This window comes from Triticum urartu, chromosome 3, assembly GCF_003073215.2.
Source record: "Triticum urartu cultivar G1812 chromosome 3, Tu2.1, whole genome shotgun sequence".
NCBI classification, from domain to species: Eukaryota; Viridiplantae; Streptophyta; class Magnoliopsida; order Poales; family Poaceae; genus Triticum; species Triticum urartu.
In genome coordinates, this window is record NC_053024.1 from 613,799,864 (window position 1) to 613,944,042 (window position 144,179).

Sequence of the window (144,179 nt, forward strand, 5' to 3'; positions counted from 1 at the left end):
AAAACAATGAAATGTCAGCACACACATGAACACCTGCACCTGTGTCGATCCACCAATCGATGGACGGCCAAACTGAAAATACAGCAAATAAATTACCGTACCCAGATGCACCACTCTCATTGTTGCTCACAATCATATTGACAGACTTGGAGTCCTGCCCTTGCTTCTTATACTTGTTTGGGCATTTGTTGACCCAATGTTCAAGCGAACCACAAGTAAAGCAGCCCTCATCCTTCTTGTTCTTCTTGAAGGTCTTGTTACCCTTCTTCTTAAAGTCGGCACTCTGTTGGACACCGTTCTTTCCCTTGGGCTTGTGGGAATTGGAGTTCTTCTGATGCACCATGTTGGCCACAGAAGTTCCTTCGACCCCTTTTCCGTGCGAGTCCTTTGCCCTTGAATTCTGCTCAACACTCAGATGGCCAATGAAATCCTCCACAGAGAATTCACGCCTCTGATGTTTCAGAGTGGTGGCAAAGTTCCTCCAGGAATTGGGAAGCTTAGCGATTATGCAGCCCGCGACAAACTTGCCCGGTAACTCGCACTTAAGAAGCTCAAGCTCCTTAACAATGCATATTATCTCATGAGCCTGCTCCAATACAGGACGGTTTTCAACCATCTTGTAATCATGGAACTGCTCTATAATATACATCTCGCTCCCCGCATCGGCAGCCCCGAACTTAGATTCGAGCGCCTCCCACAAGTCCTTGGCAGACCGCACATGCAAATATGCGTCAACCAGCTTATCTCCAATCACGCTCAGAACGGCCCCGAGGAACACGACAGTGGCCTCCTTGAACGCCTTCTCCTGATCAGGAGCGATCGTTCCTGTGGGAGTCACACCGGCGGAACATGTTCATGGCAGTGAGCCATAAGGTGGTTTTAGTCTGCCAACGCTTAAAGTACATCCCCGTAAACGGCGACGGTTTCAGTGCAGCAGCAAAACCAGAATTCAAAAAACTCCTACACACATTAGGTTTTTGGATTGATAAGAAAATAGGCAGTTTTCCGATTAAATTAATCCATGAATAAATCATAAGCATGACATTGACAGTATTGATAACACACTGGTTACGATCTAACAGAGCATGTACTACACATATAGTAGAAACATCTACGCATATCGCTAGTACTGCTACAACAGAAAGAAACATGAGAGGGATAAACGATGTATACCCTCCAATCGGCCATGCGGCGGCGGTGGCGGAGGCAGTAGCCGCGGCATCCTCGGCGGCCTTCTTGTCGGCCTCGGCCTTCTCAGCGGCTGCATGGTCGGCGTCGGTCGACATGGTGATGACCAAGGTGATGTGGACGTAGATGAACAGAAGCAAGCAGTCGCGTAGTCGCTACCCAAAAACCTAATCGCCCCTCTCCCGTACAGGATCCGGAGAAGCAGGGTTTCGGAGGCCTGCTCTCCCGTCAACCGTGTACGCGGTGAACGGGACGGAGTCGCCGGCGGCTGCAGCAGCAGAGGAACGACGCGGGCGTGGAGGCGGAGATGCGTTCTGTTTCGTAGCGGCTAGGGTTGGCAGCGCCCCACATATATATGTGCGGCTGCACGTGGAGAGACGTGGGCTGAACCCACGTCCAAGTCGGTAGCCCACGATCCGACGTCTCAGATCGTGGCCCCACCTGTCAAAGACTCTCCGTTCCTGACCGGCAAAAAGAAGCGCATAGGAGTGAGCTCGGCTCGGCTCAATCCCGCAACCCGCGGCGCATCGTGACGAGGCGAGGCGAGGCGTGGCGTGGCAAGGCGAGCGGAGGAGGAGGAGTGTGCGAGGGCCTCATCTCTTCTCAAGCTCCAATGGCATGAGGAAGAGAATCCCTTATAAACCACTCCAACTCTCCTTCCACTTCCAGGGTGGGACTAAACTTCCCACCACCTTGTCATGCCACCTACATGGGCCCTTAGAGATCAAATCTGAAATTGTCATATGGGCTCTAGGCCCATCTCATATTTCAACACTACGTTCCTATACTGCATGTAGGGCATTGCCCACTGACTTTTATATGTATGTTAGCCAAAGTCACTCGACATGGAAGCGATCCTAACAAAGTTTGCCAGAGGAAAATTTTAACTTGCCAGGACAACTTAAGCTCCAGATCGTCCCCCATATTGGTGAATTCCATGAGGGTCCGACTGTATTTTCTCATGATATTTTATGTCCATATTGGTCATGCCACTCCGCAAAGTATGCCGATCTCACTAAGAAAATCTCCCATTTTTGCACAAGTTCCATGCTACAAGGTCTGACATATCAAATTCAAGTAATGGAATTGCAAGGATCCGCGCCACATCAACTTTCCAGAATGTTTGAGAAACTAACTCTTCATCCCAATGACCCGTAACAGGGTCAATGAAATCACTTGCTTTTCATAGTAAATTGCCTCCACGAGCCGTGATCACTTTCCTGGTAGGTGAGTTAGGGATCCTTTCATCACCCCAAACATTGATCCGACTACCATCATGGATCCATCATACATGGCCTCCTTTTAGGGTCTACACCCCCGACATAATACTTTGCCATGTGAACGAGGCTCTCTTTTTTAGAGTTGCATTCAAAATATCACAATCTGGATAATATTTGGCTTTGAGAACACGAGCACAAAGGGAATTCGGATTATCAATTAACCACCAAGCATGTTTTTCGCAAGAAGGGCTAGGTTAAAACAATGAATATCTTGAGATCCCATTCCACCTTCTTTCTTTGGCCCACACAACTTCCAACATGCAAACCAGTGCATTCTCCTCTGATTGTCGTTGTCACCCCACCAATAATTGATGGTATTCGTTGTAAGGTAACCAATTTTGTTTCCTACGAGAGAACGAATAAACCCAAGATCCAATCTACTAGATGCTAGCAACGAGTGGAAAAGGTCTACATACCCTTGTAGAACACGCGCATTTAATGATCTAAAGATCGTGGGTGATGTAGTCATACTTTCGTCAGATCAATCCGATGCAGCACTGTTAAACGATGCCTTTGAATTGCACACACGTGCATTTTGATGTCGTCTCCTCCTCCTTGATCCAGCAAGCGATGGGGAGAGGTGGATGAGATTGATCTCGACAACGCAATGGCGTGGTGGCGGAAGTAAGGTTGAAATCCAGTAGAGCTTTGCTAAAAAATGTGGAATGAGGGACGTATGAACCGAGAGGGAGGCGGCCAGCAACCGGGATGTCAGGTGCTGCAGCTAGCCCCTTCTTCATCTGTTTATAGGCATGGCGGAGGAGTCTTGGCCCCTCCTCCAAGCCTCTAGGGCTGGGCACCAAAGGGGGAAAGGAAATACCCTCCTTCCTTCCCCACTGATCGCTATCCCTCCTGTTTAGGGTTCTTGATCTCCATGCCGGTGAGTCTCACTCCAGAACCTACCCGGTACAATACCGAAAAATTCTGAACTTTTCTAGTAACCCTGAAAATAATTTCCATAATAGTTTTCTTTGTCTTTGGACCATTCCAAAGCTTCTTGTGATCTTCGGGATCCCATCCGAGACTCTGAATCAAAATTCGATAACACCATCTTATTATCTCATCAAACCCTAGCGACACCGAACGTTAAGTCTGTGACCCTATGGGTTCGAGAATATGTGGACATGATCAAGACTCATCTCCGATAACTAACCAATAGGGACCATGGATGCCTGATACCTCCTTTTTATTGATCCACTATTGGAAAATAAAAGAGTATCCCGCACCTATTTCCCTAGAGGTAACCCTGGGTAATCAAACCCACGAGAGGAAGATTCCCTTGAAGCGATGGTCTCTAGCAAGCGTTCGTGAAAGTTTCAAATCCAGCTTTTGACCGGATCAACAAGCAAATAGTGATTCAAACACTTATAATAAAAAGAGGTACATATATGAGGACTTATGCTTACAACCTTGTATTTGCGATGGGATCAAATAAGATATTAGTTTCTGCGCTGGAAGTCACTCGTCGAGATGTGCTTGTCACGGATCGAAGTGGGGGATGTGTCCAAATAACATCTTAACCGACACGAGTCATGCATCAAGAACCAGTTTTCCTACTACAAGCCCTATCTGTCGCGTGGGGTCATCTCGATAATTAAGATAATGAAATCAGACAAGAGCTTTGGGCCTTTAATGACCACACCTCATTTCTCCCCAAGGATATGATCCATGTTACCCTACTGAACCTTAATGTCACCGATATTCGGTATAACACTTCACGGTCTCCTTGCCCTGGCCTCACCGGTGCTTGATCTAAATGATCCTGGGTACCTGCAGGGATGAAGATCGCGGAAAAGACAAGAGACATCTTCACAGAACAATTTTGTTTCACACATACGAGACGTTATATCAAAGGCTTTCATTGATCCCCTCAACAAATACCTTGGGTTGCAAGGCTTATGCCTCAACCCATACCTTACCAAACTACTCACACATGGAGATCAGATCTCGGGAAGAAAACATTGAAGAACACATCTTGAGATTGATAAACAAGAAGTTCTAAATCATTTCCAATCAATAATATGTCATCCACATATAGTATTAGAAATGCTACAGAGCTCCCACTAACCTTCTTGTAAATACAAACTTCTCCATAAGTTTGGATAAATCCAAATTGATCACCTCATCAAAGCGAAGATTCCAACTCTGGGATGCTTGCCTCAGTCAATAAATGGATCACTGAAGTTTGCATACCTTATTAGCATCCTTAGGATTGACAAAACCTCTGGGTTGCATAATATACAACTCTTCCTTAATGTGACCATTAAGGAACACAATTTTGACGTCCATCTGCGAGACTTCATAATCGAAAAATGTAGCAATTACTAACATAATCCTAATAGACATTAGCATCACTACGGGTGAGAAAGTCTCATCATAGTCAACCCCTTGAACTCGCTCAAAACCTTTTGCGACAAGTCATGCTTTATAGATGGTGGCATTACCATCATCATATCTTTTCTTCTTAAAGATCCATTTGTTCTCAACGGCCTTTTGGTTGTCTGGTTAGTCCACCAAAGTCCATACTTGGTTTTCGTAGATGGATCCTATTTCGGATTTCATGGCCTCTAGCCATTTTTTGGTGTCCGGACTCATCATCGCTTCCTCATTGTTCATAGGGTCATTGTTGTCTAACAACATGACGCCCATGACAAGATTACCATACCATTCAGGAGCAATACATGTCCTGGTCGACCTACGAAGTTTAGTAGAAGCCTCATTCGAAGCTTCATGATCATCATCATTAGTTTCCTCTCTAGCTAGTGCAGGCGCCACCGGAACATCTTTCTGCATTGCGCTACTCTCCAATTCGAGAGAAGGCTCGATAACCTCATCAAGCTCTACCTTCCTCCTGCTGATTTCTTTCAAGAGAAACTCCTTCTCTAGAAAGGATCCATTCTTGGCAACAAAGATCTTGCCCTCAGATATTTGCTAGAAGGTATACCCAATTGTCTCTTTAGGGTATCCTATGAAGATGCATTATTCTGCTTTGGGTTCGAGCTTATCAGGTTGTAGCCTTTTGAAATAAGCGTCACATCTCCAAACTTTAAGAAACAATAGCTTAGGTTTCTTGCCAGACCATAATTCATACGGTGTCGTTTCAACGTATTTAGACGGTGGTGTTTTTAAAGTGAATGTAGCTGTCTCCAATGCATAACCCCAAAATGATATCGACAAATCGGTAAGAGACATCATAGAATGCACCATATCTAATAAAGTATGATTACGATGTTCAGACACATCATTATGCCATGGTGTTCCAGTTGGCCTGAGTTGTGAAACAATTCCACATTGTCTTAAATGAGTACAAAACTCATAACTCAGATATTCACCTCGACGATCAGATCATAGAAATTTTATCTTCTTATTATGATGATTTTCTACCTCACTTCGAAACTCCTTGAATTTTTAAACGTTTCAGACTTGTGTTTCATTAAGTAAATATACTCATGTCTACTTAAATTATCTGTAAAGGTGAGGAAGTAACAATATCCACTGTGTGCTTCAAAACTCAGTGGACCGCACACATCGGTATGTATTATTTCAAACAAGTCACTTGACCGATCTATTATGTCGGGAAACGGGGTTCTCGTCATCTTGCCCATGAGGCATGGTTCACATGTTTAAAATGATTCAAAGTCAAGTGATTCTAGAAGTCCATTAGTATGGCGTTTCTTCATGCGCTTTAGACTAATATGACCTAAGCGGTAGTGCCACAAGTGTGTGGTACTATCATTATTCACTTTGCATCTTCTAGCATTAATATTATGAACATGTGTATCACTACTATAGATATTCAACAAGAATAAACCATTCACATTGGGTGCATGACCATAAAAGATATTACTGATATAAATAGAACAACCATTATTCTCAGATTTAAATAAATAACCATCTCACAATAAACAAGATCTAGATATAATTTTCATGCTTAACGCGGGCACTAAAGAACAATTATTTAGGTTGAAAACTAACCCTTAAGGTAGATGCAGAGGGAGTGTGCAAACGGCGATCACATCAACCTTGGAGCCATTTCCAACACGCATCGTCACCTTTTCCTTTGCTAGTCTCTGTTTATTCTGTAGCACATGTTTTGAGTTACAAATATTAGCAACTAAACCAGTATCAAATACCCAAACGGTACTACGAGAACTAGTAATTAAGGTATACATCAATAATATGTATATCAAATATACCTTTGTTGACGTTGCCGGCCTTCTTTTCTGCCAAGTACTTGGGGAAGTTACGCTTTCAGTGGCCATTACCAATAGAAACACTCAGTGTCAGGTTTAGGTCCACCTTTGGGCTTCTTCATGGGAGCAACAACTTGCTTGCCACTCTTCTTGATGTTTCCCTTCTTACCCATAGCCTTCTTGAAACTAGTGGTCTTTTTGACCGTCAACACTTGATGTTCTTTCTTGATTTCCATTTCCACAGTTTTAAGCATCACAAAACCATTGTAGCTTCGTGGCAGTGACTGTAGCATCCTACTGATACGTCTCCAACATATTTATAATTTTTATTGCTCCATGCTATTATAGTATCAATATTGGATGTTATATATGCAATTATATGCTATTTTATATCATTTTTGGGGACTAACCTATTAACACTACAGGAATCAGGCACTTTGCTGTCTGCCATGGCTGACGACAAAGGTCTTTACCGCCCGCCAGAGGACGGCAACAGGTCCGACTGAATAGGCTACGGTGAAGGGCACGTGTGTCGTCCAGGTCCTTTGTCGTCTGCTGTCAGACGACAAAGATGAAAAGTTCTTTGTCGTCTGCTAGCGGACGGCAAAGAAACCATATAGGCCAGCCAAGTGCCCCCCAGGTTGCACAGGTAGCTGCCAAGCTCTTTGCCGTTTGCCAGCAGACGGCAAAGTTCCTGTATAGCCCCTGTTTTTCTCAAATTCATTCGATTTGACAGAATTTCACACACACACACACATATATATATACATACATATCCAAAATAAGTTTCCAACAACATATCCATATATACATACATATCCAAAAGAAGTTTCCAACAAGTTTCCATAAACAAAAAGGAAGCACAAGGAGAAGAGTACACTCCATCAATGCAAGCTTCCTCATCTAAAGCAAATCTGCAAATTGGGAAAGATGAAAGTTAGAAGAAGAAGAACAAGAAGAAGACTAGCTAGAAGAAAAAGAAGAAATGGAAGAAGAAAAAGAAGAAGAAGAATTTACCTTCTCTTTCTTTTTATCCTCTCCTCTTCTTTATCTTCTTCTTCTAAGTAAGCTAGGAAAAAATGCGAAGTGTGTAGGTCATTTTAGAGCTAAGCTAGGTAAATAGGTCATTTTGGAGCTAACCTAGGTACAATGGATCATATTGGAGCTAACCTAGGTAAACTTGGTCAATTGGGAGCTAAGCTAGGTAAAATGGATCATTTTGAAGCTAACCTATGTAAAATTGGTCATTTGGTAGCTAACCTAGTCAATTATGCCATTTTTAGTTAACTAAGCATATTATGCCATTTATGACATAAGTAAGATAAGTATAGGTCTTTCTTGAGCTAACCTAGGTAACTAAGCATATTAGAGCTAATTTAGCATTTTAGAGCTAACTTAGGGCATTTTTGAGCTAACTTAGGTAAAATTGATCATTTTGGAGCTAATTAGGCTTATTATGTCATTTTCGAGAAAAATAAGCTAACTATATGACATATATGAGGTTACTAAGATTGTTATGCCATTTCAAACCCAAGTAAGCTAATTATGCCATTTTTTTTACATAAGTAAGCTAAGTGTATGTCATTATTGAGTAAACCTAGGTAACTAAGCATATTAGTGACAACTTAGCATATTAGAGCTAACTTAGGTCATTTTGGAGGAAACAAAGCTAAGTATATATCATTTTGGAGATCTGACATACCTGACATACTTCACTCCTCCTTCTTCTCGTTCTCCTTCATCATCCTGATGGGCTTAGAGTGGCGAGGCAGTGGTGTGACGCCCCCGATTGGACTGTACACTAATCATACACGTAAATGTGCACGATCAAGATCAAGGACTCACGGGAAGATACCACAACACAACTCTAGACACAAATTAAAATAATACAAGCTTTATATTATAAGCTAGGGGCCTCGAGGGCTCGAATACATAAGCTCGACCACAGACGAGTCTGCGGAAGCAACAATGTCTGAGTACAGACATAAGGTTAAACAAGTTTGCCTTAAAAAGGCTAGCACAAAAGTAGCAACGATCGAAAAGGCAAGGCCTCCTGCCTGGGACCTCCTAACTACTCCTCAAAGCCGAACTCCCCGTAGAAACATCCTCGGGATACTCTGGCTCCTGGACTCCATCATCTGGTCGCGACATCTGAGAAAAATGGAAAGGGGGGAAAGAGGGAGCAAAGCAACCGTAAGTACTCATCCAAAGTACTCACAAGTAAGGATCTACACTACATATGCATTGGTATCAATGAAATGGGTAGTATCTGTGGACTGAACCGCAGAATGCCAGAATAAGAGGGGGATAGCTAGTCCTATGGAAGACTACCTTCTGGAAACCTCCATCTTAAAGCATATATAAGAGAGTAGATGGTAAGTCCACAAAGTAACCACGTATAGCATAATCCTACCCGGCGATCCTCTCCTCGTCGCCCTGTGAGAGAGCGATCACCGGGTTGTATCTGGCAATTGAAAGGGTGTGTTTTATTAAGTATCCGGTTCTAGTTGTCATAAGGTCGAGGTACAACTCCGGGTCATCCTTCTACCGAGGGACACGACTATTCGAATAGATAAACTTCCCTGCAGGGGTGCACCACATTTCTCAACACGCTTGATCCCTCTGGCCGGACACACTTTCCTGGGTCATGCCCGGCCTCGAAAGATCAACACGTCGCAGCCCCACCTAGGCACAATAGAGAGGTCAGCACGCCGGTCTAAATCCTAAGCATGCAGGGGTCTGGGCCCATCGTCCGTTGCACACCTGCAAGTTGCGTACGCGGCAGGTGAGCAGACCTAGCAACCTCCATTACAAAGGAAGTTGCGTTACGCGGTCCAACCCGACGCGCGCCACTCAGTCGCTGACGTCAAGAAGGCTTTGGCTGATACCACGACGTCGAGTGCTCATAACTGTTCCCGCGTAGTTGGTTAGTGCGTATAGGCAAGTGGCCAGACTCAGATCAAATACCAAGATCTCGTTAAGCGTGTTAATTGATGTAATCGCGGACGCCGACCAGGGCCAGGCCCACCTCTCTCCTAGGTGGTCTCAACCTGCCCTGTCGCTCCGCCACAAAGATCCACCCAGAGGGCCGTCGGGACAAATTTCCTTTCAGCCGCCAATCCGTGAATCACTCGCGGGTACTCTACGCGCCGACCCGACTTTAGTCACCACATGTATCATATATTATGTATATAAGTATATACCCGTGATCAACTCCCGAGTGATCACGGCCCGGTAGTATAGCATGGAAGACAGACAAGAATGTAGGGCCACTGATGGAATACTAGCATCCTATACTAAGCATTTAGGATTGCAGGTAAAGGTAACAACAATAGTAGCAAAGACAGGCTATGCAACAGAATAGGATTAACCGAAAGCAGTAACATGCTACACTACTCTAATGCAAGCAGTAGAGAGAAGAATAGGCGATATCGGGTTGATAAGGGGGGGGGGGCTTGCCTGGTTGCTCTGGCAAGAAGGAAGGGTCGTCAACACTGTAGTCGAACTGGGGGTCGCCGGCAGTCTCGGGGTCTATCAGAAAGAAGTAACGGAGGGGGAACACAATAAATAACGGAGCAATCAAAGCATCACAAAGAATACCATAGCAATACGCGGTGCTAGGGGTGACCTAACACAGTAATAGGCGATACCGGCGGAGGGGGAAACATCCAAGAAAGTATTCCCGGTGTTTCGCGTTTTCGGACAAATGGACCGGAGGGGGAAAGTTGCAGGTTCGCTATACTAGGGACATGTGGCGGATGTATGGACTGCGGCATTCAGATTCGTCTCGTCGTTCTGAGAAACTTTCATGTATAAATTATTTTCATCCGAGCTACGGATTATTTTATATGATTTTCCAAAGTTTTATCAATATTCAGGAATTTCAGGAATTATTATATTTTAATTAATCCAAATTGACTGAGTCAATTTGACTGGTCAAAGTGAACAGTGCCATGGTCCCATATGTCAGAATTTTATTATATATCTAAAACGATTTATTTAATCTAATTGAAGGGGACCAACATGTCATTTGTTAGTGTACTAATCTAGCACTAAACCAATCCTACTCTAATTAACCCACACAACTCACGCACACACACAGGCACACCCGGCCATGGCCTTGCTATGGCCAGCCGCATGCAGCAGCATGGTAGCGCAACAGCAGGTTTGAGCAGCAGCAGCATCCAGCAGCCAGCAAAGTAGCAGCGCAGTGGCCTGAGCAGCAGCAGGAGCTAGCAGCCGACAGTAGCAGAACGAAGCATAGCAGCGAGCGGGAGCAGCATGCGAGTGGCCGAGCGGCGGCGCGCGCGCGCGTGTGGCCAGGATCGGCGCGGCCCAAACGTGCGGCAGCAGCAAGTGGGCGTGGCCATGGGCAGGAGCAGCACGTACGCGTACGCGGGAGCTCGTACGAGCTCGGGGACGGCGGCTACGACGACGAAATCGAGAGGTGGAGCGGGGGTTTTGGAAGAGAAGCTCACAAAGGTTCCAAAGGAAGCGACGGGGAGGCGAAAGGTGGACCGGAGATGAGGCAATCGATGACGGCGGCCGGCGATGTACGTGGTCAATAGGAACTCGATGGCGAGCGCACGGGACGGATCCGCTCGATTTGATGCTCCGAATGGACGAAGTAGACGGTGGAGATCCTCCTGGACTACTCCGTGCGGAGAACGGTCGCCGTTGGCTGCGTCAACGACGGGAAGGCGTTGACGAGCACGCACGGGCGAGAGAAGCAGTGAGGGAAAAGTGCGAACGAGGGAAAGAAGTGGGAGAGGCAGGGGGCGTCCTAGGGTTTGGGTGAGGGCGCCGGGGCTTATAGGCGGGGCAGGGGCGGATGGCCGCCACGCACGGCCACGGCCGGCGGATGGCCGCCACGGCCCCCCTGTCTCCTGTAGCGAGAGGAAGGGGACGAGGGGGTGGCTGGACCGGTTTCTGTTAGATGGGCCAAGTGGCCTAGTAGATTAGACCTGTTGTTTTTCTTTTCTTTTACTTTCTGTTCCTATTTATTTGTTTTCTGTTTTGCATTCTTATTTAGTACCAATTGACTTTTCTAAAATAAGAAAGTAGCCACATAATTTAGATCGCATTAATTGTCACTTTCACAAAAGTTTGAACCCCATTTGAAAACATTTGATGTTTGGTTTAAATTTAAACGTGCTTGGAAGGGTGTTGTTGGGTCATTCAAAAATAGCTAGGGGCATTTTGGAGTCTCAGATAATGTCGGTTTTATTTTTATACTATCTTTGGGAATTTTTGCAATATTATGAACAATTTATTTTTTTGTTTGGGTAATTATTATTTTGACTTTATTTTCAATTTCAACTTGACACTGAAATATTTCTTAATTTTTTTTCTTAGGGCATAATGATGATGACTTGGCATCATTAGCATGGAGTTACTGTAGTATGATTCTCAGGGTGTTACAAATCTCCTCCACTACAAGAAATCTCGTCTCGAGATTTAAGAGATGCAGTAAGGGGGATAGTTCTAGTTACAAAATTCTAACGTGTCTTATCGGTCTTGGTTAATCTTCTCAAAGAGGTCGATCCATTATATTGATGTCCTCATTTCTCTACTTTAGGTCATCATGATGGAGTCGTCATCCCTTCTTCGGGATCTTCATCGTCCTACGAATGCGATAAGAGGGAAAAACTCTGTAAGAACGCATCTCCATAAAGGTGGGTATCTGACAGTGAACTCAGGGAAGAAGAAATGGATTATTTCTCAAGTTATAACTCAGGGAACTCATGGAGAGCAATATGTGATGGTACAAAAGTTTCAAACGGATAGGCAATCATTCGATGCTTAATCAGAAGGTGAAAAGGGGGGTTCAGAGCAACGAAAAAAAAATGCGTTGGATACTAGAGTAGATCATCTCTAGGAAGGTGGCCCGTGATTTTCATATGAAGCCAAGTGTGAGGAATAACTTTAGAAACATGGATGTACGAGAGGTCGGGTTTCGATCACGTGGAACTGTGGGTTATGGGCCCACCATGTGGTTTAAGAGTAGAAAGGGCGGTGACATCTTGCACTATCATCATAGCAAGGCATGTCAGGGGATAGCCTGTCAGTTATGTCGGAAACAACATCGATACCAAGGGCGAGGGACGAAGAGAACCATTTTCCTTCTCGTTGAACGAGGCGGACCATTAGGCAAAGTTCTTGTCCATCGGTGGCTACCGGAATGTTATCAACAATATTAACAGGGTCTTACTGACTGAGTGGTACAACGAGGTGCTTACATAAGTAGGGAATATTACTGCTTAGATCATATAGACTGCAAGAAAGTTTAAATAGAACAATGAAAAGGAAAATGTGATTATCAGATTAAACCGAACAATGGAAAGGAAAATGTGTTTAAACACATATTTCAGGGGTATATCCTTCCCAAGGACAAGCAGAGCTTGATATCCATGACCGGATAGAAAGTAGAAAACCATTTAGGTAAGGGGAGAGGAATTTCATGACATTACCTGTACAACGGTGTTTGGATAATTGATAAAGAAAATTTAACAGTGTGATTCAAATGTTCTTGTTGATGTTTGGGTACCACAGTCATGCTTCGAGGTAGCATTGACATGGTCATTAGGTTAAGGGTAGGCTTCGGATTCCCAAAGGATCCATCAGGAACAACTTACAGAATATGTCTTACAATTTCCTCATGGAAGAATGGTTAACCTTGCTAAAAAGGAAACTATAACAATAGGTACTCCGGCCAGGTGTGTAGACATGACATCATCTTATCGGGTTACATAACAACCAATGCTATAATTCTTGGAAATATGTTCCAGCCATCATATCTAACGGAGATTCAGATCTGATTGGTGTCAGGATACCTCAGACTTAGGATGCCTGAGAAGAAAGGTGCAACACTAATTGACGAGATGCCATTGTAAGATTCTCGGGAAATGAAATATGGAAGCGGGTTCTGAAACAAGTGTTCATCGTTAAACCAAGGAGAGGATGAGGAGGTGACTGATGGACTCAGCAACCAGTCATCCAAATTTCCATAAAAATGGATTTTCACAATTAAATGAACAAGGAGATAACATTTGACAGATCAAATGATATAATGATGTATGCTCGAGGAAAAAAATACACAATTAAACATTGGTTGAATGCTGCACCCGAAATATGGGCTTAGGTAGCATGATCTATGTTAAAATGGTGATTCAATAACCAATAGTCTAAGAATGAACGGTCGTCCATTAACTTCAAAGCAATAGGGTTGCTAGAAGTGCATAATTCAAGCAGCACCATTCACCTATTAGTATTCCGGTTGGAAGCAACACGAGGACCAAGAAGAATAGTGATGGTGATAGGTATCACTTGTATCAAGAATTCTCAAGAGGTGATGAAATTCCCATGACATTCTTGACATAAAAGATGGTAATACTCCAAGGTAGAACATAACACAAGCTGGATAGAAAGGAACTCAAAGTAATACACAAAACATGAATAAGTTTGTGTTGGAGGGATGGCATTAACGTTGTTGATGATAACACAAGCCATCGAGAGGCAAGGATGATATTTCTCATCAAGAATTCAATTGATATCCTAGAAGAGCTCAGAATGTTGATGATGATCACCACACATTGATGCAATCGATCGGCGATGACATCAAGTGATGGGAATAATGAAGCGAAAGGTTATTGGAACCACGGGTATGAGACAAACTCGAAATCAAGCTTGTTGTTCAAGGCAAAATGATATGATGAGGAAAACTGACGTAAGCTTAGCTCATCGTCGGAAATTGTGCTCCGGGAAGGACCAGGTAGCACAGTTAAAATTTAGCACGATAATGATATAGCCGATCAGGCTAGGAATGACTTGAAGGATTATTAAACTCGTAAGCAATGAAAATTACCTGGAGTTATTGAATCAGATTGCGGAATTGATTCACTTATCGGCGTTCTCGAGTGACTAATAACTCAAAACCCCAGGGGGATTACAATCAGTGAGAATAATAGTTGATGAAGAACTCATAAGAAGTTATGTAGTTCCGTGATATTCTCGAGATACTAGAGGGTATACTCGAAGGTAGAGCAGAATAGAGGCCAGATAGGTGTATTGATCTGCAAAAGACAAGTACTTCAAATTGTCCGAGAAATGGAATCAAAGGAGAACAGTCATGGTTGGAACCACGATTGCAACGGACCAATTCCCAGATATAAGATGAACTTACACCAAGGGGATAATTAATTTTAAAAGAAGCATCCATGATAAGATCTATATCATGTCCATGGGCATGAACACAAAGTTCAAGGTCTACTCCCACTTCTCCAATGCATAACCTTTCATTCACTTCTCATTTTCGAAGAAGTTGTAATGTTGAAATTTTATCTAGCAAAACAATAGAAGAGTATGACCCGTAGTAGTTTCCGGGTTCACACAGATAATAAAAGGCATAGGTTCAACCCATCAGGGCCTCTTAGGAACATATACCACAAACTTCAGGAGTAAATAACACGAGATCGAAACTAGAGCATGGTTGACAAAGCAAGGATACATTTTTACCAAAGGCATTATATATATCCTATGAAAGCTCACAAGAATTCTGAATGTGAATGACACTGTCGGCTAATTATCCAACAAGGGGTCTTGTTGTCTACAACGGAGTTGGCGTGAACATCAGCACACAATCAGAGGAAGAAACATTGCAAAGGCATTGGATTATAGAAGAAACTGACTAATTCAGAGCTCAAATGCAAAGGAATTATGATTTTCAACAGGGCTCAAAAGCAATCGCCCTGATTAAGGATGGATAAGTTGAGTAGACTTAGGGGTACAATCGATGGTAATTTGATTGGTTGAGATCCAGCCAATGTTTTAAAATGACATTTAAGCTAGAAGGATGAGTTCGAGGATCTGAATGAGAATTGCGAGCAATCGCAACATATTGAATCAAGGGACTCGAAATGATAGTGACAAAGGATGCCAATAAGATTACCAGACTTACAGGGTTAATCATAATGTAAGCAAGCAAAAATTTCAAGAGCAATAAGCTGTTGAGGATTTTTGAAAGATCGAATGGCATTTCGAAGACTTTTGTGAAATACATGAATCAACTGGAGATGAACGGATACTCGGTAAGTGCGAGGAATTATCCGTAGGGGTATTTATGCGAAAAAGAGCTGCAAGCAGTGGGCACAAAGGATTCTCAGAATATCGGAGAATTTTCCAGGGTATCAAGCAATAACAAGGGCAACTAGGAACGAAGGTATGAATGACAAATATAAGTAGTTATCCACAAGGATTTATCGGTGGCCGGGAATAGCAAAAGCGATGGCACAAAGTCTCGAGAGAACATCAGAGAGTATCTTCAGAATCTTCTGGTCCACCAAATAATCATCTAGAGTGAGGGGCTCTCCGGGAGGAAGTAGTTACGAGAACCTAGATTGAGAGTTAGTAAAATCATTTAACCCGAATAAAAGAGAGATCAGAGTCCCAGAGTATAGGTCAAGGAATAAAAGATCCTAATACCACCCAATGACAACATGGGCCCATAAGCCATACATCCATGTTAATAAAAGTTTTTCAAAGACTAGACTCAACTTCGGCCAAGGAGTTTGGAATGGGGATTCCTACAGGCAGTCGGCTCTGATACCAACTTGTGACGCCCCCGATTTGACCATACACTAATCATTGATACGTCTCCAATGTATCTACTTTTCCAAACACTTTTTCCCTTGTTTTGGACTCTAACTTGCATGATTTGAATGGAACTAACCCGGACTGACGCTGTTTTCAGCAGAATTACCATGGTGTTATTTATGTGCAGGAGCAAACGTTCTCGAAATGACCTGAAACTTCACGGAGCCACTTTTCAAAAAATAAGAAAAATACCTGCAAAAGATGAAGGCCAGGGGGCCCACCACCTCTCCACGAGGGTGGGGGCGCGCCCCCCCTACCTCGTGGGCCCCCTGTTGCCTCTCCGACTCCAACTCCATATATTGAGTTTCGGGGAGAAAAAAATCAGAGAGAAGAAATCATCGCGTTTTATGATAGGGAGCCGCCGCCAAGCCCTAAAACCTCTCGGGAGGGCCGATCTGGAGTCCGTTCGGAGCTCCGGAGAGGGAAATCCGTCACCATCATCATCATCAACCATCCTCCTATTAGGGAACGTAGTAATTTCAAAAATTTCCTACACACATGCAAGATCATGGTGATGCACAGCAACGAGAGGGGAGAGTGTATCCATGTACCCTCGTAGACCGAAAGAGGAAGCGTTAGCACAACGCAGTTGATGTAGTCGTACGTCTTCACGATCCGACCGATCAAGTACCGAACGCACGGCACCTCCGAGTTCTGCACACGTTCAACTCGATGACGTCCCTCGAACTCCGATCCAGCCGAGCTTTGGGGGAGAGTTCCGTCAGCACAACGGTGTGGTGACGATGATGATGTTCTACCGACGCAGGGCTTCGCCTAAGCACCGCTACGATATGACCGAGGTGGATTATGGTGGAGGGGGGCACCGCACACGGCTAAGAGATCAAGAGATCAATTGTTGTGTCTTTGGGGTGCCCCCTGCCCCCGTATATAAAGGAGTGGAGGAGGGGGAGGGCCGGCCTCTCTATGGCGCGCCCTAGGGAATCCTACTCCCACCGGGAGTAGGATTCCCCTTTTCCTAGTAGAACTAGGAGCCCTTCCATGTAGTAGGAGTAGGAGGGAAGGAAAGAGAAGGGAAAAGGAGAAGGAAGGAAAGGGGAGCCCCCTCCCTAGTCCAATTCGGACCAGCCCATGGGGAGGGGTGCGGCCACCCTTTGGGGCCTTTCTCTCCTTTACCGTATGGCCCATTAAGGCCCATTACGAATTCCCGTAACTCCCTGGTACTCCCGAAAATACCCGAATCACTCGGGACCTTTCCGATATCCGAATATAGTCGTCCAATATATCGATCTTTACGTCTCGACCATTTAGAGACTCCTCGTCATGTCCCCGATCTCATCCGGGACTCCGAACTCCTTTGGTACATCAAAACACATAAACTCATAATATAACTGTCATCGAACTTTAAGCGTGCGGACCCTACGGGTTCGAGAACTATGTAGACATGACCGAGACACGTCTCCTGTCAATAACAAATAGCGGAACCTAGATGCTCATATTGGCTCCTACATATTCTACGAAGATCTTTATCGGTCAAACCGAATAACAACATACGTTGTTCCCTTTGTCATTGGTATGTTACTTGCCCGAGATTCGATCGTCGGTATCTCAATACCTAGTTCAATCTCGTTACCGGCAAGTCTCTTTACTCGTTCCATAACACATCATCCCGCAACTAACTCATTAGTTGCAATGCTTGCAAGGCTTATAGTGATGTGCATTCCCGAGTGGGCCCAGAGATACCTCTCCGACAATCGAAGTGACAAATCTAATCTCGAAATACGCCAACCCAACAAGTACCTTCAGAGACACCTGTAGAGCACCTTTATAGTCACCCAGTTACGTTGTGACGTTTGGTGGCACACAAAGTGTTCCTCCGGTAAACGGGAGTTGCATAATCTCATAGTCATAGGAACATGTATAAGTCATGAAGAAAGCAATAGAAACAAACTAAACGATCAAGTGCTAAGCTAACGGAATGGGTCAAGTCAATCACATCATTCTCCTAATGATGTGATCCCGTTAATCAAATGACAACTCATGTATATGGTTAGGAAACATAACCATCTTTGATCAACGAGCTAGTCAAGTAGAGGCATACTAGTGACACTCTGTTTGTCTATGTATTCACACATGTATTATGTTTCCGGTTAATACAATTCTAGCATGAATAATAAACATTTATCATGATATAAGGAAATAAATAATAATTTTATTATTGCCTCTAGGGCATATTTCCTTCAGTCTCCCACTTGCACTAGAGTCAATAATCTAGTTCACATCGTCATGTGATTTAATACCAATAGTTCACATCACCATGTGATTAACACCCATAGTTCACATCGACATGTGACCAACACCCAAAGGGTTTACTAGAGTCAATAATCTAGTTCACATCGCCATGTGATTAACACCCAAAGAGTACTAAGGTGTGATCATGTTTTGCTTGTGAGAGAAGTTTACTCAATGGATTTGCCACATTCGGATCCGTAAGTATTTTGCAAATTTCTATGTCAACAATGCTGTGCACGGAGCTACTCTAGCTAATTGCTCCCACTTTCAATATGTATCTAGATTAAGATTTAGAGTCATCTGGATCAGTGTCAAAATTTGCATCGACATAACCCTTTACGACGAACCTTTTTTTCACCTCCATAATCGAGAAACATATCCTTATTCCACTAAAGATAATTTTGACCGCTATCCAGTGATCTACTCCTAGATCACTATTGTACCCCTTACCAAAAATAGTGTAGAGTATACAATAGATCTGGTACACAACATGGCATATTTTATAGAACCTATGGCCAAGGCATAGGGAATGACTTTCATTCTCTTTCTATCTTCTTCCGTGGTCGGGCTTTGAGTCTTACTCAGTTTCACACCTTGTAACACAGGCAAGAACTCTTTCTTTGACTGTTCCATTTTGAACTACTTCAAAATCTTGTCAAGGTATGTACTCATTGAAAAAAATATCAAGCGTCTTGATCTATCTCTATAGATCTTGATGCTCAATATGTAAGCAGCTTCACCGAGGTCTTTCTTTGAAAAACTCCTTTCAAACATTCCTTTATGCTTTGCAGAATAATTCTACATTATCTCCGATCAACAATATGTCATTCACATATACTTATCAGAAATGTTGTAGTGCTCCCACTCACTTTCTTGTAAATACAGGCTTCACCTCAAGTCTGTATAAAACTATATGCTTTGATCAACTTATCAAAGCATATATTCCAACTCCGAGATGCTTGCACCAGTCCATAGATGGATCGCTGGAGCTTGCATATTTTGTTAGCACCTTTAGGATTGACAAAACTTTCTTGTTGCATCATATACAACTTTTCTTTAATAAATCCATTAAGGAATGTAGTTTTGTTTATCTATTTGCCAGATTTCATAAAATGTGGCAATTGCTAACATGATTCGGATAGACTTAAGCATAGATACGAGTGAGAAACTCTCATCGTAGTCAACACCTTGAACTTGTCGAAAACCTTTTGCGACAATTCTAGCTTTGTAGATAGTAACACTACTATCAGCGTCCGTCTTCCTCTTGAAGATCCATTTAATCTCAATGGCTCGCCGATCTTTGGGCAAGTCAATCAAAGTCCATACTTTGTTCTTATAATGGATCTCATCTCAGATTTCATGGCCTCAAGTCATTTCGCGGAATCTGGGCTCATCATTGCTTCCTCATAGTCCGTAGGTTCGTCATGGTCAAGTAACATGACCTCCAGAACAGGATTACCGTACCACTCTGGTGCGGATCTCACTCTGGTTTACCTACGAGGTTCGGTAGTAACTTGATTTGAAGTTACATGATCATCATCATTAGCTTCCTCACTAATTGGTGTAGTAGTCACAGGAACAGATTTCTATGATGAACTACTTTCCAATAAGGGAGAAGGTACAGTTACCTCATCAAGTTCTACTTTCCTCCCACTCACTTCTTTCGAGAGAAACTCCTCTAGAAAGGATCCATTCTCAGCAATGAATATCTTGCCTTCGGATCCGTGATAGAAGGTGTACCCAACATTTTCTTTTTGAGTATCCTTTGAGGACGCACTTCTCCGATTTGGGTTTGAGCTTATCAGGTTGAAACTTTTTCACATAAGCATTGCAACCTCAAACTTTAAAAAACGACAGCTTAGGTTTCTTGCCAAACCATATTTCATACGGTGTCGTCTCAATGGATTTATATGGTGCCCTATTTAATGTGAATGTAGCTGTCTCTAATGCATAACCCCAAAACGATAGTGGTAAATTGGTAAGAGACATCATAGATCGCACTATATCTAATAAAGTACGGTTACGACGTTCGGACGCACCATTACACTGTGGTGTTCCAGGTGGTGTGAGTAGTGAAACTATTTCACATTGTTTTAACTAAAGGCCAAACTCATAACTCAAATATTTTACTTCTGCAATCATATCGTAGAAACTTTTATTTCTGTTACGATGATTCTCCACTTCACTCTAAAATTCTTTGAACTTTTCAAATGTTTCAGACTTGTGTTTCATCAAGTAGATATACTCCTATCTGCTCAAATCGTCTGTGAAGATCATAAATAATGATCCCTGCCGCAAGCCTCAATATTCATCGGACCACATAGATCAGTATGTATGATTTCCAACAAATCTGTTGCTCGCTCCATTGTTTCGGAGAATGGAGTCTTAGTCATCTTGCCCATGAGGCATGGTTCGCAAGCATCAACTGATTCATAATCAAGTGATTCCAAAAGCCCATCATCATGGATTTTCTTCATGCGCTTTACACCAATATGACCTAAACGGCAGTGCCACAAATAAGTTGCACTATCATTGTTAACTTTGCATCTTTTGGCTTCAATATTATGAAAATGTGTATCACCATGATCGAGATCCAACAAACCATTTTCATTGGGTGTATGACCATAGAAGGTTTTATTCATGTAAATAGAACAACAATTATTCTCTAACTTACATGAATAACCGTATTGCAATAAACATGATCCAATCATATTCATGCTCAACGCAAACCCTAAATAACATTTATTTTAGGTTTAACACTAATTCCGAAAGTATAGGGACTGTGCGATGATGATCATATCAATCTTGGAACCATTTCCAATACACATCGTCACTTCACCCTTAACTCGTCTCTGTTCATTCTGCAGCTCCCGTTTCGAGTTACTATTCTTAGCAACTGAACTTGTATCAAATACTGAAGGGGGCTATAAACACTAGTAAAGTACACATCAATAACATGTATATCAAATATACCTATGTTCACTTTGCCATCCTTCTTATCCGCCAATTACTTGGGGTAGTTCCGCTTCCAGTGACCAGTCCCTTTGCAGTAGAAGCACTCAGTTTCAGGCTTAGGTCCAGACTTGGGTTTTTTCACTTGAGCAGCAACTTGCTTGCCGTTCGTCTTGAAGTTCCCTTTTCTTCCCTTTGTCCCTTTATTTGAAACTAGTGGTTTTGTTTACCATCAACACTTGATGCTTTTCTTGATTTCTACCTTCGTCGATTTCAGCATCACGAAGAGCTTGGGAATAGTTTCCGTTATTCCTTGCATATTATAGTTCATCACGAAGTTGTACTAACTTGGTGATGGTGACTAGAGAACTCTGTCAATCACTATTTTATCTGGAAGATTAAATCCCACTTGATTCAAGCGATTGTAGTACCCAGACAATCTGAGCACATGCTCACTGCTTGAGCTATTCTCCTCCATCTTTTAGCTATAGAACTTGTTGGAGACTTCATATCTCTCAACTCGGGTATTTGCTTGAAATATTAACTTCAACTCCTGGAAAATCTCATATGGTCCATGACGTTTAAAACTTCTTTGAAGTCCCGATTCTAAGCCTTTTAAGCATGGTGCACTAAACTATCAAGTAGTCATCATATTGAGCTAGCCAAACGTTCATAACATCTGCATTTGCTCCTGCAATAGGTTTGTCACCTAGCGGTGCATCAAGGACATAATTCTTCTGTGCAGCAATGAGGATAAACCTCAGATCACGAATCCAATCCGCATCATTGATACGTCTCCAACGTATCTATAATTTTTGATTGCTCCATGCTATATTATCTACTATTTTAGGCAATATTGGGCTTTATTTTCCACTTTTATATTATTTTTGGGACTAACCTATTAACCGGAGGCCCAGCCCAGATTTGCTGTTTTATGCCTATTTCAGTGTTTCGAAGAAAAGGAATATCAAATGGAGTCGAAACGGAACAAAATCAACTAGAGAACTTATTTTTGGAAGGAAAGCAACCCAGGGAACTTGGAGTGCACGTCAGGGGAGACACGGGCTGCCCACGAGGGTGGGGGGCGCGCCCACCCCCTAGGGCGCGCCCCCTGCCTCGTGGGGCCCCCGTGGCTCCTCCGACGTACTTCCTGCACCCATATATATCGTCGTACCCAAAAACTTTCAGAACGCAACATAGATCGGGAGTTCCGCCGCCAGAAGCCTCCGTAGCCACCAAAAGTCAATCGGGACCCTGTTCCGGCACCCTGCCGGAGGGGGGAGCCCTCACCGGTGGCCATCTTCATCATCCCGGTGCTCTCCATGACGAGGAGGGAGTAGTTCTCCCTCGGGGCTGAGGGTATGTACCAGTAGCTATGTGTTTGATCTCTCTCTCTCTCTCGTGTTTTTGAGATGATACGATCTTGATCTATTGCGAGCTTTGCTATTATAGTTGGATATTATGTTTATCCTCCCCCTCTTCTCTCTTGTAATGAATTGAGTTTCCCTTTTGAAGTAATCTTATCGGATTGAGTCTTTAAAGACTTGAGAACACTTGATGTATGTCTTGCCATGGATATCTGTGGTGACAATGGGATACCATGTGCCACTTGATGTATGTCTTGGTGACCAACTTGCGGGTTTCGTGACATTGGGAACCTATGCATAGGGGTTGGCACACGTTTTCGTCGTGATTCTCCGGTAGAAACTTTGGGGCACTCTATGAGGTAATATGCATTGGTTGAATAGATGAATCTGAGATTGTGTGATGCATATCGTATAATCATACCCACGGATACTTGAGGTGACATTGGAGTATCCAGGTGACATTAGGGTTTTGTTTGATTTGTGTCTTAAGGTGTTATTCTAGTACGAACTCTAGGGCTGTTTGTGACACTTATAGGAATAGCCCAACGGATTGATTGGAAAGAATAACTTTGAGGTGGTTTTGTACCCTACCATAATCTCTTCGTTCGTTCTCCGCTATTAGTGACTTTGGAGTGACTCTTTGTTGCATGTTGAGGGATAGTTTTATGATCCAATTATGTTAGTATTGTTGAGAGGACTTACACTAGTGAAAGTATGAACCCTAGGCCTTATTTCCTATCATTGCAATACCGTTTACGCTCACTTTTATCATTCGTTACCTTGCTGTTTTTATAATTTCAGATTACAAATACCTTTATCTACTATCCATATACCACTTGTATCACCATCTCTTCGCCGAACTAGTGCACCTATACAATTTACCATTGTATTGGGTGTGTTGGGGACACAAGAGACTCTTTGTTATTTGGTTGCAGGGTTGCTTGAGAGAGACCATCTTCATCCTACGCATCCTATGGATTGATAAACCTTAGGTCATCCACTTGTGGGAAATTTGCTACTGTCCTACAAACCTCTGCACTTGGAGGCCCAACAACGTCTACAAGAAGAAGGTTGTGTAGTAGACATCAAGCTCTTTTCTAGCGCCGTTGCCGGGGAGGTGAGTGCTTGAAGGTATATCTTTAGATCTTGCAATCGAGTCTTTTAGTTTCTTGTTTTATCACTAGTTTAGTTTATAAAAGAAAACTACAAAAAATGGAATTAAGTTTGTCTCATACGCTTCACCTTTTTAATATTTTTCGTGAGTATGATGGAAAGGATAATTGTGCTCAAGTGCTAGAAGAAGAAATCTATAAAATGTTTGGCACTAAATATTTGAATGATGATCATGATTGCAATTTTGTTAGTATGAATTCCTTGAATATCCATGATGCTAATGATATGCAAAGACACAAGCTTGGGGAAGCTATGTTTGATGAAGATGATATTTTTTGTCCCCCAAGTTTTGATGAGCAAATTTATTATGATGAAAGCATGCCTCCTATCTATGATGATTATTGTGATGACACGTATTCTTTAAAGAATAATAATAACCATGAAACTTGTCATCTTGATCTTAATTTTCAATCACATGATAGTTATTTTGTTGACTTTGCTCCCACTATTATTCATGAGAAGAATTTTGCTTATGTGGAGAGTAGTAAAATTTCTATGCTTGTAGATCATGAAAAGAATGCTTTAGGTGCTGGTTATATTGTTGAATTCATTCATGATGCTACTGAAAATTATTATGAGGGAGGAATATATGCTTGTAGGAATTGCAATAATATAAAGTTCCCTCTCTATGTGCTTAAAATTTTGAAGTTATGCTTGTTTTACCTTCCTATGCAAGTTGATTATTGTTCCCATAAATTGTTTGCTCACAAAATCCCTATGCATAGGAAGTGGGTTAGGCTTAAATGTGCTAGTTATATTCTTCATGATGCTCTCTTTATGTTTCAATTCTTATCCTTTATGTGAGCATCATTGAAATCATCATGCCTAGCTAGGGGCATTAAACGATAGCGCTTGTTGGGAGGCAACCCAATTTTATTTTTGTTCCTTGCTTTTTGCTCCTGTTTAGTAATAAATAACTCATCTAGCCTCTGTTTAGATGTGGTTTTATATGTTTAATTAGTGTTTGTGCCAAGTAGAACCTTTGGGAAGACTTGGGGGAAGTCTTGTTGATCATGCTGTCAAAAACAGAAACTTTAGCGCTCACTAGAATTTCTGCCATTTTTATTTGGAGAGTGATATTTAGTTAATTATTTTTGAAGATGATTAATAGATAAATTCCTCAGGTCCAGAAGTTTATTTGAGAATTTTATGAGTTCCAGAAGTATACGTTTGATCCATATTACTACAGACTGTTCTGTTTTTGACAGATTCCGTTTTTCATGTGTTATTTGCTTATTTTGATGAATCTATGGCTAGTAAAATAGTTTATAAACCATAGAGAAGTTGGAATACAGTAGGTTTAACACCAATATAAATAAAGAATGAGTTCATTACAGTACCTTGAAGTGGTGATTTACCTTCTTATACTAACGGAGCTTACGAGTTTTCTGTTAAGTTTTGTGTTGTGAAGTTTTCAAGTTTTGGGTAAAGATTCGATGGACTACGGAATAAGGAGTGGAAAGAGCCTAAGCTTGGGGATGACCAAGGCACCCCAAGGTAATATTCAAGGACAACCAAGAGCCTAAGCTTGGGGATGCCCCAGAAGGCATCCCCTCTTTCGTCTTCGTTCATCGGTAACTTTACTTGGAGCTATATTTTTATTCGCCACATGATATGTGTTTTGATTGGAGCGTCAATTTATTTTGTTAGGATTTTCTTGCTGTTATTTAGAAAAATGTTTTTCATCTTTTATTTCAATAAAAGTGGCATTGATAGTCTTTACTATGCCTATGTTACAAGGATACATGTCGCTGTTTGAAAACAGAAAGTTTACCGCTGTTGCAATAATTCCCTAGAAAAGTCAGAATGTGATAAAATGTTGAAACCTTTTGCATATTAAGCTCTGATAAATTTACTACAGTGGTAATTTTCTTTCATAATTTTTGGATCTAGGGAAGTATGGATGTTGCAGCATTTTTTACAGACTACCCTGTTTAGGCAGATTGCTGTTATGTTTGCGTTGTTTGCATATGTTTGCTTGTTTAATGATTCTATTTGAGGATAGGACTATTAAATATGCAGAGGCATTTAGTATGCAATGTTGAATAATAATTTTAGTGGTTTGCTATAGTAGAGTATGATAAGGTTTTTGCAATGGTTTATACTAACTTATCTCACGAGTCCTTGTTGAGTTTTGTGTGGATGAAGCTTTTGAGATTTAGGGAGACCTTGATATGAGAGGAATTAAGGAGACACAAAATCTCAAGCTTGGGGTTGCCCAAGGCACCCCAAGATAATATTTCAAGAAGTCTCAAGCATCTAAACTTGGGGATGCCCCGGTTGGCATCCCACCTTTCTTCTTCAACAACTATCGGTTAGTATCGGTTGATCCTAAGTTTTTGCTTCTTCACATGATGTTTGCTATTCTTAGAATGTCATTTTATTTTGCTTTGCTTGCTGTTTGAATAAAATACCAAGATCTGAAATTATTAAATGAGAGAGAGTCTTCACATAGTTGCATAATTATTCGACTACTCATTGATCTTCACTTATATCTTTCGGAGTAGTTTGTCATTTGCTCTAGTGCTTCACTTATATCGTTTAGAGCATGGTGGTAGTTTTATTTTGAAGAAATAGATGAACTCTCATGCTTCACTTAGATTATTTTGAGAGTCTTAAATAGCATGGTAATTTGCTTAAAATCCTAATATGCTAGGTATTCAAGAATAATAAAATTCTCTTATGAGTGTGTTGAATACTGTCGGGGGTTTGGTGCGACATATGCCAACGGATGGCTTATCATGGTGGGGGCAAGTAGAACGTTGCCGGTGCATAGAAACGGGATGAGGCGAAGACATGCACGCCGACGGATCTTACCCAGCTTCGGGGCTCTCCGGGGAGATAATACCCCTACTGCTGCTCTGCAGGGTCTCCGCATGATCACTATGGCCAAGTGTTTACACGGTTACTCCTTGAGCTGTTTCTGGTGGTAGAACAGGGCAAGGCTAGCTCTCTCCTTCTATCTGTATGGTCTAGAGCTACTGGGATCCAACCCCCTTGCATGGGTGCCCTGGGGGGTTTATATAGGCCTACCCCCAGGGGTACAATGGTAATTCGACTGGGTGCGGGCCCAGCCGTCAGTGCCTCCGACCTCCGGCTTCTCCGCCGACTGCTGGGGCCCGCCGACTGGTCTGGTACGGAGCCGACAGGCTGCGTCCGCCGCGGGCGGGTCTTGCCGGCCGCTGATTACTGTAGCCGTGCTTCTGATGACGCAGGCTTGGTCATGGGGTCGTGGCAACAGCCCCGCCGCCTGGCGGGCGATCACTATGGCCACTCCCCATCTCATCTTGATTAATGGCGCGTGGGCCCCGAGGGAGGGCCCGGCCGACTCCCCTGGGCCGACTCCCGACGGGTCCGACTGGCGGTCCTCCCGCCGTCTCCCGAGGTCTCGCTGACTGGTGGGCCCCGCTGCCTCCAGGCCGTACAGGCAAGCCGTCGCGGGCGCAGGACTTGGTACTGTGGTGCTGATGTCAGGGCCGGCCGGGCAACAGTGCCACGCCGCACGGAGATCTTCCCAGGTACGACGTGCTGTGGCCATGCCTGCCCTTGGTAAGGGGCGGGAGTGGGCTTCACTGTAGCCACGCCTCTGCCCCGTCCCCTTTGATGAGGTCATGGGTTTGCTGGAGTCGGCGGCCGACTCCCCAAAGCCGGCTTCTCTGGAAGTCGTCCCTGGAACTCGGCCGTGAGCGGGCAGTCGGCCGCCCTGCCGTCGACTCCTCAGGAGACGGCTCTTCGCCCTGGGGTCTTGAGGGGCGCAGCCTGCCCCGATGTCTTGAAAGGTTATGGGACTCGGGTTGGCCTACCCATGGCCCATTACTCCGACAAATACTAAGAGAAGTTTGATATTTGATGATTGTTTTGAGATATGAGGATGGTAATATTAGAGTCGTGCTAGTTGAGTAGTTGTGAATTTGAGAAATGCTTGTGTTGAAGTTTGCAAGTCCCGTAGCATGCACGTATGGTAAACGTTGTGTAACAAAATTGAAACATGAGGTGTTATTTGATTGTCCTCCTTATGAGTGGCGGTCGGGGACGAGCGATGGTCTTTTCCTACCAATCTATACCCCTAGGAGCATGCACGTAGTGCTTTGGTTTTTGATGGCTTGTAGATTTTTGCAATAAGTATATGAGTTCTTTATGACTAATGTTGATTCCATGGATTATACGCACTCTCACCCTTCCATCATTGCTAGCCTCTTCGGTACCGTGCATTGCCCTTTCTCACATTGAGAGTTGGTGCAAACTTCGCCGGTGCATCCAAACCACGTGATATGATACGCTCTTTCACACATAAACCTCCTTATATCTTCCTCAAAACAGCCACCATACCTACCTATTATGGCATTTCCATAGCCATTCCGAGATATATTGCCATGCAACTTTCCACCGTACCGTTCTTCATGACACATTCATCATTGTCATGTTTCTTAGCATGATCATGTAGTTGACATAGTATTCGTGGCAAAGCCACCATTCATAATTCTTTCATCCATGTCACTCTTTATTCATTGCATATCCCGGTACACCGCTGGAGGCATTCATATAGAGTCATATCTTGTTCTAGCATCGAGTTGTAATCATTGAGTTGTAAATAAATAGAAGTGTGATGATCATCATTCATAGAGTATTGTCCCAAAAAAAGAGAAAGGCCAAAAGAAAAGAAAAGAAGAGAAAGGCCAAATAAAAAAAGAAATGCCAAATAAAAAAATAATAAAAAAAGGGACAATGCTACTATCCTTTTTCCACACTTGTGCTTCAAAGTAGCACCATGTTCGTCATATAGCGAGTCTCATATATTGTGCTTCAAAGTAGCACCATGTTCTTCATATAGAGAGTCTCTTGTTTTGTCATTTTCATATACTAGTGGGAATCTTTCATTATAGAACTTGGCTTGTATATTCCAATAATGGGCCTCCTCAAGTGCCCTAGGTCTTCGTGAGCAAGCAAGTTGCATGCACACCCACTTAGTTTCTTTTGTTGAGCTTTCATACATTTATAGCTCTAGTGCATCCGTTGCATGGCAATCCCTACTCCTCGCATTAACATCAATCGATGGGCATCTCCATAGCCCATTGATTAGCCTGGTTGATGTGAGACTTTCTCCTTTTTGTCTTCTTCACATAACCCCCTCATTATTCTATTCCACCCATAGTGCTATATCCTTGGCTCACGCTCATGTATTGCGTGAAAGTTTATAGGTTTGAGATTACTAAAGTATGAAACAATTGCTTGGCTTGTCATCGGGGTTGTGCATGATGAGAGCATTCTTGTGTGATGAAAATGGAGCATGACTAAACTATATGATTTTGTAGGGATGAACTTTCTTTGGCCATGTTATTTTGAGAAGACATAATTGCTTAGTTAGTATGCTTGAAGTACTATTATTCTTTATGTCAATATGAACTTTTGTCTTGAATCTTTCGGATCTGAATATTCATATCACAAGTAGGAAGAATTACATTGAAATTATGCCAACTAGCATTCCACATCAAAAATTATCTTTTTTTATCATTTACCTACTCGAAGACGAGCATGAATTAAGCTTGGGGATGCTTGATACGTCTCCAACGTATCTATAATTTTTGATTGCTCCATGATATATTATCTACTATTTTAGGCAATATTGGGCTTTATTTTCCACTTTTATATTATTTTTGGGACTAACCTATTAACCGGAGGCCTAGCCCAGATTTGCTGTTTTATGCCTATTTCAGTGTTTAGAAGAAAAGGAATATCAAACGGAGTCGAAACGGAACGAAATCAACTGGAGAAGTTATTTTTGGAAGGAAAACAACCCAGGGAACTTGGAGTGCACGTCAGGGGAGACACGGGCTGCCCACGAGGGTGGGGGGCGCGCCCCTGCCTCGTGGGGCCCCCGTGGCTCCTCCGACGTACTTCCTGCACCCATATATATCGTCGTACCCTAAAACTTCCAGAACACAACATAGATCGGGAGTTCTGCCGCCAGAAGCCTCCGTAGCCACCAAAAGTCAATCAGGACCCTGTTCCGGCACCCTGCCGGAGGGGGGAACCCTCACCGGTGTCCATCTTCATCATCCTGGTGCTCTCCATGACGAGGAGGGAGTAGTTCTCCCTCGGGGCTGAGGGTATGTACCGGTAGCTATGTGTTTGATCTCTCTCTCTCTTGTTCTTGAGATGATACGATCTTGATGTATCGCGAGCTTTGCTATTATAGTTGGATCTTATGTTTCTCCTCCCCCTCTTACCTCTTGTAATGAATTGAGTTTCCCTTTTGAAGTAATCTTATCGGATTGAGTCTTTAAAGACTTGAGAACAGTTGATGTATGTCTTGCCGTGGATATCTGTGGTGACAATGGGATACCATGTGCCACTCGCGCCCCTCCTTCCCACTACTCCTCGCTCTCTTCCTCCTTGCCGCTCCTCGCACTCTTCCTTCCTCTCCTCTTCTTCGCTCCGCCGCACGCCCAAGCTCCGGCGAACGCTGCGGCGACAGCTCGCGATGAGTTCTTCCTCCGCTGCCGCGCCTCCCCCAGTGCGTTCCGGGACCTGGGACGGGTCCAAGGTTCATGAAGACCACATTGAGTTCCTCCGCCGGACCCGTAGGCTTCCCGGCGAGGATCGCGTGCAGGTGCGTCTTGCGCCGGAGGGGGAGATTTCCCCCACCCCGCAGGCTAGGGCTGCCGGCGAGCAGCTTCTTCCGGTCTTTCTTGGAGTTCTACGGCCTCCAGCCGCACCACCTCACCCCCAACACAGTGGTGCTGCTGTCTGCCTTCGTGGCCTTGTGCGAAGGCTTTCTCGGAGTCCTCCCCACCCTCGAGCTCTGGGGGGAGTTCTTCTTCTCCAAGCTCGGCACCCAGGCCGTGGGCGTGCCGGCTCAATGCGGCGCCTTCATCGCCGTGCGAAGGTCAGGAGCCGACAACCCCTTCCCCTCCATCTCGCTGATAAAGTCGGTGAAGATGTGGTAGAGGTCCTACTTCTACGTCAGGAACGTCGCCACGAGGGACGACTGGGTCAATCTGCCGGCTTTCGAAGCCGGCCCGCCGGTTGGGAGACTACCCAACTGGTCGTATCGGGCCAGGTCGCTGACGCCTGCGGGAACCGGCGCCATCACGCGACTCCGAGTGCTGACGCAGTCGGAGGGTCTGACTGGTCCGGACCTGCTGGCCGCCTTCGTCTCGCATCGAGTTCTCCCACTCCAAGGCCGCCCTCACATGATATGCCAGATGAGCGGGCACCGCGACCCGAGTCGGATGTGCACCAAGGACATGCCTCACGAAGAGGTGGCCTTCATGGTGAACTACCTCTCGGACAGCAGGCTCCTGGAGGACTAGCGATTCGGCAAGGAGCCGTACTCCCACGCCAACCCCCCGCCCGTGGTGAGTCGCCTTTCTTTTCTTTCTTTAGATTGTCTTCTTCTTGCCGAGTTTGTTTTGACCAGTCGGCTTTGGTTAGAATCCCCTTCTTCACCCACCAGCCGGCACCTCGGGGCCGGCCCGTGAGTTCGTCGCCGACCGGGTGGAGAGCGACGTCGACGACCCCAATCTGGGGGCGGCGGCTCTGGAAGACGATGCCGAGGGAGGAGGAGGGACAGCAGGCGACTCCAGGCCTTCGGCTAACTTCACCGACTGGCCTGAAGACAGCGCCGAGGGAGAAGTCGCCCCTCGCCATCGGCCAGGAGCCAGCCAGCCTGGCGCGGGCTCTTCTGCCGTGCCGGGCGCTCCAGGCGGCGGGAAGAAACACAGGGCCGCGCCGACTTTGTTCGGCAGTTGGCCGAAGAAGCCCAAGGGCTTGGCTGCGGCGACCCGGTGGGACGAGGCAGCCGCGAAGGCCAACCACTTCCGTAAGGAAGTGAAGAAGCCGCCGTTGGTCTCCGCGTAAGTATTCTGTCTTCAAAGTTTTATTCTTTCTTCGTGATTTGTCTCAGTCTCTGCTTGCCCCTCTTTCTTCAGGGCTCCCCTCTCTCTTGAGCGGGTCGCCGCCGCCTCCGTCATGGGGTCAGCGGGGACGTCCGCCACCACTCGGTGGATTGACCCCGCTGCTGACCTCCGGGAGGCGACGGAGCGGAATGCGCAGGAGAGGCGCAAAGAAGAAGAGGCCTCCGCCTGGAGAAGGCAGAGGCCGACAGGGCGGAGGCCTCTGCTAAGAAGAAACTAGCGGAGGCCGAAGCCGCCACCGCGGTGAAGCAACAGGCTGAGGAAGCCGCACGCCGCCAGTCGGCCTTGCTTGTCACCCTGCTGAACTCTGCGCCGCCACCTCCGGAGTTCACGGGGCCAACTGGAGAAGCCGGCTGGGAGAACCTCGTCGAGGAGAGGGAAGGCGGCGACCCCTCTACTCTGGACGCGCACGTTCCGCCGCCGCCTCCGCCGCCATCTGAAGGCGCGCAAGGTGAGCGGCCAGCGGACCCTCCGGTGCCGCCGACCGAAGACGAGGCTGTGGCGAGGCTACTCCTCCAAGTTGGCTCGCCAGCGCGCCGTCATCTGGAGAAGGCGACTTTGGCACCCCGCCCCCTGGAAGCCGGCACCACCAGCTCGGCGGCCCCAGACGCCGAAACGACGAGCGCCACACCTGTTGGGTGGGTGCGAGGAGGCGGCACAGGGCCGCTGAACCGGGCGCTCCTGGACGTCTAGGCGAAGCTCCATGCTGAGGGCGACGCTTTCCAGAGTTGCACCAAGGCGTTCCTAGCGTCGCGGGCAGCCGTCCGGGTATGTTTTTTCCTTTGGTCTTTGCTTTCTTGCTCCTCTCTGTGGGGGCGCGCCAGCGCACCCACTGGGTGTAGTCCCCGAGTCTCGGGCCGGCTGCTGAGCAGGCGGCCCGGAACTCCAATTGATGAACTTCTGGGTACTAACTTTGTCTGAAATGCTTGTCGCAGGATTACCACAACCTCCGCGTCACTGCTTTCAACCGTAACGTTGAAGAGCTGGGCAAGCGGACCGCCGACTTGGCGGAGAGCCGGAGTAAGTCCCCCCCTTTTTTTTTCTGCGGGGGCATGCTATAGCACCCGCGGGATGTAGTCCCCGAGATTCGGGCCGACTACTAAGCAGTCGGGCCGGATCTCCCAGGCGACCTACTTTATTGATGACTGTTATCTTTCTTCCTTTCCTTCAGGAGCCAACACTGCTCTTCAACAGCAGCTGAGCGAAGCCAACTCCGCCCTGCGCGCCAAAGGGGAGGAGTGCAGCAAGCTCGCCATAGAGCGGGATCTGCTGGCCACTCAGTTGGCAGAGCAGAAGGAGCTGCTTGTAAAGTCGCAGAGGGAGGCGGAGGAGACGGAGGCCGCCCTCTTGGCCGAGTTCGCGAGTGAGCGCTCCTCCTGGTCTGACAAGGAGGCGCTGCTATCCTCCGGCTTCCACGAGATTGAAGACATCGTTGATGGTGAGCCTCTTTATTTTCTTTCTTCGAGCTGCCGACTTAGATCGTGCCGACTCCTGGTTTTTGACTTGCTTCTTCATTTCTTCGTGTCTGTGTAGACTTCTTCCCTGGGCAGTCGCAGGCCGCCATCCAAGCCATCGAGGCTGACTGTGAAGGTCGGAGGGCGGAGGGTGCAGAGATCGCCGCCGATGCCCCCCAAACTCTTGACGAGCACGTCCTAAGCATCGAGGCTCGCCTCTGGCCGGCTCACCGGATGCTGCGCCGGCTCCAGCGCGTCGGTGCCCAGGAGATTGCCGCCCTTTGGCCGGATATGCAGGCTCCGCGCACCCCCAGCCTGACGGCCAACTGGCTGGAGGTCGCGGCTGGTCGTCTTGAGGCCTGGAAGGGCTCTTCGGCCCGGGCTGGAGCGCGCCGGGCCTTGGAGTTCGTCAAGGCGTGGTACCCGGGGCTGGATCTAGACCGGTTGGCCACGCTTCGGTCGGAGGCCCAGCCGGAGCTGGCGGCTGCGGAAGACGCCCTCGTCAAACATGCTGCGGCGATCGCCGAGTACACCGACACCAGCATCTTCGTCCCCGAGCGGTCTAAAGACGGCGAGGAGGTACCGCCGGAGTGGTTTGGGATGAACCCAGACTACGGCGAAGACTCGACGGAGGTGATTGGCTCTAGCGTCGAGGAGGAGGACGAAGCGGAGGATGGAGGCGAGGCGGAGGCACCAGAAGACGGAGCAGACGGCCAGCCTCATCCCGACCGCGCCTCCAGCAACGAGCCGCGTGTGACCGAGTCGACTGCCGCCGGAGGTGATCAAGCCGAGATCAGCCAGCCGGCTGCCCCGACGCCTGACGCTGGTGCCTCCTCCGACCCTCCGAATCCGTCTGCTGCCTCCTAAGCTACCGCTGTATCTTTTATTTTATCTGCTTTAGTTGTCTTTGAAGAACTTGTTAATTCGCAGAATTCCACCCGCGGGGTGTATTTTGAACCTTTACTCGATAATTCGGCCAAAGGCCTATGTTATGTAAATATATATCTATCTTTTCTTGCTCATTGTTCTTTTGGATTTTTTCCATTGCCGCTTTCTCTTAGTTGCCTGCCTTGCCAATCGGACAGCCGCTCTGCGGACTGTTGCTGGATCAAGTGCTAGGCTACTTTGGGAAAGCAAGTACTTAGCCAATTTCAAGATTGTTTGAGCAAGTTGGATAGAAGACGACAATCCGACTATCCGAGAGTCGGTTTGCGAGAAAGGCTGGAAACCGTCTTGAGCTATGTTTTATGCTTTGAGACCTTAACCCTTTTTCATGCGAACACCCATTCTACCATACCTCTGCTCACCGTACAGTCGCTCTGCGAGCTGCGGCTTCTGACAGAAGACGGTTTAGGTGTTTGCACACTACTTGTCCGGCTGCAGGAAGCATTTCATAGTGCAAGGCGGCAAGTCCCCGGGTCGACTTGTCGAGTCCGGTGCCAAGCGGCATGACAAAGAGTAACATACTTGTAGGCATAATTTTTATCATACAGACAAAAGAGGGCAGTCCCCGAACTCGTCTCGGGGGGCCCGAAGTCTTGGAACTTTAATACAAAAGGTAGCATGGTACATACTACATCAACTGTAAAATCTTCGGAGGAGATTTGCATTCCATTGCCGCTCTGTCTCCTTGCCGGAGTCGTCCCTCTTGCATGCTCGGGGCTTCTGAGCGTCGATCAGGTAGTAGGAATCGTTGCCCAGTACTTTGCTGATGATGAAAGGGCCTTCCCAAGGCGCCGACAGCTTGTGCTGGCCGGCTGTTCGCTGGATCAGCCGGAGCACAAGGCCGCCTTGTTGGAAAGATCTTGGCCTGACCTTCCTGTTGTGGTATCGGCGCAGGCTCTGCTGGTAGATGCTGGACCGGCTGAGTGCCAACAGCCGGCCCTCTTCCAGCAGATCGACGCTGTCTTGTCGTGCTTCTTCTGCTTCCTCCTCGGTGTACATGGTGACTCGTGGGGAGTCAAACTCTATGTCTGTTGGGATGACGGCTTCGGCACCGTAGACGAGGAAGAAGGGCGTGAATCCGGTTGACTTGTTTGGAGTCGTGCGCAGACTCCAGAGGACGGCCGGCAGCTCGTCGAGCCAGCAGCCAGCCGAGCACTCCAGAGGCTCGATCAACCGAGGCTTGATGCCGGACAGGATGAGGCCTTTTGCTCGCTCCACTTGGCCGTTTGACTGCGGATGGGTGACGGACGCTAGGTCCAGTCGGATGCCCTGTGCTGCGCAGAAACAGGGCAAGGCGCCTTTGGAAAAATTTGTGCCGTTGTCGGTGATGATGCTGTGTGGTATGCCGTACCGAATTGTGATATCGGTGATGAAGGTCACGGCAGTCGGACCGTTCAGTTTCTTAATTGGCTTCGCTTCCACCCACTTGGTGAACTTGTCCACTGCGACAAGTAGGTGAGTTAAACCACCTCGTGCTGTCTTGAATGGTCCCACCATGTCTAGACCCCAAACTGCGAAAGGCCAGCAATGGGGATGGTCTTGAGCGCAGAAGCCGGCTGGTACGGCTTGGAGCTGAACTTCTGGCACCCTTTGCATTTTTGGACCAACTCCTTGGCCTCTTCCAAGGCAGCCGGCCAGAAGAAACTGTGCCGAAAGGCTTTGGCGACGAGTGCTCTTGAAGCTGCATGGTGGCCGCATTCGCCTTGATGGATGTCTTTGAGAATCGCCTGGCCTTGCTCTGGTTCTACGCAGCGCTGGTAGATACCAGTGACGCTGCACCTGACTAGCTCTCTGTTGATTATGGTATAGGCTGCCGCCCGGCGTTGTACTTGCTGAGCTGAGGTCTCATCAGTTGGTAGCTCTTTGTTCACCAGGAATTTGAGGATGGGCTGGGCCCATGAGGGTGCTACTATTTCTTCGACTACCAGAACTGCGACTTGGACGAGGGTGGCTGGGCTGGGAGGCGGCGGGTTGGAGTCAATAGCCGCTTGCTGGGTTGATGAAGTCCTCAGGCCAACTAGCGCGGTTCTTGGGCCGAGTTCTGGAATCTTCGCATCCTCCACCGCAGTCCCCGGGCCGGGCTCGATTGTGGCGGCTTTGGAGTCATCCTCTTCTCTTTTCTTCTGATAAGCGGCGCAGGGGCTGCCTGACCGGCTTTGCATCAGATCGGACATGTAACTTGTGCTCGGCAAAATCCGTCGGTACACCTGGCATGTCTTTGGGAGACCATGCGAAGATGTCCCGATTCTCACGGAGGAAATCAACGAGCTCGCCTTCCTATTTGCTGTCGAGGTTTGCACCTACGACGGCGTACCTCTCTGGATGCTCCGGATCCAAGGGTATCTTCTTTGTCTCTTTGGCCGGCTTGAACGAACCTTCGGCTTCCGACTCCTTTGGGTCGGGCGATATCTCCGGCTGCTTGCCGGCCATCGCCACAACTCGTTCAAGGAGTCGCTTCTCGGCTGTGATCACCAGGGACTCGGCCAGTCGACTGCTCTCGGCCGGGCAAGCGGACGACTTCCGATAGTCGCCGGCCACAGTCAGAATTCCCCTGGAACTGGGCATCTTCATATGGAGGTAGGCGTAGTGGGGGACCGCCATGAACTTGGCCAAGGCGGGTCGGCCAAGCAGCGCATGGTATGGGCTCTCAAGGTCCACCACCTCAAACCAAACAGACTCTCTTCGGAAGTGATCTTTGTCCCCAAAGAGGGCGTCAATCAGGATCTTGCTGATTGGTGAGCAGGAAAGCCTAGGAACAATGCCATGGAACACAGTCCAGCTGTTCTGAAGCTGTCTTTGCTTGATTCCTAACTTCTTCATGGTGTCTTTGTACATGATATTGATGCTGCTGCCCCCGTCTATCAGAACTCGCGAGAAACGCGCGGCCCGTTTGTCCGTGGCAAAGGTGGCGTCCAGGACCAAGGCGTAGGAGCCCGGACTCGGCATCACTTCTGGGTGGTCAGCCCTGCTCCAGCTGATGGGCTTCTCAGACCAGTGCATGAACTCTGGCGTCTCTGAGGCTACTACGTTCACCTCTTGTCGCTGCAGCCGCCTGCTGGGTCGATCATCAGCCACACTGGTGAACACCACATAGGCTCCATGCTCTTCAGGGTATTCGTCTTGAACTGCGCCGACTGGCCTGACTGCCGGCTGTTGGGCCGGAGGTGGAGGCGGCTACCCAGCAGGCAGGGGTGGCAGGAGGCCGTCTCCCTTGGCGATCCTGGTGAGCCAGTGGCACTTCCGGGTGGTGTGATTCGACGGCTTCGCGCCGCTGTGGAACTTGCAAGGTCCATCCAAGGTCTGCTCATAGGAGAAGGCCGGCAACCAGTTCGGCTTGCCGCCTTTCTGTCGCTTGGGCAGAGGCTGCTCCTCTGGCTGCTGGGCTTCAACGGTCGCGACCTGCCGGCTGCCGGAAGCCGGCTGCGGGGCCTTGCGCTTGTTGTCGCCCTGCTATTGTCGCCGGCTGGCATCTACCACCGGAGTTCTTGGAGCCTGAGGAGCTACTTTGCCAGTCGTGCTGATTTGAATTTCCGCCTTCATAGAGGAGTCGGCCGTGGCGTACTTGTCCGCTATGATCAGTAGCTCGTCGAGGGTTTCTGGCTCGTCGCAGAGGAGCTTGTGCTTGAGGAGGGTGCCTTCTCGGCACCCGGCTGTGAAGTACTCGATGGCCTGCACCTCGTGCACGCCCTCGCAGGAGTTCCGGAGCTCAGCCCAACGCATGAGGTAGTCGCGAGTCGACTCGTCAGGACCTTGCACGCACAAGGAGAGCTGACGAGTCTTGGGAGGACGCTTGTACGTGCTGGTGAAGTTGCGGACGAACGCTTCAGTGAAGTCGACCCAGCTGTTGATGCTGCGGGGCTTTAGGCTGTTCAGCCATGTCCGGGCCGTGCCCTGGAGCATGAGCGGAACGTATTTTACGGCGACACGCTTGTTGCCGTTTGCTATGCTGACAGCCGTGGAATAGTCGACTAGCCAGTCTTCCGGCTTCACGGAGCCGGTATACTTGGGCGTGTCTCTTGGTAGCGTGAACCCTCTGGGAAAGGGATCGTCCCGAATGTAGGGCCCGAAGCAAGGCGTACCCAGCTCGTCTTCTTCTTCCAGTGCCAGAGACCGGTGAAGCCAGTCGATCCGGTGGCGGGCGTCATTCTCTCCAACTCCCTCTCAGCGGCCAAGGCGGTCACCGAGAGTTGGATGGTCAACAGGCGGTGGGGAGACTCGCCTCTCCTTGCAGGGAGGGGGAGGCGGACAGTCGTCCCGTCGTTCCACTGCTCTCGGGCGGCCATCTCGGTCGCGCTCTATGGTAATGCGAGTCCGACTGTGGCTGATAGCCGGCTCCTTGTCCTTTCTTCCTCGGGCGCCGCCAGTCGGCGTTCGAGACGTCGCGCCTTGATCTCGGTGCAGGTCGTCGTTTGGCCGCTGCGGCGCCTCCGTGCGGCAGCCGGCCTCGTTCTGCGCGGCGGCCGCGTCGAGGAGCCGCTGGACTCGCTCCATCATGAGGCGGCATTCTTCGCCCTAGAAATTGTCCAGCTCATCCGCCGCTGCCTGGGCAGCTCGGATGTTCTCCGCCGGTGTAGCGTACACGGGGCGGCTAGCCCCAAACAGGCTGGCGATGGCTACGCCGCGCTGCTGGACCGCGCCAAGGTGGCTGGGCCCTATTGGGGCCGGTGAGCCGCCAATGGCGCGATCCATCTCCCGCTGGTAAGCTTCTGACAAGCCTCTCATGCTGGCCAGCTTCTTCGCGCCTTCAACAAGCTGAAGGCGGCGCGCTTCTAACGTCTCCACGTTAGGGTCTTCCGGAATGGGCGCAGTCAGGTCTTGCAGCGCTACGCCGAGTCGGTCGGGCGCTCCTCCGCCAGGGAACTTGTCATGACTGATGACTAGCACCTCAGTGACGGTGCTTCCGTCGCTCTCTGCATGGGGGAGAGGTTCGTCATAGACCACCACGTTGGTGGGTAATGCGTCGATCGACGCGGTGTCAGAGTCGACCAGCATCGGGTCGGTGGGGCCTACGGACTCCAAGTCTACGGCAGGCTCGCCGGAAACGTGGAGTCGATCGAGGAGGCCCGCGAGGAGGTTTTCGGGGCCGCCCACGCCTGCGTCGGACGCAGGTTCATCGGAGAGGCAGACCTCGCCGACAAGTTCAGCCAAGGAGCTGGCTGCGCAGGCGATCTCAACGCCGCGCAGCGCGTCGATGCAAACTTCGCCTGGCGTGCCTGGCTGGCTGCGCTCGCCAGGGAGGAAAAGGGTTCCCGTCCAGAACAGATCTCCGGACGGCGGTGCACCAGGCACCACGGTGGGCACCAAATGTCGGGGGTTTTGTGCGACATATGCCAACGGATGGCTTATCATGGTGGGGGCGAGTAGAACGTCGCCGGTGCCTGGAAACGGGATGAGGCGAAGACATGCACGCCGGCGAATCTTACCCAGCTTCGGGGCTCTCCGGGGAGATAATACCCCTACTGCTGCTCTGCGGGGTCTCCGCATGATCACTATGGCCAAGTGTTTACACGGTTGCTCCTTGAGCTGTTTCTGGTGGTAGAAGAGGGCAAGGCTAGCTCTCTCCTTCTATCTGTATGGTCTAGAACTACTGGGATCCAACCCCCTTGCATGGGTGCCCTGGAGGTTTATATAGGCCTACCCCCAGGGGTATAATGGTAATTCGACTGGGCACGGGCCCAGCCGTCAGTGCCTCCGACCTCCGGCCTCTCCACCGACTGCTGGGGCCCGCCGACTGGTGGGCCCCACCAACTGGTCTAGTACGGAGCCGACAGGCTGCGTCCGCCGCGGGCTGGTCTTGCCGGCCGCTGATTACTGTAGCCGTGCTTCTGATGACGCAGGCTTGGTCACGGGGTCGTGGCAACAGCCCCGCCGCCTGGTGGGCGATCACTATGGCCACTCCCCATCTCATATTGATTAATGGCGCGTGGGCCCCGGGGGAGGGCTCGGCCGACTCCCCTGCGCCGACTCCCGACGGGCCCGACTGGCGGTCCTCCCACCGTCTCCCGAGGTCCCGCTGACTGGTGGGCCCCGCTGCCTCCAGGCCGTACAGGCAAGCCATCATGGGCGCAGGACTTGGTACTGTGGTGCTGATGTCAGGGCCGGCCGGGCAACAGTGCCACGCCGCACGGAGATCTTCCCGGGTACAGCGTGCTGTGGCCATGCCTGCCCTTGGTAAGGGGCGGGAGTGGGCTTCACTGTAGCCATGCCTCTGCCCCGTCCCCTTTGATGAGGTCATGGGTTTTCTGGAGTCGCCGGCCGACTCCCCAAAGCCGGCTTCTCTGGAAGTCTTCCCTGGAACTCGGCCGTGAGCGGGCAGTCGGCCGCCCTGCCGTCGACTCCTCAGGAGACGGCTCTTCGCCCTGGGGTCTTGAGGGGCGCAGCCTGCCCCGATGTCTTGAAAGGTTATGGGACTCGGGTTGGCCTACCCGTGGCCCATTACTCCGACAAATACTAAGAGAAGTTTGATACTTGATGATTGTTTTGAGATATGAGGATGGTAATATTAGAGTCGTGCTAGTTGAGTAGTTGTGAATTTGAGAAATGCTTGTGTTGAAGTTTGCAAGTCCCGTAGCATGCACGTATGGTAAACGTTGTGTAACAAAATTGAAACATGAGGTGTTATTTGATTGTCCTCCTTATGAGTGGCGGTCGGGGACGAGCGATGGTCTTTTCCTACCAATCTATCCCCCTAGGAGCATGCGCGTAGTACTTTGGTTTTTGATGGCTTGTAGATTTTTGCAATAAGTATATGAGTTCTTTATGACTAATGTTGATTCCATGGATTATACGCACTCTCACCCTTCCATCATTGCTAGCCTCTTCGGCACCGTGCATTGCCCTTTCTCACATTGAGAGTTGGTGCAAACTTCGCCGGTGCATCCAAACCCCGTGATATGATACGCTCTTTCACACATAAACCTCCTTATATCTTCCTCAAAACAGCCACCATACCTACCTATTATGGCATTTCCATAGCCATTCCGAGATATATTGCCATGCAACTTTCCACCGTACCGTTCTTCATGACACATTCATCATTGTCATATTGCTTAGCATGATCATGTAGTTGACATAGTATTCGTGGCAAAGCCACCATTCATAATTCTTTCATACATGTCACTCTTTATTCATTGCATATCCCGGTACACCGTTGGAGGCATTCATATAGAGTCATATCTTGTTCTAGTATCGAGTTGTAATCATTGAGTTGTAAATAAATAGAAGTGTGATGATCATCATTCATAGAGTATTATCCCAAAAAAAAGAGAAAGGCCAAAAAAAGGAAGGCCAAAAAAAAGAAAAGAAGAGAAAGGCCAAATAAAAAAAGAAAGGCCAAATAAAATAATAATAATAATAAAGGGACAATGCTACTATCCTTTTTCCACACTTGTGCTTCAAAGTAGCACCATGTTCTTCATATAGCGAATCTCATATATTGTGCTTCAAAGTAGCACCATGTTCTTCATATAGAGAGTCTCTTGTTTTGTCATTTTCATATACTAGTGGGAATATTTCATTATAGAACTTGGCTTGTATATTCCAATAATGGGCATCCTCAAGTGACCTAGGTCTTCGTGAGCAAGGAAGTTGGATGCACACCCACTTAGTTTCTTTTGTTGAGCTTTCATACATTTATAGCTCTAGTGCATCCGTTGCATGGCAATCCCTACTCCTCGCATTAACATCAATCGATGGGCATCTCCATAGCCCATTGATTAGCCTCATTGATGTGAGACTTTCTCCTTTTTGTCTTCTTCAGATAACCCCCTCATTATTCTATTCCACCCATAGTGCTATATCCATGGCTCACGCTCATGTATTGCGTGAAAGTTTATAGGTTTGAGATTACTAAAGTATGAAACAATTGCTTGGCTTGTCATCGGGGTTGTGCATGATGAGAGCATTCTTGTGTGATGAAAATGGAGCATGACTAAACTATATGATTTTGTAGGGATGAACTTTCTTTGGCCATGTTATTTTGAGAAGACATAATTGCTTAGTTAGTATGCTTGAAGTATTATTATTCTTTATGTCAATATGAACTTTTGTCTTGAATCTTTCGGATCTGAATATTCATATCACAAGTAGGAAGAATTACATTGAAATTATGCCAACTAGCATTCCACATCAAAAATTATCTTTTTTTATCATTTACCTACTCGAGGACGAGCAGGAATTAAGCTTGGGGATGCTTGATACGTCTCCAACGTATCTATAATTTTTGATTGCTCCATGATATATTATCTACTATTTTAGGCAATATTGGGCTTTATTTTCCACTTTTATATTATTTTTGGGACTAACTTATTAACCGGAGGCCTAGCCCAGATTTGCTGTTTTATGCCTATTTCAGTGTTTCAAAGAAAAGGAATATCAAACGGAGTCGAAATGGAATGAAATCAACTGGAGAAGTTATTTTTGGAAGGAAAACAACCCAGGGAACTTGGAGTGCACGTCAGGGGAGACATGGGCTGCCCACGAGGGTGGGGGGCGCGCCCCCTGCCTCATGGGGCCCCCGTGGCTCCTCCGACGTACTTCCTGCACCCATATATATCGTCGTACCCTAAAACTTCCAGAACACAACATAGATCGGGAGTTCTGCCGCCAGAAGCCTCCGTAGCCACCAAAAGTCAATCAGGACCCTGTTCCGGCACCCTGCCGGAGGGGGGAACCCTCACCGGTGTCCATCTTCATCATCCTGGTGCTCTCCATGACGAGGAGGGAGTAGTTCTCCCTCGGGGCTGAGGGTATGTACCGGTAGCTATGTGTTTGATCTCTCTCTCTCTCTCGTGTTCTTGAGATGATACGATCTTGATGTATCGCGAGCTTTGCTATTATAGTTGGATCTTATGTTTCTCCTCCCCCTCTTCTCTCTTGTAATGAATTGAGTTTCCCTTTTGAAGTAATCTTATCGGATTGAGTCTTTAAAGATTTGAGAACAGTTGATGTATGTCTTGCCATGGATATCTGTGGTGACAATGGGATACCATGTGACACTTGATGTATGTCTTGGTGACCAACTTGCGGGTTTCGTGACATTGGGAACCTATGCATAGGGGTTGGCACACGTTTTCGTCGTGATTCTCCGGTAGAAACTTTGGGGCACTCTATGATGTTCTATGTGTTGGTTGAATAGATGAATCTGAGATTGTGTGATGCATATCGTATAATCATACCCACGGATACTTGAGGTGACATTGGAGTATCTAGGTGACATTAGGGTTTTGGTTGATTTGTGTCTTAAGGTGTTATTCTAGTACGAACTCTAGGGCTGTTTGTGATACTTATAGGAATAGCCCAACGGATTGATTGGAAAGAATAACTTTGAGGTGGTTTCATACCCTACCATAATCTCTTCGTTCGTTCTCTACTATTAGTGACTTTGGAGTGACTCTTTGTTGCATGTTGGGGGATAGTTTTATGATCCAATTATGTTAGTATTGTTGAGAGGACTTACACTAGTGAAAGTATGAACCCTAGGCCTTATTTCCTATCATTGCAATACCATTTACGCTCACTTTTATCATTCGTTACCTTGCTGTTTTTATAATTTCAGATTACAAATACCTTTATCTACTATCCATATACCACTTGTATCACCATCTCTTCGCCGAACTAGTGCACCTATACATTTTACCATTGTATTGGGTGTGTTGGGGACACAAGAGACTCTTTGTTATTTGGTTGCAGGGTTGCTTGAGAGAGACCATCTTCATCCTACGCCTCCTAAGGATTGATAAACCTTTGGTCATCCACTTGAGGGAAATTTGCTACTGTCCTACAAACCTCTGCACTTGGAGGCCCAACAACGTCTACAAGAAGAAGGTTGTGTAGTAGACATCAATCATTGCTACTAACATCTTTCAACTTAGTTTTCTCTAGGAACATATCAAAAATAAAACAGGGGAGCTAAACGCGAGCTATTGATCTACAACATAGATATGCTAATACTACCAGGACTAAATTCATGATAAATTTAAAGTTCAATTAATCATATTACTTAAGAACTCCCACTTAGATAGACATCCCTTTAATCCTGTAAGTGATCACGTGATCCATATCAGCTAAACCATGTCCGATCATCACGTGAGATGGAGTAGTTTCAATGGTGAACATCACTATGTTGATCATATCTACTATATGATTCACGCTCAACCTTTCAGTCTCAGTGTTCTGAGGCCATATCTGTTATATGCTAGGCTCGTCAAGTTTAACTTGAGTATTCCATGTGTGCAACTGTTTTGCACCCGTTGTATTTGAGCGTAGAGCCTATCACACCCGATCATCACGTGGTGTCTCAGCATGAAGAACTTTCGCAACGGTGCATACTCAGGGAGAACACTTATACCTTGATAGTTTAGTGAGAGATCATCTTATAATGCTACCATCAATCAAAGCAAGATAAGATGTATAAAAGATAAACATCACATGCAATCAAAAATATGTGACATGATATGGCCATCATCATCTTGTGCCTTTGATCTCCATCTCCAAAGCATCATCATGATTTCCATCGTCACCGGCATGACACCATGATCTCCATCATCTTGATCTATATCAATGTGTCGTCGCATGGTCGTCTCGCCAACTATTGCTCTTGCAACTATTGCTATCGCATAGCGATAAAGTAAAGCAATTATTTGGCGCTTGCATCTTATGCAATAAAGAGACAACCATAAGGCTTCTGCCAGTTGCCGATAACTTCAACAAAACATGATCATCTTATAGAACAACTTATATCTCATCATGTCTTGACCATATCACATCACAAAATGCCCTGCAAAAACAAGTTATACGTCCTCTACTTTGTTGTTGCAAATTTTACGTGGCTGCTACGGGCTTAGCAAGAACCATTCTTACCTACGCATCAAAACCACAACGATAGTTTGTTAAGTTGGTGTTGTTTTAACCTTCGCAAGGACCGGGCGTAGCCACACTCGGTTCAACTAAAGTTGGAGAAATTGACACCTACCAGACACCTGTGTGTAAAGCACGTCGGTAGAACTAGTCTCGCGTAAGCGTACACGTAATGTCGGTCCGGGCCGCTTCATCCAACAATACCGCCGAACCAAAGTATGACATGCTGCTAATCAGTATGACTTATATTGCCTACAACTCACTTGTGTTCTACTCGTGCATATGGCATCTACACGTAAAACCTAGCTCTGATACCACTGTTGGGGAACATAGTAATTTCAAAAATTTCCTACGCACATGCAAGATCATGGTGATGCACAACAACGAGAGGGGAGAGTGTGTCCACGTACCCTCGTAGACTGAAAGCGGAAGAGTTAGCACAACGCGGTTGATGTAGTCGTATGTCTTCATGATCCGACCGATCAAGTACCGAACGCACAACACCTCTGAGTTCTGCACACGTTCAACTCAATGACGTCCCTCGAACTCCGATCCAGCTGAGCTTTGAGGGAGAGTTCCGTCAGCACGACGGTGTGGTGACAATGATGATGTTCTACCGACGCAGGGCTTCGCCTAAGCACCGCTACGATATGACCGAGGTGGATTATGGTGGAGGGAGGCACCGCACACGGCTAAGAGATCAAGAGATCAATTGTTGTGTCTTTGGGGTGCCCCCTGCCCCCGTATATAAAGGAGTGGAGGAGAGGGAGGGCCGGCCCTCTCTATGGCGCGCCCTAGGGGAGTCCTACTCCCACCGGGAGTAGGATTCCCCTTTTCCTAGTAGAACTAGGAGCCCTTCCATGTAGTAGGAGTAGGAGGGAAGGAAAGGGAAGGGAAAAGGAGAAGGAAGGAAGGGGGCGCCCCCCCTCCCTAGTCCAATTCGGACCAGCCCATGGGGAGGGGTGCGGCCACCCTTTGTGGCCTTTCTCTCCTTTCCCGTAAGGCCCATTAAAGCCCAATACGAATTCCCGTAACTCCCCGGTACTCCCGAAAATACCCTAATCACTCGGGACCTTTCCGATGTCTGAATATAGTCGTCCAATATATCGATCTTTACATCTCGACCATTTCGGGACTCCTCGTCATGTCCCCGATCTCATCCGGGACTCCGAACTCCTTCGGTACATCAAAACACATAAACTCATAATATAACCGTCATCGAACTTTAAGCGTGCGGACCCTACGTGTTCGAGAACTATGTAGACATGACCGAGACACGTCTCCTGTCAATAACCAATAGCGGAACCTGGATGCTCATATTGGCTCCTACATATTCGATGAAGAGCTTTATCGGTCAAACCGCATAACAACATACGTTGTTCCCTTTGTCATCGGTATGTTACTTGCCCGAGATTTGATTGTCGGTATCTCAATACCTAGTTCAATCTCGTTATCGGCAAGTCTCTTTACTCGTTCCGTAACACATCATCCCGCAACTAACTCATTAGTTGGAATTCTTGCAAGGTTTATAGTGATGTGCATTACCGAGTGGGCCTAGAGATACCTCTCCGACAATCAAAGTGACAAACCCTAATCTCGAAATACGTCAACCCAACATGTACCTTCGGAGACACCTGTAGAGCACCTTTATAATCACCCAGTTACGTTGTGACGTTTGGTGGCACACAAAGTGTTCCTTTGGTAAACGGGAGTTGCATAATCTCATAGTCATAGGAACATGTATAAGTCATGAAGAAAGCAATAGCAACAAACTAAACGATCAAGTGCTAAGCTAACGGAATGGGTCAAGTCAATCACATCATTCTCCTAATGATGTGACCCCATTAATCAAATGACAACTCATGTCTATGGTTAGGAAACATAACCATCTTCGATCAACGAGCTAGTCAAGTAGAGGCATACTAGTGACACTCTGTTTGTCTATGTATTCACACATGTATTATGTTTCCGGTTAATACAATTCTAGCATGAATAATAAACATTTTTATCATGATATAAGGAAATAAATAATAACTTTATTATTGCCTCTAGGGCATATTTCCTTCACCTCCATCACCAATTTCATGATGCTCACCGCTGTGCGTGAGTAATTCCATCGTAGGCATGCTGGACGGTGATGGGTTGGATGGGATCTATCATGTAATCGAGTTAGTTTTGTTAGGGTTTGATCCCTAGTGTCCACTATGTTCTGAGATTGATGTTGCTATGACTTTGCTATGCTTAATGCTTGTCACTAGGGCCTGAGTGCCATGATTTCAGATCTGAACCTATTATGTTTTCATCAATATATGAGTGTTCTTGATCCTATCTTGCAAGTCTATAGTCACCTATTATGTGTTATGATCCATTAACGCCGAAGTGACAATAATCGGGATACTTACCGGTGATGACCGTAGTTTGAGGAGTTCATGTATTCACTATGTGTTAATGCTTTGTTCCGGTTCTCTATTAAAAGGAGGCCTTAATGTCCCTTAGTTTCCGTAAGGACCCCGCTACCACGGGAGGGTAGGACAAAAGATGTCATGCAAGTTCTTTTCCATAAGCACGTATGACTATATTAGGAATACATGCCTACATTATATCAATGAACTGGAGCTAGTTCTGTGTCACCCTAGGTTATGACTGTTACATGATGAACCGCATCCGGCATAATTCTCCATCACTGATCCATTGCCTACGAGCTTTCCATATATTGTTCTTCACTTATTTACTTTCCCGTTGCTATTGCTATCATCACTATAAAATACCAAAACATTGCTTTTACTACCGTTACCTTTTGTTACCGTTATCACTACTATCATATTACTTTGCTACTAAACACTTTGCTACAGATATTAAGTTTCCAGGTGTGGTTGAATTGACAACTCAGCTGCTAATACTTGAGAATATTCTTTGGCTCCCCTTGTGTCGAATCAACAAATATGGGTTGAATACTCTACCCTCAAAAACTGTTGCGATCCCCTATACTTGTGGGTTATCAAGACTATTTTCTGGCGCCGTTGCCGGGGAGCATAGCTCTATTCTTTGAGTCACTTGGGATATATATCTGCTTATCATTATGAAGAACTTAAGAGATCCAAAAACCAAGATCTATCCCTCAACTACGAGGGGAGGTAAGGAACTGCCATCTAGCTCTACACTTGATTCACCTTCTGTTATGAGTAAGTTTGCGACACTTACACCTGCTTCTGCTATTCGTTCTGATATGTCGCATGTTATTGATGATGCCACTTCTGCTATGCATGATACATATGATGAAACCACCTCTATGCCTGATACTACTGTGCCACTTAGTGATTTCCTTGATGAACAACTTGCTAGGGCTAGAGAAATTGAAAATATTGAATCTGATGATACTAATGAAAGTTATGATGAAGAATCACTTGTTATTCCTAAGGGTTATGTTTTTGATCAAGAAGCTTCTTTCGCTATTTTAGCTTGCAAAAATAGGAATGAACTCAAAAGGTTATTAGCTAAATGGAGTAAGCAATCTCTAAATGCTAGAATGAAACCTGACCCTGCTTTTGCTACTTCACCTATTTTTGTTACTGATAAGGATTATGAATTCTCTGTTGATCCGGATATAATAACTTTGGTTGAATATGATCCTTTTCATGGTTCTGAATCTGAAACTGTTGTGGCACATCTTACTAAATTAAATGATATAGCTACCCTATCCACTAAAGATGAGAGAACTCGTTACTTTTACATCCTCAAAATATTTCATTCTCATTAAAGGGTGATGCTAAGATATGGTTTAATTCTCTTGATCCTGGTTGTGTGCGTAGTCCCCAGGATATGATTTATTACTTCTCTGCTAAATATTTCCCTGCTCATAAGAAACAAGCTGCTTTAAGGGATATATATAATTTTGTGCAAATTGAAGAAGAGAGTCTCCCACAAGCTTGGGAGAGGCTTATCCAATTACTTAATGCTTTGCCTGATCATCCTCTTAAGAAAAATGAAATACTTGATATCTTTTATAATGGACTAACCGATGCCTCCAGAGATTACCTGGATAGTTGTGTTGGTTCTGTTTTCAGGGAAAGAACACTGGATGAAGCTGAAATTCTATTGAACAGTATGTTGACAAATGAAAATAATTGGACACCTCCGGAGCCAATTCCTGAGCCTATTCCTAAACCAACTCCGAAGAAGAGGGGTATTCTATTTCTCTTTCCTGAAGATATGCAAGAGGCAAAGAAATCTATGAAAGAAAAAGGTATTAAAGCTGAAGATGTTAAGTATTTACCTCCTATTGAAGAAATACATGGTCTTAATTTACCGCCTGTTGAAGAAACTCATGGTCTTGATAACCCGACACAGGTAGTAAAGGTAAATTCTCTCTACTAAATTTGCTAGCCCATGCTTAGATGAGTTTGATAAATTTATGGCTAAGCAAGAAGATTTTAATACTTATTTTGGTAGACAATTGAAATACAATTCAAATATGCTTGAACACTTGGGTGATCATATGGCTAATGTTAAAGGTGAACTTAAACTTATTAGTAAACATGCTTCTATGGTTACCACTCAAGTAGAACAAGTACTTAAAGCTCAAAATGATTAGCTCAATGAATTGAATAGTAAAGATAATGATAATGCTGTTAGAGTGGCTAGTAGAACTGGTAGAATGACTCATGAACCTTTGTATCCTGAAGGCCACCCTAAGAGAATTGAGCAAGATTCTCAGAGAAATAATATAGATGCACCTAGTACTTCGAAAAAGAAGAAAAAGAAAAATGATCGGACTTTGCATGCTTCTAGTGATCCTATTACTGAGACACCTGAGAATCCAAATGATATTTCTATTTCTGATGCTGAAACAAAATCTGGTAATGAACCTGAAACTAGTGATAATGCTAATAATAATGTTCATGATGATGCTCAACCTAGCAATGATAATGATGTAGAAATTGAACCTGCTGTTGATCTTGATAACCCACAATCAAAGAATCAACGTTATGATAAGAAAGACTTTGTTGCTAGAAAACATGGTAAAGAAAGAGAACCATGGGTTCAGAAACCCATGCCTTTTCCTCCCAAACCATTCAAGAAAAAGGATGATGAGGATTTTGAGCGCTTTGCTTAAATGATTAGACCTATCTTTTTGCGTACGCGATTAACTGATATGCTCAAAATGAATCCTTATGCTAAGTATATGAAAGACATTGTTACAAATAAAAGAAAGATACCAGAAGCTGAAATTTCCACCATGCTTGCTAATTATACTTTTAAGGGTGGAATACCAAAGAAACTTGGAGATCCCAGTGTACCAACTATACCATGCTCCTTTAAAATAAACTATGTTAAAACTGCTGAGGGAGTCCTGGATTAGGGGGTCTCCGGACAGCCGAATTATATCCTTTGGCCGGACTGTTAGAATATGAAGATACAAGATTGAAGACTTCGTCTCGTGTCTGGATAGGACTCTACTTGGCGTGGAAGGCAAGCTAGGCAATACGGATATGGATATCTCCTCCTTTGTAACCGACCTTGTGTAACCCTAACCTCTCTGGTGTCTATATAAACCGGAGGGTTTTAGTCCGTACGACAACATACAATCATACCATAGGCTAGCTTCTAGGGTTTAGCCTCTCTGATCTCGTGGTAGATCTACTCTTGTACTACCCATATCATCAATATTAATCAAGCAGGACGTATGGTTTTACCTCCATCAAGAGGGCCCGAACCTGGGTAAAACATTGTGTCCCCTGCCTCCTGTTACCATCTGGCCTAGACGCACAGTTCGGGACCCCCCTACCCGAGATCCACCGGTTTTGACACCGACATTGGTGCTTTCATTGAGAGTTCCTCTGTGTCGTCACCTTTAGGCCCGATGGCTCCTCCAATCGTCAACAATGATGCGGTCCAGCATGAGACCTTTCTCCCCGGACAGATCTTCGTGTTTGGCGGCTTTTCACTGCGGGCTAATTCGCTTGGCCATCTGGAGCAGATTGAAAGCTACGCCCCTGGCCATCAGGTCAGATTTGGAAGTTTGAACTACACGGCCGACATCCGCGGAGACTTGATCTTCGACGGATTCGAGCCACAGTCGGGCGCGCTGCACTGTCACGATAGGTATGACCTAGCTCTACCGCCGAACAGTACCCCAGAGGCCGCGCCCGCATCAGCTCCGACCCTTAGCTCGGAGCCAACTGCGCCAATCGAGGACGGGTGGCTAGACACCGCCTCAGGGGCTGCAGTCTCAACGGAAATTGAGCCGAACACCAGCCTAATCCTCTGCGAAGCCCGTGACTCCAAGGTGCCGGACTCTTTTCCGGACTCCGAACCGTCCGTGCCCCTGCCAATCGAATCCGATTGGGCGCCGATCATGGAATTCACCGCCGCGGATATCTTTCAGCACTCGCCCTTCGGCGACATTCTGAATTCACTAAAGTCTCTTTGTTTGTCAGGAGAGCCCTGGCCGGACAATGGCCAACAAGATTGGGATGCGGACGACGAAGAAATTCGACGCCCACCCACCACCCACTTCGTAGCCACTGTCGATGATTTAACCGACATGCTCGACTTCGACTCCGAAGACATCGACGGTATGGATGACGATGTAGGAGACGAACATGAACCAGCGCCTATAGGGCACTGGAAAGCCACCTCGTCATATGACATATACATGGTGGATACACCCAAAGAAGGCAATGGCGATGAGATAACGGATGATGACCCCTCCAAGAAGCAACCCAAGCGCCAACGTCAGCGGCGCCGCTCTAAGTCCCGCCAAAGAAAAAGTGGTGATACCGGCACAGGAGATAATAACACTCCGGATAGTGTCGAAGACAACAACAATCCCCTCCAGCAAGATTTAGAGCAGGAGTATGGAGGAGCCAGCCCTCCTGAGAGAGCGGCAGATGGAGAGGAGGAGGATGACAATTACATGCCCCCCTCCGAAGACGAGGCAAGCCTCGGCGACGATGAATTCGCCGTACCAGAGGATCCCGTCGAACAAGAGCGCTTCAAGCGCCGGCTTATGGCCACGGCAAATAGCCTGAAGAAAAAGCAGCAGCAGCTTCAAGCTAATCAAGATCTGCTAGCTGACAGATGGACTGAAGTCCTCGCGGCCGAGGAATATAAACTCGAGCGCCCCTCCAAGAATTACCCAAAGTGCAGGTTACTACCCCGACTGGAGGAAGAAGCGTATGATACGGCTGATCGGCCACCTCGTGGCCGCGATAGAGAGGCATTCCAGCCAAAAACTCAGCCTCCACCCCGACGCCATTCAAATAAAAAGTCATGGGGAGATACACCAGACCAACGAGACATATTGGAGGACAAAGCAGAGCATGCAAGATCGATCTATGGATCACGAGGGCGCACAACTCTGCGAGACGATAAACGTCACGCCGGATACAGTAAAAGCAAATCCGGTCGGGCCGAACACAGCGGGCAAGACCCATTCGAGCTGCGTCGCGATATAGCCCAATACAGAGGCGCCGCACACCCCTTATGCTTCACAGACGAAGTAATGGATCATCAATTCCCAGAAGGTTTCAAACTTGTAAATATTGAATCATACGACGGCACAACAGATCCCGCAGTATCGATCGAGGATTTCCTCCTCCACATCCACATGGCCCGCGGTGATGACTTGCACGCCATCAAATACCTCCCACTAAAGCTCAAAGGACCAGCACGGCATTAGCTTAACAGCTTGCCAGCGGACTCCATTAGCTGTTGGGAAGATCTGGAAGCCGCATTCCTCGAAAACTTTCAGGGCACTTATGTGCGACCACCAGACGCCGATGACTCGAGACACATAATTCAGCAGCCAGAAGAGTCGGCCAGGCAAATCTGGACTCGGTTCCTTACAAAGAAAAATCAAATCATCGACTGACCAGATGCAGAGGCCTTAGCGTCTTCCAAACACAACATCCGAGACGAGTGGCTAGCCCGACACCTTGGTCAGGAAAAGCCGAAATCTATGGCAGCTCTCACGACGCTCATGACCCGCTTTTGTGCGGGAGAAGACAGCTGGCTGGCTCGCAATAATAACTTATCAAAGAACCATGGTACCTCCGATACCAAGGACGGCAATAGCAGGTCACGTCGCAACAAACATAAGCGCCGCATTAACAGCGAAAATACCGAGGATATAGCAGTCAATGCCGGATTCAAAGGATCTAAACCCGGTCAGCGGAAAAAGCCATTCAAACAAAGTACGCCGGGTCCGTCCAGCTTGGACCGTATACTCGATCGTTCGTGTCAAATACACAGCACCCCAGACAAGCCAGCCAATCACACTAACAGGGATTGTTGGGTGTTCAAGCAGGCCAACAAGTTAATTGCCGAAAACAAGGACAAGGGGCCGCATAGCGATGACGAGGAGGAGCCCCGGCAGCTGCACACCGGAGGACATAAGAGGTTTCCCCCGCAAGTGCAGACGGTGAACATGATATACGCAACCCACATCCCCAAGAGGGAGCGGAAGCGTGCGCTCAGGGACGTATATGCGTTGGAGCCAGTCGCCCCAAAGTTCAACCCTTGGTCATCCTGTCCGATCACCTTCGATCGCAGTGTCCACCCCACTAGTATCCGCCATGGCGGATTCGCCGCACTGGTCCTAGACCCAATCATTGACGGATTTCACCTCACTCGAGTCCTTATGGATGGCGGCAGCAGCCTGGACCTGCTTTATCAGGACACAGTGCGCAAAATGGGTATAGACCCCTCAAGGATCAAACCCACAAAAACGACCTTTAAAGGCGTCATTCCAGGTGTAGAGGCCCATTGCACAGGCTCAATTACACTGGAAGTGGTCTTCGGATCCCCGGATAACTTCCGAAGCGAAGAGTTAATCTTCGATATAGTCCCGTTCCGCAGTGGTTATCACACGCTGCTCGGGCGAACCGCATTTGCTAGATTCAATGCGGTACCGCATTATGCATACCTCAAGCTCAAGATGCTAGGACCTCGCGGAGTTATTACAGTCAATGGAAACACAGAGCGCTCTCTCCGAACAGAGGAGCACACCGCGGCCCTCGTAGCAGAAGCACAAAGCACCCTCTCAAGGCAATCAACCAGTTCGGTGCTTCAAAGCCTGGACACCTTCAAGCGCGCTCGAAGCAATCGGCAAATAGACTGCCTGGCGCGATCTGAGCTTGCGTAGCAATACGGCGGCCACCCCAATCCCAGCCCAACGGCGAAACTCGTGCCACGCGTACATAATTACACATTAAAAATACCATGGGCACAGGTGGGGAGGGGGGCACAACTGTGGCACGCCCCAAGACGCGGCTTAAACCGCACTAGGGGCTTCTCGTTTGGTTATTTTTCTTTTTTTTCAGGACCTTAATCTTTGGAAACACTGTCCGGCAGCACTATTGCCGAACACATGATGCAGCAACCAAGGAGGCAGACAACTACGTCATACCACGGAATTCCCAGGTGGATTATAGTAACAAGCGAACTATTCGATTTAATATCATTCCTCAGCTTGCCCTTGGAAGGGACATAGTCCTACTCTTTGCTTATCACACTATCTGTATCACTCTGCTTTAACGCAATTTTTTGAATAAACAATGCATGACATTACGACTATTATTGCATTCTTGTTATATATATATATGTGTTCATTAATGACGCCTTGCAACCGTACACTTTGGTACGGCCAATACACCAGGGGCTTACGTACCCACAATATGGTGTGAAAAGTCCGAACACTTTCACAAGTGCGGCACCCCGAACTTATAGCATTATATGCATCAGCTCCGAATCATGTCTTTGGTCAAATGTCGGGTTTGCCCGGCTCCTATGTTTTGGTACCTTACGTTCCGCTCTATCGGCTAAGGTAGCACTAGGAGAACTATTGGGATTGTGCTCCGGTTCTGCTGGGTTTAGCACCTCAGTAGAGAAAGCTAAAACTGACTGTCATGATAAGGCGAGAGACTGGTCGCTTTTCGGCTAGTTTTTCGAGTCCCTAAAGACTTATGCCACTTAGAGCGAGGGGTCGGCCCTGTCCTGCTTAAAGGCGTGTATCGCGCCCCAAATTCGGCCTTCCAAATACCAGGGGCTTTGCCGAAATTTAAAATTATAGAATTCTATGGCTAAGTCAGAGTAATAAAGCATTATTAGTCTGGTTGCCTTGTTCGCTGTGCTGAGCACCTCCCTCGAAGGACCCAAACATGGGAACAAGAGTGCTCAGGTTTATCCCGAACACCCTAACACTCATGGCATGGGGGCAGAAGCCGAGGACTAGCCATCTCTCAGATTGGATAAATAGCCAAATAGAAGGTAATATTTTAAATTCAAACAAGCGTTGCATAGCGTATATGAAACAAGTTTTCATAAATACAGGATAAAACGAGCAAGTCTCACTCAAATATTACATCTTTTGAACACTCGTCCGCTATGAGACGGGCACCCGGCAGAACACCCTCGTAGTACATCTCGGGGTGGCGGTGCTCCTAGCCCTCCGGCGGCCCCTCCTTGATGAGCTTCACGGCGTCTAGCTTGACCCACTGCAATTTCACACGGGCGAAAGCCCGGCGTGCACCCTCAATGCAGACAGATCGCTTGACGACCTCCAGCCACGGGCAGGCATCCACAAGCCGCCTCACTAGGCCGAAGAAGCTGTACAGAAGGGCGTCGCCAGGCCACAGCCGGACTATAAAGCCCTTCATGGCCTGATCGGCCGCCTTATGTAGCTCGACCATCTGCTTCAGCTGATCGCTCATTGGCACCGGGTGTTCGGCCTCAGCATACTGAGGCCAGAACAGCTTCTCTGTTGAGCTTCCATCCTCAGCGTGGTAAAATTGTGCGGCATCGGACATGCTGCGGGGTAAATCTGCGAATGCTCCTGGAGAGCTCCGGATTTGGGTAAGTAATCGGTAATTTACTTTTACATGCTTGCTTTGCATATAGAAAGCCTTACCCGCCACTATCTTCTTCATTGCGTCGATCTCCTGGAGGGCCCTTTGGGCTTCGGCCTTGGCACTTTTTGCGCTCTCGAGGGCCGCGGCAAGCTCAGACTCCCGCGTCTTTGAGTCAAGCTCCAACGCCTCGTGCTTCGCCATGAGAGCCTGGAGCTCTTGCTGCACCTCGCCCACCCGAGCCTCATGCTTCTCTCGCTCGGTGCGCTCCTTAGCCGAGTTATCTTCGGCCTTGGTTAGCGCTTGCTTCAGGGTCGCCACCTCGGTCATGGCCCCTAGCGAATATATGATGATCCTGTCATTTTGCAATCGCATCTTCTTTTATATATACATATCCATAGACAGGGTATTACTTACCCTTGTTCTCCTCGAGCTGCCTCTTGACAAGGCCGAGCTCTTTCCTAGACCCCTCGCGGTCCTGCTTCAGTATGACAACCTCCGCAGTCAGTGCGGCGGACGCCAGCAGCGAAGCCTGCATATGCATATTGGCATACTTATATTAGACTCCTGCGATATTATTTGATCCTCTGTTTGGCTTTTCTTTGTGAACACCGAACAAAGCATCAGGGGCTACTGTCTATGCGGTAATATTTCTACAACATTTTAAAACACTTGCCTCAAAGCCTGTTTGAAGGCTGGCACATGCTTCAGTCAACCCGCTCTTGGCGGACTGAACCTTCTGGACCACCGCACTCATAATAGTACGGTGCTCCTCATCGATGGAAGCACTGCGAAGCGCTTCCAGCAGATTGTCCAGCGCCTCTGGATGGACAGAGGTCACCGGCACAGGCATCTTGCCCCTCTTAGAAGGAGGCCGCCTGCCCGAGCCCGGAACCACTAGAGGTTCCGGCGCGGTGTTCGGCTGAGGGCCTAACTCGGAGCTCTCAGGGGCCCACCCCCTCGGCTCCCGGAGTCCGGAAGGTCGCCTTGAGGCGCCTCCGGGACTGTCTCCCCTCAATCCGGTGCCTCTTGAGATAGCACCTCGGCATCGTCGGCAGGATGAGGGGAGGTGGCTGTCGGGACTGGATGGCTATCCATGTCCGACGAGCCCAGGGAGCCGTCCGATGATACATTGATACTGGCTCGTGACAGCCTGCATAATTATGTTCGGCGTTAGGGAAAGCAGTGCGACAAAGGAATGCTATGAGTTACTCTGCTATCCAAATACTTATGATCTCCCCAGGGGCTTGGCCCTGGGCAACCACTCGTCTTCGCCTTCGTCGGCGGCGGTGGAACTGTCCGGAAGGAGAGTCCTTCCCTTCTTGGACCCTTCGCCCCCCAGTTGGGGCGGCCTTCCTTTTCTTATCTCCCCTAGCCGGAGGGGGAGCATCTTCTTCTTCTTCCTCGTCTTCGGGGGAGGAGTGCGCCGCAGAGTCATCGGACGGTGATTCTGACGACGCCTGGCGTCAGGAACTCTTTCGGGTTCCCTTGGCCTTCTTGGTCTTCTCCGACACCGTATAAGGAGCTGGAGTCAGCATCTTCGCCAGAAGAGCGTCTGCTAGGCCTTCGAGCAAAGGAGCCGGACAGTCGATCTGTCCGGCCGTCTCCTGCCAGTCCTGTCAAAGGTACGGGAGTTTAGATCCCGCATGGAGTCAATCTATAAAAAATAAGTATCCTGTGAAAGGTAAAGCAGCTTACCACACTAGCTTGGCACTTCGCGCTGAATCCGGGATCCTCAGTAATGGGAGGGGGGACCTCAGCGCTTTCGAACAGCACCCTCCAGGCGTCTTCGTGAGTTGTGTCGAAGAGCCTGTTCAGAGTTCGGTGTTGCGCCGGGTCGAACTCCCACAAGTTGAACTCCCATTGTTGGCACGGGAGGATCCGGCGGTGGAGCATGACCTGGACCACGTGGATGAGTTTGAGCTTCTTGTTCACCATGTTTTGAATACATGTTTGGAGTCCGGTCAGCTCTCCCGAACTACCCCAGGACATGCCATTCTCTTTCCAGGAGGTGAGACGCGTGGGGATGCCAGATCGGAACTCGGGGGCCGCTGCCCATGCAGGGTCGCGCGGCTCGGTGATGTAGAACCACCCCGATTGCCACCCCTTTATGGTTTCCACAAAGGAGCCCTCGAGCCATGTTACGTTGGGCATCTTGCCCACCATGGTGCCTCCGCACTCAGCCTGGCGGCCGCCCACAACCTTCGGCTTGACATTGAAGGTCTTCAACCATAAGCCGAAGTGGGGCTTGATGCGGAGGAAGGCCTCGCACACAACGATAAATGCCGAGATGTTGAGGATGAAGTTCGGGGCCAGATCATGGAAATCCAGGCCATAATAGAACATGAGCCCCTGGACGAATGGGTGGAGAGGGAATCCCAGTCCGCGGAGGAAATGGGTGAGGAACACTACCCTCTCATGGGGCCTGGGGGTGGGGATGAGCTGCCCCTCATCTGGGAGCCGGTGTGCGATGTCGTCGGGCAGGTATCCGGCTCTCCTCAGCTTCTTGATGTCTCCATCCGTGATAAGGGGACACGATCTCTGCTTTGACAAGACGTGTCGAAAAACTGCCTCGCATTATGTGCGGGGCTAGTTAAAGGAAACGGTTCGGATAATCACCGGGCCATGACATAACATCATACTGTCAAAAACAAGTCAGCAAATTAGATTTGCGGGAATATTATTCTCTCTACGGAAGTATGTGGAACTTATGTTGCAGGGTCGGACACTATCCTCGTATTCAAATTCTTCTGTGATGTATTCGGAGGAGGAACCCGCCTTGCAATGCCAAAGACAATACTGCGCGCCGGACTCATCGTCATTGAAGCCTAGTTCAGGGGCTACTGAGGGAGTCCTGGATTAGGGGGTCTCCGGACAACCGGATTATATCCTTTGGCCAGACTGTTAGACTATGAAGATACAAGATTGAAGACTTCGTCTCATGTCCGGATAGGACTCTACTTGGCGTGGAAGGCAAGGTAGGCAATACGGATATGGATATCTCCTCCTTTGTAACCGACCTTGTGTAACCCTAACCCTCTCCGGTGTCTATATAAACCGGAGGGTTTTAGTCCGTAGGACAACATACAATAATACCATAGCTAGCTTCTAGGGTTTAGCCTCTCTGATCTCGTGGTAGATCTACTCTTGTACTACCCATATCATCAATATTAATCAAGCAGGACGTATGGTTTTACCTCCATCAAGAGGGCCCGAACCTGGGTAAAACATTGTGTCCCCTGCCTCCTGTTACCATCCGGCCTAGACGCACAGTTCGGGACCCCTACCCGAGATCCGCCGGTTTTGACACCGACAACTGCTTTATGTGATCTTGGAGACGGTGTTAGTGTTATGCCTCTCTCTTTATATCGTAGACTTGATTTGAATAAGTTGACACCTACTGAAATATCTTTGCAAATGGCTGATAAATGAACTGCTATACCAATCGGTATTTGTGAGGATGTGCCTGCTGTAGTTGCAAATGTTACTATTTTAACAGACTTTGTTCTTCTTGATATTCCCGAGGACGATAGTATGTCTATTATTCTTGGAAGACCCTTTTTGAATACTGCAGGGGCTGTTATTGATTGCACTAAAGGCAATGCCACTTTTCATGTTAATGGTAATGAGCATACGGTACACTTTTCGAGGAAACAACCTCAAGTTCATAGTATCAACTCTATTGGAAAAATTCCATCGATTATATTTGGAGGTTTTGAATTTCCTCTTCCTACTGTCAAGAAGAAATATGATATTCTTATTATTGGGTATCTGCATATCCCCGTTGAGGTAACATAGTGTTATTCGAAATTTCTCCGGTTCCATGTTATTCGGAATGAGTTCGTTAACAAGACTTGATCAACCTTGTTAGTGGATTCCTTTTGATGGTCATGAGATGGATGAAACCAGAGAGCACAACCTTCTGTACCCCACTTTTACTTTCTGTTACTTATATTAAATAAAATGAAAATAAATATTTTTCTGTCTGTTATCTGATTATCTGTGCAATATAAAAATACCCCGAAAATAAAAGTTCTCCAAATGCCCTGAAATTTAAATATGATTTTTTCTAGAATATTTGAGAATATTTGGCACTGAGAACACAGTAGGGGGGTCAACCACCTGCCCACGAGGGTGGAGGGCGCGCCCCTGCCTCGTGGGCCCATGGTGGCCCTCCTCCACTTATTCCTGCACCCATACACTCCTTCTTCCTCCCCCAAACACGAATATCCAGCTCAAGCACGAGTTCTAGCTCACTTTGCTTCCATTTTCGATCTCCTTGCTCAAAGCACCTCTCACAAAACTGCTTGGGGAGATTGTTCCTTCGTATGTGACTCCTCCATTGGTCCAATTAGTTTTTGTTCTAGTGCTTTATTCATTGCAAATTTTTGCTACTTAGGTGACCATGTTCTTGAGCTTTCATGTCAAATTTAGATGGTCAAAAGTAGTTTTGATGCATGATATAGGCTCTAGGCACTTGTAGGAGTAGTTTCTATCAATATTATTGAGTTCGGTTTACTTTTATTTTGAAGTTACTAAAAATTTTCAAAAAATTTCAGAGGAAGAAATATGCTTAGGAAAATGTTCCAAGGCGGTTCTTCAAGGAAGCAAGGACCCAGGCTTGCAATGCGTGATGCTGATGATGAGCCACCAAGAGACGCTCCAGTGTGTCCTTATGAATGGCCTTCTGAGAACTTTATGGATCGAGCGGGAATTAAGGAAGAATTCAACGCATATTTGCGTAACGCTGATCTCGTGAGCTTCGAGGAAGAGAAGTGTAGCCAGTATCACAACCTCACCAGTACCTTTGTGAGGAGGTTTAAATTTTAAACTTCATGTAATTCTCCAACTGTCTTGTTTGATCTTTATGATAATTCTTACACTATGGACTTAGAGGATTTTACCACTGCATGCAAACTTCCACAATGGGGTAGTATAAGGGATCCTCGCAAATCTGAATTTAGAGATTTTCTTGCTAGCATAACTGTGGGAGAATCTAGAGATATTACACAAGCTACCATAGGGAGCATTCACTTTCCTGCTATACATTATTTTGCTCTCTTCATAGGTAGATGTATCAATGGTAAATATGAGGCATGTCATATGTGTGTCCCTGACCTCAGTATTCTTAGGAGTGCTCTGTTAGGAGACCAATCTTATAATTTGGGAGCCATCGTTGCACGTAGGTTGCATCTTAATAGATCTAATGGAGATTTCTTTGGTGGAATTTATGCAACCCGTATAGCTAATTTTCATGGTGTAGCCATACACGAAGATGATATTGAATTACCTACTACTTATCTAGATTTTAATGCTATGGTTCACCACCAGTTTGTTGAGAGGAACGAATCACCTCTCTAGTATCGACTAATTTTTGACAGACGCCGTGCTGTCTGTATTACTCTCCCTGCTCCTGCCTTCTTTGATTATCAGGCAAGAGGAAGATGTACTATTACCAGAGAGGAGGCAGATGAGTACGAGAGGAGAGAGGAGGCCGCTCGTCACCATGCTGCAGCTCAGCAGGCGATAGCCGTTGCATCGCAGTACGACCCCAGCTACTATTATGGATATCCGCCAGGCCAGCCGTGGCCATAGACCAACTTAGGCCAAAAGCCTAAGCTTAGGGGAGTACGTATTTCCCACTGGCATTACATTTATGTTCACACACTCATTGCTAGATGTCGGTGCTCATACTTTTTCTATCATCCATGCTAGTTTAATTTCCTTTTTATGCTTTCTTCTTGTGTGTTCGATAAACCTTAAGAAAAACCAAAAAAATTAGTTGTAGCTTTTAATCAGTTTAATTTCCATGCTTGTAGTAGTAATTAAAATGAAAACCTAAAATATTTCTTGTTCTTCTTTTGCTTGTTGGGAGATTTCCCGTGTAAATAGTTTTATTTCTTTTCTTTGGGGGTCAGTAGGAGAAGACCATAATTAAATTGTTGAAGTGGCTCTTATATGCATTATTGTTGAATTAACCAAAGAGCCCATATTGCCTTGTCTTCTCCTGTTTATTGAATGCTCGCAGATTCCAGCTTAGTCCAATGCACGTACACTCTTATTATTATTCACACCGTTCGGTCGTGCAAGTGAAAGGCAATTATGATGATATATGATGGACTGACTGAGATGAGAAAAGCTGGTATGAACTCGACCTCTTATGTTTTTCTAAATATGATGAGTCCCGCGTTCTTGATTCAGCTTATTATGAATAAACATGTTTGCAATGACAATTAGAGATCATAGTTGCTTGTGCCATGCTTGATTAGCTATGAGTTATAATGGTTTACCTTGTATGCCAACATGCTATTGCGATGATTATGATGTGGTATGATGGGGTGGTATCCTCCTTTGAATGATTTAAGTGACTTGACTTGGCACATGTTCACGCATGTAGTTGAAACAAATCAACATAGCCTTCACGATATTTATGTTCATGGTGGATTATATCCTACTCATGCTTGCATCCAATGTTTATTAATTTTAATGCATGTACATGGCTGTTGTCGCTCTCTAGTTGGTCGCTTCCCAGTCTTTTGCTAGCCTTCACCTGTACTAAGCGGGAATACTGCTTGTGCATCCAATCCCTTAAACCCCAAAGTTATTCCAGATGAGTCCACTATACCTTCCTATATGCGGTATCTACCTGCCATTCCAAGTAAATTTGTATGTGCCAAACTCTAAACCTTCAAATAAACATTCTGTTTTGCATGCTCAAATAGCTCATGTATCAACCAAGGCATCCTTATCTTCCGTGTTAGGCAGGTTATTCTCAAGAGGAGTGGACTCCACTCCTCACTCACAAGAAAATGGCTGGTCACCGGGATGCCCAGTCCCATGCTTTATGCAAACTAAATCGAAATAATTGCAAACAAAACCCCCCTGGGACCTGATGTATGTTGGAGGCACTCGTTGTTTCGAGCAAGCCATGGATTGATGTTTGTTGGTGGAGGGGGAGTATAAACTTTAACATTCTGTTTGGAAACCGCCTATAATGTGTTTAGCATGGAAGATATCGCCATTTCTTAGTTGTTATGTTGACAATGAAAGTATACCGCTCAAAATACAATTTATCTCTATTGCAAAACCGAGCTCTGGCACCTCTACAAATCCATGCTTCCCTCTGCGAAGGGCCTATCCATTTACTTTTATGTTGAGTCATCACCCTCTTATTAAAAAGCACTAGCTGGAGAGCACAGCTGTCATTTGCATTCATCACTGTTAATTTATATTGGGTATGACTATGATTGGATCTCTTTTACCATGAATTACAATGTCTAGTCCGTCCTTGGTCTTTAAATGTGCTCTGCATTTATGTTTTGCGGTCTCAGAAAGGGCTAGCGAGATACCACCTTGTTATATTATGTTATGATTGTTTTGAGAAAGTGTTGTCATCCGAGATTTATTATTATTGCTCGCTAGTTGATTATGCCATTGATATGAGTAAACTTGAGACCTATGCGTTATTGTGAATGTGGTTAGTTATAATCTTTGCTGAAAACTTGAATGCTGGCTTTACATATTTACAACAACAAGAGCAAACAGAGTTTGTAAAAGTTTTTCTTTATCACTTTCAGTTTGTCAACTGAATTGCTTGAGGACAAGCAAAGGTTTAAGCTTGGGGGAGTTGATACGTCTCCAACGTATCTACTTTTCCAAACACTTTTGCCCTTGTTTTGGACTCTAACTTGTATGATTTGAATGGAACTAACCCGGACTAACGCTGTTTTCAGCAGAATTGCCATGGTGTTGTTTTATGTGCAGAAAACAAATATTCTCGGAATGACCTGAAACTCCACGGGATGTCTTAGAAAAAACAATAAAAAATCCTCGCCAAAGATGAAGACCATGGGGGCCACACCCTTCTCACGAGGGTGGGGGGCGCCCCCCCCCCCCCCCCAGGGCGCGCCCCCTACCTCGTGGGCCCCCTGGAAACCCTCCGACGCCAACTCCAACTCTATATATTCGCTTTCGGAGAGAAAAAATAAGAGAGAAGAAATCATCGCGTTTTACAATATGGAGCCGCCGCCAAGCCCTAAAACCTCTCGGGAGGGCTGATCTGGAGTCTGTTCGGGGCTCCGGAGAGGAGGATTCATTGCCGTCGTCGTCATCAACCATCCTCCATCACCAATTTCATGATGCTCACCGCCGTGCGTGAGTAATTCCATCGAGGCTTGCTGGACGGTGATGGGTTGGATGGGATCTATCATGTAATCGAGTTAGTTTTGTTAGGGTTTGATTCCTGGTGTCCACTATGTTCTGAGATTGATGTTGCTATGACTTTGCTATGCTTAATGCTTGTCACTAGGGCCCGAGTGCCATGATTTCAGATCTGAACCTATTATGTTTTCATCAATATATGAGTGTTCTTGATCCTATCTTGCAAGTCTATAGTCACCTATTATGTGTTACGATCTGTTAACCCCGAAGTGACAATAATTGGGATACTTACCGGTGATGACGGTAGTTTGAGGAGTTCATGTATTCACTATTTGTTAATGCTTTGTTCCGGTTCTCTATTAAAAGGAGGCCTTAATATCCCTTAGTTTCCGTAAGGACCCCGCTGCCACGGGAGGGTAGGACAAAAGATGTCATGCAAGTTCTTTTCCATAAGCACGTATGACTATATTCGGAATACATGCCTACATTATATCAATGAACCGAAGCTAGTTCCGTGTCACCCTAGGTTATGACTGTTACGTGATGAACCGCATCCGGCATAATTCTCCATCACTGATCCATTGCCTACGAGCTTTCCATATATTGTTCTTCGCTTATTTACTTTCCCGCTGCTATTGCTATCATCACTACAAAATACCAAAAACATTTCTTTTACTACCGTTACCTTTTGTTATCGTTATCACTACTATCATATTACTTTGCTACTAAACACTTTGCTGCAGATATTAAGTTTCCAGGTGTGGTTGAATTGACAACTTAGCTGCTAATACTTGAGAATATTCTTTGGCTCCCCTTGTGTCGAATCAAAAAATTTGGGTTGAATACTCTACCGTCGAAAACTGTTGCAATCCCCTATACTTGTGGGTTATCAATCATACATGCAAATGTGTACGATCAAGATCAAGAACTCACGAGAAGATATCACAACACAACTTTAGACACAAATTAAAATAATACAAGCTATATATTACAAGCCAGGGGCCTCGAGGGCTCGAATACATAAGCTCAATCATAGACGAGTCTGCGGAAGCAACAATATCTGAGTACATACATAAGGTTAAACAAGTTTGCCTTAAGAAGGCTAGCACAAAAGTAGCAACGATCGAAAAGGCAAGGCCTCCTGCCTGGGACCTCCTAACTACTCCTCAAAGCCGAACTCCCTGTAGAAACATCCTCAGGATCCTATGGCTCCTGGACTCCATCATCTAGTTGTGACATCCAAGGTTAATGGAAAAGGGGGAAAGAGGGAGCAAAGCAACCGTGAGTACTCATCCAAACTACTCACAATGAAGGATCTACACTACATATGCATTGGTATCAATGAAATGGGTAGTATCTATGGACTGAACTGTAGAATGCCAGAATAAGAGGGGGATAGCTAGTCCTATCGAAGACTACGCTTCTGGAAACCTCCATCTTGAAGCATATAGAAGAGAGTAGATGGTAAGTTCACCAAGTAACCACATATAGAATAATCCTACCCGGCGATCCTCTCCTCGCCGCCCTGTGAGAGAGGGGTCACCGGGTTGTATCTGGCACTTGAAAGGGTGTGTTTTTATTAAGTATCCATTTCTAGTTGTCATAAGGTCGAGGTACAACTCTGGGTCATCCTTTTACCGAGGGACACGACTATTCAAATAGATAAACTTCCCTAAGGGGTGCACCACATTTCCCGACACGCTCGATCCCTCTGGCCGGACACACCTTCCTGGGTCATGCCTAGCCTCGGAAGATCAACACGCCGCAACCCACGTAGGCACAATAGAGAGGTCAGCACGCTGGTCTAAATCCTAAGCGCGTAGGGGTCTGGGCTCATCACCCGTTGCACACCTGCACGTTGCGTACGCGGCCGGTGAGCAGACCTAGCAACCTCCATTACAAAGGAAGTTGCGTTACGCAGTCCAACCCGGTGCGTGCCCATAACTGTTCCTGCGTAGTTGGTCAGTGCATATAGGCTTGTGGCCAGACTCAGATCAAATACCAAGATCTTGTTAAACATGTTAATTGATGTAATCGCGGATGCCGACCAGGGCCAGGCCCACCTCTCTCCTAGGTGGTCTCAACCTGCCCTGTCGCTCCACCACAAAGATCCACCCAGAGGGCCGTCAGGATAAATGTCCTTTTAGCCACCAATCCGTGAATCACTCGTGGGTACTCTACGAGCCGACCCGACTTTAGTCACCACATGTATGTCTTCTCAACGGGCTATCCCTACACTAAGCAATTATGTCTTCTCAAAATAACATGGCCAAAGAAAGTTATCCCTACAAAATCATATAGTTTGGCTATGCTCTATCTTCACCACACAAAGTATTTAAATAATGCACAACCCCGATGACAAGCCAAGCAATTGTTTCATACTTTTGACATTCTCAAACTTTTTCAATCTTCACGCAATACATGAGCGGGAGCCATGGACATAGCACTTTAGGTGGAATAGAATGGTGGTTGTGGAGGAGACAAAAAGGGAAGAAAGTCTCACATCAACTAGGAGTTTCAACGGGCTATGGAGATGCCAATCAATAGATATCAATGTGAGTGAGCAGGGATTGCCATGCAACAGATGCACTAGAGCTATAAGTATATGAAAGCTCAACAAAAGAAACTAAGTGGGTGTGCATCCAACTCGCTTGCTCACGAAGACCTAGGGCATTTTGAGGAAGCCCATCATTGGAATATGCAAGCCAAGTTCTATAATGAAAAATTCCCACTAGTATATGAAAGTGATATCATAGGAGACTCTCTATCATGAAGATCATGGTCCTACTTTGAGGCACAAGTGTGGTAAAAGGATAGTAGCATTGTCCCTTCTCTATTTTTCTCTCATTTTTTATTTGGGCCTTTTCCCTTTTTTATGGCCTCTTTTTTATTTTTTTATTCCGGAGTCTCATCCCGACTTGTGGGGGAATCATAGTCTCTATCATCCTTTCCTCACTTGGGACAATGCTCTAATAATGATGATCATCACACTTTTATTTACTTACAACTCAACAATTACAACTCAATACTTAGAACAAAATATGACTCTATGTGAATGCTTTCAGCGGTGTACCGGGATATGCAATGAATCAAGAGTGACATATATGAAAGAATTATGAACGGTGGCTTTGCCACAAATACGATGTCAACTACATGATCATGCAAAGCAATATGACAATGATGGAGCGTGTCATAATAATCGGAACGGTGGTAAGTTGCATGTCAATATATCTCGGAATGGCTATGGAAATGCCATGATAGGTACGTATGGTGGCTGTTTTGAGGAAGGTATATGGTGGGTGTATGATACCGGCGAAAAGTGCGCGGTATTAGAGAGGCTAGCAATCGTGGGAGGAAGAAAAGCGCGTATAATCCATGGACTCAACATTAGTCGTAAAGAACTCATATACTTATTGCAAAAATTTACAAGTTATCAAAGCAAAGTATTACACACATGCTCCTAGGGGGATAGATTGGTAGGAAAAGACCATCGCTCGCCCCTGACCGCCACTCATAAGGAAGACAATAAATAAATAAATTATGCTCCAACTTCATCACATAATGGTTCACCATACGTGCATGCTACGGGAATCACAAACTTTAACACAAGTATCTCTCAAATTCACAACTACTCAACTATCATGACTCTAATATCACCATCTTTATATCTCAAAACAATCATGAAGCATCAAACTTCTCTTAGTATTCAACACACTCATAAGAAAGTTTCTACTAATCTTGTATACCTAGAATATTAGGATTATTTAAGCAAATTACCATGCTATTTAAGACTCTCAAAATAATCTAGGTGAAGCATGAGATATCAGTAGTTTCTATAAAACAAATCCACCACCGTGCTCTAAAATATATAAGTTAAGTACTAGAGCAAAACTATATAACTCAAAAGATATAAGTGAAGCACATAGAGTATTCTTATAATTTCCGAATCATGTGTGTCTCTCTCAAAAGGTGTGTACAGTAAAGATGATTGTGGTAAACTAAAAATCAAAGACTCAAATCATACAAGACGCTCCAAGCAAAATACATATCATGTGGTGAATAAAAATATAGCTCCAAGTAAAGTTACCGATGGAAGTAGACGAAAGAGGGGATGCCTTCCGGGGCATCCCCAAGCTTTGGCTTTTTGGTGTCCTTAGATTACCTTGGGGGTTCCATGGGCATCCCCAAGCTTTGGCTCTTTCCACTCCTTGTTCCGTAATCCAACAAATCCTTACCCAAAACTTGAAAACTTCACAACACAAAACTTAAAGTAGAAAATCTCGTGAGCTCCGTTAGCGAAAGAAAACAAAAGACCACTTGAAGGTACTGTAATGAACTCATTATTTATTTATATTGGTTTTAAACCTACTGTATTCCAACTTCTATATGGTTTATAAATTATTTTACTAGCCATAGATTCATCAAAATATGCAAACAACACACGAAAAACAGAATCTGTCAAAAACAGAACAGTCTATAGTAATCTGTAGCTAGCGCAAGGTATGGAACCCCAAAAATTCTAAAATGAATTTCTGGACGTGAGGAAGTTATCTATTAATCATCTTCAAAAATAATTAACTAAATAGCACTTTCCAAATAAAAATGGCAGCAGTTCTCGTGAGCGCTAAAGTTTCTGTTTTTTACAGCAAGATTAACAAGACTTTCCCCAAGTCTTCCCAACGGTTCTACTTGGCACGAACACTAATTAAACACAAAAAACACAACCAAAACATAGGATATATAAATTATTTATTTAATAACAGCAAGGAAAAATATTGGGTTGTCTCCCAACAAGCGCTTTTCTTTAAAGCCTTATAGCTAGGCATAATATTTCAATGATGCTCACATAAAAGACAAGAATTGAAGCACAAAGAGAGCATCATAAAACACGTGACAAACGCATCTAAGTCTAACATACTTCCTATGCATAGGCATATTATAGGCAAATAAATTATCAAGGCAAGCAAAAACTAGCATATGCAAGGAAGCGGAAAGAAACAATAGCAATCTCGACATAATGAGAGGTAATTTAGTAACATGAAAATTTCTACCACCATATTTTCCTCTCTCATAATAATTACATGTGGGATCATAAGAAAATTCAACAAAATATCTACCACATAAAATATTTTCAACACGATCCACATGCATGCAAAGTTGACACTCTTTCAAAATAGTGGGATTAACATTAACTAAAGTCATGACCTCTTCAAACCCACTTTTATCAAAAACTTCATAAGATTGAACATTATCCAAATATGTGGGATCTAAAGTTGACACTCTTCCAAACCCACTTTCAATAATATTGCAAACACTATTATCAATATCATATTCATCATGGGGCTTAAATAAATTTTCAAGATCATAAGAAGAATCACCCCAATCATGATCATTGCAACAAGTAGAGGACATAGCAAAACTAGCATCCCCAAGCTTAGGGATTTGTATATTATTAGCACAATTTACATAAATAGAATTTATAATAAAATCATTGCAATCATGCTTTTTATTCAAAGATCTATCCTGAATCGCTTCATAATGTAATTCATCACACTTTTCAGATTCATGAATTTCAAGCAAAACCTTATAAAGATAATCTAGTGCACAAAACTCACTAGCAATTGGTTCATCATAATTGGATCTCTTAAAAAGGTTAGCAAGCAGATGAGGATCCATAGATCTTAGGTTCTCTGTTTAGTAATAAATAAACAACTATTCCAATCAAACGAGCAAACGAGCCAAGTAAGACATTAAAGCAAACGGAAAAAGGGCGAACAGAAAAGAGGGCGAATAAAACGGCAAGGGTGATGTGGGGGAGAGGAAAATGAGAGGCAAATGGCAGATAATGTAATGCGGGAGATAAGGGTTTGTGATGTGTACTTGGTATGTTGACTTTTGCGTAGACCTCCCCGGTAACGGCGCCAGAAATCCTTCTTGCTACCTCTTGAGCACTGTGTTGGTTTTCCCTTGAAGAGGAAAGGGTGATGCAACAAAGTAGCGTAAGTATTTCCCTCAGTTTTTGAGAACCAAGGTATTAATCCAGTAGGAGGCTACGCGCGAGTCCCTCGCACCTACAAAAAACAAATAAATCCTCGCAACCAACACGATAAGGGGTTGTCAATCCCTACACGGTCACTTACGAGAGTGAGATCTGATAGATATGATAAGATAATATTTTTGGTATTTTTATGATAAAGATGCAAAGTAAAATAAAAGGCAATGAAAATAACTAAGTGTTGGAAGACTAATATGATGGAAGATAGACCCGGGGGCCATAGGTTTCACTAGTGGCTTCTCTCAAGAGCATAAGTATTTTACGGTGGGTGAACAAATTACTGTTGAGCAATTGACAAAATTGAGCATAGTTATGAGAATATCTAGGTATGATCATGTATATAGGCATCACGTCCGAGACAAGTAGACCGACTCCTGCCTGCATCTACTACTATTACTCCACACATCGACCGCTATCCGGCATGCATCTAGAGTATTAAGTTCATAAGAACAGAGTAACGCTTTAAGCAAGATGACATGATGTAGATGGATAAATTCATGCAATATGATAAAAACCCCATCTTTGTTATCCTCGATGGCAACAATACAATACGTGCCTTGCTGCCCCTACTGTCACTGGGAAAGGACACCGCAAGATTGAACCCAAAGCTAAGCACTTCTCCCATTGCAAGAAAGATCAATCTAGTAGGCCAAACCAAACTGATAATTCGAAGAGACTTGCAAAGGTAACCATCATACATAAAAGAATTTAGAGAAGATTCAAATATTTTTCATAGATAAACTTGATCATAAACCCACAATTCATCGGTCTCAACAAACACACCGCAAAAGAAGATTACATCGAATAGATCTCCACAAGAGAGGGGGAGAACTTTGTATTGAGATCCAAAAAGAGACAAGAAGCCATCTAGCTAATAACTATGGACCCGAAGGTCTGAGGTAAACTACTCACACTTCATCGGAGAGGCTATAGTGTTGATGTAGAAGCCCTCCGTGATCGAAGACCCCTCCGGCGGAGCTCCGGAACAGGCCCCAAGATGGGATCTCGTGGATACAAAAAGTTACGGCGGTGAAATTAGGGTTTTGGCTCCGTATCTGATCATTTGGGGGTACGTAGGTATATATAGGAGGAAGGAGTACGTCGGTGGAGCAACAGGGGGCCCATGAGGGTGGAGGGCGCGCCTGGGGGGGGGGGTAGGCGCGCCCCCTCCCTCATGGCTTCCCTGTTGTTTGCTTGACGTAGGGTCCAAGTCTTCTGGATCTTGTTCGTTCCAAAAATCATGTTCCTGAAGGTTTCATTCCGTTTGGACTCCGTTTGATATTCTTTTTCTGCGAAACTCTGAAATAGGCAAAAACAACAATTCTGGGCTAGGCCTCCGGTTAATAGATTAGTTCCAAAAATAATATAAAAGTGAATAATAAAGCCCAATAATGTCCAAAACAGAATATAATATAGCATGGAGCAATCAAAAATTATAGATACGTTGGAGACGTATCAAACCGCCGGGTACGGTGGCACTGTTGGCCGTCTTGTCGATCGTCAGGGTGTGGCCAAGTCGAGTCGGCTACAGTGGCACTCCGTCAAATCGCCACTTGCTGGCGTCATGGGTGACGATGGGTGCACTGTTGCCATGCCAATCTTGGTCAGCGGGTAGGTGGGGGGCACTATTGCCTGGTCTGGCTGACCAAAGGCATGGGCAGGACAATGTGGCTTCAGTTATCAGTTGGTGGCGACTTGTCCCATTGTACGGCTGGGATGGGATGGCCGCTGACCCTTGGCCGGGTTGGAGTACACGCCAAGGGGTGTTGGCTTGTTGGTTAAGTCTTGGTGCGCCAGGCTTGGCCGCCTTGGGCTAGCTTGTTGGAGAAGTCTCACGGATTAGGCCGGGTTGAGGGGGCTTGGCCGGGTCGAGTGACTCGGCCGAGCGCGAGCCGTCTTGAGGGGCGATGCCAGCCCCGTTGTTTTTCCAAAGGATCCGGGTTCCGTTGACTGCCCGGGTTCCATCCCCCCGACAGTAGTCCCCGAAGCTGTGAAGGTCCGCTGTCTCCGGGTGGAAGGGCCTTCGCAGTTTCCCCCTTGATGGAGGTGAATCTTGAGGCCGCTGGGTCCGGAAACACCCACTGTGTGCCGGCTTCCGGAAGCCGGATCGCGTCGTCTTGATAGTGGCGGGAAACCGAGGAGTCCACCAAATCTTGGAGGCAATCTTTCGGGCCTCGCGTGGGCGCCACATGGCGTCCGGGAGTCGGAGGGGCCTGATAGGCCACGCGTGCGATAGGACGGGCGACGCACAGTGGCCCGGGGCCGCGCGCCCATGGCCCATGTGCGCGGATTTATTACGGCGTCCGCGAGTTGGTTGCCATTCTTGAGGCAGTTACTGCGCGTGTACATGCGCAGTTATTGTGGGGAAGTGGGGGAGGCGAGCGCAAACGATCCCACTTCCCCATGTTTTGAACCGTGGCTTATAAGTTGGGGCGAGGAGGGGGCGGTGGAAACCATTCGCACCCGCGCCCTCCTGCCATCGTCTTCCTTCTTCTGCTGCTTGCGAACACCGCGTGCTGTGACACCCGCTGCCTCGAGCAGAGCCTTGCGGTCGCCTTCTTCTTCTCTTCTTGCTTCTTCGTCGATGGCGCTACCGTCGGGCTCGTGGATGGGCTCAACCGTCACCCTCGAGGATATCTCCCAGCTCCACGCCACTAGGCGCCTGCCATCGGAGATGGAGGTTGCCACGTGCCCGTCGCAGGGCGAGCGGGAGCCGCGGCCCGAGGGCATGGAGCGGGTCGTCTTCCTCCCGCTGTAGGATTGAGAAGAGGTGTCTAGAGGGGGGTGAATAGACTCTTAGCCAGAAAAGTTGCAGATTTTAATTTCTTTAAGTTGAAGTGGAGTTTTGGCACAAGTTTGAGCATTCACAATACATATCAAGCAAGCATGACAAGATTATATGAGCAACGGAAAGTAAATCATGCAAGTTGCAAGAATGTAAAGGGATGGGATTGGAGTGTGCAAATGCAATTGAAGACACGGAGATTTTTGGCGTGGTTCTGATAGGTGGTGCTATCGTACATCCACGTTGGTGGAGACTTCAACCCACGAAGGGTAATGGTTACGCGAGTCCATGGAGGGCTCCACCAACGAAGGGTCCATGAAGAAGCAACCTTGTGTATCCCACCATGGCCATCACCCACGAAGGACTTGCCTCACTAGGGTAGATCTTCACGAAGTAGGCGATCTCCTTGCCCGTACAAATTCCTTGGTTCAACTCCACAATCTTGACGGAGGCTCCCAAGTGACACCTAACCAATCTAGGAGACACCGCTCTCCAAGAGGTAACAAATGGTGTGTTGATGATGAACTCCTTGCTCTTGTCCTTCAAATGATAGTCTCCCCAACACTCAACTCTCTCTCATCGGATTGGATTTGGTGGAAAGATGATTTGAGTGGAAAGCAACTTGGGGAAGGGTAGAGATCAAGATTTATGTGGTTGGAATGAAGTATCTTGACCTCAACACAAGTGTAGGTGGTTCTCTCTCAAAAAATGTATGTTGGAAGTGTAGGAATGTTCTGATGTCTCTCTCCATGAATGAAGAGTGGGTGGAGGGGTATATATAACCTCCACACAAAATCTAACCGTTACATCCAAATCACCAAACTCGGTGGGACCGAATCATACAACTCGGTCATACCGATTTAGTTCATAATGTGACCGTTAGGGTTTTCGGTGGGACCGACTTGATCAACTCGGTGGGACCAATGTGCTAGGGTTAGGGTAAAGCCTCATCTCGGTTGGACCGATTACACAAATTCGGTGGGACCGATTTTGGTAATAAGCTAAACATAGAGTTGGCCAAGAAAACTCGGTGGGACTGATGTCATGCTTCGGTGAGACCGAAATTAATGCAATAGGCAACAGAGAGTTTGCAAGCTCATCTCGGTGAGACTGAGATCCCATTGGTGAGACCTAATTGATTAGGGTTTGTGGCAGTGGCTATGTCAAGTGAACTTGGTGGTGCCGGATAGATCAAATCGGTGGGGCCGAGTTTGACTTTTGGTTTGGGATATATTTGGATATGTGAAAGTGGTTGAGGGTTGTGGAGTATATTCACCATGCACTTTGAGCAAGAACCTCATTAAGCAACACCTCATCCCCTCTTAATAGTATTGGATTTCCTATGGACTCAATGTGATCTTGGATCACTAAAATGAAAAATGTAGAGTCCTGAGCTTTGAGCTAGAGCCAATCATTTGTCTTCATCATCTTGAAGGTGTCCCACATCCTCTAGTCCAAGCCACTCCACTGTTGGACTTATCTGAAATATGCTAGATGAAAGTATTAGTCCAACAAGAGATATGTTGACATTAATTACCAAAATTACCCGGGAGCACTTGTGCTTTCAATATCCCCCTTTTTGTTAATTGATGACAACATACATCAAAGCTTTAGATAAAGATATAGAGAATAACAGGTAAAGCTTTGGAAAGACATGTAACATGCATAGGCTCCCCTATATGTATGCAATCATGTAAATATGGAATATAAGAACATGTGAATGCATAGCATGACAGAGTAAGCAATGTGTTACATGTATATTGGTTATATGCATCAGAGCAAAAGATGTAACTATAGGAGATGTACCTAAATGCTCATGAGTCTTTCTTGCAGACAATATGTACATTAGCAAGAAGTCCTCATGCACATGAGTGTGATGCATATACTTACCTTGTGGTCTTGAGTTGGCTTAGGAGAAATGAACTTGAGTAAACAAGGTTAGATGACACAGATACATTTACAAGCCAGAGTAACCAAAAGAAACCACACGAGTACCAAGACTGGGATGACATGTAGAGAGTGAGTACTGAGTACTCTATTTGATATAGACATGTCCCCAAAAGGTAAATATATGCAATGAATTCAAGGATTTCCTTCCCTTAGATGTCTTGCTCCCCCTGAATCTTGCTTGGGATACTGGGAGAAGATAGGGAACAGAAAATCAGAGCAACGAAAGAAAGAAAAATAAAATAAAATGAACATGTCTTTCCCCTCTTAAAGACATGTAACTTCCCTCCTATTGAACATCAAGCATCCGGGGTCTTTGATGTGATACTTCTTTCTCATTAAAGAACTCTCTCCCCCTGAGTATTCTTTCCCCCCGTATAGAAATGATTAAGCTTTGATGTTATCTCTCTCTCTCTCCCCCTTTGACATCAATTTCCAAGAAGGGCTCTTCTGGATGTTTGTTACAATGGGTTTGGTCCTTGAGTCACAAAGCAAAGTAGCAAGTCGAATGTGATGCTGGTAGAGCACAAGAATCATTGAGTGGAGCTGGAGCAAGAAGAATGCAAGAACAAGTGGCAAGTTGTCTTTCCTGTAGTGAAATCGGTTGCACCGAGTGGTATGTTCCGGTTGCACCGAAAGAGTTCAGTTGGACCGAAAACAACAAACCGGTGTGACCGAGTTTATCACAGAGAAAACACTTGTCACCTCAGCTCACTAGACAAGAAATTTCTCACAAGGATTTGCAAGGAATTGGATGCAAGGAATGCAGAACAAACCAAAGAAAATGAAATCTAGATGAAGTTTGCAAAAACTCAAGGAAACACTAGAGAACTTCATCTAGAATTGGGCGGTGACAAAGTCACCTCTGTTAGAGTATATTGACTGAGGAGTCAAGTAAGAACACTTGATTGTAAGTCATACTCAGCGTTTAAGCTCAAAATGGGGTTACCATTTTTTGTTTAAGCATTTGATGTATTCACATCTTGTTGAGCTGCTTTGACCTATGCCTTGAGGTAAAGCTTCTCTAAGATGGAATGGCATACCTTGGGTGGTGGTGTTGATCTTGATCATGTAGTTGAACTTGCGTGGGGTGCTCAAGGTTGATGTAGCACAAGAATGGTTGGGAGCACCACTTGGAGTTGAGTTCATCTACCTACATGGGTTAGTTTTGCAAGGAAGAGCACTTGTGTATCCAAAATGACAATCATGAAGTTTGATACATATAATTTGTCAAACGATATGTTGAAGGGTTTCGTGCTTCCTTGTCATCAACCACCGTATTGTAGAGACTTGGTAATGTAGAGATCGCTCAAGATGTGCGTGGGTTGCTATCTCATAGATTTAGATTCATCCAAGTACCTACAAGGGTTAGATAACATGCAAGGTTGCAAATATATCCAAGACATATGAATATCATCATAAGAGAAATATCAAGGATTTGTCATAGATTCATGCCTTGCATGTATCCAAATGGAGTTTCTACTCCAAGTTTGAAGCATCAATGATGTTCAATTCACCTCTCAAACGGCAAAAGACTTTATCATCAAGCGGTTTGGTGAATATATCCGCCAATTGCTTATCGTTACGAACATGCTTAAGATCGATGTCCCCTTTAGCAACATGATCTCGAATGAAATGAGGACGAACTTCAATATGCTTAGTTCGAGAATGTTGCATGGGATTGTGAACAATCTTAATAGCACTCTCATTGTCACAAATCAATGGAACATGTTTCACATTAATCCCATAATCTTTAAGAGTTTGGGTCATCCAAAGTAATTGAGCACAACATGAACCAGCGGCAATGTATTCTGCTTCGGCGGTGGATAAGGATACCGAGTTTTGTTTCTTGGAAGACCAAGACACAAGAGATCTACCAAGAAATTGACAAGTACCCCAAGTGGACTTTCTATCAACCTTGTCTCCGGCATAGTCCCAGTAGAAGTAGCCAACACGATCAAAAGACGACCTCTTAGGATACCAAATGCCAAAATTTGGTGTATGTATTAGGTATCTCACTATCCTTTTCACAGCCTTAAGATGACATTCTTTGGGGGCCGCTTGATATCGTGCACACATGCACACACTTAGTATAATATCGGGATGAGAGGCACATAGATATAACAATGAACCGATCATAGAGCGATAAACTTTTTGATCAACCGGTTCACCGTCCTTAGTCAAGTCAAGATGTCCACTAGTAGGCATGGGAGTTTTCATACCTTTGCTTCCTTGCATGTTGAACTTCTTGAATAAGTCCTTGGTGTACTTTGTTTGAGAAACAAAGATGCCTTACTTAGTTTGCTTGATTTGCAAACCAAGAAAGAACTTGAGTTCACTCATCATAGACATCTCAAACTTCGCCGACATTAGCTTTCCAAACTTTTCATTAAAATGAGGGTTAGTTGAGCCAAATATGATATCATTAACATAAATTTGACATACAAATAACTCACCATTAACCCGTTTAGTAAAAAGAGTAGAATCTAATTTTCCAATTTCAAAGCCCTTTTCAATAAGGAACTTGGTCAAGCATTTATACCACACTCTAGGAGCTTGTTTAAGACCATAAAGGGCTTTGTGAAGTTTGTAAACATGATCGGGTTTCTTAGGATTGACAAAGCCGGGAGGTTGTTTAACATAAACTTCCTCCTCAATTTCACCATTTAGAAAAGCACTGCTAATGTCCATTTGGTATAAAGTGATATCTTGGTGATTAGCATAGGCAAGTAAGATGCGGATGGATTCAAGTCTAGCAATGGGGGCATATGTCTCACCATAGTCCATACCTTCCACTTGAGTATAGCCTTGGGCGACTAGACGAGCTTTGTTGCAGACGACTTGACCATCTTCGTCTTGCTTGTTGCGAAACACCCATTTGGTACTGATGATGTTGTGGTTGTTGTCGGGCTTCTCGACCAATGTCCACACTTGATTTCTCTCAAAGTTGTGTAGCCTTTTAGTGAAATCAAGTATGCTACAGTAATTCATTAGAAGACCATTTTATGTTAAGCATGCTCAGCTTGGAGTAGTGTCAGGATGGGTGATCGACCGGGAAGTTGCTCCCGGGTGCGCATGAGTGAGCACAAAGTGTGCAGAAAAGACTAGTATTGATCTGTGGGGCCAGTCTAGATCCCGCCAGGAGTAACGACCACCGGCGGGGGTGTCTGGGGCGTTACAAGTTGGTATCAGAGTTGACCTTCGCGGTTACACGGATGTTTGCGGACAGGTGTGCGGTCATGTTGTTCATGATGTTTGTGACCCATCATGGCATCCGGCATGGCACATGTACCAGACTGGATGCACAGACGTATGTGCTAAGAGGGAACGTTCCTGTGGCCCGACGAGGACGTCGGTTCCTCTGAGTGGGGGTGTATGTGATGGCCTGGCTTATTAGGGATGATAGACTACTCATATCAATAAGGAATTCCTTCTTTTCCGGGAGCCCAATCGGATAGAACTCCAAAGTTAAGCGTGCTCAGCTTGGAGTAGTGTCAGCATGGGTGACCGACTGGGAAGTTGCTCCCGGGTGCGCATGAGTGAGGACAAAGTGCGCAGAAAAGACTAGTATTGATCTGTGGGGCCAGTCTAGATCCCGCCAGGAGTAACGACCACCGGCGGGTGTGTCCGGGGCGTTACACCCTGCCTCGTGGGGCCCCCGTGGCTCCCCTGACGTGCTTTTTCTGCCTATATAACTCCATATACCCTAAAACTTCCAGAACACAAGATAGATCGGGAGTTCCACCGCTAGAAGCCTCCGTAGCCACCAAAAGTCAATCGGGACCCTGTTCCGGCACCTTGCCGGAGGGGGGAACCCTCACCGGTGGCCATCTTCATCATCCCGGCGCTCTCCACGATGATGAGGGAGTAGTTCTCCCTCGGGGCTGAGGGTACGTACCAGTAGCTATGTGTTTGATGATCTCTCGTGTTCTTGATTTGGCACGATCTTGATGTATCGTGAGCTTTGCTATTATATTTGGATCCTATGATGTTTCTTCCCCCTCTTCTCTCTTGTAATGAATTGAGTTTCCCCTTTGAAGTTATCCTATCGGATTGAGTCTTTAAAGATTTGAGAACACTTGATGTATGTCTTGCCGTGGATATCTGTGGTGACAATGGGATACCACGTGCCACTTGATGTATGTTTTGGTGACCAACTTGCGGGTTCCGCCCATGAACCTATGCATAGGGGTTGGCACACGTTTTCGTCGTGATTCTCCGGTAGAAACTTTGGGGCACTCTTTGAGGTTCTATGTGTTGGTTGAATAGATAAATCTAAGATTGTGTGATGCATATCGTATAGTCATACCCACGGATACTTTAGGTGACAATGGAGTATCTAGGTGACATTAGGGTTTTGGTTGATTTGTGTCTTAAGGTGTTATTCTAGTACGAACTCTAGGGCTTTTTGTGACACTTATAGGAATAGCCCACCGGATTGATTGGAAAGAATAACTTTGAGGTGGTTTCGTACCCTACCATAATCTCTTCGTTCGTTCTCCTCTATTAGTGACTTTGGAGTGACTCTTTGTTGGATGTTGAGGGATAGTTATTTGATCCAATTATGTTAGTATTGTTGAGGGAACTTACACTAGCGAAAGTATGAACCCTAGGCCTTATTTCCTATCATTGCAATACCATTTACGCTCACTTTTATCACTTGCTACCTTGCTGTTTTTATTATTTCAGATTACAAAAACAATTATCTACTATCCATATACCACTTGTATCACTATCTCTTCGCCGAACTAGTGCACCTATACAATTTACCATTGTATTGGGTGTGTTGGGGACACAAGAGACTCTTTGTTATTTGGTTGTAGGGTTGCTTGAGAGAGACCATCTTCATCCTATGCCTCCTACGGATTGATAAACCTTAGGTCATCCATTTGAGGGAAATTTGCTACTGTCCTATAAACCTCTGCACTTGGAGGCCCAACAACGTCTACAAGAAGAAGGTTGTGTAGTAAACATCAAGCCCTTTTCTGGCGTCGTTGCCGGGGAGGTGAGTGCTTGAAGGTATATCTTTAGATCTTGCAATCGATTCTTTTAGATTCTTGTTTTATCACTAGTTTAGTTTATAAAAGAAAACTACAAAAAGAAATGGAATTGAGTTTGTCTCATATGCTTCATCTTTTTAATATCTTCCATGAGTATGGTGGAAAGGATAATTGTGCTCAAGTGCTAGAAGAAGAGATCTTTAAAATGTTTGGCACTAAATATTTGAATGATGAGCATGATTGCAATGTTGTTAGTATGAATTTCTTGAATATCCATGATGCTAATGATATGCAAAGCCACAAGCTTGGGGAAGCTATGTTTGATGAAGATGATACTTTTTGTCCCCCAAGTTTTGATGAGCAAATTTATTATGATGAAAGCATGCCTCCTATTTATGATGATTATATTGATGAAAGTGGATTTGGATAAGTCATGACTTTATTTTGTGATGAATCCACTATTCCAGAAGAGGTTCCAATTGATTATGAGAACAAAGTTGCTATCTATGATGATTATTGTGATGACTTGTATACTATTAAAAATAATAATATCCATGAAAATTGTCATCATGATTTTAGTTTTCAATTGGATTATGCCTCACATGATAATTATTTTGTTGAGTTTGCTCCCACTATTATTCATGAGAAGAATTTTGCTTGTGTGGAGAGTGATAAAATTTCTATGCTTATAGATCATGAAAAGAATGCTTTAGGTTCTGGTTATATTGTTGAATTCATTCATGATGCTACTGAAAATTATTATGAGGGAGGAATATATGCTTGTAGTAATTGCAATAATATCAAGTTTCCTCTCTATGTGCTTAAAAATTTGAAGTTATGCTTGTTTTACCTTCCTATGCAAGTTGATTCTTGTTCCCACAAGTTGTTTGCTCAAAAATCCCTATGCATAGGAAGCATGTTAGACTTAAATGTGCTAATCATATTCTTCATGATGCTCTCTTTATGTTTCAATTCTTATCCTTTATGTGGGCATCATTGAAATCATCATGCCTAGCTAGGGGCATTAAACGATAGCGCTTGTTGGGAGGCAACCCAATTTTATTTTAGTTCCTTGTTTTTTGTTCCTGTTTAGTAATAAATAATTCATCTAGCCTCTTATTAGATATGGTTTTATATGTTTAATTAGTGTTTGTTCCAAGTAGAACCTTTGGGAAGACTTGGGGGAAGTCTTGTTGATCATGCTGTCAAAAACTGAAACTTTAGCGCTCACGAGAATTGCTGCCATTTTTATTTGGAGAGTGATATTTAGTTAATTATTTTTGAAGGTGATTTATAGATAAATTCCTCAGGTCCAGAAATTTATTTGAGAATTTTATGTGTTCCATAAGTATACGTTTGATTCAGATTACTACAGACTGTTCTGTTTTTGACAGATTCTGTTTTTCATGTGTTATTTACTTATTTTGATGAATCTATGGCTAGTAAAATAGTTTATAAACCATGGAGAAGTTGGAATACAGTAGGTTTATCGCCAATATAAATAAATAATGAGTTCATTACAGTACCTTGAAGTGGTGTTTTGTTTTCTTTCACTAACGGAGCTTACGAATTTTTTGTTAAGTTTTGTGTTGTGAAGTTTTCAAGTTTTGGGTAAGGATTCGATGGACTATGGAATAAGGAGTGGCAAGAGCCTAAGCTTGGGGATGCCCAAATGCACCCCAAGTTAATATTAAAGGATATCCAAGAGCCTAAGCTTGGGGATGCCCCGGAAGGCATCCCCTCTTTCGTCTTCTTTCATCGGTAACTTTACTTGGAGCTATATTTTTATTCGCCACATGATATGTGTTTTTCTTGGAGCTTCAATTTATTTTGTTTGGATTTGTTTGCTGTTATTTAGAACAATTTTTTTCATCTTTTATTTCAATAAAAGTGGCATTGATAGCCTTTACTATGCCTATGTTACAAGTATACATGTCGCTGTTTGAAAACAGAAAGTTTACCGCTGTTGCAATAATTCCCTAGAAAAGTCAGAATGTGATAAAATGTTGAAAACTTTTTCATATTAAGATCTGATAAATTTACTACTGTGGGAATTTTATTTCATAATTTTTGGAGCTAGGGAAGTATGGATGTTGCAGCATTCTTTACAGACTATCCTGTTTAGGCAGATTGCTGTTATGTTTGCATTGTTTGCATTGTTTGCATATGTTTGCTTCTTTAATGATTCTATTTGATGATAGGACTATTAAATATGCAGAGGAATTTAGTATGAATTTTGAATAATAATTTTAGTGATTTTCTACAGTAGATTATGATAAGATTTTGGCAATGGTTTATACTAACTTATCTCACGAGTCATTGTTGAGTTTTGTGTGGATGAAGCTTTTGAGATTTAGGGAGACCGTGATATCAGAGGAATTAAGGAGACACAAAAGCTCAAGCTTGCATGCCTGCAGGTCGACTCTAGAGGATCCCCGGGTACCGAGCTCGAATTCGCCCTATAGTGAGTCGTATTACAATTCACTGGCCGTCGTTTTACAACGTCGGTTAGTATCGGTTGATCCTAAGTTTTTGCTTCTTCACATGATGTTTGCTATTCTTAGATGTCATTTTATTTTGCTTTCTGTTTGAATAGAATACCAAGATCTGAAATTATTAAATGTTAGAGAGTCTTAACATAGTTGCATAATTATTCGACTACTCATTGATCTTCACGTATATCTTTCGGAGTAGTTTGTCATTTGCTCTAGTGCTTCACTTATATATTTTAGAGCATGGTGGTAGTTTTATTTTGAAGAAATAGATGAACTCTCATGCTTCACTCATATTATTTTGAGAGTCTTAAATAGCATGGTAATTTTCTTAAAATCCTAATATGCTAGGTATTCAAGAATAATAAAATTCTCTTATGAGTGTGTTGAATACTATGAGAAGTTTGATACATGATAATTGTTTTGAGATATGGAGATGGTGATATTAGAGTCATGCTAGTTGAGTACTTGTGAATTTGAGAGATACTTGTGTTGAAGTTTGTGATTCCCGTAGCATGCACGTATGGTGAACCATTATGTGATGAAGTCGGAGCATGATTTATTTATTGATTGTCTTCCTTATGAGTGGGGGTCAGGGACGAGCGATGGTCTTTTCCTACCAATCTATCCCCCTAGGAGCATGCGCGTAGTACTTTGTTTCGATAACTAATAGATTTTTTTAATAAGTATGTGAGTTCTTTATGACTAATGTTGAGTCCATGGATTATGCGCACTCTCACCCTTCCACCATTGCTAGCCTCTCTAGTACCGCGCAACTTTCGCCGGTACCATAAACCCACCATATACCTTCCTCAAAACAGCCACCATACCTACCTATTACGGCATTTCCATAGCCATTCCGAGATATATTGCCATGCAACTTTCCACCATTCCGTTCATCATGACACATTCATCATTGTCATATCGCTTAGCATGATCATGTAGTTGACATAGTATTTGTGGCAAAGCCACTGTTCATGATTCTTTCATACTTGTCACTCTTGATTCATTGCATATCCCGGTACACTGCCGGAGGCATTCATATAGAGTCATACTTTGTTCTAGTATCGAGTTGTATCATTGAGTTGTAAATAAATAGAAGTGTGATGATCATCATTCAATAGAGCATTGTCCCCCCCGCCCCCAAAAAGAGAAAGGCCATAAAAAAGGGGGAAGGCCAAATAAAAAAAAGAAAGGCCAAAAAAAGAAAGGCCAAATAAAAAAAGGGGACAATGCTACTATCCTTTTACCACACTTGTGCTTCAAAGTAGCACCATGATCTTCATGATAGAGTCTCCTATGTTGTCACTTTCATATACTAGTGGGAATCTTTCATTATAGAACTTGGCTTGTATATTCCAATGACGGGCTTCCTCAAAATGCCCTAGGTCTTCGTGAGCAAGCGAGTTGGATGCACACCCACTAGTTTCTTTTGTTGAGCTTTCATATACTTATAGCTCTAGTGCATCCGTTGCATGGCAATCCCTACTCACTCACATTGATATCTATTGATGGGCATCTCCATAGCCCGTTGATACGCCTAGTCGATGTGATACTATCTTCTCCCTTTTTGTCCTCTCCACAACCACCATTCTATTCCACCTATAGTGCTATGTCCATGGCTCACGCTCATGTATTGCGTGAAGATTGAAAAAGTTTGAGAACATCAAAAGTATGAAACAATTGCTTGGCTTATCATCGGGGTTGTGCATGATTTAAATATTTTGTGTGGTGAAGATAGAGCATAGCCAGACTATATGATTTTGTAGGGATAACTTTCTTTGGCCATGTTATTTTGAGAAGACATGATTGCCTAGTTAGTATGCTTGAAGTATTATTATTTTTATGTCAATATGAACTTTTGTCTTGAATCTTTCGGATCTGAATATTCATGCCACAATTAAGAAGAATAACATTGAAATTATGCCAACTAGCATTCCACATCAAAAATTATCTTTTTATCATTTACCTACTCGAGGATGAGCAGGAATTAAGCTTGGGGATGCTTGATATGTCTCCAACGTATCTATAATTTTTGATTGCTCCATGCTATATTATCTACTGTTTTAGGCAATATTGGGCTTTATTTTCCACTTTTATATTATTTTTGGGACTAACCTATTAACCGGAGGCCCAGCCCAGATTTGCTGTTTTATGCCTATTTCAGTGTTTCGAAGAAAAGGAATATCAGACGGAGTCGAAACGGAACGAAATCAACTGGAGAAGTTATTTTTGGAAGGAAACACACCTGATGGACTTGGACCCCACGTCAGAAGATACGGGAGCTTCCCACGAGGGTGGGGGGCACGCCCACCCCCTAGGGCGTGCCCCGTGCCTCATGGGGCCCCCGTGGCTCCCCTGACGTGCTTCTTCTGCCTATATAACTCCATATACCCTAAAAATTCCAGAACACAAGATAGATCGGGAGTTCCACCACCAGAAGCCTCCGTAGCCACCAAAAGTCAATCGGGACCCTGTTCCGGCACCCTGCCGGAGGGGGGAACCTTCACCGGTGGCCATCTTCATCATCCCGGCGCTCTCCATGACGAGGAGGGAGTAGTTCTCCCTCGGGGCTGAGGGTATGTACCAGTAGCTATGTGTTTGATCTCTCTCTCTCTCTCGTGTTCTTGATTTCGCACGATCTTGATGTACCGCGAGTTTGCTATTATATTTGGATCCTATGATGTTTCTTCCCCCTCTTCTCTCTTGTAATGAATTGAGTTTCCCCTTTGAAGTTATCTTATCGGATTGAGTCTTTAAAGATTTGAGAACACTTGATGTATGTCTTGCCGTGGATATCTGTGGTGACAATGGGATACCATGTGCCACTTGATGTATGTTTTGGTGACCAACTTGTGGGTTCCACCCATGAACCTATGCAAAGGGGTTGGCACACGTTTTCATCGTGATTCTCCGGTAGAAACTTTGGGGCACTCTTTGAGGTTCTATGTGTTGGTTGAATAGATGAATCTGAGATTGTGTGATGCATATCGTATAATCATACCCACGGATACTTGAGGTGACAATGGAGTATCTAGGTGACATTAGGGTTTTGCTTGATTTGTGTCTTAAGGTGTTATTCTAGTACGAACTCTAGGGCTGTTTGTGACACTTATAGGAATAGCCCAACGGATTGATTGGAAAGAATAACTTTGAGGTGGTTTCGTACCCTACCATAATCTCTTCATTTGTTCTCCACTATTAGTGACTTTGGAGTGACTCTTTGTTGCATGTTGAGGGATAGTTATATGATCCAATTATGTTATTATTGTTGAGAGGACTTGCACTAGTGAAAGTATGAACCCTAGGCCTTATTTCCTATCATTGCAATACCGTTTACGCTCACTTTTATCACTTGCTACCTTGCTGTTTTTATTATTTCAGATTACAAATACCTTTATCTACTATCAATATTGCACTTGTATCACCATCTCTTCACCGAACTCGTGCACCTATACAATTTACCATTGTATTGGGTGTGTTGGGGACACAAGAGACTCTTTGTTATTTGGTTGCAGGGTTGCTTGAGAGAGACCATCTTCATCCTACGCCTCCTACGGATTGATAAACCTTAGGTCATCCACTTGAGGGAAATTTGCTACTGTCCTACAAACCTCTGCACTTGGAGGCCCAACAACGTCTACAAGAAGAAGGTTGTGTAGTAGACATCAATTCACAATACATATCAAGCAAGCATGACAAGAGTATATGAGCGCCGGAAAGTAAATCATGCAAGTTGCAGGAATGTAAATGGATGGGATTGGAGTGTGCAAACACAATTGAAGACACATATTTTTTTGGCGTGGCTCCGATAGGTGGTGCTATCGTACATCCACGTTGATGGAGACTTCAACCCACGAAGGGTAACGGTTGCGCGTGTCCATGGAGGGCTCCACCCACGAAGGGTCCACGAAGAAGCCACCTTGTGTATCCCACCATGGACATCACCCACGAAGGACTTGCCTCACTAGGGTAGATCTTCACGAAGTAGGCGATCTCCTTGCCCATACCAACTCCTTGGTTCAACTCCACAATCTTGAAGAAGGCTCCCAAGTGACACCTAACCAATCTAGGAGACACCACTCTCCAAGAGGTAACAAATGGTGCGTTGATGGTGAACTCCTTGCTCTTGTGCTTCAAATGATAGTGTCCCCAACACTCAACTCTCTCTCATAGGGTTGGATTTGGTGGAAAGATGATTTGAGTGGAAAGCAACTTGGGGAAGGCTAGAGATCAAGATTTATGTGGTTGGAATGAAGTATCTTGACCTCAACACAAGTGTAGGTGGTTCTCTCTCAGAAAATGTATGTTGGAAGTGTAGGCATGTTCTGATGGCTCTCTCCACGAATGAAGAGTGGGTGGAGGGGTATATATAGCCTCCACACAAAATCTAACCGTTACACACAAATCACCAAACTCGGTGGGACCGAATCATACAACTCGGTCAGACCAATTTAGTTCATAATGTGACCATTAGGGTTTTCGGTGGGACCGACTTGATCAACTCGGTGGGACCGATGTGCTAGGGTTAGGGTAAAGCCTCATCTCGGTTGGACCGATTACACAAATTCAATGGGACCTATTTTGGTAATAAGCTAAACAGAGGGTTGGCCAAGCAAACTCGGTGGGACCGATGTCATGCTTCGGTGAGACGGAAATTAATGCAATAGGCAATAGAGAGTTTGCAAGCCCATCTCGGTGAGACCGAATTGATTAGGGTTTGTGGCAGTGGCTATGTGAACTGAACTCGGTGGCGCCGAATAGATCAAATTGGTGGGGCAGAGTTTGACTTTTGGTTTGGGATATATTTGGATATGAGAAAATGGTTGTGGGTTGTGGAGTATATCACTAAGAACTTTGAGCAATAACCTCATTAAGCAACACCTCATCCCCTCTTAATAGTATTGTCTTTCCAATGGACTCAATGTGATCTTAGATCACTAAAATGAAAAATGTAGAGTCCTGAGCTTTGAGCTAGAGCCAATCATTTGTCTTCATCATCTTGAAGGGGTCCCACATCCTCTAGTCCAAGCCACTCCACTATTGGACTTATCTGAAATATGCTAGATGAAAGTATTAGTCCAACAAGATATATGTTGACATTAATTACCAAAATTACCCGAGGAGAACTTGTGCTTTCACCCGCACTTCGAGCACGGGTTCGGGCTTCCTGCGAGCAGCTTCTTCCGTGACTTCCTGGAGTTCTTTGGGCTCCAGCCTCATCATCTGGCGCCGGTGCCATTGTGCAGCTGTCCGGCTTCGTAACCCTCTGCGAGGGGTACCTGGGGGTCGAACCTTCGATCGACCTTTGGGTACGCTTCTTTTCCTTTAAGCAGCAGGGGCCGAGGGCCGGGGAGATGTCGGAGTGCTGGGCCGCCGTCATCTCGAAACGGTCGGGCGCTGACTGCCCGAAGATGCCGCTGGAGGATTCTGCCAAGAAGTGGCAGAACTCTTTCTTCTACGTCCGCAACCTTGGCACGGACCGCATCAACCTGCCTCCCTTCGTCAACTTGCCGCCGAAGGAGAAACAGAATTGGGGATACTACCCCAAACGCCCATCGCAGGAGGTGCTCAACCTGTGTGAGCGGGTATCGGTGATGAAGGAGTGGGTGGGGCTCACCGGCACCGACCTCATCACTGCCTTCATTGTTCACCGGGTGTCACCTCTACAGCAGTGCAGCCATCTCATCGGGGAGATGACCGGCCTCCAGGATCCCAACCGCATGGCGAACACGCGGCTGGGCGCGGACGTGGTCGCACGCCAGGTCAACGACATTTCCAAGGCCAATCTCCAAGGCGACTGGGAGTTCGGGAAGGCCCCGTATAGTCGTGTGAACCCGGCACCCGCAGTGAGTCCTTGGTCCCCATTCTTTGCTGGCGCTTATCTTATTGTCCGCCCCGACGCGACGCGGAAAGTGCTTCTGAATGCCATTCGGCATCCTTATGACCGGGCGCGGGCGCAGGTGGTGCGCGCTGCCTAGGAGGAGCCCGAGGCTCACGGCGGAGGGGAGGAGGCGACATCCGACGCGGGCACGTGGCGCCAAGCTGGTAAGCCTTGAGCATTCTTGTGTTTTCTTTTTTGAATAGCCGGGTTGCCGGGTCGAGGTGCCGATGTGAGCCGTTGATGCAGCAGCGCTGAGTGGAGGAGGTGGCGGCGTGGTTGGGGCCATGTTGCCTTAGGGAGCACCGGCGGCGAGGTGGCCGCATGGGAAGGACAATGTTGCGCCGCGAGCCTCGGCCGCGAAGCGCGTAGTGGACCCGTCTGGGGTGGCGAAGCCGGCCGCCAAGAGGAGGCACGCCACACCGCAGGAGAGGGCGGTGAGACCCGCCGTCCTGGTGGTGCCGCGGTAAGCTTTTCTTCTAGCTCGGACCGAGTCGTCGAGCAGCTTTGCTTGTCTTGTATTTACTTCATCTTGCGTTTCAGGTCGCCGATCTCACAGGCGGTGGCGGCAGCAGACGCAGCGTCCGCCGAGGGCGTCGCGTTCTGGAGGAGCCGGTCCAGCACCGTCGACCAGGATGAGGAGGAAGAGGGGCCGGCAGATCCAGACCTTGGTCTGGACTCGTCCGACGCCGAAGGCCTGGCCTGGCGGACCGAAACCAGGCCGAGGCGGAGCTGGAGGCGGCGTTGACCCAGGCCTGGGTTAGCGCCGCGGCGGTGTGGTTGGGAGCCGATGAGGAGCCGGTGTGGCCGGAGATGCCAGCGGGAACGGTGGTGGTGGAGGCGGCCTTTGTGCCGTCGTCGGAGGGGGAGCACGGCCACGGTGTCCGCGTCGACTCGATGGACCTCGACCGAGAGGTCGTGGTCGTTGGGGACGGTGTCCCGGCACGGACCGACGTGGTCGAGTGGGCGGGAGCCGGCGGAGGCGCTATCTTGGGGGAGGCGTCGCGGACGGCGCCGGCGGGAGCGGCCCAGGGGCCGGCAAGCGAGACACCGCTGGTGGTGGAGCCGTGGGCTAGTCGGCCAACGGAGCCGGCTTTGAAACACGCCCTGGTGCTCAAGCCCGGGGGCCGCCGGGCTGCCGGGTCGCAGCCGGTGTGGAGCGGAACCGGCGAGGTTTTCTTCGGGCCCCCGACCCAGGAGGAGGCGGCTATGAATGCCGTGACTCGGCGCCTGCGAGGGCGGGCGGACCGGATCCAGGCCTTCGCCCAGGCCGAGGTTGAGGCGACGCAGGAGCTAGAGCGCGCCATGCTTGTAAGTTCCTTTTGCGTTCTTCTTTCCCTTTTATTGCCTTTACTTCATGGGGGCGCGCCAGCGCACCCACTGGGTGTAGCCCCCGAGATTCAGGCCAACTGCGCAGCAGTTGGGTCGAATCTTATCTTGATGTCTTATATTGATCACTTCTTTTTACAGCAACTGGACGCCTACCGGGTTAGCATCTTCAACCGGCTCCTTGAGACACACTGTCGTCTCAAGGAGTGGCTTCCCGCCAAGGAGGAGGAACTCCGCGCCGCGGCGGGTACTTGTTTTGCACGCTCTTTTCTAGTGGGGGCGCGCACACCCACTAGGTGTAGCCCCCAAGATTCGGGCCAACTGCGTAGCAGTTGGGTCGAATCTTAAGTAGTACTTTGTTTCTGAGCTTCTTTTCTGCAGCCGAGGTGCTGTCTTGGAGGACATGGCTAGTCCGGGCCGGCTTCCACTACGACCGGCTCGTTGCTAACGCCGGTCGGCTTGGAGCCGAGGTGGAGTGGGCGAGGGCGGAGGCGACGGGTGCCCGGCGGGCGCTTGACGAAGCCAGCCGGCTGCAGGAGCGACTGGAGGGCGACAAGGGCCGCCTCGAGGCTAAGGTGGAGAGCCTTAAGGTGGAGGCCGCCAAGGTCTTGGAGGCGCAGCAGGCCCTTGCTGAGGCGGACCAGCAACACGGCTAGCTGGCCGATGACAAGGGGCAGCTCCAGGCCGAGGTGGAGCGCCTGAAGGCGCTGGTGGCCGCGGCGGAGGAGACCCGACACGCGGAGGCCTGACACCACGAGGAGACCGGGAAGGCTGCCGAGGACAAGGACGCGGAGCTGAAGACGGCCCTTGCCAAGGTCACCGAGCTGGAGAAGGCGCTCCAGGAGCGTGACCGCACCATCGCCCGAGAGTGGCGCGGTACGTTGCTCGAAGCATAGCACCTGGAAGAGTCCTTTTCCAGTAAGTGCTTTCCTCCGGTTTTGTCGTTACCGGGTTGGAACTCCGGTTTTCTTCCTTAGTGGCTTTCTTCTGACTTGCTTTTCTCTTTGACAGGGGCCTTCAGGGAGACGCGCCAGCTGACAGAGGAGGCGGTCCGCTTTCAATGCGACCCACAAGGAGTCGTTGGCTCCGGGACTAACCCGCAGGTGGCCTAGACCTTCCCGGAGATCATGGCCGCTGCCGAGGCCCGTCTGCGAGTCCTGGGAAAGCAGATGGGGTGGCTTTCTGTGACTGGTGGGGCAACGATGGCGGCCCTCTGGCCAGGCACCGTCGCGCCAAGCAGCGTCACACGGCTGGCGAGGTGGTTGGAGGCGGGCCCGGACCGGCTTCATGAGTGGCGGGTTTCTGTCGCCCAAGCTGGTGCTGAGATGGCGCTTTGGTGCGCGCTGTCCTGGCACCCGGATCTAGCGCTGGATGCGTTGATGGGCCAACGGGCCGGCTCGGAGAGCCAGCTGCAGGCGGAGGCCGGACGGATCGCCGCCTGGGCCAGCTATATCGCCGAGTTTGCCTTCCACGACGAGTTCCAGCCGGAGCGGGTGGAGGATGGCGGAGTCGTGCCTACTGAGGACTACGGCCTTCTTCTGGATGACCCGGAGGGCAGCTCTGAGGAGACGGGCATCTATCGCGATGCGGACGCCGGAAAGGACGATGCCGTCACCTCAGTGGATCCGGAGGCTGCGTGATCCGGCGGCGGAGATACCTGATTTAATCTTTCTAAAAATTTCTGTTAGGTAGCAGGTCCACCCACCCACTGGGGGTTGACTTGGGTGTAATGAACTTTGGCCTTGGGCCTATTTCTTAATTTACGGTGTATGAGCCTTGTGAATGTTTGCGCCTTTGCTTTTTCATTTTTTCGAGCTGTTTTCCTGCATTCTTCCATCTTGGGCTTCTCTCCTGTGAGTCTGACGGCTGAGGCTCCGGTCCATGACAAGGGGTTCGACCTTTTGAGGGGAGCATGTAGTATTTAGGCTTTCATAACATTGAGCGCGAGCGAAAGCACCCACTAGGCCGGCCGGCGGCAACCCAGCAAGGCCGGGTTGGCGGGCGGCCGGTTTCTTAGCAGCTTGGAGTGGCGGGGGCCGGGTCAAGCGACCCGGCAGGGTGCGAAGAAACTCATGGATGCCAGCTCTCTTGCTCTTTGTCTTTGAAGTTTTTTTTCCCGCGACTTCTCCTCCTTTGGGTTCACCCCCCCCCCCCCCCCCCCCCCCGCGAGTCTGACGGCCGAGGCTTCGGTCTGTGACAAGGGGTTCGGCCTTTGGGAGGAACACGCGATATTTAGCCTTTCAGAACATTGAGTGTAAGCGAAACACCCACTGGGCCGGTTGGCGGTAATCCGGCGGGGCCGGGTTGGCGAGCAGCTGGTCGTGCGGCGACTTTTAAAGTGGCGGGGCCGAGTTGGACGGCCTGACGGTTCTTGACTTAGTGCTTGAGGCGCGCCGGCGCTCTGGTCTCATGTGCTTCCCTGCCAACAGTCGAAGCCGGTTCTGCGGCTTAGGGTGAAGTGAGAGGCTGCGGCGGTCCGACGCGTCGGGAGTTGCTAAGGGAAGCGGCGGGTGGCCAAGCCGGCCAGCCCCCAGGTCGAGCGAGTCGATCCGACGGTCGGGTTGGCTTACAAGGTAATGCACGAAATGTAGGGGACACAATAGCTTGGTCGCAAAAAAGGGCAGCCCCCGAGCGTCGTTCGGGGGTCCCATAGTTTCCAGATGGTTACAAAAGGTAGTGATACATACGTGCATATGGCTAACTGTAAAACGGGCGGAGGAGCTCCACATTCCATGGCCGGGTTGTTTCTTCGCCGGCAGTGTCCCTTTTGCACTTATTTGTATTGCGGGAGTCGATGAGGTAGTACGCATTGCGATCGCACAAGGCCTTGCTGACATGAAGGGGCCCTCCCATGGGGAGGACAGCTTGTGCTGGCCGGCCTGCTGCTGGACGAGGCGGAGGACAAGGTCTCCCTACCGAAAGGCGACGGGCTTGATTTTCTTGCTGTGGTAGTGCCGCAGGCCTTGCTGGTAGATGGCCGAGCGACTGAGTTCTAGGAGGCGTGCTTCTTCGAGCAGGTCGACACCGTCTTTGCGAGCTTCTTTAGCTTCGGCTTCTGTGTACATTGTGACGCGCGGCGAGTCAAACTCGACATCGGTCGGAATGAGGGCTTTTGCTCCGTAGATGAGGAAGAATGGGGTGAACCCGGTCGACCGGTTTGGCGTGGTGCGAAGGCTCCAGAGGACGGCCAACAGCTTGTCGAGCCAGCTACCGGGGGAACGGACGAGTGGCTCGACGAGCCGCGGCTTGATGCCGGATAGGATGCGACCGTTGGCCCGCTCGACCTGGCCGTTGGACTGCGGATGTGCAACGGAAGCCAGGTCGAGGCGGATGCCAAAGGCGGAGCAGTACTACGCGAGCACACCCTTGGCGAAGTTGGTGCCGTTGTCCGTGACAATGCTATTCAGCATGCTGTAGCGCACCGCGATGTCCTTGATGAACCGAACGACCGTCGGGCCGTCCAGCTTCTTGATTGGCCTTGCTTCGATCCATTTGGTGAACTTTTCCACTGCCACTAGCAAATGCGTCATGCCGTCTCAGACGGTCTTGAAGGCCCCCACCATGTCGAGTCCCCAGACCGCGAAGGGCCAGGCGATCGGGATGGTCCGGAGTGCTGACGCCGGCTGGTGGCTGCGCTTGCTGAAGCGCTGGCATCCCTCACACTTGTTGACGAGTGACTCTGCGTCTTCGATGGCCATTGCCAATAGAAACCATGGCGGAAGGCCTTGGCCACCAGGGACCGCAAGGCGGCGTGGTGCCCACACTCGCCCTGGTGTATGTCGAGGAGGATCTCAATACCCTTGCCCCGCTCGACGCAGCGTTGGAACACGCAGGTGGAGCTGCGCTTGACGAGCTCATTGTTGATGATGCTGTAGGTGGACGCTCGACGCTGCACTTGCCGAGCTTCTGTCTCGTCCATGGGGAGGACCCCGTTCTCCAGCAACTCCGAGATGGGCAGGGCCCAGGATGGCGCCGTCACCACGGCGAAGACGGCCACTATTTCAGGCTCTGGGTCGGCGTCCCCCGAGCCAGGTTCGGCAGCCTCCAGGACGGGTTCGACAGCCCTCAGACCGGGTTGAGGCGCGACCGGGTTGGATGGAGTAGTCCCCTTGCCGGGTTGAGGCGCGTCCGGGTCGGTTGGAGCAGTCCCCGGGCCGGGTTGAGGCGCGGACGAGTCGGGTGGCACATGGATGGACTCGGAGTCCGGAGATGGCTTGACGGATGGCTTGTGCGGATGCTCGAGGGATACGCCGGATGGGATGGACTGCTGAGACAAGGCGATCTTGGCCAGCGTGTCGGCCGCCTCGTTCTCCATGTGTGGGACGTGGAGGAACTCGCAACCCTCAAAGAAGCCGGACAGCTTCTCGATGAGGAAGCGGTAGCTCGCCATGTTGGAGTCGTGCGCGTCCCACTCGCCTGAGCACTTCTGCACCACCAGGCCTGAGTCGCCGAAGCACAGGATGCGCCGGATGCCGAGTTCCATGGCAAGCCGGAGGCCGTGCACAAGGGCTTCGTACTTAGAGACGTTGTTGGAGGCGGCGAAGTGGATCTAGAGCGCATACTTGAGCCAGTCGCCCTTGGGGGAGGACATCACTATGCCGGCTCCCAGGCCGAGTCGCATCTTCGAGCCGTTGAAGTGCATGCGCCAGTGCGTCAAGTCTAGAGGCGGCGGCAGGTAGTGGGTCTCGGTCCAGTCGACGAGGAAGTCGGCCAAAGCTTGGGACTTGATTGTGGTGCGGGGCTCGTAGAGGATGGTATGCCGGCTAGCTCGAGTGCCCACTTGGCGACCCAGCTAGAGGCATCCCGGCACCCGATGATGTCGTCGAGAGGGGCCGTGCTGACCACGGTGATGACATGCTCTTGGAAGTACTGCTTCAATTTCTTGGCAGTGAAGTACACGCCGTAACACATCTTCTGGTAGTGCGGGTAGTTCTACTTCGAGGCGGAGAGCACCTTGCTCAGGTAGTAGACGGGACGCTGGACGACTTCGACCCTGTCCTTCTCTGGTCGCTCAACCACCATCACCGTGCTGACCGACTGCGAGGTCACAGTGATATAGAGCAACAGTGGCTCCTTCTCGGCTGGTGCGGCCAGGACTGGTGCGGTGGAGAGCACGCGCTTGAGATCCCGGAAGGCTTTGTCCGCCTGGTCGTTCCATTCGAACGGCGTCGTCTTCTTCATCAGCTGATATAGGGGTAGGGCCCTCTCGCCCAGCCGACTGAGAAACCGGCTGACCGAGGCCAAGAAGCCGGTGAACTTCTGGACATCGCGTAGTTGGGCCGGCTTGCGTATGTGCTCGATGGCCTTGATTTTCTCCGGGTTCACCTCAATGCCGCGCTCCGAGACGAGGAAGCTGAGTAGCTTTCCGGCCGGGATGCCGAAGACGCATTTCTCTGGGTTGAGCATGACCTTGTACTCGCGTAGGTTGGCGAAGGTGTCCTTCAGATCGTCGATGAGCGTGAGGTGCTGCTTGGTGTTCACCATGATGTCGTCCACGTAGACGTGGATATTGCGGCCGAGTTGCGACAGCAGGCACTTCTGCATGCCGCGCTGGAAAGTGGCGTCGGCGTTCTTCAAGCCAAACGACATGGTGATGTACCAATACGCCCCAAAGGGCGTGATGAAGGATGACTTCAGGGCATCGGCCGGGTCCAGCTTGATCTGGTGATAGCCGGAGTAAGCATCCAGGAAGAACAGGAGCTCACACCCGGCGGCGGAGTCGATGACTTGGTCGATCCACGGGAGAGCGAACGGGTCTTTGGGGCAGGCCTTGTTCATGCTAGTGTAGTCGATACACATGCACCATGTGTTGATCTTCTTCAAAACGAGGACTGGGTTGGCCAGCCACTCGGGGTGAAATACTTCCATGATGAAGCCGGCCGCCAAAAGCTTGGCGACCTCTTCACCTATGGTCCTTCTCTTCTCTTCGGAAAAACGTCGTAGGGGTTGGTGGACGGGCTTGGCGTCCTTGCGGATGTGGAGTTTGTGCTCGGTGTTCTCCCTCGGGATACTCGGCATGTCCTTTGGGGTCCATGCAAAGATATCCCGATTCTCACGGAGGAAGTCGACGAGCTCGCCTTGCTATTTGCTGTCGAGGTGGGTGCCTACGACAACATACTTGCTGTAGCCGAGGTCTTTCGGGTTCAACTTCACCTTCTTGGTGTCCTTGGAGGGCTTGAATGAGGCCTCGTCGGCTGGGTCCTCGACCGGGACGGGTGCGGCCGTCGTCTCTTGGGCCAGGGCGATGATCCGGTCGAGCTGGCGCCGCTCCTCGGCTACGGCCAGCGACTCGGCCAGCTTGGCGCCGTCTTGGGCGCACTCCATGGACTTGCGGTTGTCTCCAGTGATGGTGATGAGGCCGTTCGGACCCGGCATCTTTATCTTCAGATAGGCATAGTGGGGGACCACCATGAACTTGGCGAGTACGGGCCGGCCCAGCAGCGCATGATACGCGCTGGACAGGTCCACCACCTCGAACTAGATCGGCTCGCGTCGAAAGTGGCTGCTGCCGACAAATAGGATGTCGAGTCGGACCCAGCCGACCGGGGAGCAGGAGAGGCCGGGAATGATGCCGTGGAAAACCGTCTGGGTCGGCTTCAAGTCCTTGGCCTCAAGGCCGAGCTTGGTCATGGTGTCGCGGTAGAGGATGTTGATGCTGCTGCCGCTGTCGATGAGCACCCGGGAGAACTTGCACGTGCGCCGAGGTGCGACGATCGTGGGGTCGAGGACAAGGGCATAACCACCCGGGTTCAGCATGACGGCCGGGTGGTCCTGTCGAGTCCAGGTGACCGGGCGCTTCGACCAATGCATGTACTCCGTCTTGGCCGGGATGACGGTGTTCATCTCCTGCCCAAGGAGGCGCTCACTGCGCTTCTCGTTGCCGAGGCTGGTGAAGATGACGTAGGTTGCGTTCTGGGCCGGGTAGGCGTCGTCGCGCATCGCACTGCCGGCCGGGGGCAGTGGTGGAGGCGGAGGCGGCTATCCCGTTCCCGGAGCCGGGGACGGAGGAGGCGGGACGTCGCCCCTCATGATGCGCTTGGTGATGGCGCACTGCCGAAGCGTGTGCGTGGACGGCCTTGCGCCACTGTGGTGCTTGTAGGGAGCATCGAGCATCTCCTCGAAACTCATGGAGGGTTGCCATGTCGTCTTGCTGGTCTGCTGGCGCTTGGCGGCCGGGTCGGGTCGTGGGCGCCTGCTCGGCGGCCGCAACGAGCCGGTTGTCGTAGCGCTGAGCCAGCTGATCGGCCTTACGCTTGTTGTTCTGCTGGTTGGGCTGCTGCCGGTTCCTTCGCCGGTCGGCTTCGGAGGGAGAACCAGCTTGCTTTGCTGGCCTCATCCAGCGCCACCTGGATCTTCATGGCGGAGTCGGCGGTGGCGTACTTGTCCGTCGTCACCATGAGCGCGACCATGGTGGCCGGCTTGGAGCGCAAGAGCTTGTGCTTGAGGAGGGTGGCGTGAAACCCATTGACGAAGTATTGAATTGCTTGGACTTCGTGGACGGCCTCGCAGCTATTCCGGAGCTTGGTCCAGCGTGCGAGGTACTCGCGGCCGGTCTCCGCCGGTCCCTGCACGCACATGGCGAGCTGACTGGGGTGGCCGGGTCGCTTGTACGTGCCGGTGAAGTTGCACACGAAGGCTTGCTTGAAATCGACCCACGGGTTGATGCTGCCCTCCGGCAGGCTGTTCAACCAGGTGCGGGTCGACCCTTGGAGCATGAGGGGTGTGTAGCGCACGGCGAGGTGGCGATTGCCGCCGGCGATGCGGATGGCGGTGGTGTAGTCGTTGAGCTAGTCCTCCGGCTTCACGGTGCCATTGTACTTGGGGGTGTCGCGGGGGAGCATGAACCCTTTGGTAAAGGGCTCACCTCGGATGCATGGTCCGAAGCATGCTGGCCCGACGGGGCCGGTTTCCTCCAGATCTTGGGAGAGGGTGAGTTGGTCAAGGCGGTGACGGGCGTCGGTGTCGTCGATGGCGCGCGGGCCCAGCCGGTCAGTCACCATGCCACGGGGGGCCGGGTCTCCTCCCGTTGGACATCGGCCGGGTTGGAGCAGGGGGTCGAGCCTACATCGGGCCTCCGAGGTCGGCTCGTCGCCCAAACCTCCGGCGGTTGTCAGGGCGGGGTTGCGCCGGGTCAGGGTGCGGCCAGAGTGCGCTTTGCCGGGCGTGGAGGACACAGTGTACCGGAAATCGCCGGGTCCAGCGACACGGACGGAGCCGGATCTAGCCGGCTTAGTGACTTGGCTGAGGCGATTCTGCCGCGCGTTAGCCGCAGCGAGGAGGTCGTTAACCCTCTTGAGGCGGTCCCGCAGCTCTTAGCCCGCGAGCTGGGCCAGGCTGACCGCGGCCGCCTAGGCAGCGCGCATGTTCTTCACGGGGGTCTCGTAGACGGGATGGATGGCGCCGAAGGTGCGCCCGATCACGCCGCCCCGGGCCCGCACGTCGGCGACCCGACTTGGCTCAGGCGCGTCGGCGTGAAATCATAGGCTGCGTTACGCTCCAGTTGAGCGAAGTCGAGGCGGCGCTGCATGGCAGCGAGCGTCTCGGTGAGGTCCAGTAGACGCTGGCGATCCTCGTCGAGGCGGGTTTGGGCCTCGGCAACGTTAGAGGCATCGATGTCGGTGCCGATGGGGACGTGCAGGCTCTGCATTGTGGCCTGCAAGGGGTCAAGCGGGCTGGCCCGACCCGCTGCGGCCCTAGCTTCGGTTGCCTTCCTCGCCGTGCTGGATTAAGAAGCAGTGTCGGTGACGAAAACCTCGACGCAGAGGTCCATTTCCCCGGTGGGAACGCCGCCCCCGAGGGAAAGGGGGAGTCGGAGAAGTCGAGCACCTTCCTGGGGGTACTTGTCGGCCGCATGCGCGTCGGAGATGTGCAGCGCGGCAAAGGAGACGGCGAGCGCGTCGATAACATCGTCCGCCAGCGTGACGGGCTTGTTAGAGTCGGAGTAGAGCTCCGTCCGAAGCAAGCTTCTGGCCAGGACCTCGAGCTGCCCCACGGTGGGCGCCAGCTGTCGTGGTGGGTGCACGGCAGATGCCATGGGATGGCTAAAGAGAGGAGGAGGCTCGAGGGCACTGGTGGGCTCCGGAGGCGAGGTTGGATGAGCGAGCGCGGGACGCAAGACATACCCAGGTTCTGGGCTCTCCGGAGAGTTAACACCCCTAGTCATGCTGAGTGTGGTTTATGTGTTATAGTACAGAGTTGCTCCTTGAGCTGTATCGGGGACGAAGAATGGAAGGCCGAGGCTTGGGCTGCTCTCTCCCTATATGTGGGTGGTTTACTACTGCATTTCCTCTCTCGTGCATGGAGGCCTCCTAGGGGTTTTATAGGTCAACCCGCATGGGTACAATGGTAATGTTACAGGGCCACAGGGCCGGATTGTCAGTGTTTGGGGACCTGGTGCTGTGACCCGCCGGGTACTAGGTCTCGCCGGGTTCCCTGGGCACGGGGCTCGCGGGGTACAGTGACACTGTTGGCCGTCTTGTCGATCGTCAGGGCGTGGCCGAGTCGAGTCGGCTACAGTGGCGCTCCGTCAGGTCGCCGCTTGCTGGCATCATGGGTGACAACGGGTGCACTGTTGCCATGCCGAGCTTGGTCAGCGGGTAGGTGGGGGGCACTGTTGCCTCGTCTGGCTGACGAAAGGCATGGGTAGGACACTGTGGCTTCGGTCATCAGTTGGTGGCGACTCGTCCCATCGTACAGCTGGGATGGGATGGCCGTTGACCCTTGGCCGGGTTGGAGTACACACCAAGGGGTGTTGGCTTGTTGGGTAAGTCTTGCTGCGCCGGGCTCGGCCCCCCTGGGCTAGCTTGTTGGAGAAGTCTCACGGATTAGGCCGGGTTGAGGGGGCTTGGACGGGTCTAGTGACTCGGCCGAGCGCGAGCCGTCTTGAGGGGTGATGCCGACCCCGTTGTTTTTTCAAATGATCCGGGTTCCGTTGCTTGCCCGGGGTCTATCCCCCCGACAATTTTCATCCGAGCTACAGATTATTTTATATGACTTTCCAAAGTTTTATCAATATTTAGGAATTTCAGGGATTATTATATTTTTAATTAATCCAAATTGACCGAGTCAATTTGACTGGTCAAAGTGAATAGTACCGGGGTCCCACATGTCAGAATGTTATTATATATCTAAAATGATTTATTTAATCTAATTGAAGGGGACCCACATGTCATCTATTAGTATACTAATGTAGCACTAAACTAATCCTACTCTAATTAACCAACACACACAGGCACACCCGCCATGGCCAGCCGCATGCAGCCGCTTGGAAGCGCAATAACAGGTTTGAGCAGCAGCAACTATTCGCTGTGGCTAAGCAGCGGCAGCAGCCAGCAACCAGCAAAGTAGCAGCACAGCGGCCTGAGCAGCAGCAGGAGCTAGCAGCCGACAGCAGCAGAACGCAGCACAACTGTGAGCGGGAGCAGCATGAGAGCGACCGAGCAGCGGTGGGCGCGTGCGTGTGGCCAGGTTGGGTGCAACCCAAACGTGCGGCAGCTGCAAGTGGGCGTGGCCATGGGCAGGAGCAGCATGTATGCGCACCCGGGAGCTCGTACGATCTCGGGACGACGACTAAGATGAGGAAATCTAGAGGGGGAGAGGGGGTTTTGGAAGAGAAGCTCACAACGGTTCCAATGGAATCGACGGGGAGGCCGAAGGTGGACCGGAGACGAGGCAATCGACGACGGTGGCCTCCGTGTACGTGGTCAATAGGAACTCGATGGCGAGCGCATGGGACGGCTCCGCTCGATTAGATGCTCTGAATGGACGAAGTAGACGGTGGAGATCTGATAACCCACAAGTATAGGGGATCGCAACAGTTTTCGAGGGTAGAGTATTCAACCCAAATTTATTGATTCGACACAAGGGGAGCCAAATAATATTCTCAAGTATTAGCAGCTGAGTTGTCAATTCAACCACACCTGGAAACTTAATATCTGCAGCAAAGTGTTTAGTAGCAAAGTAATATGATAGTAGTGGTAACGATAGCAAAAGGTAACGGTAGCAAAAGTAATGTTTTTGGTATTTTGTACTGGTGATAGTAATAGCAACAGAAAAGTAAATAAGCAAAGAGCAATATATGGAAAGCTCGTAGGCAACGGATCGGTGATAGAGAATAATGCCGAATGCGGTTCATCATGTAACAGTCATAACCTAGGGTGACACAGAACTAGCTCCAATTCATCAATGTATTGTAGGCATGTATTCCGAATATAGTCATACGTGCTTATGGAAAAGAACTTGCATGACATCTTTTGTCCTACCCTCCCGTGGCAACGGGGTCCTAGCGGAAACTAAGGGGTATTAAGGCCTCCTTTTAATAGAGTACCGGACCAAAGCATTAACACATAGTGAATACATGAACTCCTCAAACTACGGTCATCACCAGTAAGTATCCTGATTATTGTCACTTTGGGGTTAACGGATCATAACACATAATAGGTGACTATAGACTTGCAAGATAGGATTGATGTCTACTACACAACCTTCTTCTCTTTGTTGGGCCTCCAAGTGTATAGGTTTGTAGGATAGTAGCAAATTTCCCTCAAGTGGATGACCTAAGGTTTATCAATCCGTAGGAGGCGTAGGATGAAGATGGTCTCTCTTAAGAAACCCTGCAACCAAATAACAAAGAGTGTCTTGTGTCCCCAACACACCCAATACAATGGTAAATTGTATAGGTGCACTAGTTCGGCGAAGAGATGGTGATACAAGTGCAATATGAATAGTAGATAAAGGTATTTGTAATCTGAAATAATAAAAACAGCAAGGTAGCAAGTGATAAAAGTGAGCGTAAATAGTATTGCAATGATAGGAAATAAGGCCTAGGGTTCATACATTCAGTAGTGCAAGTCCTCTCAACAATAATAACATAATTGGATCATATAACTATCCCTCAACATGCAACAAAGAGTCACTCCAAAGTCACTAATAGCGGAGAACAAACGAAGAGATTATGGTAGGGTACGAAACCACCTCAAAGTTATTCTTTCCAATCAATCTGTTGGGCTATTCCTATAAGTGTCACAAACAGCCCTAGAGTTCGTACTAGAATAACACCTTAAGACACAAATCAACCAAAACCCTAATGTCACCTAGGTACTCCAATGTCACCTCAAGTATCCGTGGGTATGATTATACGATATGCATCACACAATCTCAGACTCATCTATTCAACCAACACAAAGGACCTCAAAGAGTGCCCCAAAGTTTCTACCGGAGAATCACGACGAAAACGTGTGCCAACCCCTATGCATAGGTTCATCGGAGGAACCCGCAAGTTGGTCACCAAAACATACATCAAGTGAATCATGTGATATCCCATTGTCACCGCAGATATCCACGGCAAGACATACATCAAGTGTTCTCAAATCTTTAAAGACTCAATCCGATAAGATAACTTCAAAGGGGAAACTCAATTCATTACAAGAGAGTAGAGGGGGAGGAGAAACATAAGATCCAACTATAATAGCAAAGCTCGCGATACATCAAGATCGTATCACCTCAAGAACATGAGAGAGAGAGAGAGATGAAACACATAGCTACTGGTACATACCCTCAGCCCCGAGGGAGAACTACTCCCTCGTCGTCATGGAAAGCACTGGGATGATGAAGATGGCCACCGGAGAGGGATTGCCCCCTCCGGCAGGGTGCCGGAACAGGTCTAGATAGGCTTTCAGTGGTTACGGAGGCTTCTGGCGGCGGAACTCCCGATCTATTGTATCCACGGATGTTTTTAGGGTATATGGAGATATATAGGCGGAAGAAGTACGTCAGGGGGCCACGAGGGGCTCACGAGGGTGGAGGGCGCGCCCAGGGGGGTGGGCACGCCCCCCTGCCTCATGACCTCCTCGTAGATCCCCCGACGTGCACTCTAAGTCTTCTGGGTTCTTTCCTTCCAAAAATGAGTTCCATGAAGTTTCACGTCAAATGGACTCCGTTTGATTTTCCTTTTCTTTGAAACCCTAAAACAGGGTAAAAACAGAAACTAGCACTGGGCTCTGGGTTAATAGGTTAGTCCCAAAAATGATATAAAAGTGTAAAATAAAGCCCATAAACATTCAAAACAGTAGATAATATAGCATGGAGCAATCAAAAATTATAGATACGTTGGAGACGTATCAACATCCCCAAGCTTAATTCCTGCTCGTCCTCGAGTAGGTAAATGAAAAAAAATATATTTTTTGATGTGGAATGCTAGTTGGCATAATTTCAATGTAATTCTTCTTACTTGTGATATGAATATTCAGATCCGAAAGATTCAAGATAAAAGTTCATATTGACATAAAAATGATAATACTTCAAGCATACTAACTAAGAAATTATGTCTTCTCAAAATAACATGGCCTATAAGTGTCACAAATAGCCCTAGAGTTCGTACTAGAATAACACCTTAAGACACAAATCAAGCAAAACCCTAATGTCACCTAGATACTCCATTGTCACCTCAAGTATCCGTGGGTATGATTATACGATATGCATCACACAATCTCAGATTCATCTATTCAACCAACACATAGAACCTCAAAGAGTGCCCCAAAGTTTCTACCGGAGAATCACGACGAAAACGTGTGCCAACCCCTATGAATAGGTTCATGGGTGGAACCCGCAAGTTGGTCACCGAAACATACATCAAGTGGCACGTGGTATCCCATTGTCACCACATATATCCACGGCAAGACATACATCAAGTGTTCTCAAATCTTTAAAGACTCAATCCGATAAGATAACTTCAAAGGGGAAACTCAATTCATTACAAGAGAGAAGAGGGGGAAGAAACATCATAGGATCCAAATATAATACCAAACTCGCGGTACATCAAGATCGTGCGAAATCAAGAACACGAGAGAGAGAGAGATCAAACACATAGCTACTGGTACATACCCTCAGCCCCGAGGGAGAACTACTCCCTCCTCATCATGGAGAGCGCCGGGATGATGAAGATGGCCACCGGTGAAGGTTCGCCCCTCCGGCAGGGTGCCGGAACAGGGTCCCGATTGATTTTTGGTGGCTACGGAGGCTTCTGGCGGTGGAACTCCCGATCTATCTTGTGTTCTGGAATTTTTAGGGTATATGGAGTTATATAGGCAGAAGAAGCACGTCAGGGGAGCCACGGGGGCCCCACGAGGCACGGGGCGCGCCCTAGGGGGTGGGCGTGCCCCCCACCCTCGTGGGCAGCCCCCGTATCTTCTGACGTGGGGTCCAAGTCCATCAGGTGTGTTTCCTTCAAAAAATAACTTCTCCAGTTGATTTCGTTCCGTTTCGACTCCGTCTGATATTCCTTTTCTTCGAAACACTGAAATAGGCATAAAACATCAAATCTGGGCTGGGCCTCCGGTTAATAGGTTAGTTCCAAAAATAATATAAAAGTGGAAAATAATGCCCAATATTGCCTAAAACAGTAGATAATATAGCATGGAGCAATCAAAAATTATAGATACGTTGGAGACGTATCAAGCATCCCCAAGCTTAATTCCTGCTCATCCTCGAGTAGATAAATGATAAAAAGATAATTTTTGATGTGGAATGCTAGTTGGCATAATTTCAATGTTATTCTTCTTAATTGTGGCATGAATATTCAGATCCAAAAGATTCAAGACAAAAGTTCATATTGACATAAAAATAATAATACTTCAAGCATACTAACTAGGCAATCATGTCTTCTCAAAATAACATGGCCAAAGAAAGTTATCCCTACAAAATCATATAGTCTGGCTATGCTCTATCTTCACCACACAAAATATTTAAATCATGCACAATCCCGATTACAAGCCAAGCAATTGTTTCATACTTTTGTTGTTCTCAAACTTTTTCAATCTTCGCGCAATACATGAGTGTGAGCTATGGACATAGCACTATAGGTGGAATAGAATGGTGGTTGTGGAGAAGACAAAAAGGAGAAGATAGTCTCACATCAACTGGGCGTATCAATGGGCTATGGAGATGCCCATCAATAGATATCAATGTGAGTGAGTAGGGATTGCCATGCAACGGATGCACTAGAGCTATAAGTGTATGAAATCTCAACAAAAGAAACTAGTGGGTGTGCATCCAACTTGCTTGCTCACGAAGACCTAGGGCATTTTGAGGAATCCCATCATTGGAATATACAAGCCAAGTTCTATAATGTAAAATTCCCACTAGTGTATGAAAGTGACAACATAGGAGACTCTTTATCATGAAGATCATGGTGCTACTTTGAAGCACAAGTGTGGTAAAAGGATAGTAGCATTGTCCCTTCTCTCTTTTTCTCTCATTTTTTATTTTTTTATTTGGGCCTTTTTCTCTTTTTTATGGCCTCTTTTCTTTCTCCTTTTTTATTTGGGCTTCTTTGGCCTCTTTTATCTATTTTTCGTCCGGAGTCTCATCCCGACTTGTGGGGGAATCATAGTCTCCATCATCCTTTCCTCACTGGAACAATGCTCTAATAATGATGATCATCACACTTTTATTTACTTACAACTCGATACTTAGAACAAGATATGACTCTATATGAATGTCTCCGGTGGTGTACCGGGATGTGCAATGATGCATGAGTGACATGTATGAAAGAATTATGAACGGTGGCTTTGCCACAAATACAATGTCAACTACATGATCATGCTAAGCAATATGACAATGATGAAGAGTGTCATAATAAACGGAACGGTGGAAAGTTGCATGGCAATATATCTCGGAATGGCTATGGAAATGCCATAATAGGTAGGTATGGTGGCTGTTTTGAGGAAGGTATATGGTGGGTGTATGATACCAGCGAAAGGTGCGCGGCACTAGAGAGGCTAGCAAAGGTGGAAGGGTGAGAGTGCGTATAATCCATGGACTCAACGTTAGTCATAATGAACTCATATACTTATTGCAAAAATCTACAAGTTATCAAAGCAAAGTATTACGTGCATGCTCCTAGGGGGATAGGTTGGTAGGAAAAGACCATCGCTCGTACCCGACCGCCACTCATAAGTCAGACAATCAATAAATAAATCATGCTCTGACTTCATCACATAACGGTTCACCATACGTGCATGCTACGGGAATCACAAACTTCAACACAAGTATTTCTCAAATTCATAACCACTCAACCACCATGACTCTAATATCACCATCTCCATATCTCAAAACAATCATCATGTATCAAACTTCTCATAGTATTCAACACACTCATAAGAGAGTTTTATTATTAATCTTGCATACCAAGCATAGTAGGATTTTAAGCAAATTACCATGCATTAAGACTCTCAAAATAATCTAAGTGAATCATGAGAGATCAATAGTTTCTATAAAACAAATCCACCACCGTGCTCTAAAATATATAAGTGAAGTACTAGAGCAAACAACAAACTACTCTGAAAGATATAAGTGAAGATCAATGAGTAGTTGAATAATTATGCAACTATGTGAAGACTCTCTAACATTTAATAATTTAAGATCTTGGTATTTTATTGAAGCAGCAAGAAAAACTAAATAAAATGACATTCTAAGAATGGCAAACATCATGTGAAGAAGCAAAAACTTAGGATCAACCGATACTAGCCGATAGTTGTTGAAGAAGAAAGGTGGCATGCCAACCGGGGCGTCCCCAAGCTTAGACGCTTGAGACTTCTTGAAATATTATCTTGGGATGCCATGGGAATCCCCAAGCTTGAGCTTTTCTGTCTCCTTAATTCCTCTCATATCACGGTCTCCCTAAATATCAAAAGCTTCACCACACAAAACTCAACAAGGACTCGTGAGATAAGTTAGTATAAACCATTGCCAAAACCTTATCATACTCTACTGTAGCAAATCACTGAAATTATTATTCAATATTGCATACTAAATGCCTCTGCATATTTAATAGTCCTATCCTCAAATAGAATCATTAAAGAAGCAACCATATGCAAACATAACAGCAATCTGCCTAAACAAGATAGTCTGTAAAGAATGCTGCAACATCCATAATTCCCTAGCTCCAAAAATTATTAAATAAAATTCCCACTGTAGTAAATTTATCAGAGCTTAATATGCAAAAGGTTTCAATATTTTATCACATTCCGAATTTTCTAGGGAATTATTGCAACAGCAGTAAACTTTCTGTTTTCAAACAGCAACATGTGGACTTCTAAAATAGGAATAGTAAAGTCTATCAATGCCACTTTTATTGAAATAAAAGATGCAAAACATTCTTCTAAATAACATAAAGCAAATACTAACAAAATAAATTGACGCTCCAAGCAAAACACATATCATGTGGCGAATAAAAATATAGCTCCAAGTAAAGTTACCGATGAACGAAGACGAAAGAGGGGATGTCTTCAGGGGCATCCCCAAGCTTAGGCTCTTGGCTATCCATGAATATTACCTTGGGGTGCCTCGGGCATCCCCAATCTTAGGCTCTTGCCACTCCTTATTCCATAGTCCATCGAATCCTTTCCCAAAACTTGAAAACTTCACAACACAAAACTTAACAGAAAACTCGTAAGCTCTGTTAGTATAAGAAAATAAATCACCACTTCAAGGTACTGTAATGAACTCATTATTTATTTATATTGGTGTTAAACCTACTGTATTCTAACTTCTATATGGTTTATAAAATATTTTACTAGCCATAGATTCATCAAAATAAGTAAACAACACATGAAAAACAGAATCTGTCAAAAACAGAACAGTCTGTAGTAATCTGGATCACACGTATACTTCTGAAACTCATAAAATTCTCAAATAAATTGCTGGACCTGGGTAATTTATCTATTAATCATCTGCAAAAAGAATTAACTAAATAGCACTCTCCAAATAAAAATGGCAGCAATTCTCATGAGCGCTAAAGTTTCTGTTTTTGACAGCATGATCAACAAGACTTTCCCCAAGTCTTCCCAACGGTTCTACTTGGCACAAAAACTAATTAAAAGAATAAAACCATATCTAAACAGAGGCTAGATGAATTATTTATTACTAAACAGGAACAAAAAGCAAGTAACAAAAATAAAATTGGGTTGCCTCCCAACAAGCGCTATCGTTTAACGCCCCTAGCTAGGCACGATGATTTCAATGATGCTTACATAAAAGATAAGAATTGAAACATAAAGAGAGCATCATGAAGAATATTACTAGCACATTTAAATCTAACCCTCTTCCTATGCATTGGGATTTTGTGAGCAAACGACATGTGGGAACAATAATCAACTTGCATAGGAAGGTAAAACAAGCATAACTTCAAAACTTTAAGCACATAGAGAGGAAACTTGATATTATTGCAATTCCTACAAGCATATATTCCTCCCTCATAATAATTTTCAGTAGCATCATGAATGAATTCAACAATATAACCAACACCTAAAGCATTCTTTTCACGATCTACAAGCATAGAAATTTTATTACTCTCCACATAAGCAAATTTCTTCTTAATCGGAATAGTGGTGGGAGCAAACTCAACAAAATAACTATCATGTGATTGAAAATTGAAATCAAGATGACAAGTTTCATTGTTATTATTATTATTTAAAGCATATGTGTCATCACAATAATCATTATAGATAGGATGCATGCTTTCATCATAATAAATTTGCTCATCAAAACTTGGGGAACAAAAAATATCATCTTCATCAAACATAGCTTCCCCAAGCTTGTGGCTTTGCATATCATTAGCATCATGGATATTCAAGGAATTCATACTAACAACATTGCAATCATGCTCATCATTCAAATATTTTATGCCAAGCATTCTATATAATTCTTCTTCTAGCACTATGGCACAATATTCCTTTCCATCATACTTACGAAAGATATTAAAAAGGTGAAGCGTATGAGACAAACTCAATTCCATTTTCTATAGTTTTATTTTATAAAATAAACTTGTGATAAACAAGAAACTAAAAGACTCGATTGCAAGATCTAAAGATATACCTTCAAGCACTCACTTCCCCGGCAATGGCGCCAGAAAAGAGCTTGATGTCTACTACACAACCTTCTTCTTGTAGACGTTGTTGGGCCTCCAAGTGCAGAGATTTGTAGGACAGTAGCAAATTTCCCTCAAGTGGATGACCAAAGGTTTATCAATCCATAGGAGGCGTAGGATGAAGAAGGTCTCTCTCAAGCAACCCTACAACCAAATAACAAAGAGTCTCTTGTGTCCCCAACACACCCAATACAATGGTAAATTGTATAGGTGCACTAGTTCGGTGAAGAGATGGTGATACAAATGCAATATTGATAGTAGATAAAGGTATTTGTAATCTGAAATAATAAAAACAGCAAGGTAGCAAATGATAAAAGTGAGCGTAAATGGTATTGCAATGATAGGAAATAAGGCCTAGGGTTCATACTTTCACTAGTGCAAGTCCTCTCAACAATAATGACATAATTGGATCATATAACTATCCCTCAACATGCAACAAAGAGTCACTCCAAATTCACTAATAGCGGAGAACAAACGAAGAGATTATGGTAGGGTACGAAACCACCTCAAAGTTATTCTTTCCAATCAATCCGTTGGGCTATTCCTATAAGTGTCACAAACAGCCCTAGAGTTCGTAGTAGAATAACACCTTAAGACACAAATCAACCAAAACCCTAATGTCACCTAGATACTCCAATGTCACCTCAAGTATCCGTGGGTATGATTATACGATATGCATCACACAATCTCAGACTCATCTATTCAACCAACACAAAGGACCTCAAAGAGTGCCCCAAAGTTTCTACAGGAGAATCACAACGAAAACGTGTGCTAACCCCTATGCATAGGTTCATGGGCGGAACCCGTAAAATGGTCACCAAAACATACATCAAGTGAATCACGTGATATCCCATTGTCAACACAGATATCCACGGCAAGACATACATCAAGTGTTCTCAAATCTTTAAAGACTCAATTCGATAAGATAACTTCAAAGGGGAAACTCAATTCATTACAAGAGAGTAGAGGGGGAGGAGAAACATAGGATCCAACTATAATAGCAAAGCTCGCGGTACATCAAGATCGTATCACCTCAAGAACACGAGATTGAGAGATCAAACACATAGCTACTGGTACATACCCTCAGCCCCGAGGGAGAACTACACCCTCCTCGTCATGGAGAGCACCGGTATGATGAAGATGGCCACCGGAGAGGGATTGCCCCCTCCGGCAGGGTGCCGGAACGGGTCTAGATTGGCTTTCGGTGGCTATAGAGGCTTCTGGCGGCGGAACTCCCGATCTATTGTGCCCACGGATGTTTTTAGGGTATATGGAGATATATAGGCGGCAGAAGTATGTCAGGGGGCATGAGGGGCTCACGAGGGAGGAGGGCACGCCCAGGGGGGGTGGGCGCCCCCCTGCCTCGTGACCTCCTCGCAGATCCCCCGACGTGCACTCCAAGTCTTCTGGGCTTCTTTTCTTCCAAAAAAGAATTCCGTGAAGTTTTAGGTCAATTGGACTTCGTTTGATTTTCCTTTTCTTCAAAACCCTAAAACAGGGTAAAAACAGAAACTGGCACTGGGCTCTGGGTTAATAGGTTAGTCCCAAAAATGATATAAAAGTGTATAATAAAGCCCATAAACATTCAAAGCAGTAGATAATATAGCATGGAGCAATCAAAAATTATAGATACGTTGGAGACGTATCAAGGATCAAGAACTCTCATATATTGATGAAAACATAATAGGTTCAGATCTGAAATCATGGCACTCGGGCCCTAGTGACAAGCATTAAGCATAGCAAAGTCATAGCAACATCAATCTCAGAACATAGTGGATACTAGGGATCAAACCCTAACAAAACTAACTCGATTACATGATAAATATCATCCAACCCATCACTGTCGAGCAAGCCTACGATGGAATTACTCACGCACGGCGGTGAGCATCATGAAATTGGTGATGGAGGATGGTTTATGATGACGATGGTGACGGATTCCCCTCTCTGGAGCCCCGAACAGACTCCAGATCAGCCCTCCCAAGAGGTTTTAGGGCTTGGCAGCAGCTCCGTATCGTAAAACGCGATGAATCCTTCTCCCTTATTTTTTTCCCCAAAACAAAATATATAGAGTTGGAGTTGAGGTCGGAAGATCTCCAGGGGGCCCACGAGGTAGGAGGGTGCGCCCTAGGGGGGCAGGCGCGCCCCCACCCTCGTGGACAGGTGGTGGGCCCCTTGGTCTTCATCTTTTGCAAGGATTTTTTATTATTTCCAAATAGATGTTCCATGAAGTTTCAGGTCATTCTGAGAACTTTTGTTTCTGCACATAAATAACACCATGGCAATTCTGCTGAAAACAGCGTCAGTCTGGGTTAGTCCCATTCAAATCATGCAAGTTAGAGTCCAAAACAAGGGCAAAAGTGTTTGGAAAAGTAGATACGACGGAGACGTGTCAACTCCCCCAAGCTTAAACCTTTGCTTGTCCTCAAGCAATTCAGTTGACAAACTGAAAGTGATAAAGAAAAACTTTTACAAACTTTGTTTGCTCTTGTTGTTGTAAATATGTAAAGCCAGCATTCAAGTTTTCAGCAAAGATTATGAAGTAACCATATTCACAATAACACATAGGTCTCATGTTTACTCATATCAATGGCATAATCAACTAGTGAGCAATAATAATAAATCTCGGATGACAACACTTTCTCAAAACAATCATGATATGATATAACAAGATGGTATCTCGCTAGCCCTTTCTGAGACCACAAAACATAAATGCAGAGCACCTTTAAAGATCAAGGACTGACTAGACATTGTAATTCATGGTAAAAGAGATCTAGTCAAGTCATACTCAATGTAAACTAACAGTAATGAATGCAAATGACAGTGGTGCTCTCCAACTGGTGCTTTTTAATAAGAGGATGATGACTCAACATTAAGGTAAATAGATAGGCCCTTCGCAGAGGGAAGCAGGGATTTGTAGAGGTGCCAGAGCTCGGTTTTGAAATAGAGGTGAATAATATTTTGAGCGGTATACTTTCATTGTCAACATAACAACCAAGAGATGGCGATATCTTCGATGCGACACACATTATAGGCAGTTCCCAAACATAATGGTAAAGTTTATACTCCCCCTCCACCAACAAACATCAATCCATGGCTTGCTCGAAATAATGAGTGCCTCCAACTAACAAGAGTCCCAGGGGGAGTTTTGTTTGCAATTATTTTGATTTTGATTTGCATAAAGCATGTGACTGGGCATCCCGGTGACCAGCCACTTTCTCGTGAGTGAGGAGCGGAGTCCACTCCTCTTGAGAATAACCCGCCTAACATGGAAGATACGGACAACCCTAGTTGATACATGAGCTATTCGAGCATACAAAACAGGATATTTTATTTGAAGGTTTAGAGTTTGGCACATACGAATTTACTTGGAACGACAGGTAGATACCGTATATAGGTAGGTATGGTGGACTCATATGGAATAACTTTGGGGTTTATGGGATTGGATGCACAAGCAGTATTCCCGCTTAGTACAGGTGAAGGCTAGCAAAAGACTGGGAAGCGACCAGCTAGAGAGCGACAATAGTCATGAACATGCATTAAAATTAATCAACACCGAATGCAAGCATGAGTAGGATATAATCCACCATGAACATAAATATCATGAAGGCTATGTTCATTTTGTTTCAACTACATGCATGAACATGCGCCAAGTCAAGTCACTTAAATCATTCAGAGGTGGATACCACCCTATCATACCACATCACAACCATTTTAATAGCATGTTGGCATGCAAGGTAAACCATTATAGGCTCCTAGCTAATCAAGCATGGCACATGAAACTATGATCTCTAGTTGTCATTGAAAACATGTTTATTCATAATAGGCTGAATCAGGAACGATGAACTAATCATATTCACAAAAACAAGAGAGGTCGAGTTCATACCAGCTTTTCTTATCTCAGTCAGTCCATCATATATCGTCATAATTGCCTTTCACTTGCACGACCGAACGATGTGGATAATAATAATAGTGCACGTGCATTGGACTAAGCTGGAATCTGCGAGCATTCAATAAACAGGAGAAGACAAGGTAATATGGGCTCTTTTGTCAGATCAACAATAATGCATATAAGAGCCACTTCAACAATTTAATCATGGTCTTCTACTATCGACCCCCAAAGAAAAGAAAAGAAATAAAACTATTTACACGGGAAAGCTCCCAACAAGTAAAAGAAGAACATGAAATCTTTTTGGGTTTTCTTTTTAATTACTACTAAAAGCATGGAAATTAAACTAATTAAAAGCTACAACTAATTTTTTTGGTTTTTCTTAAGGTTTATTAAACACGCAAGAAGAAAGCATAAAAAGGAAAATAAACTAGCATGGATGATACAATGAAAAAGTGTGAGCATCGACATCTAGAAATGAGTGTGTGAACATGAATGTAATGTTGGTGAGAAATACGTAGTCCCCCAAGCTTTGGCTTTTGGACTAAGTTGGTCTATGGCCACATCTGGCCTGGTGGATATCCATAATAATAGTTGGGGTTGTACTGCGATTAGCGGCTATCGCCTCCTGAGCTGCAGCGTGGCGACGAGCGGCCTCTGTCCTCCTCTCATACTCATCTGCCTCCTCTCTGGTAATAACATATCTTCCTTTTGCCTGATAATCAAAGAAGGCAGGAGCAGGGAGAGTAATACGGACAGCACGGCGTCTGTCAAAGATTAAGCGATACTAGAGAGGTGATTCATTCCTCTTGACAAACTGGTGGTGAACCATAGCCTCATGATCCAAATAAGCAGGAGACAACTCAATATCATCTTCGCGTATGGCTATACCAAGAAAATTAGCTATGCGGGTTGCATAAATTCCACCAAAGAAATCTGTATTAAATATATTAAGATGCAACTTACGTGCAACAATGGCTCCCAAATTATAAGATTTATCTCCTAACATAGCACTCCTACGAATACTGAGGTCGGGGACACACATGTGACATGCCTCATCTTTACCATTAATGCATCTACCTATGAAGAGAGCAAAATAATGTATAGCCGTTCATTTATCACCCATTTGCAAAGATATTTTAGTAGGTGTCAACTTATTCAAATCAAGTCTACGATATAAAGAGAGAGGCATAACACTAACACCGGCTCCAAGATCATATAATGCAGTTTTAACATAGTTTCTTTTAATGGAGCATGGTATAGTGGGTACTCATGGATCTCCAAGTTTCTTTGGTATTCCACCCTTAAAAGTATAATTAGCAAGCATGGTGGAAATTTCAGCTTCCGGTATCTTTCTTTTATTAGTGAAAATTTCTTTCATATACTTAGCATAAGGATTCATTTTGAGCATATCAGTTAATCGCATACGCAAAAAGATAGGTCTAATCATTTCAGCAAAGCGCTCAAAATCCTCATCATCCTTTTTCTTGGATGGTTTGGGAGCAAAAGGCATGGGTTTCTGAACCCATGGTTCTCTTTCTTTACCATGTTTCCTAGCAACAAAGTCTTTCTTATCATAACGTTGATTCTTTGATTGTGGGTTATCAAGATCAACATCAGGTTCAATTTCTATATCATTATCATCACTAGGTTGAGCATCATCATGAACATTATCATTAACATTTTCACTAGTTTCAGGTTCATTACCATATTGTGTTTCAGCATCAGAAATAGAAATATCATTTGGATTCTCAGGTGTTTCAGTAATAGGTTCACTAGAAGCATGCAAAGTCCTATCAATTTTCCTTTTTCTTCCTTTTAAAAGGACTAGGTGCATCTATATTATTTCTCTGAGAATCTTGCTCAATTCTCTTAGGGTGGCCTTCAGGATACGGAGGTTCCTGAGTCATTCTACCACCTCTAGTCATAACTCTAACAGCATTATCATTATTCTTACTATTCAATTCATTGAGAAAATCATTTTGAGCTTTAAGTACTTGTTCTACTTGAGTGGTAACCGTAGTAGCATGTTTACTAATAAGTTTAAGTTCACCTTTAACATTAGCCATATAATCACCCAAGAGTTCAAGCATATTTGAATTGTATGTCAATTGTCTACCAAAATAAGCATTGAAGTCTTCTTGCTTAACCATAAATTTATCAAACTCATCTAAGCATGGGCTAGCAAATTTAGTAAACGAAATTTCAGCTTTATCTATAGAGAGAATTTAGCTTTACTACCTGTGTTGGGTTATCAAGACCATGTACTTCTTCAACAGGCGGTAAATTAAGACCGTGTATTTCATCAATAGGAGCTAAATTCTTAACTTCTTCAGCTTTAATACCTTTTCTTTCACAGATTTCTTTGCCTCTTGCATATCTTCAGGACTGAGAAATAGAACACCTCTTTTGTTCGGAGTTTGTTTAGGTATAGGCTCAGGAAGTGTCCAATTATTTTCATTTGTCAACCTATTATTCAATAGAATTTCAGCTTCATCCGGTGTTTTTACCTGAAAACAGAACCAACACAACTATCCAGGTAATCTCTGGAAGCATCGGTTAGTTCGTTATAAAAGATATCAAGTATTTCATTTTTCTTAAGAGGATGATCAGGTAAAGCATTAAGTAATTGGAGAAGCCTCCCCCAAGCTTGTGGGAGACTCTCTTCTTCAATTTGCACAAAATTATATATATCCCTCAAAGCAGCTTGTTTCTTATGAGCAGGGAAATATTTAGCAGAGAAGTAATAAGTCATATCCTGGGGACTACGCACACAACCAGGATCAAGAGAATTAAACCATATCTTAGCATCACCCTTTAATGGGAATGGAAATATTTTAAGGATATAAACCAAAGGCGTACCTTATCTTTATAGAAGGGAGATAAACCAATGTACAAGAGGCCAAGAGATGGAACAAGCTTCCATCTTAGGCACACACCCTTACACCCCACACATTAGCCTATGCCTACATTCTCACAAAACGTAAGGAACCCTCCTCCACCTAGACCCGCCGCCTTCCACTCCTTGAGCTCGTCCAAAATGGCAATGGACAGCCCATGCGCCTGTAGATGTTGGCAAGTCCTATTGAAAACTCTCGCGTTACGTTGCTTCTAGAGCGCCCAGATTGTGGCGATAACAAGAGTATCAAAGCCACGGTTCCAACTTCTCCTAAAGGAGCTCCTACCCTCAAGACACCAACCCAACAAACTATCATGAGCCTTAGGAATGTGGCCCTGCAGTCCTAGCATGTTCCAGATATAAATGCCACACTTCTCTGGCATACACGCACTGCACCAAGATGTGTTCCGCATTGTCCTCCTCTTGGAGACACGTATAGAAAGCGGAAGGCACCTCCTGCAGGGCATGCCTCGCTCTCCTATCCGACGTCCAAATCCGATGTTGCACCGCCAGCCAGGCAAAGAGTTTGCACTTGAGGAGCGCCCAACTTTTCCAAATGCAAGAGGAAAATGGCACCCTCTCCGCTCCAAGGCACAATCTATGATAGGTGGACCGAACAGTGTAGCGACCAGATGGGTCCGCCGGCCAAGAGAACAAATCATCACTAGAAGGGTCCCGAATCACCATGCTGACGGCCAAATTGAGGTGCAAGAGTTGCAGTTGACTCCCAAAGTTCAGCTCCCCATTTAAGTCCAAGAGCCACATGCCATTGTCCATCCCCTCCTGCACCGTCCTTTTGTTAATGGTGCGCGTGTCCACTTGGGCATGTATGAGCGGCGCAATGTCCTTGACAGCAAAACCGTGGATCCATCTATCCCTCCATAAAAACACATTGTCTCCCCTCCCCACTTCAATGCGAACTAGACTGTCAAACACTGCTCGTGCTTCCTGATCCACAGCCATCGAGAGACCTTGGCACGGCCTCCTAGGGTCAATGCGTCGAAGCCACTCCCATCGAACACGTAGCGCCAGGCTTTGGAGCCGCAGGTCACGCACTTCGAGGCCACCAAGACAAGTTGGCTTGCAAACCAAGTTCCAAGAAACCAAACATTGATCTCCATTTGCCTTATTTTTGCCCACCCAAAAGAAACCTCGCATCCATTGATCAATTTCTTCGAAACCCCAGAGCGAGGCGTCTTCAATCATGAAGTGGTGGATTGGTTTGGCAGCAATCACCGACTTCACCAGAACCACCCTACCTGGACGATGCAAAAGACCTCTCTGCCATGCCGGAGCAAAACCCTTAGCGTGATCCAACATGGGCTGCCATTCTTCTCTAGTTAGCTGCCGTATAGCCAGCTATAGGCCGAGATATTTACATGGGAAGTTCCCCATACGACAGCGAAGAGTTGACTCCACCCAGTTCCTGTCATCCTCGCAACCATGGATCATAACCGCAAGTGATTTGTTATAGTTCACCCTTAATCCCGACGCGTCACCAAACACCTTAAGAGCTGAGGTGATGAAAGTGAGATCCGGCTCCCTTGGTTTAACAAATAGGGCAACATCGTCCGCATAAATGGAGACCGATTGGTGAGCCGCGATGCCTGTAAAAGTGCTGATCACTCCCATACTCGTAGCTTTAACCATGATCTTGGATAGCACGTCCATAGCACTCATGAACAGCAAGGGCGAAATGGGATCCCCTTGCCGCAAACCCTTGACATGAACGAAACTTCTATCGGGTACACCATTCACTAGCACTTTGGTACACGCTGTCCTGAGGAGTATGGCAATCCACTCACACCATTTATGTCCAAAGCTCTTGGTTCTCATCACCTCAAAAAGAAACGGCCAAGCGAGCGAGTCAAACACGCGTGAGATTTCCAACTTGAGGAAAACTCCCGCGTCCTGATGTCTACTACACAACCTTCTTCTCGTAGACGTTGTTGGGCCTCCAAGTGCAGAGGTTTGTAGGACAGTAGCAAATTTCCCTCAAGTGGATGACCTAAGGTCTATCAATACGTGGGAGGCGTAGGATGAAGATGGTCTCTCTCAAACAACCCTGCAACCAAATAACAAAGAGTCTCTTGTGTCCCCAACACACCCAATACAATGGTAAATTGTATAGGTGCACTAGTTCGGCGAAGAGATGGTGATACAAGTGCAATATGGATGATAGATATAGGTTTTTGCAATCTGAAAATATAAAAATAGCAAGGTAACTAATGATAAAAGTGAGCACAAACGGTATTGCAATGCGTTGAAACAAGGCCTAGGGTTCATACTTTCACTAGTGCAAGTACTCTCAACAATAATAACATAATTGGATCACATAACTATCCCTCAACATGCAACAAAGAGTCACTCCAAAGTCACTAATAGCGGAGAACAAACGAAGAGATTATTGTAGGGTATGAAACCACCTCAAAGTTATCCTTTCCGATCGATCTATTCAAGAGTCCGTAGTAAAATAACATGAAGCTATTCTTTCCGTTCAATCTATCATAGAGTTCGTACTAGAATAACACCTTAAGACACAAATCAACCAAAACCCTAATGTCACCTAGATACGCCAATGTCACCTCAAGTATCCGTGGGTATGATTATACGACCAACACAAAGTACTTCGAAGAGTGCCCCAAAGTTTCTACTGGAGAGTCAATACGAAAACGTGTGCCAACCACTATGCATAGGTTCATGGGCGGAACCCGCAAGTTGATCACCAAAACATACAACAAGTGGATCAATAGAATACCCCATTGTCACCACGGGTATCCCACGCAAGACATACATCAAGTGTTCTCAAATCCTTAAAGACTCAATCAGATAATATAACTTCAAAGGGAAAACTCAATCCATTACAAGAGAGTAGAGGGGGAGAAACCTCATAAGATCCAACTATAATAACAAAGCTCGCGATACATCAAGATCGTACCACCTCAAGAACACGAGAGAGAGAGAGAGATCAAACACATAGCTACTAGTACATACCCTCAGCCCCGAGGGAGAACTACTCCCTCCTATTCATGGAGAGTGCTGGGATGATGAAGATGGCCACCGGTGAGGGATTGCCCCTCCAGCAGGGTGCCGGAACGGGTCTAGATTGGTTTTCGGTGGCTACGGAGGCTTCTGGCGGCGGAACTCCCGATCTATTGTGCTCCCCGATGGTTTTAGGGTATATTGGTATATATAGGAGGAAGAAATACGTCAGGGGAGCCATGAGGGGCCCACGAGGGTGGAGGGCGCGCCCAGGGGGGTGGGCGCGCCCCCCTGCCTCGTGCCTTCCTCGTTGCTTCCCTTACGTACACACCAAGTCTTCTGGATTGCTTCCATTCCAAAAATAAATTCCGTGAAGTTTCAGGTCAATTGGACTCCATTTGATTTTCCTTTTATGCGATAGTCTAAAACAAGGAAAAAATAGAAACTGGCACTGGGCTCTAGGTTAATAGGTTAGTCCCAAAAATCATATAAAATAGCATATAAATGCATATAAAACATCCAAGGTTGATAATATAATAGCATGGAACAATAAAAAATTATAGATACGTTGGAGACGTATCACCTCCTTCCTCGCAACTTGCCTCACCAAAAGGAAGTTATCATGCAAATGCCCCCCAAAAATAAAGGCCGATTGGTTAGCTGTCACAATATCCTTCATCCTCCTACGTGCTTGGTTCGCCAACATCTTGGCAAAAATCTTAGCTGCACTATGAGTGAGGCTAATCGGTCTAAAGTCCTCAACTTCCTCGGCATCAGGCTTTTTGGGGATGAGCATGATGTGTGCCCGGTTAAGCCTGTCAAACCCACGTCCATCACCAACATAAAGCTTAAGGAACACCACTATCACATCCTGCTTAATAATATACCACGCCTTTTGGTAGAAAGCATTGATGAACCCGTCTGGCCCCGGAGCCCTATCCGGCGGCATCTCCTTGATGGTGTTCCACACTTCATCCTCCGTGAAAATGGCATCCAGCTCCGAGAGTTCATGCTCCTCCATGTCCAAGAAATCAAGGTTCACACCAGCCTCCCGCGTGGACGTACGTCCCAAAAGATTCTCCTAAGCTTCTGTGAAAAGTTCTTCCTTCCTCTCTTGGTCCGTAATCAGTTCACCATTGTGCCTCAGATGTGGGACGAAATTTTTGGTCCTCCTGCCATTGGCCACAGCTTGAGAAAGTTTGGTATTTGCGTCCCCTTCCCTAATCCATCGAAGGCGCGACCATTGCCTGTCAATCGTGCACTGGAGGGAGGTCAAGCCCAACACCATCCTCTTAAGCATGCTCCGCGACCATATTTCTTCCACAGACAACCCATGGTCCTCCATTGCTCTATCAAGCCGAAGAATGACATAGTTAGCAATCGCCAACTGAACCTTAATATTACCGGCTTTCCTCTGTCCCCAAGCTTGCAAAGCCATCGCGGTGGTCCTAAGAAGCGCATCGAGCCGTTTGAAAGGATCAACAATTTCCTCATCGCACACCCAAGCATCCTTAATGGCCTGCTCGAACCCCTCCAATCGAGTCCAAAACAGCTCAAATCTGAACCTTCTCTTAGCACAAAAAGGTGCTGATGTGGAGAGATGGAGCGGTGCATGATCTGAAATGTTTGTGGATAGCACTTGAAGTAGAGCATCCAGAAAATTCAATTCCCACTCCACCGACATGAGGGCCCTATCTATCTTTGTCATCACCACCTGTTCCCGCTCGTTGGACCAAGTAAAACGCCTCCCATGCATGTAAATTTCCTTGAGATCGTTTTTATCCACAAAATTCCTAAACCTCCTCATCATGGTTCTGTTGAGGTTCACATTGTTTTTCTCATTGGCATTTAAAATCATGCTGAAATCCCCGAGCACCATCCACGGTACCTAGAACAAGTCTCTTCTTTGCTGGAGTTCCACCAAGAATTGTGTCTTGAGTTCATCACCTTGGGGGCCGTAAACCACCGTAATCCACCATTCCCATCCATCCTTGTTGTGCACCTGTCCCGTGAGGGAAAAGTTATCCATGCTGATGTTATCCATCTCCAAAACAAACGTATCCCAACCCACAAGAATGCCAACCCTAGTATCCATAGCCGGTAAGTAAGCAAAGCCATCGAAGGATGGCCCTATGCATTGCATAACCACATAATTATCTGTTACATCAAGTTTTTCCTCTTGGAGACACACCAAGTTAACCTTAGCTTCACTAATGAAATTCCTCACGGCATTCCTTTTAGACATGTTGTTAAGCCCCCTCACATTCCAACATAGCACTTGAGGGTTCCAATCCATAAGGCCAAATGGATCAACCCGACTCCCACTCCCCCACTTGGGAATGCATCAAGACGCCCCAACCACCACCGTTGTGCCCGAGCTCATAGCCTGAGCCGGGGGCACCTCCTTCCCGAACAGCGCCGCAATCACCCGAATGTGTTGCTCCCTCAAAGGTGACTCAAATATTTCTGCCAACTCCGTGATGTGATCATCATTTCCCTCCAAATCCTCCGGGACAATGCCCAATGCTCGCATGAGCACGTTCTTTGCCTGAGTCGCCTTGTTATTGGAAGCCGGGGCCCTCATGGTACTCCTCGTCGCTCTACGCGGGGTATAGGGCTTAGCCTCAGGCCGTAGCATAGCTGCACCTCCAAAAGTAAGGGTGGCGCAAGCTTCTTCACGAGGGCGTTGCAAAACCACTTTAGTTTTTCGAAAGCAATCGACTCCTGAGGAGTCATGCCGTCTCTACCAGCCGGATCTGTGTTTGCATGGCCAAATCAACGTCCTGCGTGACTGGAACTGGGACCAGCGAATCCTGGCTCGCCACTTGTACGCGCGCGTCCTCACACGCGGGGGACTCTTCCACAATGATTGCCCACACCGGATCCCCTGGGTTATTCACCATCTCCTCGGGATAAACCTTGTCCCCACCCAACCGCTTTGTTTCTGCCAGCTCCACCATGTTAGTTGCTGAAGATGGATCCTCTGCGGCCGGCCCCTTCTCCCGCATGCAACAGACAAGAGGCGCAACTAATGGCAGCGCTACTACATCAAGGCGCACGTCCACCGACCGGATCTCCCTCTGTCCTGGCCCTACCCGCAACTCCTCCTGGCCAGCCCCGTGGTCATTCCGCACCACCTCGGGCTCCGCAACCACCACATGCGCAGAAACCGCCACTGGACCCACCTACTGCACACTCTCCTGCCCAATCGCGTCCTGATTAGTCACATCCAGCAACGACTCATGTTTGGACTGCACCGGCCTCGTCCTCTTCTCCCTAATCATCGTCTCCCGCCCAAGGGTGCTTGGAGCATTTGAATCATTAAACAAAGCGGTCTCCCTCGCGCGAGCATCGGCCCCACCCAAGCGGTCAAAAGCTGACTCACGTCGTGTCAGCCTATCCTGGACCGTGGTGGGCCCTCTTTCCCGCCCAACCTGACTGTCAGATTACGGGTTCCAGCAAACCCTTGAGGTTTGAACTTTGGGGTGCGCACAAAGATCTCTCTCCCCCTATCTCACACTCTCGCCACGATCTCAAAGCCTAGCTCGCCAAACCCGAGGAAGAAGAGACACAAGAGTTTATACTGGTTTGGGCCACCGTTGCGGTGTAATACCCTACTCCAGTGTAGTGTGGTGGATTGCCTTGTAGGCTAGGGATGAACAGGTACAAGGGAAGAACAGCCTCCTGAGGAGAGGTGTTCTTGAGCTCGATGAGCTTGTGAGCTAAGGATGGTCTGGATCCTGTCCTATATATAGAGGCCCGGGTCCTCTCCCCAAATATTAGGCAGGAAGGGTTCCCACAACGGCTAATTTAAAGGGGGACAATTAGTACAAGTTATCCTGACAAAAGGTGGTCATCGCCTGCCAAAGGCTCTGGTGGTGATGCCGTCGTGGGCTCCATGACGGCCTTCGTCCTGCCATCCTGCTGGTCTTGGTCTCGTTGCACCGATATGGAAACCTTTGCCTGATGCCTCGGGACTCCTCGCCTGCGCCTGCCTCTTTAGCACCAAAGAGGAAACTGGCACTCTGCACCCCTTGGCGCTCGCCTGGCGCCTGCCTGGCCATGGTCTTCATAGCTCACATCACAGAAACCTCATGAGGTGCCCCTCGCCTTGATCTCTCTGCTCCTCGCGAGCCAGCCTAGTAAGGCTGCCCTGAGGAGGTCTTGTGCCGTCCGCCTCGCGAGGCTTGGCCCCTCGCGAGGGTCTTGAGTGTTTGCTGATGAAGATGGGCCGTACCAGGCTGCTGGTGGAGCCACACCCTGGGCCGCAGGTAGGCAAGTCCGGGTACCCCCGTTCCGAGGACGCCGACAGTAGCCCCGTGCCCAAGGCGCGCTCGTACTTTACTTCACGGCGAGGCCAAGGGTCAAGTGTGGAGCACCGCGGGCCCCAATAGCCCGCGACCTTGATTGACGCGTGGAGATTGACAGGACGTGGGTGTATCCGCTTCCCTACGCTGCCTCGGCAACCGCCTGAGTTGACGAGTCCGTGTTGCATGCAGAAAAATGTCATCATTACCTTAGATCTTGGAGGCCGGCGGTTGGCCTCCTCCCAGCTATAAATGGGAAGGGGGACGGAGCCGCTGTCACCCATCTCTTCCTCCGCTCCTCCTGCCTCTTCTTCTTCCTTGCTGCGACACCCATGGCGCCAGTGAAGAGGTTCTTGACCGCCGAGAAGGGGAAAGCTCGCTAGGAGGGCCCCGACTCACCACCGCCTAAGAGGGGGCGCAGTCGCCCATGCAAGCATGCCGCAACCCCTGCCGCGGTTCCTCGCGGTCGTGGGCGAACTCCCTTGGGGTCCAGCGCCATCCTTGGCGGCCGCGACGGTGCTTCTTCACGCAGAGGGAGCCGCTTAGGTCGGAGTAGCCCCATCAATGAGGGAAGGCGCGTCATGGTCGCCTGGCCTCCCTGGTCGCGCTTTCACTCGGAGGAGGTGCTGCCGGAGTTTGTCATGTGGTCGGAGAACCCGGCCGACACTTGGCTTCAACTTCCGTGCTCCTTCGCCGGCGAACTGCCGGCCCCAGGTCCTGGTGGCCTTTGGCCGCAGGCCGATGAATGCTGCAGCAAGGCTTCATGGGTTGCGGTGGAGATCTCTGCTGCGGGCAACGTAGCCCTGCCCCGCGGCTGGCAGATGTTCGCTCGCGCATGCGGCCTGGGCAGGTGGTGCACCCTCCACTTCAAGTACGATGGCGCAGCGACCCTCTTCGTGAGGGTGTTCGGGGAAGATGGTCGCCGCGCCGGATGCTTCCCTGAAGACGACGACGATGGCGGCAAGGTGCTTCGCCTTGGCGATGGTCGTGACGAGCACGAGGGTGACCTTGCCCTCGGCGGCGGCCGCGGTTCCCCAGCTATGACAACTCCTCCTCTAGCGAAAGCTCCAACAGCGGTGGCTACGACCAATCGCCATGCCGTCGGGCTCGCTTTGAGGACAGTGGCGGGTCATCCCGTCCTCGCGCCCCGGTGAAGCGCGAGAAAGGCTCTGGCTGAGTCCGAGGGGCCGATCCTTGTGAGCAGCCGCGTCGTAGGAGCCGCTTTTGCTTGTCTTCTCCTTCCCTTTCCCCTGCATTTTTAGAACGAATATGGGGCCGTGCGAGGGCGTGTAATGAACCATGGTGCTTATGTTGCTTTTGTGGCGTGTTTATTGCTTCCGAGTTGTGTTGTGAGATCTATGCCTTATACGGGTATAGAGGGGTAACTTAGCTTCGTGCATTCGGGGTAGCTTTGACCTCATGAGGGCGCGCGTCTCTGGGCACCTGGTGGGGTTTCCCCACTGTTGATTTGGGTGACATCGCGAAGCTGCAAAAATTTGTTAAGAAATCCTTAACCCTTCTTGCACGAGGCCTCAAGTATGGGTTGGTTATGGCCAAACGCACCGCGTCGCGGTACCTGTGAGGCACAGACTAAAAGGGGGTGCGCCGATCACGAGCTCAGATGAGAACGCCTCGCGGAGACCAGGGGAGTGCGCATGCGCATACTACCTGTCCAGCCCCCCTCGCGGGGCATGCGAGGGAGAGCATCGGGCAACTGCTGCCCTCCCTGGCGAAAAACAAAGGATCGAGGGAAGAATCAGATAGAAGAGGGGGTTTAACCAAACCATCGAGAAACGCCAAAACTCCAAATTTCATTAAAGGAAAAGGGGCAAGCCAACTACAGAAAGCAAATGAACAGCCGCGTCCAACACCTAGTCTAGTCTTCTCACAAGTGATAACCCACAAGTATATGGGATCGCAATAGTTTTCGAGGGTAGAGTATTCAACCCAAATTTATTGATTCGACACAAGGGGAGCCAAAGAATATTCTCAAGTATTAGCAGCTGAGTTGTCGATTCAACCAAACCTGGAAACTTAATATATGCAACAAAGTATTTAGTAGCAAAGTAATATGATAGTAGTGGTAACGGTGGCAAAAGTAATATTTTTGGGTTTTATAGTGATTGTAACAGTAGCAACAGAAAAGTAAATGAGCGAAGAACAATATATGAAAAGCTCAGAGGCATTGGATCGATGATGGAGAATTATGTCGGATGGGATCGATCATGCAACAGTTATAACATAGGGTGACACAGAACTAGCTCCAGTTAATGAATGTAATGTAGGCATGTATTCCGAATATAGTCATACGTGCTTACGGAAAAGAACTTGCATGACATATTTTGTCCTACCCTCCCGTGGTAGCGGGGTCCTATTGGAAACTAAGGGATATTAAGGCCTCCTTTTAATAAAGTACTGGACCAAAGCATTAACACATAGTGAATACATGAACTCCTCAAACTACGGTCATCACCGGTAATGGTCCCGATTATTGTCACTTCGGGGTTAACGGATTATAACACATAATTGGTGACTATAGACTTGCAAGATAGGATCACGAACTCACATATATTCATGAAAACGTAATAGGTTCAGATCTAAAATCATGGCACTCGGGCCCTAGTGACAAGCATTAAGCATAGCAAAGTCATAGCAACATCAATCTCAGAACATAGTGGATACTAGGGATCAAACCCTAACAAAACCAACTCGATTACATGATAAGTCTCATCCAACCCATCACCGTCCAGCAAGCCTATGATGGAATTACTCACGCATGACGGTGAGCATCAGGAAATTGGTGATGGAGGAAGGTTGATGATGACGATGGCGATGGATTCCCCTCTCCGGAGCCCCAAACGGACTCCAGATCAGCCCTCCCGAGAGAGTTTAGGGCTTGTCACCGGCTCAGTATCGTAAATGCGATGAATCCTTCTCTTTGATTTTTCTCTACCCGAGAAGTGAATATATGGAGTCAAGGTGGACGTCGGTGGAGCATCAGGGGGCCCACGAGGCAGGGAGGCCCGCCCCCACCCTCGTGGACAGGGCGGGGCCCCCTGACGTGGATCTTTTCGCCAGTATTTTTTTATATATTCCAAAAATAATGTCCGTTGATTTTCAGGTCATTTCGAGAACTTTTATTTCTGCATAAAAATAACACCATGGCAATTCTGCTGAAAACAGCGTTAGTTCGGGTTAGTTCCATTCAAATCATACAAGTTAGAGTCCAAGACAAGGGCAAAAGTGTTTGGAAAAGTAGATACGACGGAGACATATCAACTCCCCAAGCTTAAACCTTTGCTTGTCCTCAAGCAATTCAGTTGATAAACTGAAAGTGATAAAGAAAAACTTTTACAAACTCTGTTTGCTCTTGTTGTTGTAAATATGTAAAGCCAGCACTCAAGTTTTCAGCAAAGATTATGAACTAACCATATTCACAATAACATTTACTCCCTCCTTCCATTTATATAGGGCCTAATGCGTTTTTCAAGGAAAACTTTGACCAAATATTAGAGCATTAATATATGACATGCAACTTACACAAAGCACACTGTTAAATTCGTGTGTTAAAGGAGCTTTCAATGATATAATTTTCACATTGTGCATGCCATGTACTATTAATCTTGTCAATAGTCAAAGGTGGTCTTAAAAACGCATTAGGCCCTATATAGATGGAAGGAGGGAGTAGGTCTCATGTTTACTCATATCAATGGCATAATCAACTAGCGAACAAAAATAACAAATCTCGGATGACAACACTTCCTCAAAACAATCATGATATGATATAACAAGATGGTATCTCGCTAGCCCAGTCACAGTCATACTCAATGTAAACTAACAGTAATGGATGCAAATGACAATGGTGCTCTCCAACTGGGGCTTTTTAATAAGAGGATGATGACTCAACATAAAAGTAAATGGATAGGCCCTTCGCAGAGGGAAGCAAGGATTTGTAGAGGTGCCAGAGCTCGATTTTGAAATAGATATGAATAATATTTTGAGCGGTATACTTTCATTGTCAACATAACAACCGAGAGATCTCGATATCTTCCATGCTACACACATTATAGGTAGTTCCCAAGCAGAATGGTAAAGTTTATACTCCCCCACCACCAACAAGGATCAATCCATGGCTTGCCCGAAACAACGGGTGCCTCCAACTAACAACAATCCTGTGGGAGTTTTGTTTGCAATTATTTTGATTTGATTTGAGCATGGGACTGGGCATCCCAGTGACCAACCATTTTCTCGTGAATGAGGAGCGGTGTCCACTCCTCTTGAGAATAACCCGCCTAGCATGGAGGATACAGACAACCCTAGTTGATAGACGAGCTATTCGAGCATACAAAACAGAATGTTTATTTGAAGGTTTAGAGTTTGGCACATACAAATTTAATTGGAACGGCAGGAAGATACCGTATATAGGTAGGTAAGGTGGACTCATATGGAATAACTTTGGGGTTTAGGAATTGTATGCACAAGTAGTATTCCCGCTTAGTACAAGTGAAGGATAGAAAAGGACTGGGAAGCAACCAGCTAGAGAGTGACAACAGTCATGAACATGCATTAAAATTAATCAACACCGAATGCAAGCATGAGTAGGATATATTGCACCATGAACATAAATATCGTGGAGGCTATGTTGATTTTGTTTCAACTACATGCGTGAACATGTGCCAAGTCAAGCCACTCGAATCGTTCAAAGGAGGATACCACTCTATCATACCACATCACCACTGACGGTGTCCTGGACTAGGCGGTACTCACCACGTCATCTCCCGATCTGTTAGATTGGGCCGAGGACCCCCATGGCCGTATACTCATGGGCCAGTTCGGACAGCTGCCGCATACATGGAAGATTCTACAAGACTTGGTGATCAAGACAAGGACTCCTCCCCACCGGCGTATTCGGCTAGGACTCTTGTTATCGTAGGCCTCTGGTGCATTATATAAACCGAGGCCAGGCTAGTCGATAGAGGATATACAACAATCATACCATAGGCTAGCTTCTAGGGTTTAGCCTCTCTGATCTCGTGGTAGATCTACTCTTGTACTACCCATATCATCAATATTAATCAAGCAGGACGTAGGGTTTTACCTCCATCGAGAGGGCCCGAACCTGGGTAAAACTTCGTGTCCCTTGCCTCCTGTTACCATCCGGCCTAGACGCACAGCTCGGGACCCCCTACCTGAGATCCGCCGGTTTTGACACCGACAACAACCATTTTAATAGCATGTTGGCAAGCAAGGTAAACCATTATAAACTCCTAGCTAATTAAGCATGCCATAAGCAACTACAATCTCTAATTGTCATTGCAAATATGTTTCTTTCATAATAGGCTGAACCAGGAATGATGAACTAATCATATTTACAAAAACAAGAGGTCGAGTTCATACCAGCTTTTCTCATCTCAATAAGTTCATCATATAATCATCATTATTGCCTTTCACTTGCACGACCGAGTAGTGTGGATAATAATAATAGTGCACGTGCATTGGACTAAGCTGGAATCTGCAAGCATTCAATTCAAGAGAGAAGACAAGGTAATATGGGCTCTTTGTTCGATCAACAATAATGCATATGAGAGCCACTCAACATTTTCATCATGGTCTTCTCCTCTCGACCCCCAAAGGAAAGAAAAGAAACAAAAACGAATTCGACCCGAGTTCATCTTTTTTATGAACAGGATTTCGGACATCCCTTTTGAAGGAAGTTTTGTATAGGGTATTGTGTTTTGTTCCCGAACACATCCCACTAACTTTAAGATCTTTTGAACATGATCTTCAACATCATGCTGGTGTCAAACCAGTCCGGGAATATTACTCCACGGCTGCCGACCTGCGCTAGACACGTCGTCGCTTTAGCCGAGCTCAACCTCTTCGGATCATCATCTCGGCAAGCCGAATAAGAGTCCGACATCGCGAAGGATAAATCATCATCAACATCGCCGCCCCACGGATTACATGGAGCGGGCATACCGGCATCGCCGCACGGTCGCTTCATCAAGCCGGCATCGACCACGTCACGACCTGCATCGACAGGGCCGCACTATTGCTTCTTCAAGCCAGTCTCCATCACGCCGACCTACTTCGACTCATCGGCTGACGTCGAGGCTTCGACATCTTGGCTGGACCGGGGGCTTCGCCATCTCTTCATCAACCTACTCTGGACACTTCGGCGTCACTAGCCGACCAGCTCCGTCACGTTAGTTGGGCCGAGGGCTTTGCCTCGGCGAGTCAACCTTTACCGGCATTGCCATGCCGTCGTTTTATCGCCCATCAGGCAATGGGTGTGCGGAGTGAGTCCCAATTTTGGGAATCACCTTCCTTCGGATTGCTACAACAAGTAAACCAGGTGCTATTAATCCCAGTATTTTCTGCTTGTTTGGGTTCATTTTTCCCAAGGAATTATTACTCTGGTTTGTCCATGATATGTACACAGGTCTATCAAATGGTGACCGCATTAACGACGGTCGCGTGATGGTTCGATCAGTTTCCGTACATAGTCCGGCGAACGCTGCATCCGGAGCTCGGACCGACCTGTGAATTCAGGCTTTGCCATGCCTTTACTACATCACGCCGACGCCCTGCATCGACATTGACTTTGGCGCCAGACCATATTTCTTCTATTCCTCACTTTGCATAAATTATTTATTACGCAACATTTTTTAATTATCATTATTACTATTATCTCCGGTTTGCACTATTTTTTGTGCACAGGAAAATGATCCGGGGACTTCGGCGTCACTCTGCCGGTCTGCATTGACCGTGCTATGTCACCACTTCGGCGTGTCGAGCCCTCCGCTCCGCCACCTCGGGACCAGCTTGGGGGATGGAACCTTGCCCCGCATCAAGCTCGGACCATGTCATCCATACCAAACACATTAACTAGCTAAGTCGCTTTCACGCTCAAAGCTTTAATTTCTAACTTATGTTCGGTTCGACCAAGCATTATACTTTTTTTTGGAAAAAAGTTGCTTGTAAAAATTTCCTTGTCCAAACTTTGTTTGTGACGCATAAATTCAAATACCCAATTCATTTGGGGGCTTCCTTCATGAAGATTTTCCACTTGCATATGATTATACTTGTACGGCTTCGTTCCTTGTTCGTGTATTACGCCACAATATGCACCATATTGACTTAAGCGATTTGCAAGCTGGGTTGCCTTGCTCCTGTGTTTACCCCTACGTTCCCGATTGTTTGGCTAGGGAGTAAAGGGAGCACCTCTGCGATTGTCACGATTGGGTCGCCCGAGCTGGACCTCAGACTGGGTGAAGCCGAAAGCTAGCGCTCTTATAGTTTTCAATGATGGTCGGCACACAACGGAACTCATGAGTACAAAAAATCTATTGCACAAGTCTCATAATAGCAATGAGCACCGAAGAAAGGTATCGATGGGGGTACTATTTTCTTCGAAGATGCTTCTTACACTTCACGGTAATATAGCATAAGTTCCCTGAGCGCGCTTTGTCTGTTACAGCCTTATGGCCTGATTACCTTGTTATCGGAAACACCGTCGATATTCTCGACCGATGGAGTACATAACACTTTTCGGTCCTTGACCGAAGAGGGAGAAGCCGACGGTCGGTTAAGACGCGTTTAAAGTTCGGTTGAACATAGATATGATATAAGTACTTCGGTACATGCAATCATTCTTCTACCCAAGTCACTTGGGGGCTCTTAAGTTTATTTGAGCCGTTTTATAATAAGTGTTCTTCTTCTTAGTCATTGCAAAGTTTTATTATTATTATTTATCACTCCTTTTTTTGACACGAGTGTGCGGTCACTAGCCGGGGAGCCTAATTTCTCTCTCAAAGCTGCTAGAGTTTAGTTTGCTAAACTGGCCTGATGAGAAGTACTCCGCCCTCGGGATAGGAGGTTGAAGCCGTAGGCTGACCTGCTCGAAGTCTTGAGATAGGATGTATCATGCATGTTAAAGCACGACAGAAGCACTTCTTTTTTCTAAGACCAACTTTCGGATTGGCACCGAACACTTGATATTGTTCCGACGTCATGTTTTTACTGACGTTTCTTGGTTTTCCAAGCTTTTTGGCACTTTTAAATTATTTGTGCTTTTCCAGCATTAGTCTCGCAGTGCAACGCTGGACACCTTTAGGGATTCGGCAAAAACATTCTCAGATATTGCTATACATGCATCGGTTTCGAATTGTGTCTTCGGTCAATATTTGGGTTGCCCGGCTCCTGCACTTGCTTCCTACGTTCCGTTTTGTTTGGCTAGGCGTGCAAAGGGAGAACCACTGCGATTGTGCTTCCAGCTCACATGGTTAAGCACCTCAGTGGAGAAAGCCGAAAACTGACTTTCACAATAAGCGTAAACTGGTCAGCGATCCGATGACTATGATAAATGATGGGCCGTTCATAACATTGGCCGAAGTGTTTACGGCATGACCCCGACTGTCGCCGAACACTACCAGGGGCTATTAACTGGCCTCCCAAACTAAATCCTCAATATTTTGCTCTTACATTAGAGCTGAGGTTTAATGATCATGCTTATCATGACAACCCAAAGAAAGGAACCGCTGGCGGGACTATTTTCTTTGGAAGACATTTCTTCTGTTAAACAGTAATATAACTCTCTGCGTACCTTTGTTTATAAAACCGTATGGCCAGATTGGCTTGTTTGTTGTAAATCTTTGCCCTCATAAAGGCTTTATAAAGTAGGACAAACGCTCCTCGGCTACTGGCCGAGGAGGTGGAAGCGGATGGTCGGTCAACAAAGTTTTGTACAATGCAGATCCGAGCATTAATGACGTAAAGTACTTGGATACATAGAGTCATTACACATAATTTGTGATTTTACTATGGATATTGATCCTTAATTCGGCCACCCGTGCCCGCATTAAGGCTCGGGGGCTACTGGGCTTCGGGCTTATTATTTACAAATATTAAAGGGGCACATTGATCCCTTGATCTGGTGTTACCACCCGACCAGTGTCACGGGGGCTACTGCATTGCTTGTCCAATGCAGAAAATTTTATGTGCAATATAGTTTCCGAGGAGATTTTGATCCTCAGGTTGGTCAGCCGCACCCAACCTAAGTCTCGAGGACTGAGCACGCCGCTTTTAGTGTCCCGAAGTATTCTGCCAAGCTTGGACTTGATTCTCAGGCCGATTTTGCAAATCAACGTGAGTCTCAGCGGCTACTGGGATCAGCGGTCTTACGTCATCCTTCAGGTGCATCTCGGGTTTTAGACCGATACACACCTTGAGGGCTACTGGCTATATATCTCGGCAGAGAATAAATTGCACCATTAAAAAATATTGACAAAAAATTGGCCCACAGTCGGGGTGGTGCATCACCTCGGAAGCAGTCCGGCATAAAGCTCGGGTGCTAGTGGCTGGCTCCATAGAGGGCATTTCCAGCATTAAGCTCAGCTAAACTCCTTCAACTCTTTTGGACCAAGATGATCTATGACATCTTGGATATAGTTCGGCGTTGGAGCTTGGACACAGTCCGGCGTTGGAGCTCGGATACATTTCGGCGTTAGAGCTCGGAAGCAGTCCGACATTGGTGCTCGGCTGCAAAAGATACCTTGAATGCAGTCCGGCGTTAGAGCTCGGACACAAGAGGACACTGCCTACCGGGAACAACTTCAAACCCGAGGTGCGGCATAAAAATAACAAGGCATTGATAAAGGCTGGAAACTTAAAGGGGCTTCTCGGATTCCCGACGTGTAAACTCGTCGAATGCATTTCGGCGATCCTCAAGATCGAAGGTGGGAAGATTTGTTGAACCAGTTTCCAAGACCGACAACCGAAGATGAATAACAGTTCGGAAGAATCAGGGAGCGTCTCTAACTTGAAGACCGGTTCAGGGGGCTACTGATGGTGTCCTGGACTAGGGGGTACTCACCACGTCATCTCCCGATCTGTTAGATTGGGCCGAGGACCCCCATGGCCGTATACTCATGGGCAAGTTCGGACAGCTGCCGCATACATGGAAGATTCTACAAGACTTGGTGATCAAGACAAGGACTCCTCCCCACCGGCGTATTCGGCTAGGACTCTTGTTATCCTAGGCCTCTCGTGCATTATATAAACCGAGGCCAGGCTAGTCGATAGAGGATATACAACAATCATACCATAGGCTAGCTTCTAGGGTTTAGCCTCTCTAATCTCATGGTAGATCTACTCTTGTACTACCCATATCATCAATATTAATCAAGCAGGACGTAGAGTTTTACCTCCATCGAGAGGGCCCGAACCTGGGTAAAACTTCGTGTCCCTTGCCTCCTGTTACCATCTGGCCTAGACGCACAGTTCGGGACCCCCTACCTGAGATCCGCCGGTTTTGACACCGACAACAACCATTTTAATAGCATGTTGGCAAGCAAGGTAAACTATTATAAACTCCTAGCTAATTAAGCATGCCATAAGCAACTACAATCTCTAATTGCCATTGCAAATATGTTTCTTTCATAATAGGCTGAACCAGGAATGATGAACTAATCATATTTACAAAAACAAGAGAGGTCGAGTTCATACCAGCTTTTCTCATCTCAATAAGTTCATCATATAATCATCATTATTGCCTTTCACTTGCACGACCGAATAGTGTGGATAATAATAATAGTGCACGTGCATTGGACTAAGCTGGAATCTGCAAGCATTCAATTCAAGAGAGAAGACAAGGTAATATGGGCTCTTTGTTCGATCAACAATAATGCATATGAGAGCCACTCAACATTTTCATCATGGTCTTCTCCTCTCGACCCCCAAAGGAAAGAAAAGAAACAAAAACTATTTACACGAGAAAGCTCCCAATAAGAAAAAGAAGAACGAGAAATCTTTTTGGGTTTTATTTTTAATTACTACTACTACAGGCATGGAAAGTAAACTAACTAAAAGCTACAACTTTTTTGTTTTTATTAAGGTTTTTCAAACACAGAAGAAGAAAGCGAGAAAATGAAAATAAACTAACATGGATGATACAATGGAAAAGTATGAGCACCGACAACTAGCATGAGTGTGTGAACATGAATGTAATGTCGATGAGAGATAAGTACTCCCCCAAGCTTAGGCTTTTGGCCTAAGTTGGTCTATGCCCATGGATCAAAGTGGCCGTCTCCGGTGTAAGGAGGAGTGTCCTCTGGGTGCCACTGGTTGGCAATCTCCTCAGGATTCCATTGATAAACCGACTGTCGATAATGGTCCTGTGGTGGTTCCGGCTCAGGCTCTGGAGCTGGTGTCACACTCCAGTATGCATAAACATCCTCCGGTAAAACAAGGTACTTGCCTGAAAATATGTTAAACAAAGAGGAGCAGGCAAGGTAATAGTCTCAAAGTTATTCTTACCAAAAATCAGTCTATAGTTAAGCATCTTCTTCTTGTTCTTAACAATAAAATCATGTGCTACCATGCTCTTATAACCTAGAAACATATTAGGCAGCAACTTTTCCTCTTTCTCATAATGCCTGATAGGTATGTTAAAGTGTGCAGCTAGGCGCGAGGCAAAAATGCCTCCAATGACGGGGCCCTTAGTACGGTTTAGATTTAACCATTTAGCAACAATACGCCTAAACTGAAAGTAGTATCTTGAAAGAAGGCATGGCGTGAAATAACAATATCAGGAGCACTAAGGTTCCCTCAGTTCCCGCGACCAATTAAGCATCTACTAGCAAATATTGCAAAGTAACGCAATACAGGAAAATGTATGCTAGTGATTCTCGCATCGGAAACTTTCCTCGTTTCCCCTACAACAATCATATCAATAAATCCCTCCACATCATTACGATGCGGTTCCTCTATACTACCCTCAAAAGGTATCAAACAAATCCGACAAAAATCACGAAGGGAAATTTCCTTATGCTCATCATATAAATAAAATTCCACCGAAGGAGGCAAGCTTCTAGCATGGAAATGAAAGTTTTTGTCACAGCCCTAGCTTCAGCCTTGTTGTGGTCTAGTCTTGGTTGTTGCATCATGTTTAAATTTTCTTAAACCTGAAATGGGGATGTCCAAACCCTAGAACCAAATGAAATGCATCTAGGATCAAAATAAAAATATTTTCAATGAACCCAAAATGCCCTTCATAAATGCCCATCATTTTTGAATTGGTCTAGAACCTCTTCCAAAAAATGATGCACATATTTCTAGGCCATTCTGGATCTTTGAATTAACTCATATCGTATTTGAATTGGAGCATTTAAATCCTATAAATATTTTTAAATGCTCTAATAATTCTGAAACTAGTTTTGGGTTGTTGGAAATAATCCAAACACTGCCCACCATTATTTTCAGTATTTTACAAAATGGATTAGTATTTTTACTAATTCAAAACAGAATAAAAGAAAATAGAAAACAAAAGGAGAAATGGAGAGGGAACTAACCTGGGCCACCTACCTGTAGCAGCAACCCAGTAGGTAGGCCCAGCCCACTGGCCCTGCCAGTCACCTGCTACCTCCCGCCAGGAGGACAGGAGCACATGGCTGCGGCGCATTGGCACGCGCCTCGCCAGATCCTGCTTGCCGCCGAGGGCCTGGACACCTCCACGAGTTCCACGCCACCTCCCCGACCCCCCTCTCACTTCTCCCTCGCTCTCTGGACCCCCCTCCCCCTCGCTCCTCTGCTTTCCCCCCATGGCCGAGCATGCCCGTCGCCGCCGCTCGCTGTTGGCATGGCCACCGGCCCTCCCTCGCCCATCCAACGTGCTCGGGAGCTCCGCCACGCTGTCCCTGTATACCCCACCGAGCCACGTGAGCTGGGAAGTAATGCAATGCCCTCACCGCTGTCGTCTTCAACCTCGGGATGCCGAGATCGCCACCGCCGTGCCTTCTGCTCTGAGCCTTCCCCGAGCCCACGTCGACGCCTCTGCAACCACCGTGAGCTCCCGCATCGGAACCCACTCTCCTCGAGCTCGTTTGCGCCGTGCAGCCACCGTTTCACCGGAGCCGGAAGCTCACCGCCGCCGACCATCTCGCCGTCGTGGCCACAGCTGTCGCCGCTCGCTTTTGAGTGTGTCCTTGTGCTCTCTGTGCTCCCAGGAGTCCGCCCAGATGCCTAGCTCGCTCGCTTGCCAAGCATAGTGCTTCACCGTGCTAACCCATACTCCGCCCGCCGCCCGTCGTCGTTGCAGCCGACGCTGTGGACCACCCCAGCCGCTGCTGCCTGCTCCTGTGGACGCGGACGAGCATCAGCTCCACGCCGGGCCCCTCCGCCGTCCATTTGGTCGACGGAGGGCGAAACCCAACGCGCTCCGCCGCCACTGACCTAGCCGGTGACGAGCCGCCGGCCTAATCCCGGTTTAGTTAGCAATAATGAGTCTGCTAAACACCCCCAGAACCACTGCCATGTGGGCCCTTGTGCCTGTTTAGGTTAGTTTAATTCCCTGTTTAGATTAGTGCTAATCTTGCGGACCCCACGTGTCAGCTTTGACTTTGACCAAGTCAGCGCTGACCGATCCCATATGTCATCCACACAAACCAGCCCCAAGACACTGACGTGTGGGTCCCAACCGTCGGGTTAACCTGGACCGGCCCTGTTGACCGCTGACATCACAGTGACGTCAGGCTGACGCAGTAATCATTTTCTAGAATATTTCTAATTCAAAAATGATTTGGAAATTTCAGAAAATGTTGCAAACTTTGAAAAATCATAGAAATTAAACTGTAACTCCAAATGAAATAATTTATATATGAAAAATGATCAGAAAAATATGAAGAATCTATTTATGGTACTTTCATGGATGTTTGAACAAGTTAACCTCACTGAATAGGATAAATCATGATTAGGGCAATTTATGAACTAGCATTTGGAGTTGGAGTTTAACCCTGTTTGAATTCCACTTCAATTAACTTGGCTTACTACTGCATTAGGTCAATTCAGTTCCTTAACATGACATGTCATTCATTGGATTGTGCATTGAAGTGAATGTTGTTTCTTTTGTGTTTTTCGGTGGTTGTTCCCTCTTAGTAGACGATGTTTCCGACGATGTGATCGATGACACCGATGAAGAGCTATACTATCTTCAGAAGTGCCAGGCAAGCAAAAACCCCTTGTTCATTCCAATACAATCCCACTCTCTCGCTCCTGCTCTCTTTTACTGCATTAGGACAACACCGATTCAACTGTTCCATGCTGCGGTAGTTGAAACCCTTTCCTCTGCATGACATGTCATTGCCACAGTAAATAGATGAAACCAACTAGCATGAGTAGGAGTTGTTTGAGCCCTGATGTGCCTACTCGTTCATGCTTGTTTGTCATGCCTGCTACTGCTTAGAGTTGAGTCAGGTCCGATTCATCGGGGATGAATTGGAATATGGTGAACATGTCCTACTGTGTGTGAGCTAAGTGTGTGAACACGATTGGGTAAAGGTAGCGGTGAGAGGCCATGTAGCAGTACATTGTGGGTTGTCTCATTGCAGCCGTCCTTAGGAACTGAGTTCTGTGTTTGTGATCCATGAACAGTTACTACCACACATTGGGCTCCGGGCGCTCCAAGCTCTCTCGACTTATTAATCAACTCGATCTCTGTCCAGGAGTTGCAACTAGTTTCTGGTGTTTGTAGGTAGTGTTAGTAGTCTACCAAGTGGCACCCGATACAGGTGGGCTTGGGACAGACTAGGCACAGTGGCCCGGTGTACCAAGTGGCACCCGGTTGGTGGGCTTGGAAACCCTGTACACATCGTTTGGGGCCGTGAGCGACACCCCAGCCGGATCTCCTTGCGGATGGAACCCAAATAGGCGATAAACCTGGACTAGAGACTTGTGTGATTAGTCAGGTCGTGGACGACTCCCTCACCAGGCTTCCGCTTGAAGGTTGCCGAGTTACACGATGTGTACATGGTGGTAAGTGGCGAGAGCGTGTGTGAAGAAGTACACCCCTGCAGGGTTATCATTATCTATTCGAGTAGCCAGATTCCTCGGATATGGAAACTTGGACCCCTTGCATAGTTCATAGACAAGTGAAAGTGGATGCTCTAAAATGCGCAAGATAAGCGTGAGTGCTATGGATGGCATTCTCATATGGAGACGGGAGCGGATCCATAGTGGAGTATTGATATGGTGAATATGTGGACTCGTGTGCGCCACCTCAAAGAGTTACTTGCCGTCGTAGTTCAGGATAGCCACCGAGTCAAAGCTGGCTTGCTGCAGTCAAACTCCACCACCCCTTTGTTGATATCGATGCATATGTAGTTAGTTCTAATGTAAGTCTTGTTGGGTACATTTGTACTCACGTTTGCTTATTTTATGTTTTTGCAGAGAGACTTCAGTCTTGCTAGTAGTTCCATGTGGACTTCGACGTTTAGCTTGTTACCTCAGCTACGATCTTGTACCCTTGGGAGGGTCTTGTAGATAGTCAGGCTTCTGAGCCTTCTTCATTTGTAGTTGTTTGTACTCAGACAAGTTAAGCTTCCGCATGTGCTTGTTGCTTGTATGCTCTGTATGTTGGGTCATGAGACCCATGTTTGTAATATCTCGCTCCTTGGAGCCTAATGAATAAATACTTGAGTCATAGAGTTATGTTGTGATGCCATGTTGTATTTACACATATCGAGCATATTGTGTGTATGATTGAAATGCTTGGTATGTGTGGGATCCGACAATCTAGTTGTTTATCCCTGGCAGCCTCTCTTATGGGGAAATGTAGTCTAGTGCTTCCATGAGCCATAGTAGTCCGCTACAGCCCGGTTCACCGGAGTCCTGCTAGCCCAGCACTACTGCTCAGGACACTTGACTGGCCGACATGTGTTTCACTTCGTTCCTGTGTCTGTCCCTTCGAGGAAATGTCACGCGGTGACATCCGGAGTCCTGCCTAGCCTGCTACAGCCCGGGTTCCCGGAGTCCTGTTAGCCCAGTGCTACAACCCGGATTCACACGCTGCTGACCGACATGCTCGATGTGATTCATGTATGCCTGACCCCATAGGTTGGTGCCGCTTTGGGTTCACGACTAGCCATGTCGGCTCAGGTTCTCTGTCATATGGATGCTAGAGACACTATCATATACGTGAGCCAAAAGGCGCATATGGTCCCGGGCCATGGTAAGGCGACACCCGTTGGAATACCGTGCGTGAGGCCGCAAAGTGATATGAGGTGTTACTGGCTAGATCGATGTGACTTGGAATCAGGGTCCTGACAGTTTTGCACAAAGATATTGGTGAGTAAGAGATACTGTTCGCGCTGATTGTGGAGGAAGGCGGTGAGGCCTGCATTCTCAACCTAATAATAAAAATCTTCATAAATCTAGACCTCTTTCAAGAACTCATTACAAGGCCATTCACATGGCCGAACATCCGCAGTTCAAGGGAGATTATACTTGAGCTTCTTGTTCTCTTCACTTTGCTTATCCTTCGAGCTTCGGCTCGATGAGCCCCTCAAAAATCTCTTCATCTTTTCTGAAAATTGCTGAAATTTTTAGTAACTTGTAATAAAAGTGAACCAAACTCAAAAAAAAATTGATAGCAACTACTCCTACAAGTGCCTAGAGGATATATCATGCATTAAAACTACTTTTGACCACATAAATTTGACATGCAAGCTCAAGAACAGGGTCACCTAAGCAGCAAAAATTTGCAATAAATAAAGCACTAGAACAAAAACTAATTGGACCATTGGAGGAGTCACATACCAAAGACCAATCCCCCAAAGCAGTTTTGTGAGAGGAGATTTGAGCAAGGAGATCGAAAATGGTAGCAAAATGAGCAAGAACTCGGGTTTGAGCTGGCTAGTGATTTTTTTGGGAGGAAGAAGGAGTGTGTGATGGCTGGAATAAGTGGAGGGGACCCACATGGGGTCCACGAGGCAGGGGGGCGCGCCTAGGGGGGTGGGCGCGCCCTCCACCCTCGTGGGAACGTGGCTGCTCCCCCTGCTGTATTTTCAGTGCTAGATATTCTAAAATATTCTAGAAAAAAATCATATTTAAATTTTAGGGCATTTGGAGAACTTTTATTTTTGGGGTGTTTTTTTATTGCATGGATAATTCAGAAAACAGACAGAAAATACTATTTTTGCTTTATTTAATATAAATAACAGAAAGTAAGAAGAGGGTACACAGAGTTGTGTTTTCTAAATTCATCCATCTAATGCTCATCAAAAGGAATCCACTAACAAGGTTGATCAGGTCTTGTTAACAAACTCATTCCGAATCGCATGAAACTGGTGAATTTTCGAATAACACTAGTTTACCTCAATGGGGATATGCACATCCCCAACAATATGAATATCATATTTCTTCTTGACAGTAGGGAGAGGAAATTCAAAACCTCCAATAGTGATTGTTGAAATTTTTCCAATAGAATTTATACTGTGGGCTTGAGGTTGTTTCCTTGGAAAGTGTACCGTATGCTCATTACCATTAACATGAAAAGTGACATTGCCTTTGGTGCAATCAATAACAGCCCCTGCAGTATTCAAAAAGGGTCTACCAAGAATAATAGACATACTATCGTCCTCGGGAATATCAAGAATAACAAAGTCCATTAAAATAGTAACGTTTGCAACCACAATAGGCACATCCTCACAAATACCGACAGGCATAGCAGTTGATTTGTCAGCCATTTGCAAAGATATTTCAATAGGTGTCAACTTATTCAAATCAAGTCTACGATATAAAGAGAGAGGCATAACACTAACACCGGCTCCAAGATCACATAAAGCAGTTTTAACATAGTTTCTTTTAATGGAGCATGGTATAGTGGGTACTCATGGATCTCCTAGTTTCTTTGGTATTCCACCCTTAAAAGTATAATTTGCAAGCATGGTGGAAATTTCAGCATCCGGTATCTTTCTTTTATTAGTAACAATTTCCTTCACATACTTAGCATAAGGATTCATTTTAAGCATATCAGTCAAACGCATACGCAAAAAGATAGGTCTAATCATTTCAGCAAAGCTCTCAAAATCCTCATCATCCTTTTTCTTGGATGGTTTAGGAGGAAAAGGCATGGGTTTCTGCTACCTCCTGAGCACTGCGTTGGTTTTCCCTCGAAGAGGAAAGGGTGATGCAGTAAAGCAGCGTAAGTATTTCCCTCAGTTTTTGGGAACCAAGGTATCAATCTAGTAGGAGATCACGCTCAAGTCCCACGCACCTACACAAACAAATAAGAATCTCGCAACCAACGCGATAAAGGGGTTGTCAACCCCTTCTCAGTCACTTACGAGAGTGAGATCTGATAGATATGATAATATAATATTTTTGGTATTTTTATGATAAAGAGAAATAAAGATGCAAAGTGAAATAAAGGCAAAATAAATAACTAAGTATTGGAAGATTAATATGATGAAAGATAGACCCGGGGGCCATAGGTTTCACTAGTGGCTTCTCTCAAGGGCATAAGTATTATGGTGGGTAAATGAATTACTGTCGAGCAATTAATAGAATTGAGCATAGTTATGAGAATATCCAGGTATGATCATGTATATAGGCATCACGTCCAAGACAAGTAGACCGACTCCTGCCTGCATCTACTACTATTACTCCACACATCGACCGCTATCCAGCATGCATCTATTAAGTTCAAGAGAATAGAGTAACGCTTTAAGGAAGATGACATGATGTAGAGGGATAAACTCATGCAATATGATATAAACCCCATATTTTTATCCTCGATGGCAACAATACAATACATATCGGTTCCCTTTCTGTCACTGGGATCGAACACCGCAAGATTGAACCCAAAGCTAAGCACTTCTACCATTGTAAGAAAGATCAATCTAGTAGGCCAAACCAAACTAATAATTCGAAGAGACTTGCAAATATAAACAAATCATACATAAAAGAATTCAGAGGAGAATCAAATATTGTTCATAGATAATCTGGATCATAAACCCACAATTCATCGGATCTCGACAAACACACCGCAAAAGAAGATTACATCGAATAGATCTCCAAGAGAATCGAGGAGAACTTTGTATTGAGATCCAAAGAGAGAGGAGAAGCCATCTAGCTAGTAACTATGGACCCGTAGGTCTGAAGTAAACTACTCACACATCATCGGAGAGGCCATGGAGTTGATGTAGAGGCCCTCTGTGATCAATGCCCCCTCCGGTGGAGCTCCGGAAAAGGCCCCGAGATGGGATCTCTCGAGTACAGAAGGTTGCAGTGGTGGAATTAGGTTTTCGTGGTGCTCCTGGATGTTTGGGGGTACGTGGATATATATAGGAGGAAGAAGTACGTCGGTGGAGCAACAGAGGGCCCACGAGGGTGGAGGGCGCGCCCCCCTACCTCGTGCATTCCTCCCTTGTTTCTTGACGGCCACTCCAAGTCTCCTGGATCACATTTGTTGAGAAAATCACGTTCCTGAAGGTTTCATTCCGTTTGGACTCCGTTTGATATTCCTTTTCTTTGAAACCCTAAAATAGGCAAAAAAAACAGCAATTTGGGCTGGGCCCCGGTTAGTAGGTTAGTCCCAAAAATTATATTAAAGTGTAAAATAAAGCTCATTAACATCCAAAATAGATAATATAATAGCATGGAGAAATCAAAAATTATAGATACATTGGAGACGTATCAAGCATCCCCAAGCTTAATTCCTACTCGTCCTCGAGTAGGTAAATGATAAAAGAAGAATTTTTGATGTGGAATGCTTTCTAACATATTTCTCAATGTAATTTTTCTTTATTGTGGCATGAATGTTCAGATCCATAAGATTCAAGATAAAAGTTTATTATTGACATAAAAATAATAATACTTCAAGCATACTAACTAAGCAATCATGTCTTGTCAAAATAACATGGCCTAAGAAAGTTATCCCTACAAAATCATATAGTCTGGCTATGCTCTATCTTCACCACACAAAATATTTAAATCATGCACAACCCCGATGACAAGCCAAGCAATTGTTTCATACTTTTGATGTTCTCAAACTTTTTCAATCTTCACGCAATATATGAGCGTGAGCCATGGATATAGCACTATGGTGGAATAGAATGGTGGTTGTGGAGAAGACAAAAAGGGAGAACATAGTGTCACATCGACTAGGCATATCAATGGGCCATGGAGATTCCCATTAATAGATATCAATGTGAGTGAGTATGGATTTCCATGCAACGGATGCACTAGAGCTATAAGTATATGAAAGCTCAACAAAATAAACTAAGTGGGTGTGCATCCAACTTGCTTGCTCACGAAGACCTAGGACATTTTGAGGAAGCCCATCATTGGAATATACAAGCCAAGTTCTATAATGAAAAATTCCCACTAGTATATGAAAGTGATATCATAGGAGACTCTCTATATGAAGAACATGGTGCTACTTTGAAGCACAAGTGTGGAAAAAGGATAGTAACATTGTCCCTTCTTTCTTTTTCTCTCATTTTTTATTTGGGCCTTCTTTTTTTTGGCCTCTTTTTTTTCGTTCGGAGTCTCATCCTGACTTGTGGGGGAATCATAGTCTCCACCATCCTTTCCTCACTTGGGACAATGCTCTAATAATGATGATCATCATACTTTATTTACTTACAACTCAAGAATTACAACTCAATACTTAGAACAAAATATGACTCTATGTGAATGCCTCCGGCGGTGTACCGGGATGTGCAATGATGCATGAGTGACATGTATGAAAGAATTATGAATGGTGGATTTGCCACAAATACAATGTCAACTACATGATCATGCAAGCAATATGACAATGATGAAGCGTGTCATAATAATGAAATGGTGGAAAGTTGCATGTCAATATATCTTGGAATGGCTATGGAAATGCCATAATAGGTAGGTATGGTGGCTGTTTTCAGGAAGGTATATGGTGGGTTTATGGTACCGGCGAAAGTTGCACGATACTAGAGAGGCTAGCAATGGTGGAAGGGTGAGAGTGCGTATAATCCATGGACTCAACATTAGTCGTAAAGAACTCGCATACTTATTGCAAAAATCTACAAGTTATCAAAGCAAAGTATTACGCGCATGCTCCTAGGGGGATAGATTGGTTGGAAAAGACCATCGCTCGTCCCCGACCGCCACTCATAAGGAAGACAATCAATAAATAAATCATGCTCCGACTTCATCACATAACGGTTCACCATACGTGCATGCTACGGGAATTACAAACGTCAACACAAGTATTTCTCAAATTCACAACTACTCAACTAGCATGACTTTAATATCACCATCTCCATATCTCAAAACAATTATCAAGTATCAAATTTCTCATAGTATTCAATGCACTTATATGAAGGTTTTTATTATTGCCATGTTGTTCTAAAGGACTCTCAAAATAATATAAGTGAAGCATGAGAGAACAATAGTTTCTATAAATCGAATCCACCACCGTGCTCTAAAAGATATAAGTGAAGCACTAGAGCAAAAACTATATAGCTCAAAAGATATAAGTGAAGCACATAGAGTATTCTAATAAATTTTAATTCATGTGAGTCTCTCTCAAAAGATGTGTACAGCAAGGATGATTGTGGTAAACTAAAAAGAAAATACTCAAATCATACAAGACGCTACAAGAAAAACACATATCATGTGGTGAATAAAAATATAGCTCCAAG